The sequence below is a fragment of the Neomonachus schauinslandi genome, chromosome X (assembly GCF_002201575.2).
Source record: "Neomonachus schauinslandi chromosome X, ASM220157v2, whole genome shotgun sequence".
Classification (NCBI taxonomy): Eukaryota; Metazoa; Chordata; class Mammalia; order Carnivora; family Phocidae; genus Neomonachus; species Neomonachus schauinslandi.
The window spans coordinates 42,752,435-42,896,613 of NC_058419.1; the positions used below are offsets into that span (position 1 = coordinate 42,752,435).

Below are 144,179 nucleotides of genomic sequence, written 5' to 3' on the forward strand. Positions count from 1 at the left end.
ACACATACCTGCCATCAACCTCCTCCTTTCAATATCCCTGCATGGGGAAATAGAGAGCAACTGATAATCCTTGGGTTGTATTGTGTCTCTAGTTCTAAAACAAAATGGATACTTTAGCTACATGGGTCTGGCCTCTTAGAGTTTATACTCAGAAAAGCAGCCACTTTTCAGTAGATAATCATTTTCTATACAATCTTTCTAGGGTCTATTTAAATCTTATAATAAATTACCAGTTTGGTACCTCCATATACCTATATTATAGAGCAGAGCATGCAAAACAGGATCAGATTGCTGAAAAGCAGAACTTAATCTATGGAAATTATTTCTCTTTGTTCCACGTATTACAGCATTAATTCAATAACATTTCTAAAATGGAACTATGCTTATATAAGCAGATAAATAATTAGAAAGCATATAAACCATTACTTCCTAATGTGACTACAACAAGATTCAATGCAATTTACAGATAAATATGAGAAATGACTACTTCTTTTTACTGAATTAAATCCAGCAACATTTCTAAGAAGAGAAATGAAGATTCCCATATTCACTGGCAAAATACATAACCATAAAGAAAGATAAATCCCATTTTTCGCCCATTTAAAATAGTCTCTGACTGAGGGGAAAATAGCTACAAAATTAACATTTTTTTCCTTTAATTAGTAAAATTCCATCTTAAAATGACAAGATAACCCTTCATTTCTACTACAATCTCACTATATGTAGAATAAAGTTCAAGAGACTAGAATGACTTTGTGTAAAGTCTGAGTCTCAAACCACTTTTAAAAAGATATAGTGCTGTTAAACTACACTACACATTAATAACCATTAGGTAAAATGAGGTCATTACTGAAACATTTTTAAGGCTCAAAATCAGTCTATGTCACCGAATATTGTGAAATATAAATCATAACCTACAAAATCAATCACAGGTCGCAGAAGTCGAAGGCACTTTGAAGTATTACCTATTTTATTGGGGTTTTGATTTGGGAAACAAAAAACTAAGTTTTGTGACAGAATTTTTTAATTGTTAGATACACTTCCATATAAATGCATTATTCCTAATAGTTTACATAATAAGAATTACATAGACCTATCCAAACTACAGCAAATTTTGATTTTTATAATATACTAATTAATTAGTTTCTTTTTTGTAAAATGTGTCATGAAGTTCTGTCTCCTTGCTTAGGAAAGGGCTCTAAGTGGTGAACTTGGATGATGGAAATGAACAAGTAAAAATCTGGAGGAAGGGTCATCCTCCTAGAAAATAACAGGTGTAGGAAACAGACTTACTTGTTCAGGGCTTCTACCAGAAAATGTATTCTAAGTTGGTATAAAAAGTGAGTGGAAAAATAAATATTATCTGACTCCTGGAGAGTCTATAGTATGGCACAGCATTCCGGAAGCTGTATGCTCAATGAGACTATGCTTTTTCTTTGAAAAAAGCCCCAACCTCTACAACAATAACTTGGGGGATTAGGAAGGGAGCCAATCTCTGGCAGGGCTGTCCCACAGAAGCTTCTCTTGGTAGCTTGCCAAGAAATAATTTAACTACCCTACTGGGATAAAACCATATGTCCCCAATTTTAAGGTTTTCTTCTATAATTTGCTCCAGGCATTCTTTGAGGCAAAACCCAATCCTTATCATCAGAGAAGATAATTGGCACATTTGTGGCTTACCACAATTACTTAAAGGAAAAATAAAGAGTAGCAGAAAGAAAGAAAAGTATTGCAAGAGATTTTGTGGATACAGCAGGGAAAAATGAAAGGTACTATAGTTTGAACAATTAACTCATTCTATGCACTACTTTTCACATTACCCTGATTGCCAACTTCACCGTCCTTTTCTGCTATCAGGAAATCATATCTTAGGTAATTTAGTCCAGACTTAGTCTGTCTTGAATAAGCTCTTTTGTAATTTTGAGTATTTCTCACTGTCTCTACTTTCCTCCCACCTCACCAAAAAGGACCCACACAAATCATATGGCGGTGACACAAAAAATATAAGATGCTGGGCGCCTGGGTGGCTCAGTTGGTTAAGCGACTGCCTTCGGCTCAGGTCATGATCCTGCAGTCCTGGGATCGAGTCCCACATCGGGCTCCCTGCTCAGCAGGGAGTCTGCTTCTCCCTCTGACCCTCCCCCTCTCATGCTCTCTCTATCTCATTCTCTCTCTCAAATAAATAAATAAAATCTTTAAAATTATATATATATAAGATGCTGTAATAAAACAACTCATGATAACTAAACTCATACCTGCTTAGAGAATGAAGTCAAATGGCTACATTTACAAAATACAACATATCATGTCAACAAGAATTAGTGCCATAATTTACACCAGATTTGGGGAGCTTAGAGTATCTGGAAGAAATTGGCTTCAGGCAAGAATTTTATGTTGTATATCCCATTGCAAAGGAAATATAAAGTTCAATCAACAAAGGAAGCCCCAAATAATTCAATAAAGAACCAACATATTACACTTGAAATGTAAACTGCTCTGTTTGGTTCAACAAGTTGCCAGTTGACACAAATGTTATACTTGACTTTTTCATGAATACTGCAAGAAAACACACATGCAAAAGAACCATCAATTGCATGAAATAAGGCTGTATTTTGTTCATTCCTGTGTTTTTCCCCCACTGGTTTTACTTGGTCTCTTTTAGAGATTAATGTATGTGTTTATTTTTTTTTCAATTTTGCTTTCAAAATAGATAGGACTAAGAATTTTCAATAGTTTGGAGCTACATCACCTTAGGACAATGACCCATTCTAAATTCCAACTAGCAATGGATAGCTACACAATTATTTACATTGACTATCCACAACTTAATAAAAATAGGAAATCTAAAAATCAAACAGAAACATGAATTACAAAGAACTCCATTTTTTTCTAGATGGTATAATGTTTTATATAGCTTTGTGACTAACTCAATATACACCACATCATTAAAAAGCATTTATTAACTATGGTGCTGGCTCAACTGGAAATCAGGATGAAGTTGATCTTTTAGTGCCCTTAACATCTGCCATATATTCCTTGGTAATGTGTTTTTCTTATCAATTTCCAGTATGTAGACCCCTCATATTCACTAAACTTATGCCCATCAAAATTTGTTCATTTAAAAAGAGAGCTGATAGAATACATTCATTTTAATGCCCAGTAATATTTGTTATAATTAGATTTCCAGAAACATCTGCCCTTCAAATAGAGAACAAGAAGCTTTAACCTAATATAAAGTGTTTTTTAATTTTAAGATTTTAGGCATCAGCATCTCAGTAGGAAAGATATTTGGAAGAGCAAAGAGACCTCCTAAAATTACTTGGCATACTCGTAAGATTAATTATGATTAACCGTGTGTGTATATATATATATATATATATATATATATACAGATGTATATGTATATGTATATATCTGAAAGCACAATGGACAAGGGTGTAAGGGAGGTTGAGTAAATGATTTACTTTCATTGTGCCTCAGTTTCTTTATCTTTGAAAGATATGTAATACGAATACCTACCTCATCAGGTTGTTGTAAAAATTAATACAGACATTAATATATAAGGCACAGCACAGTGCCTGCAGGATACAAGATGATTATTATTACAATTTTACCCACATATAAAAAATCCAGAAAGCCATTGAATTGTCATACCAAGAGATAGTAAAGTATTAGTGGAAAGCCAGGTCACAGGGAAGGTTATTACAACCTGACACAGAGTACAGTGAAACTACACTTCTGACTGATCCAAAGTCCCAGGGCCTATTCTTAGTGGTATCATGGTCCAGAGGCAAGGAACTACACCTCATTCTATGTAGCCTTACAATTACACAAAGATGTGCTGAAAAACAGTAAAGGCAAGAAAAAGCCACTTGGTAGAGACATACCTGTAGAATAAAAGCCAAAAGAGTCTTAGATCACAAAGTCTCCAATAAGCCACCCAACACTATCTAATGATATGCTACAGTGTGGAGGCGTGTAGAGGCATAGATTTTTACTGAATATTTCCCAAATTTCTTTAGAGCCTTACTTCATTTTTTCCAGGTCTTGTACATGCCCATTACTTCTCTCCCTATGAGTTTGTTTGCCATCTCTTCCTATTTTTTTAAAGATTTTATTTATTTGACAGACAGAGAGTACAGATAGGCAGAGCAGCATAAAGAGGGTGAGGAAGAAGCAGGCTCCCCACTGAGCAGGGATCCCGACTCCGGATTCGATCCCAGGACCCTGGGATCATGACCTGAGTCGAAGGCAGACGCTTGACTGGCTGAACCACCCAGGGGCCTCTGTTTGCCATCTTGTCCAGTAAACAATGTTGTTTGTTCACAGACTACTTACTTTATCTCCTTTGCCCTTGGGTAAACCTAAGAAAAAATGCCCTGTATACATAGACTGTTCAATTGATTAAAGTTGATGGCTCTGTTGCACATGTTTGATGTTTGCATTGCAGATCTGACTCATACATTATTCCCAAGTCGGATCTGAGTTCTCTTGAACAGAACTTCTTTTCTCATGTGTAAATCTTCAATAATGATGATTTTAAATCTTTCTAAAAAGATACCCACATATCTTAATGAGAAACTTTACCTAAAGTTAGGTACTGGAAAGGAAAAAGAAAAATATGTGACAGTGATGTGTGTTTGTGTGTGTGTGTGTGTGTGTGTGTGTAAACCAGGTTTTCTTTTCACTTGGGAAAAATAATCAAGAACCTTCACATAGAAACTGCTGCCATTTTTAAAAGTTTGCCTAACCTTTGTCTTAAAACTAGCCAAATATTTTTTCCAGCTTTATTGAGATATAATTGGCATATAACATTGTGTAAGTTTAAGGTGTACAGTGTGTTGATTTTATATATTTATGAATTGCAAAATGATTACCACCATGGTATTAGCTACCACCTCTATCCGGTTTATAGTTACCATTTCTTTTTTGTGGTGAGAACACTTAAAACCTACTCTCTTAGCAACATTCAACTATGTATATTAGTACAATGTACTAATACTAAACATAATGTACAATATGTACATTAGATTCCCAAACCTGTTAATCTTATAACTGGGAGTTTGTACTCTGAGCAATATCTCCGCATTTCCCCCACCCCTACCCCCTAATAACTACCACTCAACTCTCTGTTTCTCTGAGTTTTTCCTATTTAGAGTTTACATATAAGTGATATCATACAGTATCAAATATTTTTAAAATCAGTCTTAACTGACATGAGGAATAAGAAACATATTTTAAGTGGAGCACAAAGAAAGAAAAATCTCTGACTTCTTAAATATGAAATTTCCCTAGTTTGTGGAAGATTCCAAATAAAAACAAATGTAAAAGATGAAACTGTCATGGTCATGAACATATTATATCTATTCAACAAAATTTTAAAAAGTAAGTTTTCGTGAGTTATGTCAGTAATTCTCAAAGCATGATTCATGTATTGAATGCCATCAGAGGGGCAAAGCAAGCTTAGTTAAGACAGCCAGTTATGAGGTGCCTGGGTGGCTCAGTTGGTTAAGTGTCTGCCTTCAGCTCAGGTCATGATCCCAGGACCCTGGGATCAAGACCCATGTCAGGCTCCCTGCTCAGCAGCAAGTCTGCTTCTCCCTTGCTCTTTTCCCCTCCTCCCCCACCCCCGACTCGTGCACATGCTCTTTCTCTCTCTCAGATAAATAAATAAAATATTTTTTTAAAAGACAGCCAGTTGTGACTCAGTTGCTGTAAAGTTATGGGGGCTCTGATGTGTGGCCTGAAGAGTACCAGCTCCTCAAAGTCAAAGAATGACAGAACAGGCCCTTCCATATCAAGCCAAATCAAAAGTAGAGGTAGTCATAGTCTAGTATGATTCAAAAGATAAATCATTCAGTCAATTAAAAAAATAGTGGTTCTTAAGTACTGACTAGTGCCACTACCATCTATCCATTAATTCAACAAATATCTTTTGAGTTAATACAATGTGCCTTGCACTGTTATAGGCCTCTTTAGAGATAAAACATTGGACAAGACAGATATAATCCCTGTCCTCATAGAGCTTACATTCTAGCAGTCAAGATGGATAAACAAAATTAAATAAGTAAATGATGAAGTATACCAAATGGTGATATATACCAAGTAGAAAATAAAGCAAGGAAAGAAGATATGTACTTCTAGAATGTGACTGTATGTGTGCGGGGGAAGGGGAGTGTGATGAAATTTTGAATAACATAGTCAGCTCAAGTATCTCTGAGAACTTCATCTTTGAGCAAAGACTTGAAAGAATAGAGAAAACAAAGAATATAGCTATCTGGAGGGAAAAAAATTCCACTTCAAGGGTATTATAGGCCAGGCACTATGGAGACCAGGAGAAAAGTAGAAGATATGGCTCTCCTCTTTAGTATCTGGTTAGGTAGAAAAAAATACATACAGTTAAATGTTTTCACAATACCCTGTGCTTACCTCTTAGTGTTTTTCACATTGTATTTTAACTATACAGTTACTTTTCTATCTTCCCACACTAGACTATAAGCATCTTGAGGCAGAAGTCTTGGTTTATCCATTTTTTTTGTGTCCTCAATGTTAAATGCAATATCGGACAGAGTAGGCACTGGGTAAACTAAAGAGCACGAATCAGTTCAAGAAATAGTACTGAGGAGTATAGGGCCATAGTATGTTTCAAGCTATAAAATTCCCCAGAAGTTCAGAAAAGGAAAAAAAGCAAAAGCTGGACTTAGGGTAGGTTTCATGGAGTAAAATACACTTCAGATTAGCGATGGGAATGGCTGTGAATTGAGATGAGAGAACTAATTCTCTCCTACCAGATCACAAAGTTGGAAAACCTCTTATTTTTTTAAAATATTTATCTATTTATTTGAGAGAGAGAACATGCCAGTGGGGCAAAGGGCAGAGGGAGAGGGAAAGAGAGAATCCTCAAGCAGACTCTCTGCTGAGCGTGGAGCCCAATGCAGGGCTCAGTCCCAGGACCCTGAGGTCATGACCTGAGCAGAAATCAAGAGTCTGACACTTGACTGAGCCACCCAGGTGCCTCTGGAAAACCTCTTATTTTATAATAGGCTAGAGAGATCTCAGAACAGTATCCTATTTCTCAGATATAACACTGAAGAATTAGTGACTGTGAGATTAAATTCATCATAGAAGAAGAACTTCAAGCCTGAGGACTAGAGTTCCTCTAAGTATACCCCACTAGAATCCAGACTTGCTAAATCCCTTCGGCATTAAAGTTATTGGTTAATCACTCCTTTCAGGAGCCTGTATCTCCCTATATCAGGTCTATAAAATCAGTGAGGCTAGAAAAACCTAATGAGAAACTTTAATCAAAACTTTAATTCCAAAATTTAAACGGACAGAATCTTGATTCAGTGAACCTAAGAGGCGGACATTCCTCAGTGCACTAAAACATTAGGAAAGAGCTTTGTCAAGTGCCTTTCTAGTATTGTCATCATTTTATTTGGTTATTATCTGGTCAGGGTGCAGATTTATATTCCGGCTCCTTCTATGCTTGAATATAAAAATTCTTCCTGCCAATTTTGCCGATTTCTATTTACCAGCCATTGATTTTTCTAGTGTGTTTCTAAATGGAGCTTGAAATTAATATGCCTTTTCCTTTTATTCACTTTCCTCTATCCTTGGCAGCATCAATAACCAGTCCAAGAATTGGACCTGATTTGTGGGTAGAGAATGAATGTTGTCACTAGAAATATCCTGTTCTGGCATTCATGGTAAGGTAAATTAAAATCAGATTAGTCTGGGGCGCCTGGGTGGCTCAGTCGTTAAGCGTCTGCCTTCGGCTCAGGTCATGATCCCAGGGTCCTGGGATCGAGTCCCACATCGGGCTCCCTGCTCTGCAGGAAGCCTGCTCTCCCTCTCCCACTCCTGCTGCTTGTGTTCCTGCTCTCGCTATCTCTGTCTCTGTCAAATAAATAAATAAATAAAATCTTAAAAAAAAAAAATAAAATAAAATCAGATTAGTCTGGTGAGGAAAGAAAAACATGTTTCACCCCATTTACCGTGCTCATAATTCTGTACACATCCTAAATTTCAGGGAAAGAGTTAAAAATTTCAAAACATACTTTAGAGATTTGCCCATGGATGTAACAAAGATTGGGAAATAACTCTGAATTGGAAGTGGAATTGAGGGAATGATACTCATGTCTATATCTGGATCCAGCTAATTTAAGAGTAGTGATGATAATCTTATCATATTAATAAAGAGTTTTTAAGAATATCTAAAATTAAAGGGGAAAACTACATAAAATAATGATTTTCAAGCCTCATTATACACACCAGAAGGACTCACTTGCTAATGCCCAAAGTTTTTTGTTTGTCAAGTTTTGTATCCTTTGTTCAAAATATTCACTGTTTCTCCTTACAAGATTATTATGCACATTTACCCTATTATCTTCTGGCCTAGACATATGACTTGCTTTGATCAAGGCAACATGAGTGGAAGTAATGCACGCTGTTTTTCAGGACTTTTAAGAACAATCAAGTGGTCTAACTAACACCTTGCTTTTTTTCCCTCTGAAATGAAAATATCAATGTCCCAGATAGGGACTGTTCCTTTATAAAGCCTAGGTCCTAGAGTAAAGAGAATATGGAGCAGAGCTGCAGTCAACCTGCAGAAAACTAAGGGAGAAATCAATCTTTGTTTTTGTAAGCCACTGAGATCTTGGGGTTATTTATTACTGTATCATAACTTAACTGAAAATGACTAATATAATTTCTATGAGCAAAATAGTATATATGCTTAAAGGTAATGAGACTTTATTAAAAGCCACATTATGTATATAAGTGTCTATACACATGCATTTTAAAATTTCTTAAAGTCCCATTTACGTTGCTTGACTATCTCTAGTTGCTTGAATGTGAATTCACCTATCTATTCGTTCTGTGGTATATCTTTCTTAATGTTGAAGTTTTTCATATGTTTTATAATTTTCTTCCAGATTTCTTAAGAAATAATTGACATACATCATTGTATATGTTTAAGGTGTAAAGCACGATGGTTTGATTTACATATATTGTGAAATGATTACCACAATAGTTTCAGCTAACATTCATCTCATTTAAATACAATTTAAAAAAAGAAAGAAAGATGAAAGAAAGAAAGAAAGAAAACATTTTTTTTTCTTTTGATGAGAACTCCTAGGATTTACTCTCTAACCCCATGTATCATACAGCAGTGTTAGCTACAGTCATCATACTGTACCTTACACCCTAGTACTTATTTATTTTATAACTGGAAGTTTGTACCTTTTGACCACTTTCCTCCAATTACTCTTCCCCTTACCTTCTACCTCTGGTAACCAGTCTGATCTCCTTTTTATGAGGTGTTTTGTTTTTTTTTTTAGATTCTACATAAGTGATAACATACTGTGTTTGTCTTTCTCTTAGTTATTTCACTTAGCATAATGCCTACAAGATTCATTCATATTGTCACAAATGGTAAAATTTTTCTCATTTTTATGGCTGAATAATATTCCACTGTGTATATTTACCACAACTTCTTCATCCATTCATCCATCAGTGAAAACTTAAGTTGTTTCCATATCTTGGTTATTGCAAATAATGCAATATGTATATGGCTATATAGAGCCAGCATTTGTTAACTCTTTTCTTTTTGATGATGGCCATTCTAACAGGCATGAGATGATATCTCATTGTGGGTTTAACTGGCATTTCCCTAATGACTAGTGATATTGAACATCTTTTCATGTATCTGTTGGCCTTTTGCATATCTTCTTTGGAGAAATGTCTATTCGGGTCCTTTGCCCTTTATTTAATTGGGTTATTTTTTGTTTTGTTTTGTTACTGAGTTGCATGAGTCCTTTATATATATTTTGGATATTAACCCCCTATCAGATATATGGTTTACAAATATTTTTTTCTCATTCTATAGGTTTTCTTTTTACTTTGTCAATGGTTTCTTTTGCTGTGTATAAGCTGATAGGTTTGATGTAGTCTCATTTATTTTTTATTTTGTTGTTTGTGCTTTAAGTGTGATAACCAAAAAATCCTTACCAAGAGTCATGTCAAGGATCTTAATACCTAAGTTTTCCTTAAGGAGCTTCATGGCTTCAGTCCTTACATCTAAGTCTTTAATCCATTTTAAGTGAATGTTTGTGAGTGGTACATGATATGGGTTCAGTTTCACTCTCCTATGTGTGAGTATCCACTTATCCCAGCCATTTATTGAAAAGACTATCTTTTCTGAATTGCGCATTCTTCACTCCCTTGCCAAATACTAGCTAATTGTACGTGTGGGTTTATTTCTGGGTTCCCGATTCTGTTCTATTTATTTCTCTGTTTTTATGCCAGTACCACACTGTTTTGATGATATCTTTATAGTATAGGTTGAAATCAGGAATTGTGATGCCTCCTGCTTTATTCTTCTTTCTCAGAATTTCTTTGGTTATTTGGGGTCTTTTGAGGTTCCATATAATTTTTAGGAGTACTTTTTCTACTTCTGTAAAAAATGCCATTGGACTCTTGATAGGAATTGCATTGAATCTATAGATGCCTTTTGGTAGTATTGACATTTTAACAATATTAATTTTTTTCTAATTCATGAACACAGGATACCTTTCCATTTATTTCTATCTACTTCAATTTCTTTCATTAGTGTCTTGCAGTTTCAGTATAGAGATCTTTCACCTCCTTAGTCAATTTATTCCTAAGCATTTTATTGTTTTTATGCTATTGGATAGATTTCTTTATTTCTTTTTCAGAAAATTCATTGTTACTACATAGAAATGGTACTGATTTTTGTATGTTAGTTTTGTATCCTGCAACTTCACTGAATTTATTGATGAGATCTAACAATTTTTTGGTTGCATCTTTAGGATTTTTCTATATATAAAATCATGTTACCTACAAATAGAGACAATTTTACTTCTTCCTTTCCAATTCTGACACATTTTACTTCTTTTTCTTGTCTGATTGCTCTAGCTAAGACTTCTAGTATTATGTTGAAAAGGAGTGGTAAGAGTGGGCACTCTTGCCTCATTCCTGATCTTAGAAGACAAACTTTCAATTTTTCATCATCAAGTATGATGTTAGCTGTGGGTTGCTATATATGTCCTTTATTATATTGAGATATGTTTCTTCTACACCTAATCTGTTAAGAGTTTTTATTATGACTGGAATTTTGTCAATTTTTTCTGCATCTATTTGGATGCTTACATGATTCTTTTCTTTCATTGTATTAATGTGATGCATCACATTTATTGATTTGTGTATGTTGAACCGTCCTTGCATTCTAGGAATAAATCTCACTTGATCATGGTGAATGATCCTTTTAACGTGCTGCTAAATTTGGTTTGCTAGTAATTACTAAGAATTTTTGCATCTATATTCATCAGGGATATTGGCCTGTAGTTTTGCTTTCTAGTAGCATCTTATTGATGTTTTGGTGTAGGATAATGCTGGCTTCATAAAATGGGTATAGGAGTGTTCTCTCTTCTTCAATTCCTTCGAAGTGTTTGAGAAGAAATAGTGCTAATTCTTTAAAACTTTGGTAAAATTCACCAGGGAAGCTTATCTGGTCCTGAACTTTTCTTTGTTGGGATATTTTTGATTACTGAGTCAAACTCCTTACTAGTAATTGGCTCCTTCAGATTTTCTATTTCTTCCTGATTAAACCTGGGTAAGTTGTATGCCTCTAAGAATTTTTCTGTTTCTTCTTGGTTGTCTACTTTGTTGGCATATTATAGTTTCTCATAGTAAGCTCTTATGAGTCTTTGAATTTCTGTGATATCAGTTGTAATGTCTCCTTTTCATTTATAATTTTGTTGATTTGGGCCCTTTTTCTTTTTTCCTTGGTTAGTCTAGCTAAGGGTTTATCAATCTTATCTTTTCAAAGAAACTGCTCTTAGTTTGGCTAATCTTTTCTATTATTTTTCTGTTATCTATTTCATTTATTTCTGCTCTAATCTTTATTATTTCCTTTCTTCTGCTAACTTCAGGCTCAGTTCATTTTGCTTTTTCTAGTTTTTTTTTTTTAAGACACAGAGTTAGGCTGTTTCTTGGAGATCTTTCTTGCTTCTAAATGTAGGTATTTATTGCTATGAAATTCCTTCTTCCCTGCTTTGCTGTATGCTAAAAGTTCTGGTATGTTGTGTTTCCATTTTTGTTTGGCTCAAAACACTTTTATTTCCCTTTAGTTTCTCTTTGATCCATTGGTTGTTCAGGGGAGTGTTGTTTAATTTCCATGTATTCATGAATTTAATAGTTTTCCTCTTGTTTATTTCTAATTTCATGCCAGTATGGTCAGAGAAGATACCTGGTATGATTTCAATCTTCTTGAATTTGCTAAGACTAGTTCTGTGGCCTAACATGTGGTCTATCCTAGAAAATGTTCCATGTATGCTTGAAAGAACATGTATTCTGCTAATGTTGAATGGAATGTTCTGTATACGTCAGGTTCATTTGGTCTATAGTGTTGTTCAAGTCTACTGTTTCCTTTTTGATTCTATGTCTAGATGATCTATCTATTGTTAAGAGTGGGGTATTAAAATCCCCAACAATTATTGTATTATTGTTTATTTCTCCTTTTACCTCTGTTAGTTTTTGCTTTATATATTGAGGTGCTCAATGTTAGACACATAAATATTTATAATTATTATATCTTCTTCATTTATTGACCCCATTATAATTATATAATGACTTTTGTCTTTTTTAAACATTTTTAGTTTAAAGGCTATTTTGTCTGATATAAGCATAGCTACCCCTACTTTTTTTTTTGGTTATCATTTGCTTGAATATCTTTTTCCATTCCTTCATTCTCAGTCTATGTGTGTTTTTAAAGCTAAAGTGAATATCTTATAGGCAACATATTGTTGGAGCTTGTTTTCTTTATCCATTCAGCCATTTTATGTATTTTAATTGGAGAATTTAATTTGTTTACATTTAAAATAATTATTGATGGGCAATGACTTACTATTGCTATTTTGTTAATTGTTTTCTGGTTGTTTTGTAGCTCCATTGTTCCTTATTTCTTATCGTGCTGTCTTTTTGGTGTTTTGATGTCTTTTAGTATCAGTATGCTTTGAATTTTTTATCATGTTCCTTTTATAATTGTTATAGGATTTTCTCTTGTGGCTACCATGAGGCTTACATAAAATATTTTAAACTTATAACACCCTATTATAAACTAATAACAACTTAACTTCAATAGAAGTTGTAAACTTTACACTTTTACTTCTCCTCCCCCTCATGTTTTAGGTTATTGTACTTACAAATTACATTTTAAAAAATATTGTGTAACTAATAACAGATTATTGTAGTTATGGTTATTTTTATTTTTTCCATTTTTAAAATTTTTAAACTAGAGTTGTAAGTGAATTATTCACCACTATTACCATGCAACAGAATCTAACTATGACTCTAAATATTTACTACTACCAGTGAGAGTTACCTTATTTTGTTATGTTTTAATAATGTGAATTAGCATTCTTTTATTTCCATTCAAAGAGCTTCCTTTAGCATTTCTTCTTGTAAGGCAGGTCTGGTGATTATGAACTCTTCCAGCTTTTGTCTGCTTGGGAAAGTCTTCATCCCGCCTTTATTTCTGAAGCACAGCTTTACTGGGTACTGAATTCTTGAGTGACAGTTATTTTCTTTCAATATTTTGAATACATCATCCCATTCTCTCTTGGCCTGAAAAGTTTCTCTTGAGAAATCCTTCGATAATCTTCTGGGGGTTTTCTTGTATATAACTTCTCTCTTCTCTTGCTTTTCTTAAAGTTCTTTTTTTTTTTTTTTTTTTTGTCCTTGACTTCAGACAATTTAATTATTATGTATCTCGGTGTAGCCCCATTCAGGTTCAACCCATTTGGGGTTGTTTGGCCTCCTGGATTGGGGTGTCCATTTTACTCCCCAGGTTTGAGGCATTTCAGCCATTATTGCCTTAAATATACTTTCTGTCCCTTTCTGTTTCTCTTCTCCTTCTGGAATTCCCATAATGCAAATATCATTTCTTTTCATTGTGTTACATAATTCCTGTAAGCTTTCTTTTGTATTTTTTTTTTGTATTTTTTATTTTTTGTATTTTTTTCTCTTTTTTTCTCTGACTGGGTAATTTCCAATGTCTTATCCTTCAGCTCTCTGATTCTTTCTTTTGCCTACTCAAGTCTACTTTTGAAACTCTATTGAACTCTTCAGTTCAGTTATAGCATTTTTCAACTCTAGGATTTCTGTTTGGTGTTTCTTTTTTTCTTTCTTTCTTTCTTTCTTCTTTCTTTCTTTTTCTTTTTTGATGGTTGCTATTTCCCTGTTGGACTTCTCATGTAACTTTTTTTTGTCTTTGACTTCTGACAATTTAATTATTATACATATAATATATACATGATATATAATTATATCATTTGTTCATGCATCATTTTCCTAATTTTGTTTAGTTGTCTATGTTGTCTTGTCATTACTAAACTTACTTAACAGGATTATTCTGAATTCCTTGTCTGGCAGTTAATAGATCTCTATTTCTTTAGGATCAGTTATTGTAGTTTTATTAGTCTTGTTTGGTAGTATCATATTTACCTGTTTGTGTGTGTGTGTGTGATCCTTGATTCCTTACTCTGTGCATTTGAACAATCAGATTCTTTATTCAGACTCCATAGGTTTGTTTTGTCAGAGACAGTTTTTTACCAGTCAGCTCAGTTTGGGTTTCTGGGTGTCTAGTGGTAATGTCCTTGGGCAGGTGGGGTCTGCTATTATGGTCTATTTGTAGGTGAGACAACTGTTCAAGCTCTGAGGACAGAAATGGGGCATGTGCCCCTGGCTGAGAATAGATGGATAGGACTGCTGGCTTAGTTTCCTACTTAAGTGAGGTAATAGGATGGGCTCTGCAGTTCTCTGGATTCTCTGGTCAGGCTTACTAGATGGTAGGCACTGGATACTATACTTAGTATTAGATGGAATTATCAATTAGCTTCCATGCCCTGACAGGGCAGCAGTGTGAGACCCAGGGCCTGTACAGTTGTTTGGGGACCCAAATCAGGACAGAGTGTGCATTGACTTCTCTGGTCAGGTGAGGCCACCAATTTTGCTTTGCAGATGGGGGAAGCCACAGGCTGTGCTCTCCATTCAAGTGCCACTGTATAGAGGGCTATTGAATAAATTATGCAGCTTGCAGTTTCCTATGTGCTCTGGTTAGGTTCTCTGACTGGAGAGGCTAAACATTGCATTCAGCAATAAGTGGATCTACGAATTAGATTCCCTTCCAGGCACAGTTGGTAAAACTCTTTGTTCATTGTCTTAACCCAAGCCAACCTGCACCCCAAGTTTCCTGACCAAACAGGGCCATTGACTTTGGTCTGCAAACTATCAGCTCTGTCTGTCCACCTTTTGGCTCAAATGTCACCAGGCTGCACTGCTTCCAGGAGTTGTCTCCAGCTCTTCTGGTCAGATAGGGTAGAAAAACAGTCTCCACAGAGGGTGGGCCTATGTCTCTGCTCCCTTTCCTAGGCAGGAGGAGGAAAGGCCACTGCAGATTTCTTTCAATTTCACAGACTCTTCAGTTGGGAGAGGTCATGAACTACCATCAACCTTGGCTATGAATTAATACCCCTGTCTGTGCATAGCACAAGAATGCTCTGTGCCCAGCACTGACTTTTCTCTGGGGATGATCAGCTCTGCCTGCCTGCTTATCAGCTCAAGTTCCTCTGGGCCACACTGCTTCCAGGAGTTGTCACCAGTCCTTTTGGTCAGATGAAGCCAAAAGATACTCTTCACTGTGGGTGGGGCTGTGATTCAGCTCTTTGCCTAGGCATGGGCAAAAGAAGCTTTAGGGCTAGCAAATTAGTTTAAGGATCCAAATAGGCAGATCTACACCTCACTAAGCTCCCTAATCAGAGTGAAGTCCTGACTTGGTTCTGCAGATGAACAAAGCTGCAGAACCAAAGTGCCCACTGTGATTACTACTGGGCACTGCATGTATGAACTCAGTCTGTCAAGAGCTGTGCACTGGTTGTTGCAAGAGCCTCCCCCTTTCTCCATCACAGTCAGATTCATAGTGGTTGAATAACACATATGCCCCTGCAGTCCCCATGGTATGAGATCAGAGAGTAGGAGCTCCTGCAATGTGACTCACACTGCTGGGGGAGGCTGGTTCCCCAGCCCTCCTCCCACCCATGTTTTCTTTTACCATTGGAGAAACTAAAGGCTCAGGAGAAACCTGTCCATGTGGTGCTATGCTAGCCTGGGTGAGGGGCAATGTGGTCAATGTGTAGCTACTTATCACTCTTCTGTCTGGGTCTCTGTGGTGCAGGAAGGTACTTCAGCCTCACTTCTGTGTTCTAGGATTCTCTCAGTGGTGTCTTGTTCTTGAATAGCTGTTTGTTCTTTTTGTGAGGGGGAGCAAAGTCAAAAACAACCTATGTCACCATCTTAGTGATGTCACTCTATAATTTTTATTTTTGAGCCCAACTTCCATGGAGATGTGAACCTTGTTTCTGCAGAAGACACAAAGAGACCATGGGTTTTGATGGAATCCTCTGTTATGGTTTTATACACTGCCTGAGTATGAAAAGAGTCACCATTACCAAACCAGTTTTTACATCCATTTAGTAGCTTTAGGTCTCTACAAGTCAAGGATAGGGTTCTAGTCTCTCTCATGTCACCTAGAGCTTAGGGTAATTAGTGAATTAATTATCTACAAGACCCTAGGCCAGACAGCAGAGATTTTCCAGTAGCCATTCATAAATGACACATTGCTTTTCTGGCTCTGAGAAACATGTAGGAAAACTAATTCTCACTCCTTGCCCTTTAATGAACTTATCATCTTGATAATAGGCCAGAATCAGATTTACCACTTAGCCAACTAATGAAGCTTATTTTCTGGGCCTCACTAGCATTGGCTCCTTCCAATGGTCCAAGGAATGGCCTTAGAACTGTGCCCATGTGCTCATGGATTTTGATGAAATTGAAAAGTAAGATAATTTTTAAGGAGATCTTTCTAAATTGTATAGGTTTCAGGCCCCAGAAAATTTGAAATTACTTGTGCTCTCAACTTATAAAACATTAGATTCCCAGTCCCTAAGGTAAAGTGTAGAATTCTGTTCCTTCATATTCTGTGCCGCTTCGATTATTGCTCACTACTTTAGCTGTGGTTTCCTCATTTACAACACCTAGACATATCTTTTTTTATGCTTTCAGGTCTGTCTAAATGTTTAAAAAGTATATTTTATCCAGTATTTTATTTGTTTGTGATAGAGTATTTCCTTTCTGCTCTGTTCTCCATCTTGGCCAGAATTTACACTCAACACTAAATTATGCAGGGTCTCTCAGCAACAGATACAATGTATCAATGGTCTGAATGCCCTTTTTGATGTTAGGCACTGTGGAAAATACAAAATAAGACAAAACCACGATTGTTGCCCTTTAGAAACTTATAATGTAATTGAGAATATAAGTCTAACCTCTATAAAATAGTTAAAAATAATTTAATAATTTAATTAAAGTGTACAAAAGTGTTCCTTCAAGATGATAATTGTCGTAAGAGTCAGAAAGTTCTGACATATAAGGAGGATTTACTAAGAGAAGGAATCACCCACACCATTATTTTGTTAACATCTAAGAGATCTCAGTTTGCATTCTAAACACCTTTGTGTATCTTATTTGGAATTAGTCCAAGGCCTTCCTGTCCCTTTTACACAGGGGAGTTTAGAATTAGGCTCATCACACTAGTAAAAGGTATAAAATTTTTCAGAAAAAAAAAAACAAGGACTATAATCGCTTAGAATTTTAAAATAATGGAAAATGTTATTTAGAGCCAAATCACCCATGGTAAGAATAAAAAATGATGTCAGAGTTGGACAGGATCTTAAAGGTCAACAAGACAATCCCTTTATTGCATAGATGAAGAAATTAAGGACAAAAGAGACTAAATGGCAGTACCTGGTTCTATATTTCTACCTTTGTGTCCCAGACTTGTATTACCATGTGACAGTAGAAAAATATGTAATTTGGACAAAAGCAAAAAGCTACCTGCTTTTGGTAGCTTTTGGTTGGTTTGGTCTACATTTTAAAACAACTGTAAAGGCAACTTCATTATAAAAAAGTTTTTTTTTTTTTTTTTTTTTTAAAAATTTTTTTTTTTTATTTATTTGAGAGAGAGAGAATGAGAGACAGAGAGCATGAGAGGGAGGAGGGTCAGAGGGAGAAGCAGACTCCCTGCCGAGCAGGGAGCCCGATGCGGGACTCGATCCCAGGACTCCAGGATCATGACCTGAGCCGAAGGCAGTCGCTTAACCAACTGAGCCACCCAGGCGCCCCTATAAAAAAGTTTTTAATAGGTATCTTGAGTATAAAATATTTCTAAACAAACTAACTTTTTGACTTATTAGCCTCATTTGGTGAGATTTATATGAAAAGGGACACACTTTTTCAGGGCTTTTTTTACATACTCTCAAACTTTTTCAAGTCATATTTGTTTCCGTTTTGAGCATTTAAGAACTTATATGAGTATTTATTTCGTTTGATTTTCCCCATGTGCTGTCTTCTTGGAGGATCTGAAAATGCTGTCTCAATGTCTCAGGAGAAAGTTCACAAAGGGGCTGATAAGACAATTGGGGTAATTTCACAGAATATTTTCCCAAAGAATTCAGGATCTATTCTCTCCCTGCAGGCAGGGAGAGAATAGAATAGTTCCAGTAGAGCCAATAAAACAAGGCATCCTGAGAAAAATCACAGAGAGAAAAAAAAAAATAATAATTTCATCCTGATAATTTTCCTCAATAGTGTAAGAGAAAGTTACAGTGAATGCAGGATATGGTAGGGAGATATGTAGGATAGTAAGCAAAGGGAAGTAGGAATTAAGAGCAGACTTAAGAGCCAGTCAAAACAGGGATTGAATCCCTGTTGCCTGATTTATGACATGGCTTTGAGCCAGCTAGTTAACTTGTCTGATTCTCAGTTCCCTGATCTCCAAATTTACAGTATCATCTTTGTAATAAACCAGTTAAGATGCTTAACATAGCACCTGGCACATACTAAGCATCCAATAGATGCTGGTTATTATTGTTATTCATAGTTAAACACAAGAATAGATTCCAAAGCCATATAATGACCCTACCACAATGTCTCTTTACAATCATGAGTAATTAAAAGTTTATTATATTTTTAAATAAAGTAACCTTTCTTAGTACTTCTTCATGAAGTTGTGAAAACAAAATGAGATAATGTGTAAGTACTTAGACTACTTTACTCTTACTTAGCATAGCACCTGGCACATTGTAGGTGCTCAATAAACAACAGCCACTGTTCTTATTCATAGAACTGACTGATGGCTCCATTTTCAATTGGTCTATAGCCTTATTCAAGGAAGCAATTATAAAATGGCTGCCAGGGCAATATCTTACTGTATTGATAGTAGAAAAGATACAACATCTCAGGGGTATGTGTTACCATGAGGTCTCTAAGAAATGCATATGAGATACTCTATTTAATAATCCCATCTAAACAGAGATAAATTTAAAAATAGTAGTCACACTACATTTAGTGAAATAAATGTTTCTTCCAGCAATTACGAGATATGTGCCACAGGGTAGTAATGATGGAAAAAATTGGAAGGGTGGGATATTGGAAGGGTGGGAACTAAACCTCACAAATACAACTTACTTCCTCTTTCCTGTCTTTGAATATCTGTATTTGAAAGACATGCATGTAGCTTCATTGATAAAGGTTAGTTCTAGCTCCCTCTGGGTGAAAGTGGTCACTAATTCAATGATAGATATATAGTTTGGTTAGAATTGTCCAAAGAGTAGGAAAGAACCCCTCCAAAAAACAAAAATATTCTATAGGAAACTATGAAGTAGCATCTAAATTTTGGGGAAAATTATTTTAAAAGGAAGAGGTTTTTACTAAAATGTGTTTATAGTAGTTTCTCAGTCTTGGGTAAATGACACTAAATATACACAAATACTCCTCCCCCCCAAAAAAACAAATGAACAACTTGCATTAAAAGAACTTTAATGACTAGCCAGAAAATGATATTGGGGTTCAATAAAAGTTGATTTTTTTCTTGAGGCCAACATTGTTATACAAGGTTGGATATTTGATATTAGAAGAAATAAATGAATATTTGATGTTAAGCATATGTTCAAAATGACGGAAAAGATCATTTAAGGCACTTTCAGACATCACAGTTAATACAGAAGGGAAAGGAAGTATGTCTGAACCCATTGAGTTTGCTTTCCTGAATGAGAAGGAATGAGATAATGATTTGATTGGAGACTTTTTAAGGCAATGAATATATGTAGTATTCAGAGATGTGCAAGGCTGGCTTGTATATTTGGCCAAAAAAATGATTTGTGTAAAAATTAATTAGCAGTGTAATTTACAGATGACTATAATTCCTTCCCCTTGCAAAGATTAATTGGAAAGGTATAGTTTCATAGGAGATCTTGGGTTATGCAAATTTCTACTGCCACAGAAACAGCACTTATGTTTCTTTAGGGATCAAATAAATAACAATTATATATGCAAGATGATGTCACAATGTCAGATGCCCTACTGGGGACAAGTCGTCAAGTTCTTTCCTGTAGTCAATTGCTGTTTTTCCAAATATTTCTGGTACTAGATTTCAAACCAAATGAAAAGGAAGAAATTGTTCCATTGTTTTCCCCATTTCTCTTTAGAGCAGACACAGGTAATTTAATATCTTAAAGGGGAAAGTTATCACTAAAGGAGACTCCAGCAGAAGAGTTAGTATCTCTCAAAATACATGTTCAAATATAGAATTTCAGAGTTTTGCATAACAAAGCTATCCAATACCCCACTATGAGTATGTCTAAAATTTCTTCTCCTCAATCCCACAATATAGCTAAATTACCATACTCTTACAACTGGATTACTTCTCTCTTGTTCAGAAGATAGGAGGAAGTTAATGTAATAAATGTACTCATAGTCTCACTCAAAAATACTTTCTAAATAGGTCTACTGGAAATAGCATCCTACTGGGTCTCCCCACCTCTGGGTTTGTCTATTTTCAATCCATTTTTTACATTGCAGCAGAGTACTTTTCCATCAGTGGCTCCCTAGTGCCTTTAAGGATAAAGTCTGCATTTTTTAATGTGGCATAAATGGACCTCAATTAAAGGTCCCAAGTTAACTTCCAGCTTAATCTCTTAACGTTCCTCTTCACAAAGTTTGTGGTTGTGCCTCCTAAATATATTTCAAATCTATACCCATGGCTTGGTTCTCAGGCTCACTGTACTCCCTGTGGGCCTTTATTACTTCTCAACCAGATTGCTAAAATAACCTCCTAACTGGTCTCCTCCCTTCCTTCAGTCTCTCCCACCTCCAATCCACAGGTCATACTGCAAAGTGTGCATCTAAATGCACTCTAATATGATTACCTGCCTCCCCTGATTAGAAGCCTCCCACGGCTCTCCATTTCCTACAGAATAAAGGCCAAGTTCTCCTTAGCTTGATTCATAGTGCCCCTTATCATGCAAGACATGGGCATTATCAACCTCTCCAGTGTCATCCTCTTATCATCACATCCATGTACCTGATGTTCTGGCCGTGTTGATTATTACAGTTGCCAGCATCCACCAAGTTCTTATATATATGGCACGATGTTTACACAAATGCACAGGAGTAAAAGAATCAATATTTCTTGCTGGTGAGTAACTTAAACAGCCAAGATTTGGGGAAAAAGAAGAGGCAGTGAGATGCTACTTGCTGTGCTTTATTCCTTGCACATAGCGAGCTTCATGTCTTACCTCACTGTGGTATGGTTTTTAGTTCCCCAACTCTAAATGGTACTTTTATTTGGGTTTCTGGATGCATAGCTCTACAGTTTTGAAAGCATATACTAAGGTTGTAAGTTGGTCATATCATTGGTTCTAGAATCTTCCTGAGTAGGGTTTGCAAAGTTTACACAGAGTAAGAAAACTTCACTACCAGATAGCCTCAACCCACTATCCAAGAACATGATCATGTTCAGTAAACACACACTCATTTTGGCCCAAACTTTAACATTATGTTCCATTCACTCAATTTAAATAAATTCACAGGCACTCAAACCCTAGTAACACTTGCTCTGAGTCCAAAGAAAAAAGAAACTCCCAACTAGATATAGATTGATTATATTAGCTTCAGTTTTTTTCTAAACCATAAAAAAACAGGTTGGTTTTTTTTATATCTAAATGTCTCTAGTTTCTTCTAATAAGGGATTGGTAAGCTTTTTCTGTAAAAGGTCAAAGAGTAAATATTTTAGGTTTTGGGGTTCACAACTACCTAGCTCTGCCATTGTAGTGCAAAAGAAGCCTTAGGCAATATGTAAATAAATGAGTATAATTATGTTCCAATAAAACTCCATTTACAGAGAGACTGCCTTAGACTGAATGTTGAAACTGATTCCCCCATTGTGAAGGTATTTGGAGGTTGGGCCTTTAGGTGATCAGTTCATGAGGGTGGAGTCTTCATGAATGGGATTAATATCCTGATAAAAGAGACCCCAGAGAGCAACTTTGCCCCTTCCACCATGCAAGGACAGTGAGAAGATAGCCACCTATGAACCAGGAAGTGGGCTCTCACCAGACACCAAATCTGCCAGTGCTTTGATCTTGGACTTCCCAACCTCCAGAATTGTAAGAAATAAATTTCATACACATATAACTGAAGAACAGAGAAAAAATTATCCTTACTATGTCTAATGTACCCCAATATTTTATACTTCCTTCCATTCTATTTCCTTCAAATGCTGATTGTAACTTACTAAATTGAGTAGATAACCCACTAATGAGTTGTGACCTGCAATTTGCAAAACACTACTCCTGTGGATTTCACTGTTTTATTCATTGTCCAAATCGCAGGGCAGAAGTAACTTTACATTTGTGTAACCAGCATTCAAACACTCAGTCCTTCATTGATTAATTCATTCAATGCACATTTATTAAGCAGCCACTATGTGCCACATGGAAAAGCACCATTATAAACTAATAGGCTGATTGTGCGGTCACTGTAGAAGGAAGGTTACCTGCCAGTAGAGGGTCTGAATCCAACTGAGTGAACATTCCAGAGGTACTCTGAATAAGCCACTTTGCATGTTCTGGCTTTGCATTTTTTCCCAACTTAAAGCAGTTTCTTTGCCACTTCCCTTCTGCATGGTTATCTTAGGATATATTCCAGAAACATGGTGAATCCCCTTGAAGTTTTCAGAGCTCAGGAGCAAAGAATGTGAGATCTAATAATTGTTTCTGAATGAGGACTATCTAGTGTGAGGAACTTTCTTTCTGCTTGGCTTCTGAAATTAATTGATCAATCTATAAAATTGAAAGGAAAAGAAAACCACAATGTGGGAATCCAAATGCTCTTTTTAACACAGCCTAGAGGCTAAGTGAATGTCAGCAGGACGACATCCAGAATTCAAGAAAGGTAATTGGTTGCTTGGTTTACATCTCCTCTGAATTATGACAAGAGTTCTTTTTCTTCTATGACAAGAGTTCTTAATGACAGCTTTACATCAAGCTTCTCCTAAGTGTGGGAGCCTTTTGGGGCCCAAAAGCCATAGAAAAACATATATTATCCAAGAAGGATGGCTTCCATATTAAGACAAGTCTTGCCACCCAAGGTGAGAAAATGGCTAAAAAATAATAATTTTAAGTTTCAGAATTGGTCAATGTTATTCAACTGGAAATATGAATTATACTGCTCCTTGACTAAGGAGTTAAACTACTAAAGGAACAAAGATGACCTTGAAATAGTATTTAAGCTTAAACCATTTTTTTTTTTTTTGGTGCAGGGGAAAGCACGAACGCAGTCCCCCACTACCACAAATTATGCAGTCGAGTTTCCCACATTTGGGGAAATCGCAGGGGTCAGCACATCCGGAGTGCAATGGATAAGCCTCGCCCTGGGAAAACCACCTTCGTGATCATGGTATCTCCCCTGCCAGGTGAGTATAAGCTTAAACCATTTTAATCCTAAATGTGGTGATAGAAGCTACATTTTAGTTCTGGAAATCAGTTACTGATTGTCTGGGCCAGGTAGCAAAGGGAAGCTATTCTTCATAGCTTAGACAGATACTATGGGAATTAACAACTGTTCCATGAGCTTTTGACTACAACTGAGATGTTTGGGGCAGTGAAACAATTTTACAGAGCACAGGGCCACCGTGGTCTGATACGTCACTGCATTTGCGCTGGTTCTTAATTTATTCCTAGTATTTAGCTCTATAATTGGTCATTGGAAGTACTCAAGGTGGGGAGAAATGGAAAGAACATTGGTCACTTTCTCCTTCCTTTCTGCCTAGACCAATGGGTGGCAATGACCCAAGCAAGTGTACTATTTCACAGATTCAAAGTTCCCTTGACTGGGCTGCTCCAAGTTTCAGCCTGGGGCACAGAGAATTAATAAACCTATTTGATTCCTACGATCAGCTACATCTTCCAGCCACCCAGCCTTTATAGTATTTAGGTGTTATTTCAATCTCCACCTCCCAACTTTGTTTTATTTCTCAATTGGTTTAAACTCAGGCAGGGAAGAGGTGTGCTGTGGGGTTTATTAGGCCTCATAAAGACCCCCAACACTTTCCTCACTCATTTCTCTGTTTCTTACCATAGTGTCCTCCAACCCTCCCTCTACACTGCTGCTAGAATAATCTTCTGAACACACATCTGACCTTGTTACTACTTTGTTGAAAATATTAAGATGGCTTCACTGATTTATCTTACGCTCAAGAAAACATATAGTAAGTGAATGAGAATCATGCTGTTATGGGAATAAAGTTGAATGTATCTTCTTTTTTTTAATGTATTTTCATTTTATTCAAAAAAGTTAGCTATTTATAAAATTTAGAACCTTATGAATAATTGTATTAGTTTTCTAGGACTGCCATACAATGTCACATAGACTGTGTAGCTTCAAAACAGAAATTTATTTTCTCACAGTTCTGGAGGATAGAAGTTTGATTTTTCTTTTCTTTTTTTTTAATATTTTATTTATTTATTTGAGAGAGAGAATGAAAGAGAGAGAGCACAAGAGCAGGGAGGGTCAGAGGGAGAAGCAGACTTCCTGCTGAGCAGGGAGCCCGATGTGGGACTCGATCCTGGGACTCCAGGATCATGACCTGAGCCGAAGGCAGTTGCTTAACCAACTGAGCCACCCAGGCGCCCGGAGGATAGAAGTTTGAGATCAAGGTGTTGGCAAAACTAAATAAAAGTGAAGACACAGGAAGAACATCAGGTACGTGGATGTGATGGTATGAGGATGAGACTGGAGATGGTAGTTCTCTTCCTGTGTCTTCACATGGTCTTTGCTCTGTATCTGTGTCTTTTCTCTTCTTATAAGGACATTGGTCAGATTGGAATAGGGCCTTACCCTAATGGCCTCATTGTACCTTAATTACTTAAAAGGTCCTGTCTCTGCGTACAGTCACAATCCTTGGTGCCGGGGGTTAGAACTTCAATGCATGAATTTGGGGGCGGGGGACATAATTTAGCTCATAACAGTAACCAACAACTTAATGTAAGCAGCTAACAAATTGCAGTTCACCAATATGCCTCGTGATAAAGCACAGATCTTTAATATAATATGAAAGGGTCTCCCTGTTCAAGTCCATGTCAGCCATCCCAGCAACGTCTTTCACTTCTTGTTATACTAAATCTTAGGCTCATCAAACTACTTTCAAATTGCATCTTGCTGTTTCATGCTGCGTAGCATATATATGGGCTGTTCTATGCCTGAGTTGCTTTCCCTCCCTTTGTCTATCAAACTCCTATTTATCCTTTAGACCCAACTCAAACTTCATCTCTTCGCTGACCACCTTTTTCCTTGTACATATGTTTGACAGAAACTACCACATTATATATATATTTTTTTTTAGTATGTCTGTCTCTCCTACTATACAGGGTATCTTTGGGGGCACTGATAGTATTTTATTTCTATTTTATGTCCCCAGTGCTCTCACGTGCTTTGCACACAGTGGGTACTCAATAAACATTTGCTGATGAGCACATAAATAATTGGGTTATTAAAGAAAAAATAGTCTTGTTTAGTGTCACTCTTAGCCTTATGAAACTGAGTGCCATAAAGGACAACCAAAATAATTTTCCATAAAGCTTTTTTGGAACCTTTGTCAGAATGCTGAACAAAACAAACCACTGATCTGGCCTGCATTATCATTTTGTCAAGGGAGGGTATTTTAGCATTTCTTCCTAATCATTCTAGGTGTTTTACAAACCTAGGTAATACAGTTAAGAGTAAGGCCCTGGAATTAAAGGTAGAAAATAGTAGACAGAAACCAAGGTCAGATTTTGCCAGTCTGAGATTGTAGGCACCAAGGCCAAAATCTGAGGAAGAAAGAAGAGGAGAATGAGACAGCTAGAGTTCAGGGAGCATGGCATCAGGTAAGACCACCTAGGAGTCTTAAGTACTTGACTACAGTTAGCAGTAGTCTCACATCATTCTGATCCTGGATTCCAATTTAAAAAAATTGCCTCCCATTTGGCCATTTCAGTCCTCCAAGGAGATTCTTTTTTTTTAGGTTTTCCCATCATATATCATTTTCCTAGATGTGCCAGGAAAGCAAAGATGATGTTTTATACATCTTTGGTATGTCCTATGCCACTTAGAACTCCAATTCAGATAAGCTAGGGAAATAGTTGTTGATTATGTTTGAAATGCAGAAGGAACATCATATGTCAAGCAAAAAACAGAGGTAGATACAAAGAAATAGAGGGAAAACAGAAAACAAACAAACAAACAAGCAAATCAACTGACCAAGTGAAAATAGCAATGGTGGGGTTTTCCCCACCATATCTACTTTACCTTGAGGTACAGCCAGGGGCCAGATGGTTTTCTCATCATGAGCTATTTCTTTATATTTATTACAGAATTACAAGACAAAGACTGCCTTTCTCCAGCCTCATCTTTGATAAATAGGTCAGCTCCACTGGCTATTGTTAGTGACAGTCCTTGGTCTTGACAGCCTGACTTAATTAATCTATTTAATTTATTGATCAAGTAGACAGCAAAAGAACGTTCTCCATTAAATGGGTTTTTTATCATCCAGAGTTATAGAGCTAAATGTCTTTTTAAAATCTGAAATTTAGTTAGCACATGACATGCTGTCTGTCTTAGAAACTACTTGCAAAGAAGAAAATGCAAAGATTAAATATGGCTCTGTGGCTTTAAGTAATGACCAAGAGGTCAGACTGTAAAATTGAAGTCTATTCTGCCTGTCTACTTCACTGAAACTGCAACGCAAAGCAATATTACCTCCAAGTAGTTTTAGGCTGATGCCTGAAGTTACAGTCATTAAATTATATTACATATGTTGTGCCAAGCAGGCAGGTGATAGGGTATGATTTTCTGAGGTCAATTATATTCATTATAGAGAAGGTGGCTACCTTTATACCAGTTAGAATAAATTCCCTTTCTGTCCAGATCCAATAACGAATTTCCCCCCCACAAATTATAGCGCTGTGGCCAACTCCCTAATTTCAGTCTGTAATAATCACAGCATCTACCATTAATTGGGATCCAGGGACTGCACTAGGCACTTTAACATGTTTCTCATCTGATCTATACACCAATCCTGTCAGAAAAGTCTCATTATATAAGCACTTTCTGCAGCTGAGGAGACTGAGGCTCCAAGATATTATACGGTAGGGCTGGAGTTTGAATCCAAGTCTGTATGATTCTAAGGCCTATGCTCTTTGCAGCCCCAGGCTGCTCTTGCTTTAGCACATAATTTGATACTTGATTAGGGCTGTCTTTGTGTCACTTTCAGGTTGGTTCATGTCTCTTTCTGCAAACTAAAAGCCTTTACTTTATCCTCTCCCTTTACTCTTGGCCTTTGGGCACCCAGAAGATTCATAGGTAAATAAATGCCCACAAGTAGAGGCACCCATGGATATTTCAGTAAAACAGCTAGAAACAATGAACTCTTTAAGGTTGACTGACACAGCATTCAAGGTGGAGGGAAAAACATATTAACAATATTGCATACACCCTAGTAGCCTCATTAGAAATAAATTTAAAAAGTCATTTGAACAAAACCTCAATGGGAGAAGAGCTGAATAGGGTAGGTCAATCAAGCCATTATCTGTATAAATTTAGTACCATATTATGGTTTCAGAGTCTCAGCAATGTGGGAAAGAGATTAATCTCTGGTCTTCCTTGCAATCCCATTTTTATTTATTTCTAGCCAGCTGTCTAGCTAAAGAATGACTCTTCCCGAATCAAAGGCTAAATGAAAGGTCATTGATGCTCAAAGATATTTTCAGATCCTTTGGGGGAAAACTTGGCTTTTGCTCTTGTCTCTATATGTAATACTACTTCATTCATATTATTCTGATTTGAACATTTTCTTATAAATTGTTCTTTTTGAAATGCAAAAGTCTTATTTTAGACCAGACACATGCTTTATACTAAACCAAGAGCAGAGGAGTGAAGGTGACATGGATAGTGGCTTAATTTTTGTTAAGCTTACATTTCTGTTGATCTATGAATTCTTTGGAAGAGGTAAGGGCCTCTAAAAGCCTTAGGTGAATGCATTTCAATTTTATTCTCTTTTAATTACTGGTTATAATGAAATTTAGAAGTTGGGTTTTACTTTTTTGCAGTTGGGTTTTATTTTGAAACAAATTTGTTTTCAAGTTTGTGTTTAACTTTGCCTTGGTTTATGGTTCACTAAGAAAACTAACAATTGGGTCTGATTTTAGAAATTAATGAAGTTCATGCCAATAGGAGGTCTACAGCTGAGGTGAAGTCCCACTCTTAATTATCTTAAATTATCTAAATTATCTAAAAATCTTAATTAATGTACGTTACAATCATTTAAAAATTTTCTCTGTGCATCTACCATATTCAAAACTCTCTGCTAGGCTTAGGGATACCAAGTAAGTATAGTTTCTACCCTCAAGGAACAAAGGAATCCCAAACCTTGGACACTATGGTATTTAACAGTTAAATCAAGGAGCATTTTTATTGAAATACAGTTGATATACAATATCCTATTAATTTTAGGTATACATCATAGTGATTCAATATATTTATACATTATGAAATTATCCCTGCAATAAGTCTAGTTATCATCTGTCACCATACAAAGTCATTACAATATTATTGAATATATTTCCTATGGTTCACATTACATCGCCATTACTTATATTTTACAACTGAAAGTTTGTACCTTTTAATCTCCTTCACCTATTTTGCCTGCTCCCCAACCCTTCTCCCACTGGTAACCAACTGCATCTTTCCTGTATTTATGCATCTGTTTCTGTTTTGTTGTTTGTTAGTTTTGTTTCTTAGATTCCACATATAAGTAAAGTCATAAGGTATTTGTCTTCCTCTGATTATTCCACTTAGCTTAATACCCTTTAGGTCTATCCATGTTGTCACAAATGGCAAAATTTCATTCTTCCTTATGGCTAATATTCCTCTGTGTGTGTGTGTGTGTGTGTGTGTGTACCACTTCTTGTTATCCATTCATCTATCAATAGACAGTTTGCTTCCATATCTTGGCTATTGTAAATAATGCTGCAATGAACATAGGGTGTCCTCTTAGAATTATTTTAATTTTATTCAGATAAATACCCAGAAATGGAATTGCTGGATCATAGGGTAGTTCTATTTTTAATTTTCTGAGGAAACTCCATACTGTTTTGCATAGTGGGTGCATCAATTTATATTCCTACCAACAGTGTACGAGGGTTACCTTTGCTCCACATTCCCACCAACAGTTGTTATTTTTATCTTTTTGATAATCACCAATCTGACTGTGTGAGGTGATATCTCATTGTGGTTTTGATTTGCATTTCCTTGATAATTAGTGATGTTGGGCATCTTTTTAAATGTCTGCTGGCCATCTGTATGTCTTTTTTTTTTTCTTTGTCTGATATTTTTTTTTAATTTTTTTATTCTTATATTATCCCCATACATTACATCATTAGTTTTAGATATAGTGTTCCATGATTCATTGTTTGTGCATAACACCCAGTGCTCCATGCAGAATGTGCCCTCCTCAATACCCATAACCAGGCTAACCCATCCTCCCACCCCCCTCCCGTCTAGAACCCTCAAGTTTGTTTTTCAGAGTCCATCCTCTCTCATGGTTTGTCCATCTGTATGTCTTTTTGAAAAATGTCTATTCAGGTCCTTGCCCACTTTGTAACCAGGTTGTTTTTTGTTAAGTTGTTTAAGTTCTTCATATATTTGGGGTACTAACTCCTTATCAGATGTATGATTTGCAAATATCTTTTCTTCATTATGTTGCCTTTTCAATTTGTCAATGGTTTCCTTTACTTTGCAGAAGCTTTTTAGCTTGATATAATCCCATTTGCTTATTTTAGCTTTTGTCACCATTGCAAAGAAGCCTTTTTTTAAAAGATTTATTTAGTTAGTTTAGGGAGGGAAAGAGAGAGAGAATCAGACTCCCTGCCAAGCATGCGTGGAACCTGCCGCAGGGCTCGATCTCACAACCTGGAAATCATGACCTGAGCTGATATCGAGTCAGTTGCTCAATCAACTGAGCCACACAGGTGGCCCGCCAAGGAGCCATTTGATTTTTATTGTCATCATGGTACACATGCCTTCATTATCATTATTAATAATTGTATCAAAGTTGAGATTCTTCCTTCGGCCTTAGGACCTGAACGAGAGAAGATTATGGGTACTGGCTGACTGAAAATCGGCAAAACTACTGCCTACTGAATTATAAAGGTGAGGGTATTCTAAATACAGTGACCCTAATTTTCCCCTAATTTTCTAAAAATTAGTCTAAAATGAAGATTTGTTGAGTACGTATGACTATATGATTGCTACTGGAAGCAGGTATTATAGGGACAAAAACAAGGATTCAGGAGAAGAAAGAAATGACATTCCATATAGTGGTCCTGATTTTTTTTTTAAAGATTTTATTTATTTATTTGACAGAGAGAGAGCGAGAGCAGGAACACAAGCAGGGGGAGTGGGAGAGGGAGAAGCAGGCTTCCCGCCGAGCAGGGAGCCTGATGTGGGGCTCAATCCCAGGACCCTGGGATCATGACCTGAGACGAAGGCAGACGCTTAACGACTGAGCCACCCAGGCGCCCTAGTGGTCCTGATTAATCTGAATCATGAGAGGGCTTAAAGCTACTACTCAGGCAGTACTGTTCTACAAGTCATCAAATTTCCATGTGTTCTCAGTTTTCAAATTGTGGCCTGAAGACTGTTGGTAGACTCTGAGCGTCCTCCATAGACAATCCATGCTGGCTCCTAATTTTAATTATTAGGCCCACACAATACTAGTTTCCAGCAAGAAAATGTGATAGCAACATTTAATAAAGAAGTAGATCTTACTATCTTCCTCTTTTTTTTTTAACATATAATGTATTATTTGTTTCAGAGGTACAGCTCTGTGATTCAACAGTCTTACACAATTCACAGTGCTCACCATAGCACATACCCTCCCCAATGTCTATCACCCAGCCACCCCATCCCTCCCACCCCCCACCACTCCAGCAACCCTCAGTTTGTTTCCTGAGATTAAGAATTCCTCATATCAGTGAGGTCATATGATACATGTCTTTCTCTGATTGACTTATTTCGCTCAGCATAATACCCTCCAGTTCCATCCACATTGTTGCAAATGGCAAGATTTCATTCCTTGACATTGCTGCTATCAACATCGGGGTGCACGTACTCCTTCGGATCCCTACATTTGTATCTTTGGGGTAAATACCCAGTAGTGCAATTGCTGGAATGTAGGGTAGCTCTATTTTCAACTTTTTGAGGAACCTCCATACTGTTTTCCAGAGTGGCTGCACCAGCTTGCATTGCCACCAACAGCGTAGGAGGGTTCCCCTTTCTCTGCATCCTCGCCAACATCCATGAGAGACTATGGACTCTGAGAAAAAAACTGAGGGTTCTAGAGGGGAGGGGAGTGGGGGGATGTGTTAGCCTGGTGAAAGGTATTAAAGAGGGCACGTACTGCATGGAGCACTGGGTGTTATACACAAACAATCATGGAACACTACATCAAAAACTAATGATATAATGTATGGTGACTAACATAACATAATAAAAAAATGTATTAAAGGAAAAAAAGAAAATAAATTGACAACAATGAGAGTGTAGTGTTTATAATAAACATTTTACTTAAAAGTTAAAAAAAAAAGAAGTAGATCTTATAAGATTGGAATCTTATAAAAAGATCCACTAATTCTGAGGTGGGAATTTTATTTGTGGAGGGCCAGATATGGGGTAAGTATAGCATGGGGGATGATTTGCTACATCTGTGAACTGAAAAATGTTTGAGAAATACTAACCTGCTGTGATATGGTATATTTTTATAATGCTTCACCTTCTAGCCTATCTGCAAGTCTAATCTCTTAAATGCCTATATGCCCCAACCTGTTTGACTTTCTCTTTCTGCTAGTGAGACCCATGATCTTTTCAACCACTCTATAAAGAACTGACTCATCAAATACTTAAGAGTCAGGTTGAAGGTAGGAGTTCTCACCACCAGAGGCCAAGTACATGTTTGCTCAATTGCATGTAAGATAACCAGTATATTTTTTTTAAGTTTTGAGAAGTGCCAAAGTGAGCAATTGCGGCTTGTCACACATAGAAGTTTTAAAAAGTAATATGGCATTATGGGAATTTTCTCACCCTATCTTATAAACATTACAAGACAGCCAACTTCACTCAAATAGAGAAAGCAAAATTTTAGAGCAAAGTTGAAAAACTGACAGAATTGTTTTGAAGCCACTGGAATAGTTAAAACAGATTTATACTGAAATCTCACGTTCTGATTAGAATAAATTAAACCATAGACTATAAATCTTTACATAGTATTGCAAAAATGATTTCCTCTATAAATTTTATTTATTTGTGAATCAAAGCTATTAAAATCTTTTATTCTTGATAAACTACAAAATTCATATATTAGTTTAGCTTTTGAAGATATGTTTTACAAAGGCCAGAAAAAGCTACCAATTTCTATGATCTGAATCAGTGTATGAGTGCCACTACCATTATGTGTAAGACCCTGGTAGTAAGCATGGCAGAAGTGGGGGTAGTTAAAGAAATATAAGAAATTATTCCAAGAGTGTGTGCATACTCTCTAAACATGCAAGAATTCACAACAAAGAATGCAGACCTTTAAAGGCATTTTAATCATTCATGACCTTTCAAGGTCATGTAGAAAATAATTCCTTATCAAGCCATTCCCTTTTGGTTAGAGACTAATTTCTGTCATCCATTTTTCATGTCAGCTTCTGCAGAGTTTGTCTTGATTTCTTTCCCTGTTGTGAATGTGAATGTTGTCTTGTTGACTTTTCTAGTACACAGCTGAGTTTTAGCACTTACAAGGCTTTAGGCTTTGAGATAATAAATATTTGAATAGCAGGTAACTAAAAGTTTCTATGTCTCAAATATTTTATGAACTTTAGTCTAGAGAACATTCCCATAGGAAAAGACATCCCAAATCATTTGGTTCAATCTTCTTGGGATACCATATACAGTACTGTTGTTTTGCTGTTCCAAATTGTATTAATGACCCTGTGGTGGAAGAAGGAAAGTAGCAGCAATGGTAACAGTAATTCCAACTACCTTATATTGAGTGCTCACTATATGCCAGGCACTGGGTCAGATATTTAACAGATGTTATCCCATTTAACTCATACCACAAATCTATGTGGCAAAATGCTATAGTGGTCTTCACTTTCAACAACCAAGCCTTAACACAGTTAAGGAACTTACCCAGGGTGCCACAGCTGATAGTTGGCAGTTTTGAGAACTGTACTCAGGTTATCTGATTCTAGAATGTGTGCTGTTAACCATGTGCTCAAGGAGATCCTGTAGGCTCTTTAAATCTGTGAGATACTCTGAGAATAGAAATCTGGGCTGTTGTCCATAGTTTTGGCTTAATCTCTGCTACACTGATTTCCTAGTTTCCCCCATTTTGAATCAAAATTTTCTCACCACACATCAGCCTTGTTTTCTAGCACACTCTGGTCCAGATTGCCATTCTCTCATTTCATCCCTTTCCCTTGGATTCCATATTCCTGCTCCATTTGAGTAAGTAGATGCCAAGTCCAGCTAAGATTAGTCTGACTTGGTAGCCCCAAGCTTTGCTACCCCATCCATCACCCTGGAATCCCAGCTCTTGTCTTGTTTTCTGGACCTATGTCTGGACATCAGTTTAAGAACCTTCATTTGTGAGTTAAGAAGATGTAGATTTGTGAAACACCTGGGTGGCTCAGTCAGTTAAGTGTCTGCCTTTGGCTCAGGTCATAATCCTAGGGTCCTGGGATCGAGTCCCAAATCAAGCTCCTTGCTTGGTGGGGAGCCTGCTTCTTCCTCTGCCTGCCGCTCCCCCTGCTTGTGCATGCACTCTCGCTCTCTGACAAATAAATAAATAAAATCTTTAAAAAAAAGAAGATGGGGATTTGTTTGCAGTCCACGGCAGAGGTCAATCCCTTAGTTAGCCCAAAGCAAATAGATATGCTGACATGAGGAACAGAGGCTCACACTGTGACTTTAGAATCATTTATAAAACTCTTCTGTATAATATACTTCATTCACAAAAGATGTGATAACTCTTCTAGAAAGATGTGATAACTTACCATTAAGGAACAACACTAATAGAATGGATAGTTTCAAATTTGATGATATATACTTCAGCAACTCAAAGTGCCAGCAAGAAAGGAAAACAGTGTCCCTTTCTCTTATTAATCTATACTGATGTGAGGGAAAAGTGGCCCAGACCAGAAAATTAGATAGTCTTGAGACTCCCTCATGCCTCAGCCCTATTTTGTGACTTCTAGCTCTTTGGCATTGACTCTCAGTTTATATCTTATTCATCCCTTTTAGATATTGCTTTACAAATGTTCTCATACATTTTTCAAACATTCTATTGCCTGCTTTACACCACAGCATCCTCAAAGGCAAAAACATTTTCTTTCTTTTGTAACCAGCTCCCACTTCAGTTTTTCTGCATACAGTGGGTGCTCGACTCATGGAGTTTACTGAATGTATTCCTACTGGAGAGTGTCTTTGGGCCGTTAGGATTCCATACTTATATACAGGAAGTCAACAGGAAAAGGCAGACAATTTCTCTGAATGCTTTCCCAAATAGCCTGTGTGGAATTACATCGTGCTTTTTTATGCATGTGTAGTTAAAACCTAGATGGTGACTCACGAAACAATGTCACATTTCACACTTAGAAATGATTATGAATAATTATCCCTGAGTTTTGGTTTGAAAGGCAAAATGAAAGTTCTAAATGAGTCTTTTTTTTCATCACTTAATGACACCTTTTAAGAGAAAATCAGGGCTGCCCAATGACCTACACAGCTGTTTCTGAAAACCTGAATGTAATCAAGCAGAAGATCTGAGTTAGGTAACTGCATTCCAAATACAAGTCACTAACATGAAAGATTTCAATAAACTGATGCCTGGGTGGCTCAGTCGTTAAGCGGCTGCCTTAGGCTCAGGTCATGATCTCAGAGTCCTGGGATCGAGTCCCACATCAGGATCCCTGCTCAGCGAGAAGCCTGCTTCTCCCTCTCCCACTCCCTCTGCTTGTGTTCCTGCTCTCGCTGTCTCTGTCAAATAAATAAATAAAATTAAAAAAAATCTTTAAATAAACTGATTCCTGACATATCAAAGTCTATTTATCCATTTAAAAAAATTGTGCATAGATTAAGTACAGCTCCAATAACTTCATGTTGTGCAGATGACCTTTCTTAAAACACCATTTAATTAGATCATTCTCATGCTCAAGGACTTTCAGTAGCTCACCATTGCCTAAGAAATGAATTCAGATTCTTCTGCTTGGTTCTCTAGTTCTTTCACAGTCCAGTGCCACTTACCTCACTTTGCTCTCTCCATTACCTTGCAACACAAATCCTCTTGTCCTGCCAAGCTATGCTCTTCAATGTTCCCTCGCCACACATATAGCACACCCCAGAGAGTTTACTTAGGTTTTTCACACTGTAAACCCCTCCTCCAACATATGACTGCCACATCCTTTTTCACCAGTCCTTGTGGACTCAGCTCAAGTCCTACTTTCCTCTATGATGCTTTTCCTTACATCTGCCCTCTATAATGACCCATTATGCCTACTAAATACTAAACAGTGCCCCAGCACTTTGAATCTTTTCTCAAAGTCACTCTACTCTGATTACATAAAGAGGCTGCCTCTGATACCACCTGGTACCATTCATGTAACACATGATCATATCCTTATTTTTGATATTTTATAATGTTTTGTACATAGTATTCATCATGCCAACAAAACTGTAAGCTTTTCAAGAGCAAGAATAATGATCAATTCTTAATATTCTCCATGTTACCTAGCATTGTACAGCTAGACTAATAGAAGGCACTCAATAAATACCTGACTTGAATTACATTTAAAAACTGTCTTTTCTTTGGAATGTATCTGTTAATTGCCTACATGTGGATGTGAAACCAAAGGGAATTTTAATTACCCACAAGTAAGCTGTAGCAGATGCTATTAGTGTCGTGGCCAGATCCCTTTTATTAGGCTGGTGCACCCACCATTCCTCTTCTATGAAGGTTGGCTGCTAATGATTTAGCACCCTTCTCAGGAGCTGTTAGAAGCTGCCTCACCTGCATATGCTGAAGAGGTTATACCCCTTCCCAGAAGCAACCTATAGCCAACGACTGACAGATGCAGGGTACAAAAGTCCATTCTCCTTGCCTCTGGGCAGGACAAACTCTGTGATCTAATTCATGTTCCAAAAGCCCCAGTGGGGTCAACCTATACTTCTCCTGAAACCACAGACTTACTTAACTGCTTCTCTTGCCCTATTCTGCGCTCCTTACTCCCTTACAAGTTTTTCTTGAGTTCACTCCCTCAATAAACCATTTGCAAAAGAATCCTAATCCTAGGGTTAGCTTCTAGGAAACACTACCCAAGACAAGTATTTCTAAAATAAATAAAGTGTAGATGTTTATAACTGCTTTTAAGTAGCAGAAAATCTTTGACAAACTCTGCTATCAGGGAATAAAACATCACCAGAAAACATTACCATCCTTTCAGACAGCCATATAAAACTCTGGGGTGACTCGCTGTCAGTAATATACATGGTATGTGTGAGATGGAAGTGAGCACAAAGAGGATTCAGCCCTCTGGTTTTCAGCCTCTGCTCTCCATCTCATCACAGATAAGGAACACTATGCTCCTAAGGTAATGGTAGTTTTGAACTTCAAAGAGGTCAGAGGAGTATGTTAAATCTTGGTTAGGGGATTGGGAAATCTCTGAGTTGATTCTGATAAATGATTCTCATCCCTGACTCAGATCTAGTTCAACTTCATAATTTTTAAAAAATCAGGAAATGCAAGAGACATAAAGGCAATTTCCCCAAGGTTACAAAACTATTCTACGGCAAAGGAGGAACTGGAATTCGTATCTCCACATACCTAGTACAGGATTTGATCTAATGTAGCATCTCCCAAATGTGTTTTGTGGAACACTAGTCACTAATTCTATGTGCTGTTCCATATGAAAAAAGTTCCAAGTGCTGCCTAATATATCCCTTTCTTGGAAAGTCACAAGGAACATTAGCATGTTAAAGGCTCTGAAAAATAATAAACTAAAATAGAAGTTTTTTCCAAACTTATTTAATCATGGGTAACTTCCTCATTTTTCATATAGCACCTATTAACCAATATCCCTCAGAACCAGCGATCCATGGTACTCACTCTGGAACAAGCTGATGTAACTGATTATCCTAGAAAGTTGCTAGATATTATGAACATTTATCTGGCCCATTCAGTAAAGATTATTCCATTTTTAATGTTTAAAGGAAGATGAAGAAAAAGTTAGCACCTTGATTTTAATTCCCAGAAAAGAAGGGAATGAAGAAGAAATTAGAAGGCTCATGGAAGGCTACCAACCACTCAATGTTATCTTTACCAAACACATTAATACTTGAGCACCTATAGAAATCTCCTAAATACCAGGTTATCACAAGTTATAAGTTTCAAGAACACTTATGGAAGGAATAAAATGTATATGGAAATGTTGCTTAAGCCTATATGGTCAATGCCAGATTAGAGCTTGAACAAACAAAGCAGAGAAAGTGGCCATATTAAATTTTACATGGAGTTATTATATCCCACACATTCCTCAGAAAGACCAAAATTAGAAATAGCTACAATTCATATGTTCTTTTCTTTTACCTATATATAAATAATAATAATAATAAATTACTAACCAGTACATAAGTAAGATGCATTATTCATGTTTAAACATAGCCCACAGGCCACTGTGGTTGTTTCTTGATGTGTATAATAAACACCAAACATCAAACAGAATGGATCATTCCATTAGCTTCTTTCAGCTGACCCCTTAATGTCAATGCTTGAAAAATAGGAGCAAACATTTGATATAATCACTACCACAAGAAGGGCAGGCATGACTGCTACTACAATGTTATGTCTGGCTGTGGGAAATTGAGATTGGAGTCAGTGGAACTTAAGGCAAGTTCTTTTGTTTTAAAACTGTGGCTAAGGGTTTCATCCATAGAAGTACTTTTTCTAATGAACTGCTAGCATATCAGGTAAGGCTTCAACTGGGACAGGTGAGAGAGAGAAGAAAAGCATCAGTTATACTAATGCCTTTGTATCTGTGGTGCCAGTATTAGTGATATAAATTTCTACAATACATAAGCAGAAGATAATGGATTTTTTTAAATTAATTATTTAGCATATAGTATGCCTAGCCCCATACAAAGTGCTGAGGAACTGGGTATACTCAAAAAAGTAGAAGACATAATTTAAAAATTTCAAATCTAAACGGAATGACACTTCAAAAACACATCAAACAACTAGAAAGTAACTAATATGACCATATGGGACATACACTGAAGAGATAAACTTGGTCATATAGGGTGGAACCAAGTTGTAGAGACTTAAATACCAAGGTTAAACTTACTCTTTTCCCTATAAGATCAGTTTGTAGAACCTTTTGTCTAACCTCGAAGTATTTTTACAAGGAGAATCATAATCCTCAAACATACCTGTTTCATTAAACACCTAAATGGCTTTAAGAAAATCACTTATTCTCTCTGTGTCTCTGATTTAGTGGTTATTAAATAGGTCGGTATTCAATCAAAACCCTAAGTCATACTATAATTTCATGCCTCAATAATGAGAACAAGAGATTTATTAGATGGTGACTTTTAGGCTTTTAGAAAAGCACATATATAGAATGAGGGAGTTAGTTTAGGCTAATATGATCTCTGATCAATCTAATGATATATTTTTTTTATTTTTAAAGAATTTATAAACACTGACAGGGATCAATTTTCTACCTAATTTCTCATTTTCAGGAACAAATACTAGGGCCCTATCAGAAGGAGACTGAAGACAGTTTCATCATCTTTCATGTTATAAAAAGACAAGAAAAGGACCAGAGGATACATGTTTCAAAAGGAGGGAAGGGGAAACACCAAAAGAAGAGGTTTGGTTGGGGGAATAGGGGATTGTAATAAAAACTACATTTAACCACTTCCAGCTTGATTTCAAGCCAGACTAAGCCTATGAATACAGTCATGATGAGCAAGAAGAATCCAGGTTGCATCACCTTATATGTTGTAAATCCAAGAGCAAAACTGTTACAAATCAACATGAAATTCTGCCAAATCTTTGCATTCTTTATATTTTTATTAATCAACAAGTCTGTGAAGTGTTTGTTTATATCAGAGGCTATGAATGGGATTGGCAACTCTCAGTGACTATGAGTGAATCATTTGTGTGTAAAATTTTATACCTGATTTCCTCTTATCCCCCCCACCCCGCAGCTTTGGGGCCCTCTTTCTCTGATGTTCAGTTGTGGGTGCTCAGGGAATGCAAATTGACTTTAATATTATTATGTATTTTAATACATCCTCCAAAGCCAAACAGTAGCTATTTTTCAATTATTTGTTATTACAGATGATTCATCACTATAGTTAAGAGATAACCAAACAAAATCACAGGCCCTACTAATATCTAAAAACTTTAGAAAGCCAGTAACAATGTAAACAAAAAGCCAGAGGACAAGCTAGATAATAAAATATTAAAACCATCCCAGAGATAAATGATCAGCAGATGCAAGGATTCTGAATAGAATAGGGAAGGGACTGAGTGACCATGGAAATTCTACTATCTCTCATTCAGTCAAATCAGCAAGATTTTATAGAAGAGGTTTTCAGCAAAATATGAAATGACAAAGAAGGTTGGCATGACAAATAAGCAGAGAAAAATAGATGAAAAATTTTTGCACTAAGAATGATCAGAACACTTCTAAGTGAACATGTCTGTAACTACTTAAGAATTGGGCTTGACATTAGGGAGCCTTTAGGATGCATCCTAAATAAACTATTTAATTCCAGAAATAATGCCTTTACTTTGGCGGCTATTGCCAAAAGATTAGGGGTTCCTTTGTTTGGGGCAGCAAAACAGGCTCAGAAGTTCCAATAAAAAAACTGCAGATTATGAATGAAGAAAGCCAAATACATCACCAAAACCAATGAAACAACCAACAACAACAACAACAAAAAACAATATACTTATGTAATATTAAAGAGAGCAAAAAACAAAAAGGAAAAAACATTTTTAAAGGAAACAGGAAGTGTTGATTATTAACTTCATAGATTTCTTCTCACTTTTACATTGATTTGGCCCTCCCAATATTAGTTTATCTTAACTAGCTAAGCCAACCCCCAACTTACAATCACTTTTACCAATAGAAGTTTCTACATTCCAACTAACTTTCCTGAATTGTCCTCAACTAATTCTTGCTATACTCTTGGCACAACTAGTCTCTGCTCAAGTCTCTCCTAGGGCAAATCTCCCCTATGGGCCTCTTTCTTCTATAATAGAGGCTTCTGGTGGCACCATATGCATCCCAGCTGTTTCTAATTAACCCAGCCAGTCTGGCTCTGAGAGGATGACTCAGAAGGCTGACTTTTTGATTTAAGAACCAAATGATTTTACACCAGACAAATTCAGATTTAAATAAACTTAAACAATTTCTTAAAATGATTATAATTTGAACATGAAAAGATTTTTTGTGGTTCCCCCCAATATTACTTTCACCATTCAAAAATGAACAGCACTTATGTTGTATATTAAAATGCAAGCAAAAAAATGCAAGTGGAGGAACCAGATGACAATAAACTATTGCTGAAATGATAGAAAACTATGCAAGAATAATCTTGTACTCATAAAAAATATGATATATATTTTCTATACAAATTACCATTCTCATAATTCTCATTTCACATTTCTATTATTATCTTTTTGACAGAGAGAGACACAGCGAGAGAGGGAACACAAGCAGGGGGAGTGGGAGAGAGAGAAGCGGGCTTCTTGCTGAGCTGGGAGCCTAATGCGGGGCTCCATCCCAGGACTCTGGGATCATGACCTGAGCCGAAGGCAGAAGCTTAACAACTGAGCCACCCAGGCGCCCCTCATATATTTTAAGCCCCTAAATGTAAAATTCAGAAAAATATGTGTGTAGCAGGATGAAATTGTCTAGGGAGCCAAAATCAACTTTTTGAAGTGATGTTGACCCCATACAAAAAGATGCACTTTTAAGCAAAGAAATCCAATGCAAAGCCAAAGTAGCAAAACAGAAATCAGACTGCAGTGAAAACAAATTACTTCTATATGTTTAAACAAAAGGGGCAAACAGTACTTTAAGTGAACCTTAAGAAGAAAGTCTTCCATAAGAATTCATTTCAAACTCAAATGTTCCAGTTTGAGGTTCCACTATAGTCAGAACACCTAAGGGAAAGGAGCTCTAACCTATTCTTATGATAGAAGCAATTTGTTTCATGAAAATCTCCACGAGGTGGAAAAAAGAAAATTGTCCATCCTATACATCAAATTCTCAAAAAAAAAACTGTGCCACCTCCTTGGAAAATGCTTCCATTTCTTTTTTCAATCTTCCTGTTCAGAAAGAGACATCAAGAAGAACAGAGACTCAAGTTTAGGAGAGAAACGAATGTGGAAGTAGACAAAGTGAAATATTCCACAATGAACAATTGGGGTTTGAAATATCAGACACTAGTTATCTTTAAATAATATTTTTTTAAAAACATCACAATCATCACTATGAGGCAAATGGAGTTGGATAGGCATGTTTAATGTTTTAGTTTCTACTAACCAAAGGCTATGGTGAAAATTCTCTACTTTTATCCTCAAAACCCCTTTTGTCTTGGAGGAATACATACATGTTGGTTTTTAAATTAGTATGACAAGTGCATTTCTAAAGCAGTATGTAGCTAAGGCTATAAAAGATGAGGCCCACTTGTTAATGCATTATATAGAAATTTCATACACTGAACACAGCAGATGGATTCCTACGTAGAGAGGGGAAGAGAAATACTCTTGAAGACAAAATGAAAATTTTATCTTCTGACTGCATATCTAACTGCATGGTAACATTATGTCTGCATGAGACTAATAGACCTATGTGGGCTTCAATTACACATAGGCATCATAGTAAGAAGATATCAGAAAATGTGGATAAAGTAAAGCCTTTTTTAAAAATATGGAACAGGGCGCCTGGGTGGCTCAGTTGGTTAAGCGACTGCCTTTGGCTCAGGTCATGATCCTGGTGTCCCGGGATCAAGTCCCACATCGGGCTCCCTGCTCAGCAGGGGGTCTGCTTCTCCCTCTGCCCTCTTCCCTCTCGTGCCCTCTGTCTCTCATTCTCTCTCTCTCAAATAAATAAATAAAATCTTTAAAATAAATAAATAAATAAAAATAAAAATATGGAACAGAGAGGGATATTTTAATTAGATGGCATATAATGAAAATTACCTGCAATGGATTTTGGTGCAAAGTTGGTTTAAAAAAAATTGGATTCCCAGCTAAGAGAAGCAGAGTGAACTACAAAGGAAAAATCCTAATCAGGGTCTGTGAATGAGATCAAGGACCAGAATAAACACATAATATTTAAGAATCAGTAATAATGATAGCTAGAATTAATTTCATTTAAAAACTTAACACCAAGATATAGTAAGAGGCAGTATAATTTTGAAACTAAGGGAAGGTTTTGGAGTCACATTACCCATGTGTGAATTCCTGCCTCACTACATGTTAGCTGTGTGACCTTGGGGAAGTTACTTACCTTCTCTGTGCCTTAGGTTCTTAATCTATAAAATGGAGTTCATAATGGTGTTCTACCTCATAGAGTTACTGTGAGGATTAAATAATTGAACATGCACAAAAGTCATAGAATAGAATCTGACACATAGTTAGCATTCAGTCATTGTTAGCTAGCTAGTTTTAAAATAGTGTTTATTAAGAATCTTTAAATTTAGCTATTTAAATAGAAATTTCCATCTTTGAAAAAAATCTTCAATAAACTACTCTTGCAGTAAAAGGCTATTAGTCAAATCACATGGCATAGTGAAAGAGACACTACCACCTATAGATTTCACTAATTGCAGACAGAATACCTAAGATACATAGTTAAAAATTGTTAACAATTGGGGTGGCTGGGTGGCTCAGATGGTTAAGCAACTACCTTCAGCTCAGGTCATGTTCCCAGGGTCCTGGGATGGAGTCCCACATCGGGCTCCTTGCTCAGCAGGGAGCCTACTTCTCCCTCTGCCTGCTACTCCCCCTGCTTGTGCTCTCTCTCTCTCTCTGTCAAATAAATCAATAAAAATTCTTTAAAAATTTTTAGTGATTACCTTCAAAGTCAGTTCAAAGTACTATATAACTTTCCTAGGATAGTCATTGCAAGTAACTGCAAATAAATAAAGAAATGATAAGGCCAAAAGAAGTTGAAGTGCTGCTCCTTTTCTGCATCAGCTTTGGTAGTTTATGGAATGGAATGTGGGACAAAGGCAAGATGATCTGAATATTGTAGGCAAAACTCATTATGAGCAACCATCATGTATTAAACACCTGTAAAAGACACTAGAGATAGAAAAAAAATTAGATGCTCTCCCTGTCCTCAAGAGAAAATAGTCTAGATATGGAGTCAAAACACATTCATACACACACAATCATAGCTCCCATGAGCAGTGCAGAGCTAATGGGATTTAAGTCACTACAAGAGTGTTCTTCTTCGCTACAAGAAATCATTTCCATCCACTGCCATGTGATGTCTTAACAGGACATAAGACAATGTGTACATACATTTTTCCTCATTTCCTTTTTATTATACATCCTTAAGGTAGTCTTAGACCTATTTGATAGGAGGGATTGAGGTTCAGGGGGATTAAGTAAATTGACCATGGGCACCTAACTAATAAAAGGAAGCACTGAAATATGAACTCCTTAACTCTATACTTTAGCAATACGGATGTTGTATATGTTAACAGGGATGAAACTGATGACTGAATCTTCCTAGGGAAAGTTATTTATGGGATGCATGATTAATGTACTTAAAAACCTATACAATTCTCTTAGGAGAATAATACTATAGCATTGCTGATTTATTTCCCAGTGCAAACAATAGCACACACATACACCTTGAGTAAAAACACTGCTGTCGTCGCCTAATAAGATAGTGACAGGGATGACATGACACTAAAATGATTAACAGATACCATTCCACATACAATAGTGATATATTTCCTCAACAATGACCTTCTTCTTTTCTCTTTTCTTTCCTCTTTTTTGAGGATGGCATGTGGTAATGGTTGAGTTCTATCTACCTGCAGGTCTAATGTGTGGTGTTCATAAATTAGCTGAAAACAATGTACCTCTGAATATGATCTACTCAGCTTTTGCCTGTTGTGTCCCCTCATTACCCTGTCCTTTCACAGTTGGTAGTATCTGTTTACTGCCAGGAGTTATATTAATTGATGAACAGTTTCTAAATATAGAGTCTCCTCTATCATCCTGGTATCAAGAGACAGGACTAGTTTCCCTCAGGTAGTGAAAAGAACCCAGGGAACTGGAATAAGGAAGACCTGAGTTTGAATCCCAGCATCACTCTCAACTAGCTGCATGACCACAGACAGGTTATTTAACTTCTCTGACCTTCAAAGCTTCAGTTTTCACATCTATAAATCAGGAATAATGATATTTGCCTTACAGGGTTTTCCTGAGCATTGAACAGAATGCTGTACATAAAATATCTGTCCATGTACTAAGTACTCTAAAATAGCTGAGTCACTTTCTCATCTTCTTTACCATTAAAACCATGTGTTTGATGGCAGGTCAGTTTAATCATATGGAGTTGTATTTTAAGAGCATGACTTCACCCACATTTTATCCAAAAATCTATACATTAAAATGCTATGTTATGATGCTGTTCTAATAAATGGTACATTGAACAGAAGAAGCAAATCACACCTTATAAATGGACAAAAAGTCAAATAAAATTACTTCCTATATAACAAAAGCTTCACTACCAAATACACAACAAATATTAATTCTTATAATCATTGTCATATTTTTGTTCAGTTCTAGATATTCAGTTTCTCTGCAAGAAATTTACAAGTTGTCACATTAACTGTTTTCAGAAGAGACATAATGCAAACGGTAATCAGAATACATAAAAATTGAAGACAAATTAATTGGGAAACTTAGGACCTTGTTAAAATGAGTTTGTGTGGTAATTTCTTTCTGACTTTTTTGACTAGGAAACTTTTGTCACTGATTCTTTTTACTTATGGGCTATTATTTGCTCTGAAAATAAATTAAATACTTGCCTGTAAAAAATGAACAAACTATTTAATGAAACAGAAATGTCTATGAGAATTTTCAGATTTAACAAACATGTACCAATTATGTTAGATGCTTTTACATATGATATCTTGTTTAATTTTTACAAAAATGAATGAGGCATAAGTTACTTCTATTTTACAACATGGGAAACTGAAATTCAGAGAAGCTAACATATTTGCTCATAAATATTTAGTCAGTTTCTGGTAGTGCCAGAATTTAAACCCAGAAATTTGAACATCAGGCATAGTATCCTTCCTATTCTACCACAACTGGTATGAAAATCAGAAATGTTGTCCTAGGTCAAACCTATGATTTATCCAGCTCTCAGAGCTGGCACTGGGAGTCATAGTATAATGTGGAGGCAAGAGTAAAAAGCTGGTGCTCTAGGACAAGGATCAGTCCATTATTCTAGAATCAGAATGCATATCTGATTCAGCATTTGAGATGAGTTAGTGAATTAAATCAGGCAAGTACACACAAGTTCGAAAACACACAGGACAAAGCATGACAGGGCAGAACAAACAAAAATAGGCTTAAGTCCTAGAGACTAAGGCAAATAGGAATCTGGACATTCACAGAAACCAAAGGGCCAGCCTCAGTGGTCAGGAGAAAAGACATATGGTGCCAATAACAAGGCATGTTCAAAACCAATTCAGTCCATTTCCTGGCCAGGTAGCCTCTTACAAACTTTAATCAAGACAAGACACAGTTGTGGGAAAAGCCTATTAAGTATCTTGCTCTCTAATACTGATCTCAAATTGAAAGTTTTAAAGCACATTCCATCTTTCATATCTAATACCAATCAAAGTCTTCTTTATCTAAAAAACATAGGGTGAAAAACTGATCAAATATTTAGACTTCTATTGGTTGCATAAGGACTATTTGGGGACAGAATCAAAAACACATGTCCATAGGAAATTTTGAAGCATTTTTGAAAAATCACAAAGCTCTCATTTATAGTGAGAGATTAATATGCAAAGAGCAGATATGGGCAAAAAGCATTTCAGAATGCTGGGGAAAAAAATCAGCCCTCAACAAAAGGGACTTGCTTCTAAAGGAATAATAGCTAAAGATCTTCAGCTCATTGTATTTAGAGCACAGACAATGATATCATATAAGCAGTGTAAATCACAACACGCTTACTGCTTAATGTCATATGAAAGCACATTTTGCTGAGGTAAATATAATGAACAAGGACACTTCATTCTCTCCTTAAGTACATATGTTATAGGGACAACATGCACCAGGATAGTGTTGGCTACCTGTCTCTGGATATGCTAATCAATGAATCTCAAGGGTGCTAACTCTGCCCATTTCTCAGAGCCACTTCTTTGAAATATACTTGGTAAGATAAAAGTACCTTGTCTTTTTGTCCATGTCCTAATCAAAGATGCTTCTCACCCTCCCCTGAAATAAAAAAATTGGCTAGGTTAGGTGGGCCAACCTAACCAAATAACTTTTATACCTTGGAATCACATTATTTTGTCTTTGCTTAGCATAGTACCTTCTAAATGTCAATTCCTTGACAAGGCCTTCGTTCCATTAAGGCCTTAGGCTCTGAGCATGTTCAAACAACTGTCGTTTCCATGTGCAAGTCAGCATGGATCTTAAGTTAATAACAACAAGAAAAACAACAACAACAATTATAACAACTACTACTTATTGAGTACTTACTATATCTCAGGCGTTGTGCTACACACTTTATCTCATGGAAATAAAGGCAGTGTTCTTGCTCCTGTCAAAGGCCAACCCTTCCATGTGTAATCTGGATTCTATCCTCTCTTGTTTTCTCTTTCCTGATGTGTCCTTTTCCAATGAATCATCTCTATTAGCATATAGACATACATTAGAGTTTCCCATATTTTTAAAAAGAGATCCTTCCTTGATGACACATCCAGCTACTATCCCATTTATCTATGCTGCTTCATAACCAAACTTCTCAAAAGGGTCAGACTCAATGGATATTTCTCTGTCTTCATTTTACACAGTTAACTACTCCCTCTTTCTTGAAACACTCTTCTGTCTCAACTATCATGAAAGGTAGGGTTCCTTCCTTTCTTTTTGCCACACGTCTTAGTCTCCTTTGCTAGTTCCTCATCATCTATACTCCAGAGATTGATAAAGAACACCCTTTCCTTCTCTTTCTAAATTCTCTCTGTTGGTTTCCTCATCCAGCATCATAATCTTAAAAATCAGTATACTGACTACTCCCAAATATATATCCCTGGTCTATAATTTTGTGAACCCCAGACCCATAGAAAAACTGCCAACTCAAAGCTTTTATATTGATATTCTACAAGCATCTCACACTTAACACATCAAAAACCAAACTTGGCCATTCCCCTGACTTATGCCCAAATCTATTCCTCCCCCAGTTTTCTCCATCCCAAAAAATGGTACCATAACAAAACCAGTTGCTTAAGCTAGAAACCCAGGAATCATTCTTGATCTCATCCCTTGTCTCAATCTCTATATCTATCTTGTTTATTTATTTATTAGTAGTAGTATTAACAACATTTGTGTCAATAATAATAAGAGGAGATAGCCCTTCTTGAACACCTAGTATGTGCCAGGCACAGTGCTGAGTGTTTTAGCTGTATTAATTCATTTAATCCTTATACCAAGCCTTTGAGTAGGTACTATTATTATTCCCATTTTATAAATAAAAAAAAAAAAACTGAAGCAAGAAGGTGAAATAATTTGCCTGAAGCCACACATATGTTAAATGGTAAAGCTTTTATATGAATCCAAGGCATCAGGCTCCAGAACCTGTCCCCTTTGGCAACCATCCCCTTATTTTAGTTTGATTTATAGTGTGTCCCTATACTTAGATTTTTTAGATGGGCAGCTACCTGATTTCTTAGGGAAAATAGCATTCAATGAATATTTCTCCATGATTCAGTGAATTCTCCAAGATATACAGTGCTACATATGTTAAAAGTTAAACTCAGAGAGGATAAGTAATTTGTTTAAGATCATAAAGCTAGGGGAGGCTGGGTGGCTCAGTTGGTTAAGCAACTGCCTTTGGCTCAGGTCATGATCCTGGAATCCCGGGATCGAGTCCCGCATCGAGTCCCGCATCGGGCTCCCTGCTCAGCAGAGAGTCTGCTTCTCCCTCTGACCCTCCCCCCTCTCGTGCTCTCTCTGTCATTCTCTCTCTCAAATAAATAAATAAAATCTTCAAAAAACAAAAAAGATCATAAAGCTAGTGAGTGTTAGAGTTAGAACCCAACCCAACTCTTCATGATTCCAGAGACCAAACATTTAACCACCATGTTATACTGCTACCTTGTTGAGTTTGCTACACTGACAGATTCAAACTGACCATCAGATATTCCCCATCACCAGACAATCAAATCACAACCAAGCTTTTACTGTGCAAAGATGACTTTGCCTTAGGATTGTAAGGTCATTAGCAGTTACTCTCAGTTTTAAAGCCATGTTTCCTTGTAAGCCATTCTGGGAGAGATGAGACCATTCTGAGAAAGGAAGACGAATTGAGACTAAGATGAATAATGAAAGCATTCTTTGTCTGCAGGGCTGGCTATGTGCCCTCCTTAATGTACAAAGAGGAAAGTATTGACCCACTATCAGTAGGGCAGAAACTCAGGAATTCTTTCTCCAATAACAGAAATGGAAATCTGGTATATATCTAGTCACATTTTCTTTGTTCATCTGAACTATCTCTGGGAAAAAAAAAAAAAAAACAACAACCTCCAGGAAAAAGAACATAGACTGTAGTCATTACACTATAGTCCACATGAAAATCAAATCCATGGCTCTGGTCAAAGTAAGTTAGAGAAAAGTCAGACAAGTTATATAGTATCCTCAAAAATGGCTATTTTTAAGGCAGGCACTGAGGAATTAAAAACATAGAAGGGCTCTAGGGGATTGGCTACAGGAAACCATTAAAATATTATCCTTAAACATGAGATGTAACTAGCATGGGACTAAATATTTAAGGAGTTTCCCAAAACAGAATTTCTGCCCCCAAAATATATATATGCTGGGCTTGACTCTATTTTATTAATTGCTCAATCAAAAAACTGTATGCTCTCAGTAGAGGGACAAGGGGAAAATGCTAGGAACCAAAAGCAACGGGGGAAAATGGGAGAGGGGAGAGGGAGGAAGTGGTCCAGGACAAAGCAGAAGAATATGAGGCAGAGCATGAAGGAAACATTTAAACAATTAACTTTGGGATTAGAGGGCTAAATGTAAGAACAGTCATGAAATTGCTTACATGGACTTTATCTTATACTACATCTTAAGTCACAAAACTCAGCACCACTAATGTTTATTTTAAAACAAACATATGTGCAAAACAAAATGTATTAATATACATTAGAAATCATAACAAAACTATTTTTAAATAGTATGACTAAGCTATTAAGCTATCTGTCTCTGATAAAATATACATAATATTTTTTATATCTTTAGAAAGGCATTGGCTCTCATTCAGTGTTTCTTGGCCATGTCTTCTATGTCATCTATATACTTTTTATCCAAGTTTGTCCATATATGGTTAGTTGGTTCTTTGAATATGGAAAGGGCCCACAAGACAAGAAATGCAGACAGCCTCTAGAAGCTGGAAAAGGCAAAGAAATGGATTCTTCCCTAATGTCTCCAGAATGGAACACAGCCCTGTCACACCTTATTTTATCCCAGTAAGACTCATTCTGGCTTTCAGAGCTGTAAGATAGTAAAAGTGTGCTTTTTTAAGCCACCAAGTTTGTTGCAATTTATTACATCAATAGAAAACTAAAACACCATCTTTCTCATTTCTTTGGTTTCTAAGCTATTTCTCCACTACTGACCTCATGCAATTTTTGACTAAGAACATCAGCAACTTAATCTCTCATCTTAATTTCCCAAGCAAATGCTGCCAAGACCAAGGGATGTCTTCATCTTCACATACCACTTCTCCCTCAGCTCTTGCCATTTAGTCTCAACGATCCAAAGATCTGATGGAATTCATTTGAAGCCTCAAGTGACATCTGTCACCTTCATTTATACCATATTCCAAATATCTCATATTATTGTCCTCCCATATTACTGTCCTCTTTTCCTCCTGAGCTGCTTCAGAGGGTATAAGAACAAAAAAGGGATACAGCCACTCATTAAGAGCATTAGTTGGCTCTCACTTTCCCTGACATAGAGACAAGGCAAAAGCATCCTTGGATAGTGGAGATTGCCACACAAAGGGGCAGGATTTGACATGAAGAATCAGATGTTTCATCTAAATCCATGTCTCCATACTGATTTACAAACAGACAACTTGAGGGAGGGTGATAATGGAAGAATTATTATACAATACTCTATTACCCTCTAATAATCAAAGAAAGGCAGGTAGGAATCCAAAGGTCTTCCTTTATGTTAAGTCTGTCTGTACAACAAGGCAGCAGGTCTTGTTAATTCAATCAAGTATCCACTGAATAACTAAACGATATGCCTACCATTTTGCTCAACTCTAAGGGTATAGAAAATAAAGTAGGCTCATAGTCCCTTCTATGAGAGAGTTTTAAATTCTGTTAGAAAAACAAAATGAACACATATTCCAGAATTATAAGCCAACCTAATACAATATAGGATCAAAAGCTAAATCTTGGGTTCTTATTCAATGTACTATATAGTTCAGAGAAAGGTGAGATCAGTGAAGGCCAGAGTAGATAGAGAGAGCTTCTTAAATAGGTATCTAGATGAGAAAGTCACTTTTTCCTGTTGACTTAATTCCTCCAGCGTAAGTACTATTTATGAATGGGGACAAAGATGAAGATACCTACAGAGATTTATTTCTGGGTCAGAGCTAGCCTAGTGCTAGCTTTCTTTTCCCTACTATTGAGAGCAGAGTCCTTACCACTGGTACCTATACCACAACTAAGATAATTGAATAAAAGATGGAAAAAATGGAAAGAGGCAGTAGGGGAAAAAAACAGAGTCTAAATAAAGCAAGGCTAGAAAAAAGAAGGAAATGGCATCCACCAACCCTCAAAATGACAATTACAGGCTCCTCATCAAAGCTCATAGAGCTGAAGAGAAGACAGCTGCGAGAAGTAAACCCAACATCTCCCCAAATATTGCTACATTGGCATGAAGACACAGATGTAGTTTCCTTTCCGTCTCTTGCTCTTGTCCACCAAGAGCTTAAGAACACCCTTGGAAGATGTTTTCCAGATAGCCAGCAGCTGAAGTCACTGACATTGGGCCCTGTTCTCCAAATCCGTGATGTTATACCTAACACAGTAATAATGAAAAATAAACTGCATCTATCACAGTGACAGAACTGACAAGGTGACCACATTATGGGTGGCAGCCTATAATTTACAAATATCTCGGAGATATAAAACTCATGGCCTGAAGCAGATGGCACATAGTAGACATTCAATATATGCTTGTTGAATTGAATGCACAAATGAGTGACTCTGGAACACAACATAAGCCTGAGAATACGGAGACTTTTCTAGTATAAGATATTCAACAATATCATGAACCCTTTTTCAGTGAACATTCAACAGGACATTGAATCCCACAAAGGATAGTCTTACACTTCTGGACCTTGCCTACCTCTTCAGTCATATCTGCTCTGTCTCCCACGTGCTCATCATGCTCCACTGAACCTTTTAACTCCTCAAGCATTCCTTGCTTCTTCCTATCTCAGGGCAGTTGCATATGCTACTTCCTATGTCTAGAATACAATTTCTTCTCCCCCCATCACCACTGATTAGCTCCTACACATTCTTTTTTTTAAGTTTTTTTTTTTTAAGATTTTATTTATTTATTTATTTCACAGAGAGAGACACAGTGAGAGAGGGAACACAAGCAGGCGGAGTGAGACTGGGAGAAACAGGCTTCCCACCGAGCAGGGAGCCCAATACGGGGCTCAATCCCAGGACCCCGGGATCATGACCTGAGCTGAAGGCAGACGCTTAACGACTGAGCCACACAGGCGCCCCAGCTCCTACTCATTCTTAAGGCATTGTATAAATATCATTTCCTCAGAAAGGATTTCCCAATCTCTTATCTGAGGTCAGCTATAAAAGTATGAGATTATGTGTGTTTAAAAGTATGTAATTAAGAGAAAGAGTTGATGTCAGAAGAGGTAACCTAGTTCTATAGTTGCATGTCCTTAGGTGTCACTGTCATAGTTGGAAGAATAAGCTGAACAGACAGGAGTCTTGCCCACTGCACTAATTCTTAATTTTTATGCCTAGTATAGTCTAGTGACAAAGGAAGAAACAATAAAGGTAAGTTAAATAGAGTTGAGACTAGTCATTTTTTCTTTGTTTTTCACTCTACAGTCCAAGAATCAGTCCCTTCCCTCCCTGTACATTCCCTCCTGAGGCAGAACATTTCCCACTGCCAATCTCCTCTCTATATCCTGGCCCCACTCAACACTCAGCAAAATGAACCTGCTGAAGGAATGGAAAAATAACTAGGACCCTGTAAGACTTGGGCAATGATTATAATTTTGTTTCTATCCTCCAATCTCTCCCAAAGGCAAATGATTCTATGAGCCATCTATTATCTGATTCCATCCCAAGAACCCTCCCTACATGAATGCCTTCACAAAACAGAGTTTAGCAGATATAGTGGCATAAATTCTGCTGCTTTTGTTAAGGCAGTTTAAAAGAAAAACAGTACCATCTTATTTGCTTCATTGTCCACTAAAACCCTATTAGAGATTCCTTCACAATACTCTCATTGTGGTCATAGTGGGAATGAGAGCATGGTTTCCATGAACATCATGATGCTCAGTGATTCTCCCTTTTGGTGTGTGACCGGGAGGTTCTATAGGTCAATTGCTATGTTTTGTCCAAACCAAAGCATGATAATGAGATGCTAATATAGTATAAGTAAATCCCTATTTTATGTCATTGACAGAAATATCAATATTGTCATATTATAAAGTCTAATAGTATAAAGCCCAGTATGCAGACCATTAACAGAGTCTTCAGGGGGTCTAGGATCACAGGCTGAAAACTACTAAATTTAGCATATTTTGTCATTCTGGATTCCTTCTTCAGAGGGTGCTGTTTGATAAACAGTATATTTGCCCCTTAAAATGAAATTCAAAGCCCTTAGGTGCATTTCCAGTGTCTTTGTGACTATTTGCTTTGTACTTCCTGCCATCATAGTAAACTCTGCATTTTTCCTTCCCAAACTCATTAACCTATGTGAGATAAGAGACATTTCTTATTAGAACAATTGCAGAACTGACAGAAAAGCAGGACCAGAAAGACACCAAGATTGTATCTGAGCACATGGCTCAGGTTCCTGCCACAAATGACATTCACCTCTCAGTTATCAGATCCTTCCCCACCTACCTTCTTCTCATTCAAGACTATAACCAGAGAGAGCAGACCTTCTATGAACTCCTACACAAGGTCATCATTCGTCTCTTACCCCACTTCCACTATGGGACCCATGCACTGCTATCTTCTGAGTCACTACTGACAATTCATTAAGATTCCATATTCCATGTTAGTAGACTTAAATGAAAGTCTATTATCCCTTATTGCCAAAACTAACTACTTCACCTGTGTTCTCCATCCATGCTTCCCAGTCACCTTCCAGACTTTGCTCCTCAGTCATCTGGTTCCTCTTGCTATTTTGCCAATGCTTTGCAAACATGTGTTGCCCCTTACCTCTCTCCCCCTAACCCCCCCCAAAAAAAGAGAAGGAAAATAAGTCTTTTGGCTTGATTCTGCTGCCATTTTAGAGACCAATTATTTTTCTCCCTCCATTCAATGCCAAACCTGTGAAAAAATTTATCTCAACACCTCCATTTTCTTAGCAGCCCTTTGCTCCTTAATCTCTTATCTTCTGACTTTAATGATCACCAAAACACTATAATTATTTTCTTGCAGGTCTCATATGACCTGCTTTTTTTATAGTCTTTATTCTTGAATTCTATAGTTTTTCCTGAAGTTGATTATCCCTTCTCCTTGATTCTTCCCATCCTTGTTTTTTGTTTGTTTTGGTAACTATCCAATTCTGATTTTCTTCTTATTTTTCTAACCAGCTATTATCTGTCCCCCCTCCTTGATTCTTTGCCTCATCCTTGCAGATGGGTATTACCTAAAGTTCTGTCTTCAGTCCTCTGTTCTTTTTGCCTCTAGCCCCTTTTCCCTGATGAGTGAGAAAATTTGTTTTACAGCCAGAGTGGCAAATGTTTACAAGGGCCAGGTAGGTAATGTAAATAAGTGAAGAACAAGGTGAGTGGGTGTAAGAAACAATTATAGAATATTGGATGCTGGGAGTAAACTATAGAGTAAGCTTATGTTTCTAAGGGGGTACTGCTATTCAGCTCTAGCCAATGCATGCTGTGTATATAAGTAGGCCAAATTTACCTGCTGTACCAACTTTTCATTAGAAACCTAAAGTCTGGATTTTTCTGTTAGCTTTCCAAACTTTTAAATGTTAGCCACTGATTCAATTTTCTTAAATTATGTAGGTTGTTATCAGTTAGGATAGACTAGGTTATTCTGCATTTACACATGACCCTAGAATCTTAGCGTACAACAAAAGTTTGTTCCTTACCCACATTATAGTTGCATCATAGGTCAGCTGTGTCTCTGCTCCATGTCATGTTCAGTCTAGTACTCAGGCTGACAAAGGTACTTCTATCTAGAATATTGATGACTTCATGGCAAAATAAAAAGAAAAACTGATGAATCATGCACTTAAACCATGTCTTAAAGTTCCTCTCAGAAATTTTGTACATCACCTCTGCTCACATTTCATTGGCTAAAGCAAGTCAGGTGGCCAAGACTGACTTTAGTGGGAAGGGGGAGTATAATCCTCTCCTAGAGTATTTGTATCCACAAGTATTTGTGAATGATAGTACAATCTACTGTACTGGTCAAACACAACTATCAGTCCATTTTCAGTTGGTAACTTCTATTGTTCAAGAAAGAACAGTGAACTGAGACTTGAGAAATCTGATTTGTTATCACCACTCAGGAACTATAGGGCCCCAGGCAAGTTACTTCACCAGTTGGATTCTTTTGTAAAATGAGGGACTTGGAGTGGTTCTTTTTTTAAAAATTCTTTATTTAAATTGAATTTAATTAACATATACTGTATTATTAGTTTCAGAGGTAGAATTCAGTGATTCATCAGTTGCATACAACACCCAGTGCTCATTCCTTCAAGTGCCCTCCTTAATGTCCATCACCCAGTTAACCCATCCCCTCCCCACCTCCCCTCCAGCAACCCTCGGTTGTTCCCTATAGTTAAGATTCTCTTATGGTTTGCCTCCCTCTGTTTTCCTCTTATTTTATTTTTCCTTCCCTTCCCCTATGTTCATCTGTTTTGTTTCTTAAATTCCACATATGAGTGAAATCATATGGTATTTGTCTTCCTCTGTCTGATTTATTTTAGTTAGAGTAATACCCACTAGTTCCATTGGAGTAGATGATTCTTAAGGTCTCTTTATAGATCTACTATACTTACAACTCAAATTTTATATTGAGTATATGAACAGCTCTATGAAGATAGAAGAATATTAAGACTGAACCTCCAGAGCTGCTCTCAACCAAGTCCCAGTCCTACATTTTCTAAAATTCGCTGCACATTTCTAGACATCTAATCACTAGCACTCAACAAGTCCTAATCCAAACCGTTCTTCACTCCAACATTGATTTTCTTTTTTTTTTCAAGTAGGCTCCACACCCAATGCAGGGCTTGAACTCACAACCCTGAGATCAAGACCTGAGCTGAAATCAAGTGTCGATGCTTAAGTGACTGAGCCATCCAGGTGCCCCATTGATTTTCTTATATGTAAACTACAAAACAATCAGGCCAATATGTTTGGAATCATCCATATTTCTTTTCTCTAGACCCCCATTTCTAGCCAGTACTAATCCCTAGCAATATTGTCCTCCTGATGTTTTTTTCATTCATTTCCTTCCTTCCAGTCTGATGGTTATCAAGATTATTCATGCTTTTTTTTCTATTCATACCTGAATGGCTGACCTGGCTTACTATCTTGGCTCTTGCCACTCCTATTCTTGAAGCTTTACAGTTAATTGCATCACCATCTACTTATTCACTTAACTCCCAACAACCTCACCCCTACTCAAAGACTTTAATACTCCACTGCCTTTAAAGGAAAGTTGAAACTCCTTCACCTGCCATTCAGGTTGCCTTTAGTGACTGACTGTGTAAATCTAAGCTTTTTAATTTCCCTGGGCCTAAGAGTCTCCATTTATGAAATGGGCATAATAATAGCTTACCTTACCTACTTCAGAGGGTTGTGAGCAGCATATGAAAAAATGGTGATATAAAATATAAAGGATGCAAGATAAACTATTGTTTAAGCAACCAGAGCTTCTACCACTGCAAATGCAAACAAATTAATGGAGCTTGATATCATCAAAATTAAGTTTCAGGAGTGATTTTTCCTAAAGAGGAACCATCTAATGGTTTATTTGTAAAGTCAGGGGTTGGAATAAATAAGCTATCTCAAAGGTCCCTTTCAACTCTGAGATTTTATTGGTACCCCATAACTACTGCCTACATTAGAAACCTAGAGTAAAAGTAATTAGGTTATAGAAATAAAAGCAGGGCACCTGGGTGGCTCAGATGGTTAAGCGTCTGCCTTCGGCTCAGGTCATGATCCCAGGGTCCTGGGATCGAGCCCTGCATCCGGTTCCCTGCACAGCGGGGAGCCTGCTTCTCCCCTTCCCTCTGCTTCTCCCCCTGCTAATATTATCTCTCTCTCTCTGTATCTCAAATGAATAAATAAAAAAAAAACTTTAAAAAAATTAAAAAATAAATTAAAAAAAAGAAATAAAAGCAATGCTTAGCAGTCAATACCATGGGTTCTGGAATCAGCCAACATAGGTCCAAATTTTTACTCTCCCACTTAATAACTCTGTGAACCTAGAGAACTTAATTAAGTGCCATTTTTATCTAAAATTTTTTTCATAAGAAGAAAAAAAATGGAAGAAACCCAAAAGTCTATATTATGCAGTTGCTAAAAAAGGAAAAGAAGTTTAATGTATTGACATAGAAAGAACTCTAAGATACGCTGTTATGTGAGAAGGGAAGCCGATCAATACTTACAGTAGGATCCTATTTTTGGAAAAACATGTTTATTTATATATGATGGGGGATATCTAGAAGGATGTACAACAAAGAGTTTACAGTGGTTATCTGTAGGGTTGGGATTGGCAGGGCAGGCATGTGGATGAAGGAACATGTATTTTTCACTTTTCTACTTAGACATTGCCATACTCATTGAATTTTTCACAAGTTTGCATTATTTTGTATTGAGCATTTTTTTAGGACAAAACTATCTCATTTAGAGATCTTTTGTCCTAATTTAAAACCAAGGTCAGGATACCTGGGTGGCTCAATCGGTTAAGTGTCTGCCTTCAGCTCAGGTCATGACCCCAGGGTCCTGGGATTGAGTCTCGCATTGACCTCCTTGCTCAGCGGGGAGCCCGCTTCTCCTCTGCCTGCTGCTCCCCCTATTTGTGCTCTCTCTCTCTCTTTCTCTGACAAAATAAATAAATAAAATCTTTAAAAAAAACAAGGTCTTACTACTTCAAAATAAAGATGAACTCTGTTCCAAAGCATCACCATAGCCCTGAAGGAATAAACCTCAAACAGGCCTGAGGCCTGTCCTGCTCGTTGATGTCTCCAGGAAAGTGGCCTTCTCACCTAATTTTCCCCTAAATACTTAGGAATGTGAAGAAGCTGTGATCATTTATTCAACTTTGGTGGGTGGGTAGGTAGATTTGTAACCAGAGTCTGCAGAACAGTTGGATGGGACCAGGAGAGAGAGGATTAAAAGAAAACAAAAAAACAAAAAAACAAAAAAACAAAGAATGGAAAAAGGATCTTTTAGAGCATAACACAGTTCTTACTTTATGCGGGTGGTGTTTGTTGCTCACAGCTGCACTTGCCCAGGGAGAACTGTGAAAACCTAAGAGCCATGCTTTCATATGGGAACATGATACCCCATTTACTGCTATATGTAACCATCCCTCTACATTTCTGGATCCTTTGCCATGAGAGAAGTATCTCAACTTGTGTTTGTTAGCATCTTTCTGCCAATCTCATCACTATCCTGTTTTGACAAATACACAGAAATAAGAGAAGCCAACATTTACAGAGTACTACCACAGACCAGGCACTATTCTAAGCCCTTTATGTGGATAATCTCAGTTAATCTTCTTGACAACCATATGAAGGAGGGAATGTTTTTATTTTACAGTTGAAGAAATAAGCCTCACAGAGGTCATTTCACTGGTAAACAGTGAAGTAAATAGCCATGTAATAGGGCACATCATCCAAAGGGAATGAATCAAAAATAGGTAAGGTATTAGGGTAGAAAGAAGGCCTGGATCATGGTACTCATTCTCCAGGAGAGGTAGGACACCACGCTGGGGAGGGGATGGGCAGCCATGGAGTCTGAAGTAACACTGAGTATCTGGGATGAAGGTGGCAAAAATGTGGTAGTGATTGAACTGATAAGAAATCATAGTCTAATAATAGCAGCCAATATTTATTGAGTGTTTGCTGCCTATTAAACACAGCATATGCATCATCTTATTAAATTCTCCCAGTACAGTCAGGTAAGGAAATAGCTTGGAAAGCTAATGTGAATCATCCAAGTTAGCAAGTGGTAGAGAGAGGATTCAAACTCTTAAATATGTTTGATTCCAGAAACCCTAATCTCTGTGAATATTTTTTGTCTCATAATTACCATGACCCCCTAATATCTAGTATCCTTGCACCATTCAGACTGTCTCATCTTTCATTGCACAAGAAATGTTTTATGATAAGAGTATAAATGATCTGCTTCTCAGAATCATATCATTTTCTCAGAGCCTGCCCTCTTTCCTAGCCAAGTACCTAGTTATTAATGCTATGGGTACAGAGAAACCAGGGAAAACTGTTTCCGAGTAGATTCTAGCAAGATGCAAAAAGTTACCAAACCCAAACTCCACTGGCCATGGTCTATTTTGATGAGAACAAGCAGTCAAACTGAAAGGGAATGAATTGTGTTCTATGAGTATGGGTTTGACCCAAAGTGATCTTCTTCCCTTTTTAGCTTTTTAACACCATAAACCTCTGCAACTAAGACGTTTAGAGGCAATCTCACTAAGATGCTGCTCACCAACCACTGCAACCCACAGTTTTCCTCTGGAGCCCATTTTCAGAAAGTCCCTAAAATCACCCTTCCCAGCTGAATAACTGTATTTTTAAGTAGTAGTTAATCTAGCCAAAAGATTAAGTCGTCTGCAGGAAGTATATTGCCAGCAGAGTCTAAATGGTTTGCTTATAAAAGGCAAACAACTTGAACACTCTGAAATGTTCCTAATCAAGGTGCCCCTTTCCTGACAATTCTTCTACAATGAGTCTTTCAGAACACTCAGGAGTTATTCAGCAGCTGGTTTACTACCAATTTCTTTCCAGTTCTCTATCCCCTCAGGGATCCTGTCTTTAGGAGGCCACCGCCATGAGCAACAGCCACTGCCAAAACCCCAAATAAGCTGCTTGTTTTAGTGCACTGGCCAGAGAGGAACGTTTCAAGAGTGCTGTAAAGCCAGCCCCATGACAAGTGTTGTACCATAAAGTAAGGGAAGGCTATTCTATGTCCTTTTTCAAAATTCTTTCATTCCAGCTTTCTCAACCAGATAATCTGATTCACAAATTCCAAATTAAAACTGTCACTTAGAAATTGACAGGTTTGTAGTCTAGTATATGGATCAAAGAGAACATACTGTCCCTATACAAGGAAACAGTTTGTCCCATTGACCTTTGGCAGAAGAGTGATGGCAGGAGACTGAGTACAAGCCAGTGCAGATGCCATCTCTTCCTGAAACTAGAAAATGTGTTGAAACTGTTTCCAAATGCACTTACAGCAGGGATATAGTCTGATCTATGTACCTAGATCTAAGTAGCTTTGATATAACAAAGGACTCTTGCTTCAGAGAAATAAGACACACTCAGGTATTTGTGTATCACACTAATCCTTGCAAAAGTTCTCATCCAGAGTACCTCCTTTCTTTTGCCCATGTAAACCCTACATTTCACAAGAGCCAGCTGCTATCTCAAAGGCTGAATAATAGAATAATAAATGCAGTGGTTCTCAAACCTGTTGGCACAATAAAGTCACGTGGGGAAGCTTTATAAAAACTGTCAATGTTCTGTCCCCTCCCCAGACCAATTGAACCAGAATCCCAGAAGAGTTGGGCCTGGCTATCACTTTTTTTTTTTTTTAAAGAAACCCTCAGTGATTCTAATGTGTGCTCCGGGTTGAGAATAACTAGCATGGCTATTAAGAGATTTGAACTAGAGTCCTCATTTCAACATTTCCTAGCTGTGTGACTTTGAGCAAATCATCCAACCTCTTGGAGTCATGGTTTTTTCATCTGGAAAATTAATGTAATAATAGTGTTTACCATATAAATTTATTGTGAGGGTTGAAGAAGACAACTCATGTTCTATGCTTAGCACATAACAGGTTTGCAGTAAACATTAGCTACTATTATTATTGTCATTATTATTAGCAGCAGTTATGGGAAACTTTTAAGAACCACTCCCAGTCTACCCTTGTGCATATGGTGGGAATGCAAACTGGTGTAGCCAATTTGGAAAACAGTATGGAGGTTCCTCAAAAAGTTAAAAATAGAACTACTCTATGACCCAGCAATTGCACTACTAGGTATTTATACAAAGGATAAAAACATAGTGATTTGAAGGGGCACATGCACCCCAATGTTTACAGCAGCATTTTCAACAACAGCCAAATTATGGAAGAGCCCAAATGTCCATCCACAGATGAATGGATAAAGAAGATATGGCATATATAACACAATGGAATATTACTTGGTGATCAAAAAGAATGAAATCTTGCCATTTGCAACAACATGGATGGAACTAGAGTGTATTATGCTAAGCAAAATAAGTCAGTCAGAGAGGCAAATAGCATATGATTTCACTCATACGTGGGATTTAAGAAACAAAACACATGAACATAGGGGAAGGGAAGGAAAAGTAAATAAGATAAAAATGGAGAGGGAGGCAAACTATAAGATACTCTTAAATGTAAAGAACAAATTGAGGGTTGCTGGAGGATGGGTGGGTGGGGGATGGGCTAAATGGGTGATGGACATTAGGAGGGCACTTGCTGGGATGAGCACTGGGTGTTCTATGTAAGTGATGAATCACTAAATTCTACTCCTGAAACCAATATTACACTGTATGTTAACTTGAATTTAAATTAAAAAAAAAAAAACCACTCGCAATCTAAGATTGCACAACTTTCAGTGTTACAAAGAATTTTAGAGATCATTCTACTTAGTCCATAGGGATTAAGACACACATTTCAGAAAAACAAATATTTACTAAGCCAGGTGCTATTTTAATTCAGCCTGCAAATCCAGTGCTCTTTCTGCTACATTCATTTTATTTCATTTCAGTAAATGAATTGAACACTACGTATCCAACTCTAAGGTAGGTTCCTGGGACAGAAAGATAAATTCATATCAAATTTCCCCTACCCTTGAAAGTTTCCACCTAGTGGAGGAGTCCAATGTATAAACAAATAATTATAGCAATATAATATGTTTTTACTTGATTTGTATAATAAATATGTGTATTTATTATATATTGTATTTTATTATAGTCTATAAGCCTCATCTGTGTGCCCACAAATGAATTATTGTGGTTATCAGATGCCTATACAATAGCAGCTCTTTACATAATCTTCAGTGAGTTGATGAAGATTGTACTGAGAAGGCATGACTGAGTGGTATCTCAAAAGAGAAATAGGAATTTTACAGGTAGGGAGGGTTGTATGGAGTGGACATTTCAGGCAGAGAGAACAGCAGGAGAAGAGGCACTATATCAGCATGACTTTAAGCTCTATCTCCTCTCAACTCCTAGAACACTATCTCTACTACTCATTTGTCAAATAATAATGTTTTGTCTCATGACACCTCTTTTATTATTGCCTTGAACTATTTATCTCCTGTGTTACCTAATTTTTCATGTCTTGTCACCCCAACTAGAATTTAAACTTGAAAGAAGAACCAGTTTTATAGATCAGCATATCTCCCACAGTATTTTGCACACGGTCTTATATAGAGTGGTTGTTTGAGTACTTCTGACTTGACATAAAGAGAGAAAAGCAGAGGGGCACCTGGGTGGCTCAGTCGTTAAGCGTCTGCCTTCGGCTCAGGTCATGATCCCAGGGTCATGGGATCGAGCCCCACATCGGGCTCCCTGCTCTGTGGGGAGCCTGCTTCTCCCTCTCCCATTCCCCCTGCTGTGTTCCCTGCTTGTGTTCCCTCTCTTGCTGTGCCTCTCTCTGTCAAATAAATAAATAAAATATTTAAAAAAGAGAGAGAAAAGCAGAATAATCTTCAACATATCATAAATTCACTACTCATCACCAGAACCTCCTATGAAGTAAAGTTTGTTCACTCCCTCCTCCTGATTGTTCATGTCATGGCCATCAAAGATTCTTTAAGCCTCATCTGTGTGCCCACAAATGATGAATTATCATGGTATACTTAGGTTATCAGATGCCCACACAATAGCAGCTCTTTACATAGTTCAATACTGTTTTTAATGACTAAATTCATAAGGACCTCAAAGTTAGGCTTAGGTAGTCATTCCTGAAAACTGCTGATCACAACAAGGCTGGACCAATCAGCTTGGGTCTCCACACTTTTCAAAAAAGTATCAGGAATTCTGACATAATTGCCAAGAATGGATAAAGTATGGTACCATTCTTTAGCAGCATGCTGAAGAAGTCTTCAGGCTGGTTGGCCTGGGGAAACACAGTAACCTGATGCTCAAACAGGACGGAAAATGACATTTCTTACAAACTGGGAGGCAAGAAAAGTCAGGATGAGCAGAGGGAATTTTTCCCACTTAGAAATACTTCAATGTTGGGGCGCCTGGGTGGCTCAGTCGTTAAGCGTCTGCCTCCGGCTCGGGTCGTGATCCCAGGGTCTTGGGATCGAGCCCCGCATCGGGCTCCCTGCTCGGCGGGAAGCCTGCTTCTCCCTCTCCTGCTCCCCCTGCTTGTGTTCCCTCTCTCGCTGTGTCTCTCTCTGTCAAATAAATAAAATCTTTAAAAAAAAAAAAAAAAGAAATACTTCAATGTTGACTTCAAGAGTGGGAAAAATATATTCTTTTATTTATTTATTTATTTATTTATTTATTTATTTATTTATTTGAGAGAGAGAGTATAAGCTGGGGAGAGAATCAGAGGGAGAGGGAGAAGCAGACTCCCCACTGAACAGGGAGCCCGATGTGGGGCTCGATCCCAGGACCCTGGGATTATGACCCGAGCTGAAGGCAGACGCTTAAACGACTGAGCCACCCAGGTGCCCCGGGAAAAATATATTCTTACCCAAACAAATCTTAGCCACCATTGTATACAATTGAGAGCCCCAAGTATTGAGAAGCTGGCACCTATTCAAATAGGGCCTGGCAGAGATCTTAATCAAAAGTGTCCCTCACCTCAGTGATATTTTTTTGCATTTTTTACAGGACAACTTATAAATGAAGCATAAATAAGTATAAAAGTGGCCTCATCCTCTTATACAGGAAAATTTGTAATTTAACACGTTATGCCCAGATGGAGCTTTATAGTTCAGGCAGAGTAGTTGATGCAGACAAAATGTCAAACCTAGGATGGGAGAAGAGAACAAGATATCCAAACACTCTTACCATCCTCTGTGTACAGCTTGCTATATGTTTAATAAATGCATCATCTCCATTATTCTCTCCTTTCTTCCTCCCCACCAGTAGGCAACTCTCCTTACCCATTCACCATTCTCACTCATCCCAAGTGTAAATAATCTGAGACCTTCTTATAAACATACTGAGAAGACTAAATGAGACACTGTGAAACACCAAACAAGGAGCTTGCCGCACTGTAGGTGTCCCCTTGCAACCTTATACTATATGTAAAGATTTTTCACTGGATGACCAATCTTTACCTTGCAGAGTTCAGACAAGCCCAGGTAGAAATGGAAGAGGTGGGACAGTCAAGCAGAAACATCTAGAGACTGATATCCTAGAGGACAGCGTTTGTAGAGTCAAACTTTTGCTTAGCCACTCTAATGGAAGATGGATAAGTAATAGATAATCAAAACACAATAGGTAAGGGGAATGGCTAAATAAATTATGCTCAATATGGATCGGCAATATGGAATATCAAGCTGCCATTAGAAATAACAATCATGAATACTATGGACAAACACAAAAAAATATTTATGTATTAACTGAAAAACCAAAACATAAAACTGTGTGCATACAATGGCTGAAGGATTGAAAATTGTGTAGGCATGCACAAAATGAAAATAATTATGTTAAGTGGGTAGATTATAGTCATTTAAAATTTATGAATTATATTAACAGTAGAAATATTAACTACAAATTAAAAGGTAAAGTACAAATAAGTTTTATCCAGCTTTATAATACATGACATGATGACTTCTTTTTTTTTTTAAATATTTTATTTATTTTTTGACAGAGAGAGAGACAGCAGGAGAGGGAACACAAGCAGGGGGAGTGGGAGAGGGAAGGAGAAGCAGGCTTCCCACGGAGCAGGGAGCCCTACTCGGGGCTCGATCCCAGGACCCTGGGATCATGACCTGAGCTGAAGGCAGCCACTTAATGATTGAGCCGTCCAGGTGCCCCATGACTTTTCTTTAGAAGTCAATTTATTTTTCTGATGCTGTTTCCTTACGTGGATGTTAATATGAGTTTCCATTCTCTGAACCCTCATTAAAGGACAGTAGGAGGGGTAGGTAGGAGAGGAAAGTAATTCAGGAGTGTTCTAGGTTGTAAGGGAAAGTTATTTGAGAGCAAATATTTGTTGTAAAATCTATTGGGAGGAAAATTTGAAGACATTATTTTTTATTTCTTTTTTTCTAAGTTTTTATTTAAATTCCAGTTAACATACAGTATAATATTAGTTTCAGGTGTAGAATTTATGGAATGTATGGAAGTGATTCAACACTTCCACACAACACCTGGTGCTCATCACAAGTGCCCTCCTTAATCTCCATCACATATTCAACCCATCTCCCCACCCACCTCCCCTCTGGTAACCATCAGTGTGTTCTTTGTAGTTAAGAATCTGTTTCTTGGCTTGCCTCTCCCTCTCTTTTTTTTTCCCCTTTGCTTGTTTGTTTTGTTTCTTAAATGCCACATACAAATGACATCATATGGCATTTGTCTTTCTCTGACTGACTTACGAAGACACATTTTTTAAAATGGCTACAGAGACACATTTTTAAATGGCCTATATATGAGTGGGTGGAAATGAAAATGAAAACGTGGAAGAGAAAGCTATAAAGAAAGGGTTGAATAGCTGTGTTTTGAGTACCATTTACATGAAACTGAATTCAGCTATTCCTAGAAATAGAAACATAAAACAGAATTGTTCCTTTTCCCTCTGAATCAACCTAAACTGCTACCAAATCACAACTATTACCATGACCAAACCATGTCAAAAAATGAATGCAAACTCAAGCTTGCACTTTTAGACTATGAAAATACATATAATTATATTCTGATTTACAAATACTTATGACACCTATGAAGTTTCAGCAAGATGTTATGAGCACCACCTGCCCCCTTCCTCTTACATAAAAACAGAAAACAAAACAAAAACCTAACTGAATGCTCAAGTTAATGAGAAAGCAGACTATTAAGAGGGCAGAACATTTATCTGAATAATGTATATAATTTGATGATACCAACCACAGTCCTCTTAATGACAACTTGAATTTGTTCAGCACCTTATTCAGCAATATTTTCACACAGTCTAAGTAGTGATCAGAGCCCAAATCCCTGAAGATAATTATTTTATCAAAGAAACTTTAAATTTCACTCCTGCCACCAATTCTTTCCTATTTCAGGGGCTGATTGCTGATCATTCCAGAGGGATTTGACTGGATAATGTAATTAGAATAAAGCAACAATACATTTTCCTGCACTAGGCATATAAATCCCATAGGCAGATGCTGCTATCCTAATGAATTTCCATAGTCCTTCTGAAAAACTAGATATACCATTGGTGTGGATGGTTGTTCACTTGAGATGCATAGTTATCTAAAAACACATTATCTGGTCAGTGGATTCTCTGGGTATTTTGGCAAAAGCTATTGCTACTCCTCTTCCTTCCAGACTGATATCCTCACATTAACCCTTAGTTACTCAGATTGCCCCACTACAGAAGCCCTCAAGATCATGCCTTCCTAAAGCAACACTCCATGCCCTGGAACTTCCTCTGTCTCTTCCGCTTATCAAAACTGACCTGGGCTCCCCTCATTCAGAGGCCTGCTCAAAAGAACAGGGAATAGTGGATCAATAGATTACTCAGATAAACCACTGCTCTACAACATTTTAAACTATAAGGATTCTTTTTATCTTACTGTTTTTAAATTTGTAAACAAACTAGTTTTACTGTAGTTATCTTTTTTTAATTCCAGTTAATTAACATACAGTATAATATTAGTTTTAGGTGTATAAGATAGTGCTCCAACACTTCCGTACATCACTCTGTGCTCATCACAGCAACTGCACTCCTTAATCCCCATCACCTATTTCACCCATCCTCCCCACCTCCCCTCTGGTAACCATCAGTTTGTTCTCTATGGTTAAGAGTCTGTATTTTGATTTTTCTCTTTTTAATGAGGATTCTTTTTTTTTTTAAAGATTTTATTTATTTATTTGAGAGAGAGAATGAGATAGAGCATGAGAGGGGGGAGGGTCAGAGGGAGAAGCAGACTCCCTGCTGAGCAGGGAGCCCGATGCGGGACTGGATCCCGGGACTCTAGGATCATGACCTGAGCTGAAGGCAGTCGCTTAACCAACTGAGCCACCCAGGCGCCCGAGGATTCTTTTTAAATGTAAAAAAGTTGACATTTTAACATCTGTTGATTAAAATATAAATATTACATAATGACAAAGTTTTTACAAATTCAGTAATATCTATAAGTGCATTTGTATTTACTAATTAAATCAGCATCTACGTAGGTTGGAAAATAATTGTACATGTATGTGCTATTTCTTACTGATTTCATCTCCAGACACTAGTATGCACACAGTGTCAAGGATCCCTTGCAACAACTTTTTGGCACACCACACATCTGAAGATGTAGCCACTAACATAAACTGGGCACTGTTTATTGATTTTGTTTTAAGCCTGGAATGGTAGAATATGCTATCATTACATAATTTTATTTATAGCATCATGAAGTTAATCCTATAATCATTCCCCATTATACAGGTAAGAAACAGAGTTCAGAGAAGTTGCATCACTTGTGCACAGTCACACAACTAGTTAAGTGGCAAACTTGAGATTCAAACCCAGGTCTGTCTAATTACAAAGTCCATGCATGCACTTATCCCCAAGCCCCATTGCCTCTCATTAAGTATTCTTGTAGTGAATATGCTTCCACTTAACGTTTCCTTAACCAAATTAAATGTCACATAAAGTATATAAGGGATGATGCTAATGGTGGGCTGCAAGCCATTGGGAAATTACTTGGAGATAAATCCCTAAAATCACACCTGTGTGACAAACTACTACTCAAGAATATGATCAACACATAGTATGGTGAAGCTACTTAAAAAATAACTTAGAGATGTGCATGTTTAGATGATGTTTTAAGTGGATCAAAGTAGAAATATTTTTAATAAACAGTGAAAAGCAGTCTTGCTCAAGAGAAAACCAGCTTATAAAAAGAAGAGTTGGGGGGTGCCTGCATGGCTCAGTTGGTTAAGTGTCTGACTCTTCATTTCAGCTCTGGTCATGATCATAGTGTCAGGCTTTGTGTGTAGCCTACTTAAGATTCTCTCTCTCCCTCTGCCCCTCTCCTGCCCCCTCTCCAAAAGAAGAAAAAGGAGAAGGAGAAGGAGAGTTGGTCAAAATAGTGATTACAGTACGTAAGTGGTTCTCAGTGTGGTCTTTGGACCAGCACCTAGGAATATGTCAGGAGTACAAATTCTCAGCTTCCCACCCCCACCCACAGCCCTGCTTCTTAAAGCAGAAGCTCTGGTGATGTGGCCTAGAAATCTATGTTTTCATAAGACTTCTAGGTGATTCTGATCACACTGAAGCAAGTTGGAGAACTAATGAACTAGACAGACCAGAGTGGCAGAGCTAGGAGGACAGTAGGAATATATGCACAACAATGGCAAGACTCAGGTTGGGGAAAGACTAATCCAGGCGTAGCAAGACTAGTATAATATAGTGATTAATAGTACATCCTCTGGAGTCATACAGACCTGGTTTGAGACCTAAGTTACTAGCTGTGTAATATTGAGCAAGTAACTTAACCTCTGTGAATCTCCCTTCTCTCATCTCTAAAATGAGGATAACTATAATACCTCCTTGATAGGGTTGTTGTGAGGATTAAATGAATTAATCCCTGTAAAACACTTAGAACATGCCTGACATATAACACATGTGTAATAAAGGTAAGCTATAATTAATTGGATGTCATCTTTCTTGAGTTACAGCCAGCTTTACCTAGAGGCATGGAGGTGTTTCCATTATGTCCATGAAAGGAGGCTTTAAGCTGCCTCTCTAGAGCAATGACAAAGGGATGGATAGGGCTCTAATGAGATTGAGGACAGTTGAAACAATTAAAGGCACTCATTTGAGGGACATTATATTTATAGCTCCCAAGCAAGTGGCTTAAAGAGATGACCTCCAACAAGAGCAGTGAAAAAAGCTAGAAATGGGCCTGAAAATAAGTGGGCAAAAAGAAGTTTACCAATGCTTGTGATCTTCAGGTTACTTTAAACTGACCAACTGTTCTCTAGGTTAATTATACCTATAATTATACTCACACTGACTCTGATGATACAGGTAGAGGTCCTCTTAACCAAAAGATAAACTCCTGAATGCTGTAGAGTTTTGGCTGATACAGTATTCAGATATAGAATTTTGAAATTTTTGAAATGCCATTTTCTCCTTAGAAGTCAGGGTCTGACTTTAAATATTTTAAGTTCAAATCATGAACTCTGGAGTCAAACAGACCTGAATTCATATCCCACATCTGCCTCTTACTAGGTCTGTGACCTTGGGTGATTTACTTAACTTCTATCCCTCAATTCCCTGGGCTCTAAAATGGGGACTCACTCAACCTATCTAGAACACGGCCTGGTTCATAGTGAGCATGCAATAAGTATTGACTATTTTCAATGTCTGGCTATCACAGAACGAAGAGGTTGTCGAATTGCCCTAGTATTTTAATAGTTTATTTAGACAGAAAACATCACTGGCCTGATTGTATCTTTGTCTTAGAGCAATGATTTTAATTTTGGAGAAGGCTGACCAACAATACTGAATTCCGTAACCTGAGGATTTGCTAACTAGCATAGCAACCTAAATTATGGTTGTATTAAAGAATGAATCTGCCTCTTAAAAGTCTTCTATTGAACAAGAGAAATGCTGATTGATATTATATGAAAAAGGGGCTTCGGAAAGGAACTAAGGTTATGAAATGCTGGGTTAAACAAATTTAAACATTCTTTTACTTTTAGATTTCTCAAAGTTTTCACTATCCTAACATAAGTGGCTAATTTCCTAGAGGAAACCACATTATGAGGCATTTCCCAATGTATCTGATCATGTAACCCCTCTTCTGAAACAAAACAAAACAAAACAAAACCACAAAACAAACAAAAAACACCTACAGAGATTAGTATTGCACAGAACACCCTTTGGGAAATACTGCCCTCCTCATTCCAATCATTCTTTCAGTGGCACAGGGGGAAATAAAAAGAGGCAGAGCTCTCAAAAGTCAGCTATCTCCCTTTATCACAGAGGTTAAATTGCTTTGTACCAAATCACAGAGAAGTACAAACTCCTCTGGACATACTGTAATTCTGTTATAGCAAATATTACTTTGGGGGTTGAAGAGATAATTATAGCTTAGGTAGCAGGATTTATTTTTTTATGAAGAAATAAGAGATTTTAAATATCTGTAGGGGAGAAAAGAAATGGGAAGAACTACCCTCTTCCCTCAAGCTTTTACATTCATTGCTTTATCTTAAACTGACCACCTCCATGAGGATTTCTTCTCCCTGCTACCTCTCTCTGCCTAGGATAGGTAAGGAGGAGTTGCTATTACTGAGTTCTGATAGCAATGTTTTTCACTAGGAGGTTCTGTAAAGACAGGAGCAATTTGTTCACACAATTATTCATACAGACTGCTAAGTCCCAACAGCAAGAGCAGAAGTATGTCTGAGTCCCCAGCGCAACCAGAGTAATTTTATAGCAGACAAACTTATACATACCCCATCACCTAATGGTTCACAAAGAGAATTTGTACTTCTGGAGAGATCCAAATGACAGAACAGGTCCTCAATGTGGGGCCCTAAAAAGCCACAGTTGTTACCTTTTCTAATAATCCAATCCATCACTTTTTATTGTTAAGATTTGTACTTTGTGAAAGAAAAAAAGACACACACAATAATAGCTTCAGATTTTGAGAAATTAAGATTTACTAGAGAGGAAAATGCAGCTGTGGAGTAAAAAATTGGGAGAAAGAGGCCTTGCTTTGAAGATTGTTTTTTCCTCTGTGGAAAAAGTTTCTTCTCAGCTCTGCTCAGCAATGAAGCTGCTGAAACTCACTCTTCCCTCAGAGTTGACTTGCTCTGAAGTCAGCTATCTAGTTCCAGGTCAAAACAAACCTATTTTTACCCAATTACATCAGTTCAGAATATGTGCTATGCAGTTCTGATGTAAGTCTGTGGAAAGCACAAAGGAGTATATTTTCTCCTCTATTCACCATACCCCAGGGTCAGAATGCTAAAACATTTGACTCCAAAGAAGGAAATCTCATTCCCAAATCCCCTCCCACAAACCACTTTACACTTCCCTAAGATGTAGGTTCATTTGGAAGGAAGGGCTAGTGGGAAAATAAAGGCCGTGTTTCCATCAAGGTCTAAACTATTCCACATCCAGCAACATCCGGAGGTCCATAAAGAAATGGCCCTATGAGGATGTGGAGAAAAAGGAACATTCATGCACTGTTGGTGAGAATGCAAACTGGCGAAGCCACTGTGGGAAACAGTATGGAGCTTCCTCAAAGTTAAAAATAGAACTACCATAGGATATATATATATATATATAATATATTATATATTATATATATAATATATATATAATATATATTATATATATATTATATATATAATATTATATATATATATTATATATATATAATATTATATATATATCAAATGGAATAATATATATGTATACATATATATATATATAAAACGGAATATTATTCAGCCCTAAAAGAATGAAATCTTGCCATTTGCAATACCAAGGATGGAACTAGAGAGTATGATGCTAAGTGAAATAAGTCAGAGAAAGACAAATACCATATGATTTCACTCAAGAGAGAGAAAGCAAGAAACAGATTCTTAATTATAGAGAACAAACTGATGGTTACCAAAGGGGAGGTAGTGGGGAGATGGGTGAAATAGGTGATGGGGATTAAGGAGGGCACTTGTTGTGATGAGCACAGGGTGACATATGGAAGTGTTGAGTCACTATACTGTGTACCTGAAACTAATAAAGCACTGTATGTTTTTTTTAAAAAAAAGAAAAGAAATGGCCCCATAGTACAGCCAGAAAGCCTTCATATAGGAGATGCTAAATAAAGAAAGAAAAGAGGAAAGGGAACACAATTACAGAGAAACTACTCTTTAACTCAAGTAAAAGCACCTTACTTCAAGTATCCTTTGCCTGTTTTGAACTATAAGGAAAAATATGCATTCATTCTTATCACTGGGGAAATCTTTAGTACTATCAACACTTCTATCCACATATTCCCTTTTGGAAATACTACCTGCAAATTGACACATATTTATGAAAACATACATTTTTGATACCAAGGGCAGCATAAATCCCTTCACATACATCAAAACATAGCTCACTCTTTTTAAGCTGTTCTCAAAGTAAGCTTACCTATTCCCATAATATCATACAAAAATCTCTATCCCTAAGACATAGGCATCCAAATATTTATCACATTATGAACCCCATCACCTGTCTTCCCCCCTGAGGAGTCACTGGGTAGGAAATCAACAAAATGAGTTAGTGGTTGAGATGGGAGCCCTGCTTATCTAATTAGCCACCACCACCACCAAACTTGTTGAAAGGGGCTGTGAACAGAAAAGGAGGGAGGTTGCAGCAAAAAGAGAATGCTGAAGTCTGATCTCAAAAGCCACTATCTTGTCATCAGAAGTTTACTTAATGATCCCTCCCTCCTCTGAACTCCAGCACCACTTAAACACTGCACCAAACTCCTAACGTTTCTGTATTAGAGTGTGTTGTTCTCTGAAGGTGTCAGGCATTTTCATGTTATCGCCTGTATAAAATTGCAAACTGCTGAAAAGCATGGAGTGTTTCTCTACATTTTCCAATATCCTCTACGCTGCCTGTTACATAAGTGGGAAGTAAACACTTGGTGATGTCATATTCCTCTTCTAATATTTTTTAGATTAGAAACAAATTTAATACATTCATACTTGGTAAGGACTTTCTCAAATGCAGGTGACCCTGGCATACATGTAAGTTAGTTGATGGTTAACAAATTTTACAGAGTCCCTGAGATATTTTCTAGCACTAAAATTGAGTCACAGCTCCAAAGCAAATCTTCCCATTGCTGATCAGTGGTAACAGTGAGAGGTGGTGACAAGAACACTGAACTGGGAAACAGCAGATCTACCTTAGAGTTGCAGCTGTATCATTAACCAGCCAGGTGCTTGTGGTAAGTCACTGACCCTGGGTTTCCTCATCTGTATAATGGTGGTAGCAGAGGAGGGTGATTAATATCTGCTGTTGTGAAAATCCAAATGTAGGATATCACTTTCCCTCCACTCCAACAGACATTCACTGATCTAATATGTGTTGTCGCCAGGAGATTCTGGTTAGGAAAACTATCATTTCTACCATCCAACTGTGCCTCCTATCCAACCAGTAGTCATAAAACCTAAACAGCAGCTAATTAGCTTCTATAGGTTAGATTTTGCAAATTAGACCCAATTATCATGACAAACATCATCAACATACATTGACTATTTTGAGTAGACTACAAAGAGATACACAATTTCTGCCTATATTTCACATGCCTTTCACTGTAACATTTACTTATTCAACAATTATTTACTGAGCACATACTGTATTCCAGCCCCTGTGCTATACAATGGTAATATAATGGTGACGAGGACTGATGTAGACCTTGCCCCATGTCCTCCGGAAGTTAGAGTCTAGAGGCAGAAAAATAGATTTTCAGTCTCTCAATGGGCCTTATAGAGGGAACATACTTCTCTTCCAATCTGAATTGTGAAAAATAAAAAGCAAATCTGTATATGAAAATGATGGCAGTCCACAGCTTGAGCCACTCAATGAGGCTACATGTGGCCTTAACAGATGGAACAACAGAACTCCTCAGTGGCCAATTCCATCATGACCTCAGTTCCCCAGTTGGAAAATGTGAGATGTAAAATATGACTTCCAATCACCCTGAATAAAGGATTGAGGTTTTTAAAGCCCCAACATTTAATGGGGTAATGAGCTTTCAAGTTTTAATGAATTTGACCAGAAGAAATATGAAACTGGTTTAGTGACAGTTACTTTATAGTCTTGCTTCTCTTGGGTACTTATTAAAGCAAATTATCTTCTTTGATGGATGGAAACCAATTTAAAAGGTCCATGATACTTAAGAAAGTCCCTTAAGAATTTTCTTTTCTCTTTGCAAGAATTTAGAGGTATCCTTTCAATAAATTAAAATAAAATGAAGATTAAGCAAGCTGATTATTATGGCCAGGCCCCAAATCACCAATTTTATTCTAATAACTCCAGGACTCTTCTCTTAACCTCCACAACTATCAGCCACTGCTTCACTTACCCTCTCCAGCCCCATGATCTACTGTCTATGCCTTTTTGATCTGTCTCTCCTACCACACCACTAAAAAAAAGTCTATGAAAAGGCTCTGAAAGCCATGAAATATTATAACAATGTTAGTAGTATTTATTTATTCAACAAAAAGGTGCTTAGTGCCTACTCTACACCAGAGACTCTAGGAATCGGGTCCTCACATCACCTTGTACAAATGGCTGCCTTTTCCTCCCAGGTACTCAGCTGCTCCTCCATACCCCTTGTGTCTTGATGTCACCTTCTATAAGCTGAGGAAAGAGCAGGGATAACACGTGTGGCCCTCAAATTGCTCACTGAAGAAGTGCAACAAAAATCTTTTATTCCATTGTCCAAAGATTTCTAGTAAATAAATACCATTAAATTAAGAGTCAGAAGCCCCAGTTCCTAGTTCCAGCTTCCATGCACCTGGAGCCAGAGACTCTCTCTCCTGGCCCCAGATTCCTCTTTTGCCACGTGAGCTGATCTCTAAAGTCCATTCCAGCTCTGCTACTCAGAAGCTCTATGATATTTATCTAATCCTATTTCACTGTGCATACTGGAAACAATTTCTCCAGCATTATTTCCTAACATAAGGTGCTATGGTCCAAATGTTTCTGTCCCTCCAAAATTTATATATTGAAAGTCTAATGCCCAATGTGAAAATATTAGAAAGTAGAGCCTTTGGGAGGTGATCAGGTGGTGAGGCTGAAGCCTTCATGAATGGGATTAGTGTCTTTATAAAAGAGGCTTCAGAGAGATATCTTGCCCTTTCTACCATGAGAGGACACAGCAAGAAGGTGCCAGCTATAAACCAGGAAGAGGGCTCAAAATGCTATTATGCTGGTACCTTGATCTTGGACTTTCCAACCTCCAGAAGTGTAATAAATTTCTGTTGTTTATAAGCTATCCAGTCTGTAGTATTTTGTTATAGCAAATGGACCTCTTCTTGAACAGACTAAGACATATGCTCTTAAAGAAGTTTGGTTCTATAGAATTTTAAGTGGCATTGCATGCAAAAAAGCTTCTGTGATAAGCTGAGTGTATTTATTTAGGAGCCCAGGCTTGGAACTAAACTGCTTCAGTAGAAATCCCAGCTCTGTCCCACACTAGTTGTATAACTTTGAGCAAATTACTTTATTCTTTAGTGCCTTGCTTTTCCCCTCCCCCTCAAAAAATAAGGATGATGACGGACGCCTGGGTGGCTCAGTGGGTGAAGCGTCTGCCTTCAGCTCAGGTCATGATCCTGGGGTCCTGGGATTGAGCCCCACATCGGGCTCCCTGCTCAGCATGGAGTCTGCTTTTCCTTCTCCCTCTGCCTCTTCCTCCCCGCTGGTTATCCCCCCCACCAAATAAATAAATAGATAAAATCTTTAAAAAAATGGAGTTGATGAAAACTTTCATAGTGTTCTCATGAGGATTAAGCATGTCAGTATAAATGAGGACTTATGATATTACCTGTTGTATATGGGGAGGGTTCAATAAATGGAAACTACTATTATTGATATCATCTCATCATCATTATTTAATGTATTTGAGAAACAAAAAAAAGCTGATAAGGATTCTATACTGCAGGACTTCTCACAGACTTCAATGTGCCTATGTCTTCCCTAGACAAGGCTGAATTTCCCAAACTTACTTATTTTTTAAAAGATTTATTTATTTGAGAGAGAGAGAGTGCATAAGCAGGGGGGAGGGGCAGAGGGAGAGAAAGAGTCCTCAAGCAGACTCCCCACTGAGTGTGCAGCCCAGTGTGGGGCTCTATCCCATGACCCTGAGCCGAAATCAAGAGCCAGCTTCTTAACCAACTGAGCCAGCCAGGTGCCCCTGTCCAAATTACTTGAACTCAAGATCCTCCTTCCCATGTTCCCACCTCCACCCAGAATATAATTCTTGTGTCAAATGGAATAGACTTTGGGAAACAACTACTCTAGACAAAGTGTTAAGAAATCTTGGTTCTATTTATGTCTTTGCTATTAATTATATGGGTGACTGGGAAAAAGTCACTTAATATCTCTGTGCCCCAATCACTCTTGTAAAAATGAAAGACTTGAACAATCTTACTGAAGGTCCTGTGTGATGTTGAAAATTCAAAAATACTATGATAAGCCCTCTCGTAGAACCATAATTGCCCCCATTTGATAGACTATGAAGTGACTCACCTTTTTATCATCTAATGTCTTTCACAAAACAATTTCTAGCAACACTAGACAAGTTACAGGTTAAGCAGCCCTGAGAGGTTATGAAAAGTTATAGGAGACATTCAGGAGAAAGTCCCAAAGTTAGAGCCGTTAGTTACTGCTTAAAAGTAGAAATATAGGCTCTTAGAGCTCAAAAGGCCCTCAAATTTAATTTAGTCTTTTAGAGAGGGAGAAACTGAGACCCAGAAAGGGGAGTTGACTAGCCTAAGATCATACAGAAAGTTATTCACATGTTCTGCTATTTCATAAAAACTGCTGACAGAATAATGAGAGATTCAATTCTCTATGCAGCACTGCATTTATGAGCATTTATATACCCACTCCAGTTTAATGCTGGATAGTGGGAGTGCCTCACATGATGAAGACCATATTCCTCCTGATATTCTGAACTGAGGAGCAAAAAAAGTAAGTGAGATTCACAGCCAAAAAGGGGTTACTCTTTTCCAGGTGTGTGTGTGTGTGTGTGTGTGTGTGTATTTGCACATATGCAGAAGTGTGTCTATATCTGTCTCTATTTTTTTTTCTCATTGGTTCAATTTTGGCTCATGAAGTACAGGATTGGAGAGGAAGTTCTCTTTATTTAGTAACAAACAAAATGCCAGAACATCTTTGTCTAGAACTCCTAACTTTGAAGATTCACAGCTGTTTGGGACTTCCTTGGCTCTTTGCTTACTCACTAGCTCCTTACTTCTTCCTTCACTGGTTGTTTCTCTCTGGGCCCCACTGTGTGTGTGTGAGAGAGAGAGATAGAAAGAGAGAGAGAGAAGCTATTTTTTTCTCCTATACTAAGGCCTGCTTCAACATTCTGGTTCAACCTCATAACTAGCATTGTAACCTTTCTAAATCTGTTTCCCCAACTGTAAAACAGAGATGCTAATAATACCCATTGAATATGGTTATTATGGGAATTAGATGAGTCCATGCATATAAAAGGCTTAGAGCAATGGCCAGCACATGGTCATTATTCAATCACTGGTGACCACTGACTTCTGCACTTTTACACACTGGAGCTGCAATATAAGTTAGTCCTCTCTTGTGAAGGGCCATTTTTATATAAGAATCACAAGTTCTTGGGGCGCCTGGGTGGCTCAGTTGGTTAAGCGACTGCCTTCGGCTCAGGTCATGATCCTAGAGTCCCAGGATCGAGTCCCACGTCGGGCTCCCTGCTCAGCAGGGAGTCTGCTTCTCCCTCTCCCACTCCCCCCATCTCATGCTCTCTCTCTCTGTCTCATTCTCTCTCTCAAATAAATAAATAAAATCTTTAAAAAAAAAAGAATCACGAGTTCTTAAGATGTGAATTAAATTTTTAGAAATTTATTCTAATGAAAATAAACAAACCACTGCTTAAAGATTATAGTCAGAGACAGAAGGAGTTATAGCAAAATGTTAACAGATATTATCTCTGATGTGTGGAGTAAAAGATTGTAATAGGTCATTTTTACAGTTTTAGTCTTCTTTATACCTTTCTGTACCGCTTAAAATTTCTAGAATGAGTACATGTTACTTTTATTTTTTATTTAAATTCAATTTAAATTGAATTTATAGTATAAGTTGGCTTTTGGTATAAGTTGGCTACATGTTACTTTTATAACAGAAAACAATAAAGCAGTTTTCCTTGTGAAGAAACATTCAAAGAATTTTTTCCATTCCCCAACTGATCTCTGTTCTAATGATTTCCTTTTAACCATTCACCATTCTGGGGGCAAATGGCAGAATCCCTTCCATAAGGCTGGCTCTTGTTTATTACAACAAAGTTCATGTAATGATTCTGGTTTCCCTTTACACATTTCCCTTAGAAAGAGGGTGAAGGCATAAAGTATAAAGAAACACCAAATTGAAAAATTACCACACTAAGCCACATGGCCAAATGACCAAAGCACTGCAAACAAATAGTCATGCATATAAACACTCCATCACGAATAGAGATTTTCTCCTAGCATCCATCCTTTTTCCCCCATTTCCTAGCTTTGGTCAGCTTGTGTCACAACCCTAGAATTACTTAAACATGGGTTTTTTTGTATTTATTATTGAATTACAGTCTGATAAGTGAGACCACCACATGCATGCAGCGCCATAAAAATTCTGCAGAGTGCCAGCTTCCCCAGCCTGTGTGTCCTTCAGACAGCAGTGACAAATGGAGCAGTCTGTAGTGAGCTCCTCCTGATGACATGAGTTACCTCACCAACTAGGACTCATTCCAAAACATGGGCCATTGCATTGGGCTAGAACAGAAGGCAATTTTCAATTCATTTATTACTCATGCCATTCACTTGTTTAACCTCAGCTCTTAAGGGGATGGCTTTGCAAACAGAAGCCCCTTTGGCCATATAAATTAGTGACTGTTAAAGATAAACTTACAGCCAAAGCATTTTAGAGATTTTAGCGATGTTTACTTGTTTTTCACTGCAATTAGAAAAGGTACCTTTCTGACTCGAAATTTATATGCAGGTCTTGAAAATTATATTACCAGGGTCATATGCAAAAATCACATTGTAAATCACAAACATATATCTCCTTTATATTCCTGTTTAGGTATTTAGCACACAAAAGAAAAATGCAGCTTGAGTGGTTATTTTTTTTCCCTCACCTTTTATTCCAGAAATCAATAGTCTAGCTATCAATTGGTGTTCCCTCTTTCAAATACTTTCTACCGCAGGCAAGTAACAAATGCATATATAATCTACAGACTAAAATTGTCCCATTGACAGGGAATAACAATTAATAAACACATTAACTGTAGAGTCATATTCAATAAAAAAAAAGAATTTTCACTGGCCACAATAAAATTAGGAAGGCATCTAAGAAGAGCTGGGTAGGGAGTCAACCTTTATTGATCCACCTACTATGTGCCACATGCGTTTGTATACATTGTCTCATTTAACCAACACAGTGGTGTAAAGAAATTATCATTATCCTTCTTTTACAGAGGAGGAGATTGAAATCAAAATGAGTAACCTACCTTGGCCACAACACTAAATATCAAGGGCCAGAAATCAAATGCAGGCTTGTCTAACATTAAAACCTCAGGGCCTTTCTAAGACTGTAAATAATGATGATGATGATGATGGTAATGATGATATTAATAAAAATCACTGACCCATATACTTGTCTCTTCCATTATTTAAGTAGAGCCTATAAGGGGTTTTTTGGTTTTTGGTTTTTGGTTTTTGTTGTTTTTGTTTTTGTTTTTGTTTTGTTTTGTTTTGTTTTTGGAGGGGGTCTCACCTGCCAAGGGAAAAATCCCAGACTTCATGAAAGTTCCTGGTAATTTTTACCTCAAAACCACAATGAATCAATATACCACAAAAGCATTGTCAAATAACTGCTATTCTCCCCACTATGTGCTTTTAGGAAAAAATAACTTTTCTTTCCAGCAGGTAGGACAGAAACACTTTGCGTATAATTGATGCCTAATAAATTGCTCTTATTTGTAGCTATGTATATACTATTAGGCCTAAAAACTCTCTGAAATACTCTAGGCTTTATCCACTTTTTCCCCAAAGGCAGGCCCATATTACAGAGGTTTGTCCAAGCAACTTGGACAAGTTCTCTCTGAAACGCAGAAATGGAGCTAGGGTCTTTGTCTTCTAAGCACAAGGCTGATTGTACATTTAAGTGAAACAGACTAATCCTAACTTCCATGATTTCAAATCTATCAAGCAAGCTATGATGCCCAGGCTTTCCTTTCATGCAAAAGCACACCCAGCTGCACACTGACATCTAAAATTCTGCATAGACCCTAATTGGTAGAAGACTTTGATACATCTCTCATCCTTGTGTAAAACCCCTCCTTTTCCAAGCTCATCCAATCTGATTCCACCACAGTCGTCCCCTTCTTGTCACAACCATTTATTGATTTCTGGTCACTTTCAAGATTTATTAAAAACCATTATACCTGGTTCATGGGCCTCCTCTCAACTAAATCCTGGCATAATCCTGCATGACTTCATGTGGGTTTCCACATGGATCAAATTTCTTACTTCCTAGTCAAATGCCTTTTTGCATCTGAATCTCCTGTGGAGCTTATTAAAAAACACAACTTTCCTGAAGCCTACTCGGACCTTCTGAGTCAAAATTTTTCACAGTAAGTCCCCATGACTCATTTTTAAAAGCTCTCTAAGTGATTATAATATGCAAACAAGTTTGAGAACTGCCATAGCCTCACAGTTTGAGCTATTCAACTTAGTGGCCTTCCCCTCTACTCCACCTAGTCAGTACTAGCCAAAAAAACTCCATGAAATTGTTTGAAATTGTCCAATCTCTTAAATCTTAAATGAAAATCTCCTATTCTCAGACCAGAATCTCCCAGCACTCAAGCTCTCTCACTCCCTTAACCTACCCATCACCTGACCTTCATTCTTGATATCTCCAGAGTCACTGATTCATCACTTCAACCATGCTTTAGTCAATACCCCCAACCTTCTGGGTTTTCTTGTCTGGGGATACAAAGAAAAGCAAGACATGGCCCATTACCTCCAGAAGTGCAGAGTATCTAGGAGGAGCCAGAATTGTAAACAAATAATCGTAATACTGCATGAGAAGTGTCACCCTCCCACAGAAGTCTTCCCTATAAAATAACATTTTCTATCATTCTCTACCTCCTCATTCTGTTTTATTTTCCTTTATATCACTTTCACCACCTGCCATTTTATTCTGTATCCATTTATATATTGGTTTCTTGTTTGTCTACACACTACAAAGTAAAATCCAAGCAGGCAAGACTTTGTTTTGTTAATTGCTTGGTTCCCAGTGCCTAAAATAGTGCCTGGCACACTGAGGGTAATTAATAAACTGTTGTTAAGTGAATAGATAAAATGAATAAGTGCTATGACAGAGATATGCAAAGGAAATACAAAGGGGAAAAGAAGACTTATCTAATCTAGGGATGCAGGGTGTGTGTGTGTGTGTGTGTGTGTGTGTGTGTGTGTGTGTGAGAGAGAGAGAGAGAGAGAGAGAGAGAGAATGAATATTCTTACTCTATGAGACAACATAGGTTAAATAACCTCCCTTACACTGGGTTAAGTACTCCACCTCTGGGTTTCCATAGCACCATCTGTATGCCTCTAACACTTATTTTTATGACATTTAATTTATCTGTTGTGTCTCTCCTCTAGCATATTTGATATGTACAAAGTAGGCACTATGTTTTTATCTATATCCCAAATGCCTAGCATAGTGGCAGTTACAAAATAATGTTCAATAAATGTCTGTTGCCTGAAAATAATGAACAGATAATTGGTTATTTTAAAAATAGTGGTAGTTCAGGAAGGCCTAAAACTTTAAGCTATTATTAGCCTTAGATTCCACATTGCCTACCCATGTGACCTTAGGCAAGCTGCTTAATTTCTCAGAACCTAAATTTTCACCTTTCCTACAGTGGTTCTTTAGGGATTAGGTGAGATAATATAATGTATGCACAATATCTAGCTCAGCATCTGGCATCTGACTTTAACTACAAAATAGCATCTATATTAGGAACCATTTTCATTAATATGTTTTGGAAAACATATTGATAAGAGAAGTAGCAAAGTGCATGAGATCACTGGGGAGCTTAGTGAGGTACCTCTGTGAGTGGACAAAGTCCTGGGAGACCAATAGGTTTGGCCCCACCCCAACCTTTGCTCCACAGTTACTGGTAGTTGAGCAGAGAGGCTCTGTGGATTATAAATAGGCAAGGACATATAGTGACTGTCAAAAGGGAACAGAAAAAAGAAAAACGGCTTAGGGTTGGCACTGACCTTGAACCAGGCCATTTTATTGTGGATAAAAGAACTAAGAGAAAAGTATTTCATTGAGACCCTGACACATCAAGTGCAGTATTAATGGGCTGCTTCCAAAGAGCAGATGTCAAAGTAAATGCCCTCTGCTCCTGGTGGGTTTGAAGTGGACAAATTGTAGTGCATTCTGATGAGGAGCTGAGCCAGTCAGGGCCTCACATAAAATGCTTGTGAATCCCAAGTGACAAATCATACTAAGCAACATGGAAGCATGCATGACATTTGCTTCTGCGAACTAAGCAAAGCTCTCTCTGAGATAACATCAAGCCAGCTTCTGAGTAGTTTGCTTTGCCAGAGTCGCTGCTTAGGTTCATCTTTCCTTTTGAAAGAGATAAGAGGTAAGTGCTACAGTAGCTGCAACAAGGTAGAATCGCTGAGCTATAGGAATGAGTATCTTATAAAGTCAATGGCATTCAAAATGCTAACAGTGGGGGTTGGCTCAGGGAAGAAAAAGGGGTAATTGAGGACTATGAAACTAAAGGCAGATGCAAGGTCAGACACTGAGAGCAGAAGGAAGAATAATCTGAATAAGAAGGGAGAAAGATAGCACTCACATTCAAAGCCAATTATTTTATAGTAATTGAAATAATACAGCCAACTTTCCACCCCAGGAAAAAGACCAAATGGGCTAAATTAGTGCAGGGATATCATACCTGGCAGTTACAATTATAATGTAACTAGTCTGTCTTGGGATTTGTTTTTATATTACCCAGTAGCTATTATCTAATTTTTTTCAAGTCTAAAATATTTACCACTTCAAGAAAATGAGACAATCCTTGAAGTTCCCAGTACCTCTCCACTTACGGTGCTAGACAATAAAAGAAATGCTCAAGAAACAGGTCATGTTGTCAACATTAATATTGATTTTTGACTTCTGATCCTTTTCCTCTTTCTCACAAATTTTTCTTCTGTCTCTGCTTTGAATACTGCTTAGACTTTCTGGGGGTCTTCAGGGATAAAAGATTCCTGAGTACAATTCTAATTTTTTAGAAATGTCCACTAGGTAAAGATGTCAAAGGAAACATAAAAGAAAGTAGTAGATAACTCCAGCATCCAGATGAGAAAACTTAATGCCCCAGTACATGTACAAAAAGGGAAAGGACAGTATTCAGAGGACAGAGGAGAGAGATGAAAGAGAGAGAGAAGGAGATCAAGAACAGGAACAAGAGAGAGGAGAGGAGAAAAAATCAGGAAATAGATGTGTGGATAATCCATAGCTAGCTAAAGTCTACTTTCTCTTCAGAGGCTTTTGCTATTGTTGTCCATATATTTAACATGTTTAACAATATTTATATTCACTTCATCATTACCACAACTTTGGAAGTCAGGCATTATTATTATCCCCTTTGTACAAATGAGGAGAGTAGCAATAGTCTCTGTCCCCATATCTTGTTATTTTACATTTACACTGCCTTAAGAGAGATGAAGCAATGAGAACAATGAACTGGCTTTAATATCAGACATTACATACCTCAAAATGCAAGCTATAGAAGAAAACACTGCTTTCTTTCCTCTTAATTTCAAATATGTCTCTCTATAGATAAAATCATTCAATAAATTCTGAACCCCATTATAATATACCCCACTGCTGCATGAATCCAAGAGTACCACAATTGAAAACTCATTCTCTGAAATATAACCAATATAAGATTATGCAGTAAAGTTATGCCAGGAAGTACATTTGTATCTCTTTCAGCATGGAATTCTACTGTAAATAAAATCCACCATCTAGGGTGCCTGGGTGGCTCAGTCGTTAAGCGTCTGCCTTCAGCTCAGGTCATGATCCCAGGGTCCTGGGATCGAGTCCCACATCGGGCTCCCTGCTCTGCAGGAAGCCTGCTTCTCCTTCTCCCACTCCCCCTGCTTGTGTTCCTGCTCTTGGTATCTCTCTCTCTGTCAAATAAATAAATAAAATCTTTAAAAAAAATAAAAATAAAAATAAATATAATCAACCATCTAGTAACTAAAATGGAGATTACATTAGGTAAGATTCCTAGGAATTATTGGCATTTGGGGGAGGGGACAAATCAGTAAATAGAATAGGGTTAGAACTTGGATATTATGGTAATATTAAAGTATCAACAAGAGTTTGGTTTTTGTAGGGTTAACCTTTCAAAATCTTTCCAAAACTGGCCAGATCTAGTTGGAATGTTTCTCAATGCAATTGTCCACTGTTGCCAAGAAATGTTCCTATTAAATGAAAGGGGATAAAATTTGCTGTTTGTAGCATGTTTTCTTCCGAGCAGATTAAGAGCTGTTCAATAGAAGGATAATAGAATGTGTAAATCTAATATGACTTGGGAGCAGTGTATCTGACATTGAAGTTACAGAGCTGTCATAGTGGAGATAACCTATACACTGAGCAGTAGAAATTCCAGTAGAGATAATGCATCTTCTGACAATAAAAACAGACTTAAGCCAAAATAAAACACCAAACACCTCATAAAAACAGCCACCAGCACCCACCTTTTCAGCATAAGTTAAAAATTCAGTAGGGATCATTGCCAATTAAACAGGCAGCCTTAACATTTAAGCTGTATTGTGATAAATAACAATGAATCTTGATATTGGTCTTGTGATGGGGAAGCATGTAAGCAGAATACCTTCTGGTCCCATTGGTCTTAGAAAAGAATCGGCCAACTTTGGTTTATAGAGATAAACTGGATTGGCTTTTCCATCTAATGACAATCATTTTCAGCAATCTGTTTCCAGAGAAAACATTTCTCATGGACTTTGAAGAAGGTATAGAAAGTTCTGGAAGGGGCGCCTGGGTGGCTCAGTCATTAAGCGTCTGCCTTCGGCTCAGGTCATGATTCCAGGGTCCTGGGAGGGCTCCCTGCTTGGCAGGAGGCCTGCTTCTCCCTCTCCCACTCCCCCTGCTTGTGTTCCCTCTCTCGCTGTCTCTCTGTCAAAAAATAAATAAAATCTTAAGAAAAAAAAAAAAGTTCTGGAAAATGAGAGGGATACCTGTCAAGCCTATCAACTCCACATTTCTCCTCATATCATAACTCATCATATCATAACTCATCTACCTGCCCACCCACTCACATTAACACTCAAATAAGAACTCATACAAAGAAACATTTTCTACTACTTCAATGCTAATTTTGTCAGTTTTCTTACACAATCCAGTTTCTTGGATGGCTTTAAAAAATTCTCTTGAAAAAGTGTTTGCATGTGTACCAAGTATTTCATTCCCAGATCTTAGAATGAAATTTTCCTGACGGAAGCCCAGAAGAGCCACTATTACTCCAAGAAACCTCATTATCACATACTCTTCTGTGAGGTGAAGAATAGTCATCTGTGAGACCATAGCCTCAGTGGCTGCTATGAAAGGGCATCTCTACATACCAGTTATACTTGGGACTCAAATAGGTCTGCTATAAACCATGGAACCTAGTTCTGACTCTTTACCTTACCAACTGCCAGTCTGTACACTTACACACACTGAGACATAGAAATGAGTAAATCCAAGAATGATCATATCAAAAGCATTACCAATATTCCAGGGGCCATGTTCTTTCCAATTGAGTAAGATGCTCAGAAAAAAAAGTGAAGCTAATGCCTATTTACAAGAATAAAGATCTAAAGAAAAGAGATTAACTTGATGGTTCAGGTTGTCAATATTATAACAGAGAAACAACTGAAAAATGACTAAACACAGAGCAAAAGTTTGACTACTACATAAATGCTAAAACAATCAATGCCCCCTAAACCAAACTTTTCAAGAAGGGCTATAAAAATCAGTGAATATTAGCATGAATATGTAAGTCAGTTCTATATAAAAGTTGCTATATAAAACTCCCCATCCCTGAAACTTTATACATACAATATCAAGGGTATCAAACTTCAGGCTCTGCTATACCCTACAGAAGATAATCTCCCATTGATGCTGTCTTGGTTTATACTAGAAAGGGGTGATGATGAATAGCATCAGGTATTATAGGGGTGTGGCAGACTGCTGGTCACCCTAGGAAATTTTTTCTTTCCTTATTCATTTTAGTAATAAAACCCCTCCCCAGTTTCTAGCAAGACACATGTCTGCCCAATTACAGACTACATTTCCCAGCTTCCCTACAACAAAGTGTGGCTATGTGAGTAGCCAAAAGATATAAGCAAAAGTGATATGTGCATCTTCTGCTTCACATTCTTAGAAATGAAAATACTTGACCTATACATCCTCTCTTTCCTCTTTTCTATGGGCTGGAATGCAGATGTATTTCACTATGAAGATGAGGGGCATTCCTAGATCACTATGGAGTCATAAAATGAAAGGAACCTGGGTACCTAAGGTATCCCATGGAGCAGAGCTGCCCCATCCAGAGAGAACTGAAAGAGAAAGAAACTTCTACATTTTTAAGCACTGTATTTTGGGGTCTCTTTAGCCTATATCCTAAGTAATGTCAGTGAATTGTTTAAAAATACCTGCTCTATTATTATTATTATGTTCAGTTAGCCACTGTATAGTACATCCTTAGTAATAATAATAATAATAATAAAATAATAATAAAAAAGAAACTTTAAGATTGTCACTTTTACAAGCCCTCCCCAAAAATAAAAATAAATAAAAATACCTGCCCTAGGGTCAGACAGACAGGTTTTGAATCTTAGCTTTAATATTACTAGGTACCAGCTTAGGAGTCTCTTAAACACTCTGAGCCTCAATTTTCTCATCTGTAAAATGGAACTGGGGGTTTTGTAAAGATAATGTATGCAAAGCACTTAACACTAATGCCTATCTCACTATAATTGTTTAATAAGTGCCATGCATGATGTATAAAGAGTGGCTCAATGAGATGGAAAAATGAAATAAATTTCTGTCAATTAAATTAATAAATGGGAGTCTCTATGGTTAAAATCTTTGAGTAGACAAAAGTAGAGAAAGCTTTGCTTTAAGATATACCATTTTTGTGCTATTATTGGGTAATCCCAAGGGAATACATTTCATTGTGGCACATTGCAAATTATGCGGAAATCCTGGTCTATAGAAATCTGCTAGGATGAGAATCTACAAAAGCATGGGTAATTCTGTTCCTACCAAAGAGGATTCCATAGCATATGCAGATGAGAATAAATCAGTGAAGAACTGACCTGTTTAGATGGCAAATCATTAACACAGATAAATAGCTTCTAAAACACCCAGGAGATTTAAAAAAATGTATCACAGGAGCAACCCAAGAGAAGTCTGCTTCTCCAAAGGTCAAGCCCCTGTCAGAATGCAAAATTCATGGCACATGGAAAAAAAATAGGAACACTTTGTTCAGCTAGGACTGGAATGGTTGCATTATTTTTTTTTTCTTTTTGCCAATTTCCAATGCTGGAGGGTACTCTGGAGGAACAGAAAGGGGGAAAGACTATCAAGATCAAGTCTTAGAAATTAAATGGTATTAAGAGAAACACTGTAATCAAGATACAAAACCACTGCCCAGTGAGACTTGTTGAAACATAGCAGCCCACAAAACCTAAACATATTACACCAACAGCATACCTAAAAAAGGTATCCTCTTACTAGTTATTCTAACAAGTGGTTTACTCAGTCTCTGCCTATGGAACCTTGTTTTTGTCACAGGATGATATCAGTGACAAACTCTAGCTTGATCTGTCCCCTGAGATTACATAGACACCAGCATTATCCCTGGATTTGTCAATGTGACAGTGACTTGTCAGAATTACAGAGGCTGTCACTGGCAATTGCCCAAACAGCTGGATAAACATAAAATGGTTTAGGTATCCCCAGAAATAACGCAAGGTAAGCAATCCTAAAATGCTCTAGGAAAGTATGAGCCAATATTATTTTCCTTTAGATTTCTTTTATATTCATATTTTTTTGATATCCATCTATAAGACCCTACCTGACCTTGTTTCCTTGGCTATGGACCATTCTTTACATCGATTTAACCTATACTCATTAAAGAGAGAACACTTTTACTACTATTTTGAAATTAAAAATCATATTTTATCATTTTAATTTAGTCTTTGTTGATATTTAAGAAGACATAGGAGTCACTAAGACATCAGGTACCAAATATTTTCTTCTATGTGTCCCTTTAACTGCCATCTAACTCTTCTCCCTCTTTACCAACTCTAGCTTTCTTTCTGGTACCATACTCCTCCAATACCTTCTCTCTCCCATGTTGGAAAACACATTTTTTTTTTTTGCCTTCACATTATGACCTATATATTTTTTTACCCTCCACCAACTAATAAGCAAAAAAAGAAAGAAAAACACCAAAGTTGGGTTAGTAGCAAGAGTTATGGAGTCAGACAAACCTGGACTGATCCTTAAGTTTTTCTGTATAATCTTGGGCAAATCACGTAACCTCTCTATGCCTCATTCCTTCCTTTGTAAAATGAGGGTGATAATAATAGTACCTATGTTATTGGGTCATTGAAAGGATTAAATGAGATATTACATGAACAGTACCAGGTACTGTGTTTGGTTTCATTATTATAGACTTTCTGCTCTTCCTAAACATTCTGAGCAAGCAGGGTGCTCTGGACACTGTGCAAATCCCCAATCTCATCATTGGTGTAACTCTACCACTTTCCATCTTATGTACTTCTGTTTTAACCATTTCTTCCTTTCCTCCCTGTATCTTAGCCCTGCTAGTCCCAATTATATCTGATAGTGCCCTGAAGATGATATAAACATCAGCCTGCTCGGTGTGGAGATACTGCTCTCAGTATATCTAAACACGTGTTCAGACCAACAAATGGTTCCTAGGAGAAAAGCTGAAACTCCTCAATAATTTTCTTGCTGATCTTCAAATTCTGTCAAAAAACACATTTCTATCTACTGCTTTGGAAGAAGGCCTAATATCAAGTTGAAATTACAAGCTATAGGTCCAAGCCCAGTTCTGCCAACCAGTACTTTAGATAGGTCAGTTGGGTGGTTTCATTCTTTAAAAACGAGAGAAAAATCAATGGAAACTAGAAGAGTAAGCGGTTTGAGAAAAGGTTTAGAATAAAAATGGAGGTAGGGTGGGATGGAATGGTGAAACATAATGATCATCTCTAGAAACAGGCACTGACATCCATCTGTTCCCTGGGCTACCTGCCCCTGCTTCACAGGGACAAATTCCTCCTTCCTAAGAAGAAATTTGGGCAATTTGAAACTTGGTCTGAAGGGATCTGGTCCTTCCTGTTTATGGAGAGGAGAAACATTTTAGGAAAGGTAGCAACAGGCTACCTCTTCAGTAAACAAAATTAATTTTAATTTGCTGGTATAAGCACAATGTTTTACAAAGGACAAAATTAAAAATCCAAGAAACATCTTGGAGATACTTTTTATGGATCAGAAGTATGTTGGATAGAAGCCACTATGACTTCATTGATTCACTTATTCTTTATTTTCTCTCTTTCTTTCCATTGCATAGCCATTCTTTTCTGAATCACACATCTCTGAGTCATCTTAAGTTAATATGGGGGTAGGCGGCATTAAGAATAAGGTGATGAGCTTAAAAATCTGGTTAAAAAACTAAAATGTCAGATTAGTTGAGTACTTACATCAAAATAGTTTGTAAGTTTCTTTAAAATTTGCATTCTCAACACCCCATGGAATGGGAGAAAATATTTACAAATAATATAGCTAATAAGAGGTTAGTATCGGATTAAATAAGGAGCTCCTACAAGTCAAAAATAACAACAAATAAGCAACCTGATTATAAAATGGGCAAAGGATTCAAATAGACAATTCTTTAAAGAAGATGTACAGAGGGCCAACAAGTGCATGAAAATACACTTAACATCACTAATAATTAGAAAAATGCAAATCAAATATTACCTCACACCATTAGGAAGGCTACTATATATATAAAAAAACCCCAGAAAATAATAATTGTTGGCAAGGATGTGGAGAAAAGGGAACCCTTGAGCAGGGAATACAAAATAGTGCAGCCACTATGGTAAACAGTATGAAGTTACCTCAAAAAATTAAAAATAGAATTATCATATGATCCAGCAATTCCACTTCTTGGTATATACCCAAAAGAATTCAAAGCAGGGACTCAAAGAGATATCTGTATACCTATGTTCACACAAGCATTATTTACAACACCTAAGGGTAGAAGCAACTCAAGTGTCCATTGACAGATGAATGAACAAGCAAAACGTGGTATATATATACAGTGGGATATTATTCTACTTTAAGAAGGGAAGAAATTCTGACACATTCTACAACAGGGATAAACATTTAGGACATTATGTTAAATGAAATAAGCCAGGCACAAAAGGATAAATACCATATGATTCCACTTATACGAGATATCTAGAGTAGTCAAATTCATAGAGACAGAAAGTAGAATGGTAGTTACTGGGGCTGAAAGAGGTGAGAATGTGGTGTTAGTGTTCAGTGAATATGGAGTTTCAGTTTTGCAAGATGAAAAGAGTTCTGGAGATGGATAGTAGTGATGGTTACACTTAAAAATGGTTAAGATGGTAAGTTTTATGTTATGCATATTTTACCGCAATTTAAAAAATGTCAAGGTCATCAAAAATAAGGAAAATTTCAGTAGCCAATATAACAAGAGGGGCCTAAGTAGAAACACAAATAATACAATACCCTGGATATAATATCTTAGAACAGAAAAAGGGCATTAGGTAAAAACTAAGGAAATCTGATAACATACAGACTTTACTTAATAATAATGCATTGATTCATCAATATACCTTACAAATATACCATACTAATGTAAGATGTTAACAATAATGGAAATTGGGTGTGAGATATATGTGACCTCTCTATACTATCTTAATTGTTCTGAAAATCTAAAACTGTTGTAATATATACAGTTTATCGTTTTAAATTTTTCATTTGCCCTGGTTTTCACAAAGTGACCCATTTAAAATGAACCCCAATTACAGCTCAATAGCTGACATTTGAATTGTTATTCATCCTGCTCACTTAGTACCCACCTCTGAGGAGCTTTAATGTGCTTCACTGATCACTTCTTTAATCGAATTAATCCCAAATTCATCCATGTGAGGCTAGGGCAAGCAGCATTACAGAATTATCTTCTTTTTTAGACAAGGAGACTGAGGCACAGAAAGCTTAAGGGTTGGCCCAAGGTCAATCAACTAACTTGATGTAAAAGCCAAAAGAATAACCCTATCATCCCCATTTCCCAGTTTAGCTTTCAGAGGCATTGTTCCCTAATGAGTCTTTCAGGATGTACAAGTACAATTGGAAGATTTCGAGAATGTGGCCAAAGCTTATCTCTCTCTCTCTCTCTCTCTCTCTCTCTACACAGCCCTGATTTACTCATTCCTGATTCACTAATGCAAGGATTTCTCCAACTTTGTGATCTGATGTTTCATTTGCCCTCAATATTCTCCTTTCTTTTACCAATTATTATATGCCTCCACATCATAATTGTTCAGCAAATACATGTCCACTGAATGAATAAAGGAATACATGTAAGAATGTATAAGTGAGTTGCCAAGGGCAAGAGACATCCCTGGACTCTACTGAGAATAATTCCTGTTCCAAGTCTGCATGGTAGCCAAATAGTGTCACATCTTCTCTCCCAACATCTCAACCCTTCCCACATACTCTTTAATTTAATAAGCCAAATTATTATTTTTTTAAAGATTTTATTTATTTATTTAAGACAGAGAATGAGAGAGAGCACATGAGAGGGGTTAGGGTCAGAGGGAGAAGCAGACTCCCTGCTGAGCAGGGAGCCCGATGTGGGACTCGATCCAGGGACTCCAGGATCATGACCTGAGCCGAAGGCAGTCGCTTAACCAACTGAGCCACCCAGGCGCCCAAGCCAAATTATTTTTTAAGATGTATCTCTCTAGCTCTTCTTCTTCCTTCCTTCCTTCTGTCTCCCTCCTCGCCCCCCAACCTCTCCTTCCTTATTTCCTCCCCTCTATTCATAAACTTTTACTTATGCCATATTTTTGAACTAATTGTGTAGGGTGATTATGCTAGCACATTATGTCTTTTGCTATTACACATACCAGGATCCCTTTCTATGGCGATCAAAACACTAGTGCTCCCTCATATGCAGATACTTTTATAATTGTAAGTTGAATATTTTTCCCCATTTACACATTATAATTGTAAGTATGGTCCATCTTCATTTTTCAATTGACATTAGCTTTAAATACTGGACATTTGTTTCCTTGCTATCCATCTCACCAGAGTTCATAATCTATTAAAACCAACACTTAAAAGCAGCAGATGCATTTACATATTTTAACAAATATTCCTTAAATAAATCCTTCAGTAATGCATATAATCACTCCATTTGTTTTAGTAGATTTGGATTTTTTTTAATGGAATATTTTCCAAAACATAGGCACACCTACAGTCTGTGGGATATCTTCCAAAACATAGGCACACCTATAGTCTGTGAGCTATAACAAACTATATTTCCCTAGTACTATTTTTATGTTCCCTTTGATTTAAACATTTTTAAATTCCAAATCACAGCTCCCCTGTGTGTTTTAACTGCCATATATCATTTGATCATCTACAGCTATAAGCTGTTTTTCTATTCTAAAGCACAATCCACCTTGATTGTAGGCAGTTTGTACCGAAGTAAATGAGAATCTGAGTAGTATTAATATTCAGCTTTTGGAAAGTAGCTTTAAGATGGTATCTTGAAAATATAATTTGCAAATCTTCACAACTGAGCACTAACCTTTATTCTTAATTTAGAATGAATGCTCAGGCAGAGCTCTTTTTCCTCCAGGGCACCAGAAGACTGCTGACACTCTGTGCACATTAAAAGCCGTTTAACTAACAATACAGGGACAGAATAGGAAGACTGGCAGTTAGGGGTGTGTGAGATTAGTTAGTGTGTGAGATTTCCAGCATGGCTGGTAAAAAACCAAAAATGAAAACAGAAACCTGATATTCTTCTATGAGGAGGAAACATGGAATGCTTTAGTTCCTTAAGAATATAATAGCTAATGATAAGGGAGAGATTTGAGGTATCAACTTTTATCAGAAGAGAAAGCGGACTACTATATCATACACTGAAAAATTTACAGATACTTTCCCATTCATTGTTCAAATTATATCTTTTATCTGGTTTCCATTCTTTACAATATACTTACCTGTGACTTGCAAATGAGGTAAATATCTAGACATACAGCAATGAAATAAGTAAAATTTGCTCAATGAAATTTGTAAATTTTGCTGCCTCAATTCCATTCTTTCACCTCCTATCCAAATGACTATTTCAAATTTTACCCTCCTTTGGGGCAGAGATCACACTGTTGCAGAAAATTGATCAGACCTACGAGAAACCAACTGACAGAGAAGTAGAACTCGGGTTTATTTTAGCCGGGACCCAGGCGAGCTTGCGCTGGAAATTCTGGGCCTAGGGCAGCAGGATTATAGGGCTTTTATAAGAGAGTGCAGGGGGTCAGGTTACAAGGGCTGTGCTGACTGCGGGTTGGTAGGTGGGTTTAAACTGGTGTGGGGGGGAGGTCGCTTTAGGCGAGAAGCCTGTTCACAGAAGCAGAAAGGGTTGGTTATCTCTTGCTCCAAGTGGGGCTTCTGGTTATCCCTAGCTTATTGTTAGTAACTTCCCAACTACTGGGGCCTGCCAGCCTGGGTCTGCTCTGGGTAAATTTCCTCTTCAACATCTATGGTATATTCTTTGTGCTGCACTGGCACCCCACTGGAGGCCCACATACACATTCAGATAATGTAGCTTGGATTCTAGGGGGAAGCTAAATTCCTCCTCTATCATTCTGACCCAGATCTGTGCACTGGCATCATTTCTAAATAGGAATATCAGCCCTTTAATTACCGTCTCAGGGACCCAAGAACCACTAGTTAGTCATGCACAAAACTTTCTTCCAATATAAATCTGTATCACCATTGCCAGCAGCTACATAAGGCATTCAAAGCTCAGGAACTCCTAAAGAATATGCCTCATGTTACTTCCTTTGTCTGCAATGGCCTTCTCCACTTGGCTGCCTAATATTCACACTACAGAGCAGATTTCAAGTTTCTTATTTTAGTTACATGTACTTTGAACATCCTTCTATTACCGTGGCAAGTGTTCCTTGTATTGGAATCATTGGCTTACATACCAATAAATGAATAAATAAATTCCCATTGTTAAAAGCCACTGTATCAGTGAGTATCTCTAAGTGATTTAACAAAGAACAGAGGGAAAGAGATTGAGTGGAAATAAAGAAAACACATGGGGGGAAAATTGTGATACTACCTTGACTTGGTAATTGTATTTTGGCCATATTAAAATAATCAGGTAAGTAAATATGAATGTGCAAATGTTATTAGAGGACTTCTAATTGGAACAAACAATGTGGTTCTCATTCTTCAGTAATAATCTGACTCAAAATGTCACCAAAGCAGCAACTTAAAGCTCATCCTGAAAGAATGACTAAAGCCTATGGGAATATTTTAGGAAAAAAAATATTCAAATAAGCATAAAATGAGACTTGAAACTGTACTTTAGTAGTATATCTCTCTCATATTACATATGGAGAACTGAGGTCCAGAACATCTAAGAGACTTGCTTAGGTCACATACAGTATAACTCCTAAATCAGTGGTCTTCAAAGTAGGGTGCATGAACTTTGCAGTTATAAAGAGATCCACAGGGTAAAGGAAGAAAATATTAAATGTCCCTAATATTGTGTTTTATTATGTATATACATTTGCAGAGGCATGTACATTAAAAAAAAATTTTTTCTGACCATTACGTTCAGTCAAAATCATTTGTATACCACTGCCTTAAAACTGTAACACAGACCTGGACCAGACTTTCCCTTATCACCCCTCTGCTCTTCCAATCCAGCCATATGTGCTACTGAGCAGGGCTGTTCTGCCAACCAGCTGAACACACAATCTCTCTCAGCTGGAGACTGAAAATCAAAATTATGTCAGCCAGAATTTTAAAATTCTTATTTCCTTATCTGCCTACTTCAAAATATCATCCTTTTTTGAAACATGCAGATTAAAAAGAAGAAAGAAACCCAACTATCAAGGCAATACAACACTGCTTCTTCTGCTGAGAATAGTCAAAGGAAATAAGAACTTTTAATAAAATATAAACAACAATAAAAAACACCTCTCACACCTTATCTAATGCTAAATACAAAATCACCTTTGAGGATTTTTTGAAAGAGACATATAGTCAGTATCTGACATGCTAATTGAGTTATCAGTCCTCAAAGGCTGATGAAGAGTGAATCAATTATCACATATACTTTATTCTGCAGCCTATATACTGATAAATAACACTGGGGCTAATCCCTACTGGACTTCTGCCCAACATCCCTGGCACTGACATTCTGCTGGAGGGGAGATATGGTTGGTAAAATCAAAGGTGTGTGGGAGTAAAGATCCCACAGCTCAGAGTTCCTTAAGAATGCGGCATTTTCAATTTAAAAAAAAAACCCTCAAGATCATGGTAGAAAGAAGGGATCATGGGGAATATTATATTTTCTCCCTAGGTTTTAAAAGAAGCTCAAAAATACATGAGCCTCTATAGAACACTTTCCTTGGAATTTACAGTTCAGGACAATCTTTGAATGTGTTATTTGGGCATTTCAGAAGTCTACATTCCTTAACATGGTGATCAAAATAGATGAGTCTCTTCAGTTCACTCCTCTCTATAACAGAATGCAGCATGGAATAATACTTAAGGCATAGGTTCTGGACTCAGACTCTCTGGCTATGAATCATGATTCTGACACTTAACAGTTGTATGACTATAGGAAAGTTACTTAAATTTTCTTAACCTCAGTTTCAACCTCCACAAAATGAGATCATAACAGAACCTAACTGTAGGGATGCTGTAATAACTAAGTGATATTATGAATGGTACCTGATAAAGAGTTAGTGCTTAATAAATATTAGTTGCTATGGTGATGATGATGGTGGTGGTGGTTGGAGATGATGAGTATTACATCAAGTTTCCTGAGGATTTAAGTTGTCTAAAACATAGGATGACCAAGGTCTATCATTTGGGTTACTTTCATTTATCATTTCCTAATTACTCACTGAGTATAACATGTAGGGACCTGTTAACATGCAGGAATCATGTTAAACTAGATTCCTGCCTTCAAAGAAATGACTATCCTTAGGCTTCTTATTGGACACCCATGATTGTGAAATGCAATGCTCTCACTTCATATCTTCCACAGTACTGACCAAACTTGAAATAGTTGATGATGTTTGGCACAATTTACCACACAAAACAAGTAAGACAATCTTTTCTAACTCCCAATTTACCACTGATGTGTACAGAATTGGTGAGGACTGTGTTCTATGGGATAATATATGGTAACCTTGTTGAGTCCAAGTACCAAGAATATCATGGAAACTCCTCTGGTTAAAACAGAGTTCCAGATGCAATGGGGCCTCCTGAAATGTTTGGCTCTATCAAAAGCCTTCTTTGCTTCTTGCCCTTGACATTTGAGACAATATTTTGAATTTCAGGTATCTTCTCATCATATGGATTCTCAACTTTGCACCTCTTATCTTGAAATGGGGTGCACCTGTCATCTTGAAATGGGATGGTAACAGGGTTAACAGAAAGATTCCCAACACAAATAGGGAAAGGATATGAGTTCCCATAATGTAGGTAACAAACACAATTTACTACACACAGATGGCAGTTACATAGAGCAAGACTCAGCACTATTCCCAGTTGGCAGGGTCTTCAAGTTCCCTGGAAATACCCTACTGTCATAATACCAACTGATCAAAATGAAGAACTCATTTAGTCCTTTATGCAAGGTGTCCTTTGCCATTTTTAATACTATCTTAGTCCTTCCTAACCATTCTAGAGACTCTAGCTATTTATCTCCTTTCTCATCCATAAAGTTGCAAATAACTGAAAGCAATTCAGCACATACCTGCATATTTCCAAGAAAGATGAATAAATAAAAGACCTATTTCCAAGAATCAGATTTCCACAAACACTTTCCTCACAGCAGGCCTAGGTTTAAGGCCTCATTAAAGTCTATATACCTGTTAAGAGTTTTTCACATTTTTAGCAAAGGAATTTTTTCTTCAACCAACAACTCAAACTAAAATCCAATATATAAAAGAGATAAAAGTGGAAGCGCTGTTGTTGAAATAGATTGAGAGGGCCAGAGTACTTGCCTTCTTGGACAACTGTTTTATATCTCCTACCTCCTAATCTCAGTTACTCCAGTGTAGGTTGATAGTCAAGAGCACAGACTCTGAAGGCAGACTGCCTAGATTTGAATCCTGACTTAGTATATCATTTCTTTTTTTTAATTCAAATTCAATTAGTCAACTTACAGTACTATAGTATTTCATTTCTAAAAACATGGGCCAAAGTGTGAAGAAAGCTCTGAGTGTTCTGGGAGCAGATAGACATGGAGAAAACAGGAGCCCCAGAAATTCAAAGGGTCACAATTAAACCTGGGATAGAAGAAGGGGTACTCAAAGCCTAAGTCACCCTTTAGCTTCAAGGTAAATTGGCCTTGGGCAAAAAATATTCCTGGATGTCATGACAATTAGGTAATACATTTATATGACTTATTAAAAGAAAAAAAAAAGAAAAATGTCAAGCAGCCGTGACTCAGTATGTGTCCAAATCTTTTAATGAAAGTGGCAACACTAGAGAAATGCCATGATTGGCTTCATCAAGTTAACGACTGAGACAGTTCTGAGATTCAAACAGAAGCCAAGCCATGATGCTCAGGTTTAGTGACATCCTTTAGAAAGGCTTAAGAAAAACCCTGCATCTGGGAAAGATAATGCAAACTAGGTACTTTGCATTATGCCCATACATCAAAATGCAGACTCACAACTGTGAAAGTACATCTAGATAGCATGGATGTGATGCTAGCCGGTCTCTAAGGGAACTTTCATATCAAGGCAAGTGCCAATTGAACATGTTTGAAGCCTACAAAACTTCTAAGTTTAAGACAAACAGCCTGTTTCGGGCGCCTGGGTGGCTCAGTTGGTTAAGCGACTGCCTTCGGCTCAGGTCATGATCCTGGAGTCCCTGGATCGAGTCCCGCATCGGGCTCCCTGCTCTGCAAGGGGTCTGCTTCTCCCTCCGACCCTCCCCCCTCTCATGTGTTCTCTCTCATTCTCTCTCTCTCAAATAAATAAATAAAATCTTTAAAAAAAAAAAAAAAAAAAAAAAAAAAATTAAAAAAAAAAAAAAAAGACAAACAGCCTGTTTCAGACCACAGGATTCTAAACCTATGTGATATACCTTTTATAATTATTGCTACTTTGTCAGAGAAGACTTTTCCACATATTGCAAAGATAAAATCTACCACATTCTCTTGCATTCATTAAATGTATATGATCTTTATATGTAGGTTTAGCAATGGTAATAATTACTCAACAAAATGATTACTGGACATGGTTCTTCCCTGTCTTAAGTGACCTCAGAAAATTGGTCCTTGCTCTTTTCTTAGTCCACACATACATATTTCCTGGATTAAGTACAATATAGTTACACAGCCAATGGCCAGTGCTATCTTCAACAAAAGGCAAGGAAAATAAAGTCCTCTGGAATGGTCAGGTCAAGAGCTATTTGAGTCATGTGATATGCAAAGTGCTATGTTGAGGGATCTAAAGATGTCACAGACTGTCATCAAAATGAGATATGTGATAAGGCGCCCATAGAAAGTTAGCAGTGGAAGGAACCTTAGGGAATGTCTAATTCAATCCCCTCATTTTTTTCAACTTCTTAATTTTATGGGTGAATGAACTACAGCTCAGATAACATAAATCATTTCCTCATGTCATACACTTGGCTAATGGCAGAACCAGGACAAAAATTTGGGTCTCTTGACTCTCATATTAATATTTTTTCTACTACATCACAGTATGCTCAGCAAATCTGGAAAGAAGGAGGTAGAGCTTACTTCTCAGTGGAGATCTGGAAAGACTGCGATGGAAAAGCTCTCCTATGAAGATTATTCAGAATATGACACACAAAACAAAGAGGCAAACACAGAAAGAAAAAGGAAGAACAGAAGGAAGGGTACATTACTAGTAAATTATGAGTAATTTCTAGAGACCTGAAAACAGTCCAGTTTAGCTAAAAACTTGCAGTTTCTTGTCAAGGGTGCTATTGGCATTTTTGGTGGGACGGGTCTGAAATGGTGAGGGTCTATTTCACTCAATACAACATACTTGGTATCCCTTGTTCCAGATCACTAAATACCCATATCATCTTCACTCATTGTGACAATCCAAAACTCCCCAACAGATTTCCAAATGCCACCAGTCCCAGTTTGGAGCCACTGAGCATAGATATGAGGTGTCTAAGGATAAGAATAGTATTTGAGAAGGCTGAAAATAGGTTGGCTGCAGATAGTGAAAAACCTTAAAGAAGTCCAAAACTTTTTCAAAAGACTATGGGGAAACATTGAATGTAGTCAGGGAGAGATATCACTTGATATGTTCTTCAGGAAGAATTCTGATAGCAATGAAGAAAATAATTAAGCTGGGTAAAAAATGAAGGCAGGGAGACTAGTTAGATGGTTCTAATGATAATACATGCTTTCCCTTTTTCTTTTTGCCACTCTTACCACTGTGTCTACCTGGGCTTTGATATCTACTTTAGATTCTGACTCCTGGCCTCTCTTTGAACCTTGGAATATAAATTTGGCCCCTTTAGATTTAATCATAGTATACTTCTTTGCCACTTACTTTATTCTTTTTAGCCATCCTTAGTTCAAAGCCCCATTGCTGGCTCTTAGAACTGAAGAAAGGTTCTGTACCATTTAAAGGTACCTCACAACCATGTTGTTCTGAATGGTGTTTGTAATTTGAGTTCTGGTTTCAATGTGCTTACAAAATGGTTTTCAAATAAAAATGCCTTGTTTCAAACTTTTTGCTTGTATTAAGTTTCACTTGTTCCCAGGTACATTCAGCTGAACTGAAAAGAAAACCCAAAAGGTGTTAAATATACTCATTGCAAGCAGATGTTTGGTATTTTACAAGACACAAAAATACTAATTCACTGGATGGTAGGCTGTTCAAAACCCTAGAGTTAATGAAATTGTGTTGGCCTTTTCATTAGAAACCCCTATTTTCCTAGGCACATGTATTTTCAGATTTGGAGATAAGTTGGAAAACATCAAATCAGTTGTTTCTAAATTAAAGCAGAAGCATTAGAAAAATATCCCTTTTAGTCAAAGGCATTATGCCAAGATGCCATGTAAAAGAAATCACAATGAGAACATAAATTAATTTTCAGGGACACTCCAACCACAAAAAAATGTTTGGAGTCCTCTCATGCTTTGAAATGGCAAAGCAAAGAGCCTGCCAGTTAGTGGCAAATCAGCATTTGATGTTGCACCTGATGGATGGCCCCCAGAAACTCACTGGTTCTAAATTTCTAAAATGTACTAGTTTTCAGAACAAATGGAAAATGTATCTTACACTACAGAAACTTCTAAATGAATCCTGGGAAGGAAAAAGAAAACACCAGGGTACATCTAGCAAGCAAATATTCTCCATCCAACAATCACCTGCCAAGGTCACTGACTTCATGTCCAGCCCCACATCAGTTCCAAGGCAGCAGACCACACTCCAAGCACTGGTTAGTTGTTTTACAAACGTGTAACCTGGGTCAACTAAATGCCATCTGAGAGATGGTTGATTGTTTAGTGCAAAATCAACCCTACTACTAAAAAACAAAATAAAAATAAAAGTGGACCTTGACCTGACAATAATGGTTAATTTGTGTCATCTATCTATATGTATCTCTTGAGGTTGATATTATAGTGTTAACATGATGGACTCTGAAGCAAGAGTTCCTAGATTTGAATCTCAGCTACACCATTTACTAGCTGGGATGCCTTGGGCATGTTGTATCTCTGTTTCTCAATGAGAAAAATAGTAATACCTAACTCATAGTGTTGTAAGAATTAGGCAATACATGCAAAGCACTTAGAACAGTGCCTCATACATAATAAGTGTCCAGTAATGTTTATCATGAAGATGATGATGATGTCATACTATGGGAAAGATATCTAAAAATCAATGAGACTCTGGAAGGTCAAGTTTTATGTCTGATATGAATTAGCAGGGAGGGAAAAAGAAAGGGGGGATATGAATTATTCCAAGGGGACATCATAGGATTTCTACCCTTTTCCTTAAATTCTTTAAGCTTTTAAATGAGGGCTTAGAATCCTTGATATCTGTGACAGGCTTACCCCATCTCAGTAGACAATTGCTTTTCCTTAACCCCTTCCCTCTTAATGAAATGTTGACTTACTTGCAGGGCTTGGTACAGGTACTTCATAAAGTGCTATATTATTTTGATTTTCAGTTAACTGATTAATAAGTGCTGAACTAAGATCCCTCTGACCATACCAATGCATAGTGTCAGCTCTCACTGTATACCCTCCCCAACTAATACCAAGAAAACAAGGCCTAGCTGAAAATATCAGGACTTGAATGACCCCGGTAGGTCACTACATACTTGAAAAAAGACTTTGATAGAGCTTTGAAATAATTTATCAAAATGATATGCCGTGAATGGGCAGCACTCTTCAGAGTATAACCCTGCCTGCCATTCAGAAACAGAGGACAAATGTTTTCAGGGAACCATGGGGGAATAGAGGTCTCCAAGATCAGTAACAATGATGCAAGTACTTTCAACTTTCAGTTCTATTCAAGATTTGGCAGATACTTTACTTTGACTGCAACTACAACAATCCACAAAACAAAGTACAGTGTCTTGTTCTCATTATTGCAAGTAAGTGGTCATTCTCAAAATATTTTTCATGGGAGAGTCATGGGGTTATCCCACATAGACCAGAGAAAATCTGAAATACAAGTCATAAAAATATATGCAGGGCCAATGTGTGTGTTTCTTATGTGTTCACAGTGGCCCTATCAGGGGAAGTAGGAGGCGGTAGCCTTTATTTACATGTGTTTACCACTATAAACTTGAATCTGTACCAAGAAAAGCACAAAGTAGAACATTTTAGAAATATTACTGTATTAATAGTTACTCAAGCAAAAGCTCAACATGATTTTTCTTCTAAAATCCAAATTCAGAAGACTCAGAGTTCTTTCAATGGTGTTTTGTTTTTCCCAGTGTGCCCAAAGAGCTTATCTATTCTTCTATGAATATTTATAAGAAAAGGGAAGGGGAATCTAGTTTTGCTCACGTGCACACACACACACACAAATGGCAATTCACTAAATATATAAGCTCTCTACAAATTGGTAACTGGCTTTAAAGGTGAGATATTTGCTAAGTTAATGGGGGGGAGGCATGAGGAGTAGAATCCTATATCCTTTGACATTAGGTAGAGCCTACAAATCAACTCTTTTAAAAATACCTTTCACTAATTTGATCAGTGTTGACATAGGACTTACTGTGTGATAGTAACTGTTCAAAGAACTTTACCATATTTAACTCACTTAATCATCACAACTCTATGTGGCAGGCAGTATTATTATCATCCCCATTTTACAAATGAAGAGAAACTAAGTGGCTTTCTTAAGGTCATGTAGCTAGTAGGTAGCAAAGTTAGACTGAAGCCAGGCCATCTGGATCCCAAGTCCGGGCTGTTAACCATTATGCTATCCATCCTGGTCATAGTACATACAATGAAGACAAAATGAGTAAATGAGTGTGGGATAGTCAGGCTCTTTGTAGAAACAGAACCAATTTACTCTTATTTTTGTGATGCACAATGTCTTGCCTTTTGCCTCAAGACAAATTTTAGCTGTGGTTTCACTCCCATTCTCTCAGTGGCAAAATATAATCTTTTATCCCTTACTTCTGACACAAGCTTCCAAAGATTTTTTTAATTGCCCACAAACGATAGCAATTCTTCTGGCTCCTTCTCAAATTTTTCTTCCAGCTTATGGCAGTTTAAGTAACAACTGTCATTTAAGTTGTGGCTTGACTTATAAATCCAATCTTTTTTCCCCTGATATAGGCTTGGCTTGACTTAGTGCAAGCCTCCTGATTGTCACAGGTAAGAGAATACTTTTACTACAGAGAAGTAGGGCAAGAGCAACAACAATAATAGATGAAAATTTTAAATATATTATATGTCCCAAACACTGGTCTAGACACATTATATTTTTTTGTTTAATCTTCACAAAATTCCAGAAAAAGCAGATATTACTCTAATACCATAAGCATAGAAACAGAGTATAAAACAATAAGTGACTTAAGTTGTCCAAGTAGTAGATTTGCATCCAGGTCTATCAGACTTCAGTGCCCATCATAATGGTTACTAGCAAAACAAGTATTATACTGCTTTAGAGTTAAATAAATGCTTAAGTGGTTTGCCAATGGTTGCTCGGCTAATATGTGGCAGATTTAAGATTTACACTAAGGTCTTAAAACCTCAAGACCTGTATTCATTCTATAAGATCCTAAGTCTGCTATTAGGCAAAAAGTTTGTAACCTGATGCCTTTGATTACACTGTTGATCTAAATTCAATAATGTGTGGGTTCTCCAGAGACTCAATCTCTGTAATTAATAATAGAAAGTAAAGGTAGAAAATGTGTGTGGGGAGATATGTATGTCAGAGGAGGAGACTGGGGATGAATGTAAATTATATTTTCTGTTATTCTAAGTTTGATTAAAATTGTCAAAATTAATCAAATATTGGAGGGAGCCTGGTTTGAATTTTGGAATCTAGAAAACAGGGTAACATGTCTCATTTATTTAATGAAACTTTTAGGGTTGGTCATGGCACTTTTAGGAAGAGGAAGAAGTAAAGTAGATCACCAGATCATCAGGAAGAGGATTACACTTAATACTTAATGGGAAGTCAGGCATATGAAAAAATAAATTTCTGCACTAATTTTCCAACTTTCTACTTAAAAACATCTTACCATGCATGTACACACTTTTAATAAAGTGCTACCACTCACAGTAACAAAAGCTACAGCTCAAAATGCAAACGTATTTTCCATTACAGTTCCTTTTTTAGTCACTCATAACTGCATCAACCATCCTGCATTTTAGCTAAAATACTCTGTTTGACCTCAGGCCAAACACAGACTTTTTTTCCCTTTCCAAAAGAAGTGTGAGAAAAGCCCCTTTTAGCTGTCTGAGTCACTACCAGGAAAGGTAGGGAGAAGAATTCTTATCATAATCAAATGGGGAGAGGAAGAGAATGCAAAAGAGAACTGTTAAGAATGTGCCCAAAAGAAAAAAAAATAGGGAGCATCTGAACTTTAAAACTCAAGATGATAAGATGATATACTTTCCTATGTGTGAAAAATTGGCCATGAATAAGTTATTACCATTTAAGAGTAGCTTGCTGAACTAGCAGATACCCTGTTCCCTGAATGGAAACTGCTAGAGGAAGAAGGCAAAAGGCCTTCAGGGAAAAGAATGTCACAAGGGAGTGGAACAAGGGTTCAATTAATTCTCTTTTCCCAAAGGATATGATTTTGACTCAGCCCCAAGGGTCCCAATCTATTCTGGTTGTATGTAGTCCTGTTGGGTTTAGCTTCATATTCTCTACTGTCCAGGAACATTTTTATCAGTTGTATTAATTGACCTCTGTATAAGGACAAAAGCATTTGATGGCAAGCCACAATCATGTCATATATACTTTAATTCAAATAACCTTTTTTTTTCAGCATGTTTTCTGTGTGGGTATATGTATATGTGACTTTGTGAGGGCGCTTACAACAAGTGAAATATTTTACTTCAGGCATTGGAGAACAACTCTAGATAAAAGTCTTAATAGTATATATTTTTCTATTCTGCTTTCTATTTATAAAAGTCATCCTTTTTCATTAAAGAAAATATGGGAAATACAGAAAAACATAAAAGAATAAAATGAGAATCACCAATATTCCTAGTACCCAAATCACTTACTTCCCCAAGAAAAGAGACTATTCTATGCATAATATTTTGTAACCTGTTTTCTCATGTCACCAGACTTGCTCTTTTTTCTTTGTATAAGAATTCCTTATGTAAACTCATTCAATCACATAGCTTTAAATACAATCTATTAGCTGATGACTTCCAAATTTATATATCCAGCCATGTCTCTGTCAAATCTAGAGTCATACATCCACAACACATACAACATTTCCCTTAGCTGTTTAATAGACAACTCAAGTCACCCATGCTCAAAACTGAGATCTGATAACACGTAAATGTCATCTTTCCAGTTATTCAGCCCCGAAATCTGTGATTCCTTTCATTCTCTCATATCCCATATTTGATCTGTCAGCAAATCTTGAGAACTCTATATACCATTACCACCTGAAACCACCATCATCTCTCACCAGAATTATTGCAATAGCCTCCTAACTGGCCTGTTTCTGTCCTTACTCTCTTTAATCTGTTGCAATTATTGTAATCAGAATGTTCTTGTTAAAACATAAGTTAGATCTACACATTCTGTCTTCCTTTCTCTCTCTCGGATGGAAGTCTTTACTAGGACCTACAGGCCCCTATCTAATCTGGACCTCTGTTAACTCTCTGACCTGTTCTGTTCCACTTGTCTATATACATTCCCCTCTGAACATACTGGTCTCATAACTATTCCTCAAATACCCCAGGCATGCTAACACCTCAGAGCTGTTCCCTCTGCTTGGAATATTCTTCCCCTATGTGCATCTTCATGGCTTACTCCCCCACTTCTTTGAGGTGAGGGTTTCCCTAGATTCTTTATCCAAAATTTCACCCATACACTTCATATTCCACTTCCTTGAATTTTTCTCTTTAGCTTTAACATTTTGTATTATATATTTTACTCATTTATCTTGATAATGATCTGTCCTTGCCCCCACTGAAATCTAAGCTATGTGTGACTTGAGTTGCCTATTAAACAGCTAAGGGAAATGTTGTATGGGTTGTGGATGTATGACTCTAGATTTGACAGAGACATGGCTGGATATATAAATTTGGAAGTCATCAGCTAATAGATTGTATTTAAAGCTATGTAATTGAATGAGTTTACATAAGGAATTCTTATACAAAGAAAAAAGAGCAAGTCTGGTGACATGAGAAAACAGGTTACAAAATATTATGCATAGAATAGTCTCTTTTCTTGGGAAAGTAAGTGATTTGGGTACTAGGAATATTGGTGATTCTCATTTTATTCTTTTATGTTTTTCTGTATTTCCCATATTTTCTTTAATGAAAAAGGATGACTTTTATAAATAGAAAAATATATACTATTAAGACTTTTATCTAGAGTTGTTCTCCAATGCCTGAAGTAAAATATTTCACTTGTTGTAAGCGCCCTCACAAAGTCACATATACATATACCCACACAGAAAACATGCTGAAAAAAAAAGGTTATTTGAATTAAAGTATATATGACATGATTGTGGCTTGCCATCAAATGCTTTTTTTTCCCACTTTTTAAAATTCTTATATGTCAAGCATCTACAACAGTACCTGGCATTTAATGGGTGCTCAGTAAATATCTGTAGGGTAAATAAAACCTTACTCTATTTTCCAAAAAATTGTTAACTAGGCATTATCTGGATTAGGCCCAACTTCCTATGGCTATTAAAGTGACTTCATATCTTGAGGCACCTGGGTGGCTCAGTCGTTAAGCGTCTGCCTTCAGCTCGGGTCATGATCCCAGGGTCCTGGAATCGAACCCCGCATCAGGCTCCCTGCTCGGCGGGAAGCCTGCTTCTCCCTCTCCCACTCCCCCTGCTTGTGTTCCCTCTCTCGCTGTGTCTCTCTCTGTCAAATAAATAAAATCTTTAAAAAATAAAAAATAAAGTGACTTCATATCCTTCAAGATCAGTGTAAAAGCCAACTGTTTCAAGAGAGGGTCTTTCCATTGTGTTGTTTGATATTTATGGGGTTTTTTGGACAAGATTTAAATAAAAGTTATCCTGAACTAGGAATAAAAGTTGGGTGAAAAGCATTAGAAAGTATCTCTTTTTGTTACCTGGCACCTCACATCACACTCCTTTTAAGCAATACATTTCCTTGTACACTCCAATACAAATATACATGAGTAAATCTGTTTGATGTTGTTTTGATATAAAAATCCACAATCACTTGTCATCATGTAAATGCCAAATGTGTCAACGGGTGAATATTAGGGAAGAGTGTTACATCACTTTAGATGTGCAAAAATCACACAAGAAGGAGTTAAGATTTAGTTTGAACAACAATCTCATTTGCTACTTTTGCCCACTATTGGGTAGTGTAGGTGACTTTTGGTTTAAATAACAGATGTGTTTCATTCAAAGCCTCTAGAAATAATCTGTTTTTGTAATTTGCTCTAAAACATATGAGTGAAATGCCATATTTAAAGCAACTCTTTGGCATATTATCTAGCTTGAAAGTTTGGGCTTCATCATCTTTCATTTACTTAAATCAAGGCCTACCTGCTCTGGTTTTAATACAAAGTAATTCCAGTAAATTCTACTCTCATAGTTTCTCTCCATAATATTCCTACTGGCTGGGGGCACTAAGGGTGACAGAAATCATTTTTCAAACTATGCATTTTTCATACATTTGAAAGCAGAAATCTAAAAAGACTCTAAATTGAGGTAGTAATATAACTTTGACTTGAGAATTTTAACTACAATTCTGTAATCCATGTTAATTCATGTGTCATAGGAAAAAAACTGAACTTGGGGGCAGAATATTCAGGTTCACATTTTAACTTTGTTATTTACTTACAACCTCATGGTGCCTCAGTATCCTAACCTATGAAATGGAGATAATAGATGTTGCCATCATCCCAGGGCTGCCATTAAGATCAATAGAAAAAACAACCTCTGGGAAACTTGTCTATACCATTCTCTTGCTATTCCACATAGGAGAAATTGCTGTGATACCCCCTGCTCAGACTGTGGTGTCTGTTACACAATACCCCGAGCGTGATGCTGTTGATCATTTCAGAAATTCGGTTAGGTTTGTAATAAACACATAAATTGTGAGAGGGAAAAATATCAAATATTAGGTGAGCTTTCAGCAATGACACTTTAAATGATTTGTTGCAGGCTTTAGATTAGGTCCTAGTTTTCTAACCCTTGTGATTACTCAGGTTCTACAATGGAGTATGCTCAATACTGGTTTAACCCAGTCATTTCTACTTCACCGTCTGGCTCTCAGGTGCTCAGGGAAACAAGCGTGTTATAGTACCAATTAGCTATTGAAACTCATATTTGACACTCTACAGTTTTTTATTTGAAAGTAATGCTTTTTGCATTACTTATCCAACTTGGTCTACTGGTTAACATTTACAATTCATATAAAATGCCATTGCACATGGGCATCTTATTAAAATAACACATTATAAGTGCTAAACTATTTCCATAGCAAAAAAGATCTAAATCCATAATAATATAACCAGATACAATCATAAATACCATATTATAATATCCATTGACCTACCAATTTCATTGTAATGGGAGCAATCATTTGTGATACTGCCCTTCATGAATTCTCCAGCCCTCTGGTTTCATTAACGAGCTTTCCTCGGCTAGCTCAGAAATTGCTGCAACTGCCCCCGCTCTCTATCCCCAATCTGATAAGTGGCCTCTCTCCAATCAGTTCATCATTTAATCAATGTTAATTTTTAAGCACTATGAATTTTCCAGAAAATAGGCACAAATGCTAACAAGCTTTTTGGTTACCAATTTTTAAAAATTATATTTTAATACCCAGTAGCCACATTTTCATTTAACAGCAGTGGTGCCAATCAGATTTAAATTGTAAAAACCATCTCTTTGATCTTCATACTCAAAATACATTTTTGGGGAAAATGTAAAAGTGATGGACATTTTTAAAATCACCATGACCATTTCCTTTATTTGATTAATTTTACCTGCTACTTCCAAACATTGGGAGACTGCTCTATTGCAGATTCATTAGTGGAGTGAATATGAGAAACAACTGGCAAAAAGGAAAGAAGTCTTGTCTCAGCCTCGCTGCTGACTTTCTTCTGGACATGAGTTATTTACATGAGTTATTTAACTTTCCATTTATCTACTGCTACCAAAAGTATCCACAAAGACTTTGAAAGTACTCAATGTTTTTATTCCTTAACCTAAAATAAAATACAACTTGGGGAAATAAATATCTTAAAACCCAAACAGAACAATAACAAGAAGAAAAGGTAATGTTAAGTCTTAGAAATTGAAAAGGAATTGGATAGATTTGCTAACAGGTAAAATTCTCTAGAAAATATGCTGCAGATACATGCCTATGAAACATTTCAATATCCCACAGTTGCGTGTGTTTTGTTTTCAAGTGCCTCTAATCTAACAAAAGGAAATTAAACTATATCTTATATTGACACATTAGAGCCATTTCTAGTGGTTTCAAAACAAGCACAATTTATACGATCATGTTGTTTTTGCCCCTAACCAAGATTTTAGGTTAAGAAACACAGTCTGTAGGAAACTTACCCTCCAAACTGTTGTCCTTAAATTTACAAAAAAATAAGTTCACTGGACAACAAAATTAATCATATTTTTCTGGCCTTCTGATTCATCAGTGTATAAGCTACCCCAAAATCATGAGGTATGATAACCAAAGAAAAAGATTCAGATGCTCCAAACATTTTTGCCCTAAACCCATAGCCTTAGAGTATCTCAAATAAAGATGTTTGAGGGCCCACACTTGCCTTAGACCAGAAGTGCAGTTCTCTCTTTACATGGCTAGTAAAGATTTGAAATGTGTTCATCTTCCTCTCTCCAAATGTACATAATTGTGAAAAGATTATGATACATTGTTCTGTGCATATTTTTCCTCTTTTCCATTGAGTCTTCTCATGTTTCACTTTTTCAAGGACAGGATTCAAGTCCTTATGTATTTATCAAGTCATATTCATTATTATCTCTCTAGAGAATAGTTATGTGCTAGGTCTGGAGGCTGAGGGGTTCTTCAAAAAAGTAGATGTTATGGGGCCTTAAATTCCTATAATTCTATTAGGAACTTAGAAAAGTTCAGTGTGGCCTAGGAATAGTTGATAAGAACTCTGAGCTGGAAAGCAACTTGATTGATGGGATAGAATTATCTAGGCTAGAAGGGTTTGGGAAATCATTCCATGCATGTAGGGCACAGGAGCAAAGGTATGGATGACAGCAAGAATGATCATGACCCATGTGGAAAGGCCATGACTTTAGCAAAGGATATGTGTTGGCAAAAGAGAGGCATAACTCTGAAGGACTAGCACACTAGTACCAAAAGAAAGATCTCTCTGAATTTCAGAGTGGAATACAAAGCACGTTCAATCAGCATTGAACAGAAGCATTTTGATAGCAAAGCTGAAGATACAAAGATGATTTTTGCCTACAAATTACAAGGAAATGCATCCACACCTGCTTTGACTGAGAAAACTCTATTAAGTTCTGCCTATTTACTTCATAGCATGCCAAACAGAGACCCAGAGACCCATGGCATATCTAACAAGAACCACACCAAAACAAATGCTAAATATTTTCTTGGATAGTAATAATCATCATTAAGCCATATAATGTGATTCAAATAGATCATTATTCTCATTGTAAGTGGTTATATAATGAGAATGTGATATGTGCAAAGTTGTACTAGGGCAGTTAAATTATAGCCATGATTTCAAGGAAAGCTATCAGGGCCCCTGTCATAATAAGTGAACCTTATTTTAAGCAACTCCAATAAATGAAAATTCAAGAATTTTTAGAAAGATCAAATAGAGCCTGCCCCTTCCATGATGTCACTCTAATCCCCATTCCTCAACAGGCTAGGTTCACCCATCTTAATTCTCCTTCTTAGCAATCAACCTCAGTTATAATTATATAATAACAGTACTTAATATTTGTGATTTTTCAACTAGTCTTTAAACTCCCTGAGCAAGGACAACCTATGTTTTGCTTACTGTGATATTTCCAGCACCTTGCACAGTGCCTGGTATATAGTTTATAATTAATGAATATTTATTGAGAGAATATGTCTCCAAGCAGTGATATACATCAAATTATTCCCTCTGGCTTAAAGTGATCACTCTGCTGGTTATTGAGGAGCTCTAAATTTTTTTCCATTTTCATTAGTGGTCAAAGATGGAGAGAGAATTCATAAATATTGGTGTCTCAGGCTCATGAATTCATGGTTTGGTCCAAATGAATCCTTGACTCTAGTGTTGAAACTGACCTAACATACCATCTAGTTTACTTTCTTTCTCTTATATATGAGGAGAGTGAGCCTAGAGTGATGAAGGACTTAAAGGTCTTGCAACTGCTCAATGAATAATAATGTTACAAATTTCTAACTATTCATATTTTAAAAACATGTGATAAGTACAGAAAGAAGCATGTTTTAAAAAATAGGAGAAAGCAAACCAAACCAAACCATTACCACAATAACAGCAAGTTGTCACAAGATTACAGTGCCAGACAGTTTTCATGCAATGTTCAAGAGATTAATTAGTGACTATATCTGACTGAAGTTACTTTAGGAACTTGGAATGCTGAAATTTGTAGGTCTATTTTTAGGCAGGTGCACGCCCAAGTCAGGCTCTCTCATCTTTGTTCTGAACTAGCTTCCTTCCCAGTCTTTCTCATTGAATGCCCAGGAATAGTTTCCCAGAATGGGCTCCTCTCTGCTCAAACATCTGCTTGTTGTTTCTCCTCCTGCCAGAAACACTGCACAATCTTTGGCAATCTTCTGAAAACTCCTCTGAATCTGACTTGTGGGAGTTTTCTGGAGCTCCTCAAATGGAAACTCATCCAAAATGCAGTAGTGTTCAAATTAGCTTCTGCTTTTTTCACAAGTTCCCAAAGTGGGAATACATAAATGACTTCAAGGAATCTGTTATTCAAGCTGACCTCATGCCCCTCCAATTGCCCTTTGGCTTTATTGCAAATGAAAGGCTGAATAGTGACCATTAATAACAACTATCCTAGTAAGTATCATGTCCATGACATCATAGCTATTAAAAGAACTAGAATCACAAATAGTACAAAGCCTGGACCATCAATAAGTCATTCATCATCTGGATAAAATGAATGTGGCATATGTCTGGAATCTGTAAAGTACTCCATTTAGAATAGCACCCACACTGGTGAGAGAGCCTCAGAAATGCATAAATACCATCCACTTCTAAGGAGTATCAATTGTTCCAAAATACTCTCAAAAATCATACCTTCTGGGGGTGCCTGGGTGGCTCAGGCTGTTAAGTGCCTGCCTTTGGCTCAGGTCATGGTCCCAGGGTCCTGGGATTGAGTTCCACATCGGGCTCCCTGCTCAGCGGGGAGCCTGCATTTCCCTCTGCCTGCCTCTTTCTCTCTCATTCTCTCTCTGTCTCTGTCTCTGTCTCTGTCTCTCTCTGTCTCTCTCTCTCACACACACACACAGACACACACACACAAATAAAATCTTTAAAAAAAATCATACCTTCTATTGCCTTTTCCTAGCCAGGCAGCTATTTACCTATTAGGCTAATACTAAGCTTTCCTGAACTAATGACAAATAAAGTGATTACATTCCCCAAGGCCTAACTTAATCAAACATGAAACTTCAGCCATTAAACATGAAACCGTTTTGTTCATAGTTATGCACTTATGCACTATTTATTAATTGCCTTAATGTATTCTATATAGTCACCTGTTAAAATGAATAGTTTACTATCAGGCAGGAATTACTTGGTACTGAAAATGGTATACATTATTTAATCTATGCTTTTAAAAGCCATGACAATTTGACCCCAAAACTCCTAAAGGAACATATACCTCACCTTTATTGCATATAAATGAAGGGGAATTATATGCATGTATAAGTAAACCTCACTTTCAAACTCTAGTTCCATTTCTGACATGCAATTTTGAAATATATCAACTCTATCATCTATCTTCTTGTTATTTTTTGAACTCAGATACATGGACTGAAAGGGATATCAACCAGTTTGTGCAAACTGAAACCCTCAGTGCCCCAGGGTGCTTGGAATACTATGTGTCAAGACCCTGTAGAGAAGCAGATGGGCTAGGCATGCAGGGGCTAAACTGTGAGCCAGAGTCAGGTTGAGGAAGAGACACTACCAAGGTGCAGCCAGATAGTCAAGGACCTCAGACACATCTCTGCTGGTGATCTGGTCTTTAGCCCCATTTATCCTATTTTAACCTATGTTCTTAAATGGGTCATTTGCCTTCTCACACAGTTCAAACTTTACTCTCTTGGAATCCAAACATTACTCTCTGGTTTTTCTGTATCTTCTACCCACTCACCCTAAATCAAATTTTTACTGCTACATTTCCCTGGGACCCCATAATTGCTCCCTCTGATTGATGGATTTGTTTTGGTGTTCTTTCAATTTAGCAGGTTGTTCTTGGCTTCCTCAATTTGCCTTCAACTTCTAAAGTTGAAGGGCCTTTTATGAAAACTGAGGTCTTTCTAATTGTCCAATGTTCAGCAAGTCTGAAAGATCTCCCCAAATGTATTGATTATTAATTACTAAAAAAAACCAATCCACAACTTAGTTGCTTCAAACAATAATCATTTACTTGGCTCATAAATCTGCAATTTTTGGCAGGTCTTAGCAGGAACAGCTTGTCTCTGATCTATGAAGTAACAGCTGGGGTGGCTCAACTGGGGACTGTAGGATCTACATTGAAGATTGTTCATTCACATTGCTGGTAGGTAGGAGCTGGAAGCTTACCCAGGGCTGTGAGCCAGAGGCTTTGGTTCTTTTCCATGTGGTTTTTCCATGAGCTGCTTGGCTTCCTCACAGCATGATGGCTAGGTTATAAAAGTAAGCTTCCTAAGAGAGAAGAAGTGGAAGCTGCCAGTTTCTTAATGCCTAGACCCAGAAACTGTCACCTTCACTGTATTCTATTGGTCAAACCATCACAGAGCCCAGATTCAAGGGGAAGGGACATAAGCCCACACCCGTCGATGGTTAGAATGTCAAAGAATTTTATGACCATGGTTTAAAACTGTCACACCAATGAAGCCCCAAACAGATTATTGTTTATCTTTTTATCTTTCAATATCAAGATATTTATTTGGAACAGGATTAAATCAAAGATTTTCTGAACTCTCATCATTACAATGTCCTTCATCTCTTCTTTCACACAAATTCTCTTCAAAGATTGAGTTTTTATCCTATGTATTCCAAAGCATAGTTAGCATGATTCTTTACAAGCATAGATATACTCCCTAACATGTGTTTCTTTGTGCTGAACATGGATTATACTTTTCTCTATAAAATTCTTACATGTAATGAAACACCTTTTGATTCTACACCTTCCTGCTCTCCCCTGTTCTACAGATGATCACACAGTCACCAACTGTAAATGAAAGCATTTCTCAACCATCTCCCACATGCAGAGTCTTATTCCACAGATGCACTAACTATTTACAAAGTTAGAAAGAATAATTTAAATGAAAGAACACTGGACATAGGGAGGGGATATACAGGAGACCCATGTCTCTATGTGTATGAATTTCAGCAAACCATTGAACCTTTCAGGACCTATTGGGGTTTGGACTCAGATCATTAAGGTCCTTTCAAAAGAATTGGGTAAAAATCATCCTTGCCCAAGAGTATCATATGATATATTTGAGGAGGGAGGGAGCATGAGAGAAAAAAAAAAGTCATATAAGTACATTCCAACCACAGTGGCCTTCTTTTATTACCTTGAACTTGCTCTACTCCTCCTTTCACGACAGTAATGTCCATATGCAATTTTCATGCCTGCAATGTTCTTCCCAGGCTTTACCGCTCAATCCAATTAATGACTACTCAGATTAATGATTAATGACTGATTAATGACTAATTCAGACTTCAGCTTAGTAATCACTTCTTCAGGACGCATTCCTTGTACCCTTCTCTGGTCAGTTTTCTTAGTCTATATCATCCTTTTGTCCCTTACTTTTTAGAGGCCATGTTCTTTTAGTTGAGAGCAGCCATGCGTTATTTCTTTGATCAGTAGTTGAATGCTCCATGTAAGTACGACCTCCATAAAGGTAAGGCCTGTGTCTGTTTGAGACAATTATTGTGTTCCGAGAAACAATTATGTACTGATTTGCAGTACTCAGCAAGTAAATGTTGAAGGAAGAAAGGAAACAAGGGAAGGAGATAGGGATAGGGGGAAGGAGAAGGAGAAACTGAGCGATAGAGGAAGAGAAAGAGGAAGGGAATGAGAGAGATGAAAGAAGAAGAAGGAGAAAGTGGGGAGGGAGAAAGAGAAAGAAGGGAGAGAGAGGGAGGGAGGGAGAAAGCATAGGTAATTAAACAGACAATATTACAGGAATACAAAGAAAGGAAGATTGCTTTGAGCTGAAGTTTCAAGCAAGTCTTTGTGGAGATGAGATATGAGTTGGATCTTGAAAGAAAAGATTTGTATCTGGTTGGAATGAAGAATGGAAAAAGAGGATTGGGGGGGCATTCCAGAAAAGGGCAAAAAAGGCATGAGCAGAAAAGGAAAGTTTCAGGACAATGTAAGTACACCAGTCTGTTTAGAGAGTGTTAATTTGTGACGAAGACTAAACAAAACTTGAATTTACCCTGAAGGACTATATTGAAGCCAGATCATTTGAGCTTTGCATGCCTGGATAAGGAGTTAGGCCTAAGTACTAGAAGCCTGTATTTTTGTGATAAAGAATAACATAGGTGTGGGGTGCCTGGGTGGCTCAGTTGGTTGAGCGACTGCCTTCGGCTCAGGTCATGATCCTGGAGTCCTGGGATCGAGTCCCGCATCGGGCTCCCTGCTCAGCAGGGAGTCTGCTTCTCCCTCTCCCTCTCCTCCCTCTTGTGCTCTCTCTCTCTCTCAAATAAATAAATAAAATCTTTAAAAAAAAAAAAAAAAAAAAAAAAAAAAAAAGAATAACATAGGTGTGGAAGAGGAAAATTTTTGTCATCCAAATTGCCTGAATCACATGGTTTACAGAATAACTTAATTCTTTCTTGCTCCCTCTCTTTCTTTCCACTTCAATGGACTGCTTCTATCAATGTATGAAAGACACATCAGACCTACACCCAGAAATTACCCCCTTCACCACTCTTTTCTTCCCCTGAAAACAGACAGGGATGGGGTGGGAGTACTTGCTCTCTACCTTTCACCAACATAGAAAACTTGTAGTATTAAATTATAACCTTTAGCTTTCAGGCCTGCCATGAATGAAGATGTTATCATGTTCAATTTTAAAGAACAAGATTCAGAAACAAGGTTCTGACTCATTCCATACAACCTCAAATAGTGAGAGACATGGATTTATAAAAACACTTTTTAGCATCTCTCTTACCCAGTGGTACACAGATCACTATCCTAAAGACCAGACAAAGTAAGTAAAAACATAATATTAAGAGAAACACATTGGCAGAAGTCAACCCTCCATAACAGTATCTTCTCTACATTTGGAAGCCCATACGCTAGTGCATATTTTAGTGCCAAAGATTTGTGGGGTTCTGATTTAGAATCTTAGGTTCTCAGATAAATTTGATACTGGTTGCCAAAAGTAACACAATTTGCCTCTTGAAAAGACCCATACATTCTTTGAGATACTGAATGGAATAATATGAATACTGTATACAGAGGAAAGACCAGGACCTTGGAGCCAAACTAGCTATACGAATTGTGGTCATGTATTCAACTTAGTTTCAGTTGAAACTTAGGCTCAGTTTATTTGTCTCTAAAAGTAGGTTATTACTTCATGAGTTGTTAGAATAATTAATAAAGGAATGCATGTAAAGTGTCCAGCACAGATCCCAGTGTTTAATAAATATTATTATTCCCTTCCTTACCATTGTAAAATATAAAGCACAGTTTTTCATTTCCTTAGAAGTTGATATACTATTCCTTCTATAATGTTTAAAATTATTTATGCAATCAATTAACATTAATTAAGGAATAATTTCAACAAACATTTGTTGAGCATCTATTATGTGCTAGGCATCATTCTAGATGTTAGCTGAATATCCATTTCATGCTTAAAGTTATTGTCCTTGAAAATGCAATAAAATTCTCAATAAAGACCTCCTCTCTAGTTTATATATTTCAAATAATTCAGTCACACCTTGATTATTAAATCAACCAAGTCATTTAGCCCAGTCATTGTTTGTCTGTATTTCCCTAATGCCAGTAACTAAAGAACTGTCTTGTTTGGGATTTCCTTTCAAAATTGTTTTGTTTAGTCTGAAAACACCAAAATTATTATTAATACACTAAAGCTCTCTTTGCAGTTTTTACAAACCTCAAACAGCTGTGATTTTTGTTAAAAGCTTTATTCTTTTCATTAGTATTTGTACCTGATTAAACTTCAATACAGGTGCACATGGCTTGGAATCACACTTTTATATTTTGCATGCAGATTAGTGGCATGGGAATCTGCATAAATTTGTTATGCACCACTGCAAAAATGAATGCTCAAGCAACTTTTATTTTTATCTAATCAAATCACTGCTTAATGAAAAGCGACTGAATGCTTTCAGAGGTGCACTGAGCTATACTCTGGGGATGAGAGCATTTACAATTCAGTGGGGACTCCCTGTAAGCATCGGACTCCAGTACTGCTAAAGTACTGGTGAAAATTCAGCCCTGCAAAATGAATCTGATCTATCCTATTCATGGGGAGAGAGAGACAGATTTTTAAAAATCCTTTTACAGAATGAAACATTTAAAAGAAAGTCAGAGGGGGGTCTGTAGCAGCAGCATCAATAGTCACAGTTAAAAGCATACTTATAACCCCCAGGGAGGCTTAACAATCATACTCTGTCCCAAAGCAGATCAGCTTTCCTAAAAGAGAATGAGACTAGAGGAAAGAGAAAGCCAGCTGTTGCTATGCCACTTTTTGGGGGAGAGAGGGGATACAGTCACTCTGTGCTTCTATATGAGCTATTCATCTTTGTCCCATCATGGGTGATAAGCAACCACAAATAACAGCAACATCACCCTGCATACATCCATGGCTTTATACTTTTAAAAGTGATTCCAGGGGAGCCTGGGTGGCTCAATCAGTTAAGCATCCCATTTTTGATTTCAGCTCAGGTCATGATCTCAGGGTTGTGAGATCCAGTCCCTAGGAGGGCTCCACACTCAGTGGGGGATCTGCTTGAAATGCTTTCTTCCCCCCACTTATGCTTGTTCTCTCTCTTTTAAAAAGAAGTGACTTCATATATATTGTCTCATTTATTTATGTGTAATTGATAACTTGCCTACATCCAAGGAGGTTTTGAAATTAATTATCATGGCTAAATCTAGATAAAGAAGTACAAAGTAAAGCTCTGGAAGGCAGAGAAAAATAGATTTGAAAAAGAGATTTTCATATTATTTACTGGTTTTAACGGTAGAGAGTAATGCTCAATAAACATTCTGCATGAATAAATTGTACTGTGAAGTCCCTGGCACACATATTAGGCTCTCAGTAAATGTTTGTTGAGTGAATAAGTAACTAGACAAATGGATAAACAGCCTATGCTGTTTAGTCTCATAACTAGTCTGAGACTAGTAGATCTGCAGTTGAAAACATGCAAAAAGATAAGTTATTTGATGAAGGTCACACAGGAGAATTAACCTACTATGCTTTGAAAAGGCTGTCAGTGCTGTTTGTATGGCCAAATCCTTCCAAGAGAAATTTGCATAAATAACTAGATATATAGATTTATACATAAAGTCCGATACCATTCCTTTGATTTCCTGAATGATATTGAAAAACTAATCTAATGAAAGTATTTTTATAAATATTTAAATGCATTTAAAACCAGCAATAGTTCATAACATTCTTCCCTCCCAAAGTGAGAGTCATTCTTAATATTTTCTCCCCAAAATGATCAAGACTGCTTAAAATGTATTAAGCCCATATTTCCCCTATCCACATTTACCAATGTCACACCCTCTCCGTTCTCTTGACTCCATCTCCACCTCAGCCACTGATCCCTTTGTGCAGAGAAAACACATTCATTTAGTATTCCACATTCTGGTTCTCAACATAGAGCATCACCCACCCCAAGAACATACACTTGCCCTATGATTAGGTTAGTTTATCTTCCAGCAAGTAGGCATAAATGAGGCCAAAGCTGTTCACTTGCTTCTTGTATAGGGTTGGATTCCTTCTTTCAGCTCTCCAATCTGGATCTATTATCTCTGAACCTCTGTCATCAACCATTTTAAAAATTTGTGCTCTGGGTCTAAAGAGACAGCAGACAAGAGGGTGCCACTGGTTCAGCACAATTTATCTGACTACTGGGGAAAAAGCACACTTTCTACCAAAAGGAAGACTATGAAGTTATCTGTATATTAAAGAGTTTGCATACTGTGTTTGCACAATATTTTCTTTTGCCCACTATTTTCAAGCCCAGTGAAGCAAGCAGCAGGTTCCTTTTGCACCTCAGGCTAAAGGAAAGCTCAGAGGCTATTAAGTTTCCAGAAGGCACAGGGAAGTAGCAGATGACCATAGGAAATCTCTTGCAATTCTAAAATTTTATGCTGTGTGACCAGAGAGCATTTGAAGTTTCTTTGAATTAATGGTAATTTTTAAATATTTAAAATGATAATTATTACTATATAAACCAAAGTGTTTACCTTCCTGCCATTGCTCTACTGTGGTTTCAATCAGAGGGAGGTAAACTATGAGCTTGAAAAGTGTTCCTTAAAAGGCTCTCTAGACTAATTTCAATTACCTTTGTATGAGAATAATAAAAATGTTAAAAAAAAAAAAAGATTTTGAAACCAAAATCAGGAGAGGCAAAAAACATTCTGAAGCAAGCAAGTGGCCTCAAAGAGGGAACATAAGAGCAATAATAACTTTGAAAAATGTATTGCTATATATTTAAGAACATAGAAAAAAGGCACCTAAAGTAAACACAACCCCTCAAACTGAGAGTAAATACACACACACAACTCATCGCATTTCAAGGTCAATTAAATCCTCTAATGAACCATGCCAGCTACTACTCAACCTTTCAAGCTGGTCTCAAGTAGAATTCTAAGCAGGAAGTAGTTTGTCTATATTGCTATAAAACCTATAAGCAGAAAAACAGGCCTCATTTAAACTGGTATATTCCAAGCAGGTCAACTGGATTCAGAATAGATACTTAGAATTGGCACTGAAATGTGTTAAACTGAAGCCACATTTTTTTTTTCCTTTGGAAATTCAACTGTGATTTCCACATTCCTTACTTGCCTTTAAAATCTAAAAGTGATTCTTCCTGCCAGATTCTGTAGTCATATCAAAAGGAGTTTTTCCCTTCCTTCGGGGATGTTTCATTGTCATAGGTCAAAGGTCTCCCTTGGGTATTAGAAACAGTTAAGCATCATCAGTTTGGGGTTAAAATATCAGCTGCACCTTCTGAAGTGGTGACCAGTTAACCTGAATACATGCCATTGGAATGTTTATAGTCAACCAAAATCTCAAAGCACTGAATGGCTTGGTTTACAGAATGAGTGCTTTCTGACTATAGATTTGGAACTCTCTAGACATTATATGGCTCATTTTCTCGGTGTTTTTAGACACTGAGTGCCTACTATGAGCTAACTTAGCATTACTGTGAAATTCCAAATAAATAAGAAACCAAGATCCTTGCCCTTGAGGCATTTACAATTGGCCAAAGAAACAGAATTAAGTTGCATGTGTACAAACACACTCATCATTTAGTGAAGTGAAAAGACTAAGAGGCCTCACATTTTCTTTCCTTTAAGCCACCAAAACCTTCTGCAGTTATTTATTTCAAAATATATCCCAAATGTAAGTTCAGTGACAGCCCTGAGGAAATAGCAGCAAGTATTACCAAATGCTTATAAAGCAAGCAAGATTTTCTTTTAAATAGTTGACCCTTCTTTTGTCTCATCGAATAAAATGAACATAAGTCATCATGGCCAACACTATGCTGGCAATAACCAGATTTTGCGGTTATCAGACTCAGGAGTGTTGCTTCACTTTTTAATCATACAAAATTGTCATTAAATTGCTTGGCCTCTTCATCCACCTGGAATATTACCCCGTGCCTATAATAGAGTTCAGAGATCTGTATTCAGTGATAGAGAGAATGGAAAACCTCTGGACATAATGAGAAAATTACCTCTTACTGTGTCTTACCAATCGACTCAGTAAATCAAAATAGCAGTGCAGTGAATTACAGGTTTACAGGAATCTTACTATTTATCTGCCATAATATTTCACTATATAAAAGCAATTTTTCCTGCACTGAATTTCAAAATTGATCATCCTAATTATGGTACTTGAAGGTTACTTCAAGCTGAATAATTTAGTCATCAGTCCATGGATGTTAAGTCATTTTGCTGATCCTCACTGCTGAAACAAACAAACAAACAAACAAACAAAAACAAGAAATTTCCCTCAATTTTGTTTCTTTGCCCCCAGTTAACATCTCATTTAAGTTGATTGCCATCAAAATGTGAAACATTTATAAATATTACAAATAAAAATTTACAGATATTATTGCAAATGAAGGTGGAGGCTAGAGATAGGTCCACTTCATATCCTGCTACATACACTTTTTAAAAATAAAATAGGGGCACCTGAGTGGCTCAGTTGTTAAGCGTCTGCCTTCAGCTCAGGTCATGATCCCAGGGTCCTGGGATTGAGCCCCGCATCGGTCTCCCTGCTCTGCGGGAAGCCTGCTTCTCCCTCTCCCACTACCCCTGCTTGTGTTCCCTCTCTCGCTGTGTCTCTCTCTGTCAAATAAATAAATAAAATCTTTAACAAAAAATTTAAAAAAATAAAATAGTTAAAGTTATTTAGATAGTGAAGGAGGTAGTCTTTTATTTAAAAATGAGGAGATCATTAATCCAAATACAAATATTTATCACCTTGTGCAATAAACGTATTCCAGAAAATTTGAGTCTAAACTGAATTTTTGTAAATTGGTCATTTCCACATTAGCTTATATTACAGTATAGAGATTATTTGCTTCCATTTCTGGACTTGGACAGTAATTTATAGCACTTTAGCCTATTTTCCTCATCCCCTCCATTTTCTGTCAATTATAGATTTATAAACAGATGTTTAAATACACCAGAGGAACTCCAATTTAAAGAAATTCCATGGAAAATTATTTCTAGCAAAGTGAAGAAGACTTTAGTAATGTGATCACTTGTACCACAAGTAATCTGTTGGATACGTTTGGGTCTTACTACAATGGCTTTCTTAAAGGAAGCTACCCCACTTGAAGGAAGCATATGAGATATGTATAAGCACCCTTCCCTTGCAGTGAAATCTACCTTGGGGCACATTAGTATCAAAGCAGGAGATAAGATCTTTTCATGCAGTCCTATTTTCTTTTTTTTTCTTTTTTTTCTTTTTTTTAAAGATTTTATTTATTTATTTGAGAGAGAGAGTGAGAGAGAGAAAGAGCACAAGAGGGGGGAGCGGGTGAGGGAGAAGCAGACTCCCTGCTGAGCAGGGAGCCCGACGTGGGACTCGATCCCGGGACTCCAGGATCATGACCTGAGCCGAAGGCAGTCGCTTAACCAACTGAGCCACCCAGGCGCCCCATGCAGTCCTATTTTCTAAAGAGTGATACACAAGGGCATTCAACTGGACACTGCAGTTTAATAACCCTGGAGTCACCACTGCAGATGTCTACATTAACACAAGGTTTGAAAGAAAAGCAGATGGCTAGAAAACCCTTACTGAGATTCTCTAACAATTTCCAAAGGTAGAACAGCAAGTAGCTTTTATGTATAAATGATGTTTACCATATGGTAAAGCATGATCGAGTATTTTATAAAAAAATCAAACTATTATAGTTAGATTGGATAAACCCAAGGCCAATTAAAAGTAGAGATACCCTGATAAATAATCGACTAGATTTGGAGCAGTAACTCTAACCTAAGCTGTAAAAAGAAAAAACAGGGGAGTGGGGAAAGGAAGAAAAGTAAATAGAATACATGGGTTTTCATAATATCAAAGCCTTTAATTTCTCAAATATGAATCCCAATTCCATTAAAGCTCAGGTTATTGCTTTGAAAATATATTTAGAGGAAATAAATCTGACACCTTTCTAGGCAGAGTAATGTAAAATAGACACTAATATAACACAGTACTTTTCTGGTCTAATGTTTGAGATCCCATACAAGTCAAAAAATTATCATAATACAACTCCAGTGGATATTTCACATGAAGTAAATAATGACTTTTGAAACCAGGGTCCCCAGATCCTGGCCTGCAAATCAAATACACTGTCTACCCAATGACATCTCTACCTGACAAGTGACCAAACCACTTAAATCACAGGTTGCTGATAACCTGCAGCCGTATACCAGGACCCTGAAAAAAGGATGTTTATGGGGCGCCTGGGTGGCTCAGTCGTTAAGCGTCTGCCTTCGGCTCAGGTCATGATCCCAGGGTCCTGGGATCGAGCCCCGCGTCGGGCTCCCTGCTCCGCGGGAAGCCTGCTTCTCCCTCTCCCATTCCCCCTGCTTGTATTCCCTCTCTCGCTGTGTCTCTCTCTGTCAAATAAATAAATAAAATCTTTTTAAAAAAAAAGGATGTTTATGTCAATGTTGCAGGCAATAATAAATAAGCAATAGATAACATAAGTAGTGACTGGCCTTATTGATCAAAAGAGAAGAAAAATATAGGTGCCCAGAACAGACTGTTTACAATCTGCTTCCTCCTGTTAGTTTCTAGTAAAATAGCACTTCTAGCCACTTCCTAAGACTCTTCTATCAAATAAGTGTAACAGGAATGTACAATGTTCCTCACCACCTCATCTAGCCATGCTTCACTATTAGCCATGACAGGATAAAACATGCATTGCATTACTTGACCTAAGTAGATATATAATGCTCTAAAACAACAGGGAGGCTTTGACCTGAGAAAACCCAAAAATATCCACATTTACAAGATAAAAATGATTAGAAGTGTAATATCATGAAAAATAATTAAACATTTATTCAGTTTTTGATTATTTATGGATCACAGGGAATAGAACAACAGATACATAAGTTATTAGAAGCAGTGCTATACTTTAAATTCTGGTCCACAGAACAAAATTTCACACAATTCTCTTTCTCCCTAGCTTTTCTCTCACAGAAACCCTCTCTATGCATCCAACTCTCTCCTCCAGATAGAAGTTCATTTGTAACATTATTGGGAGCTATCATTATGGTCAAGAGCTCCTTTGAACTGAACATCTCTAAGAGTGAGATCAGTGGTTCTTAAATTTTAGAATCATATGGGGAAGTTTTTAAAATCTGATGCCCAGGCCATACCCCATACCCTGTTAAATCAGAATCTTTGGAGGTGGGCCCCAGGCACCATTATTTTTTAAAACCACCCAGATGATTAGAGTGTGAAGCCAAGTTTGAGAACCATCGTGTTAGACAGGAAAATAGAGTCTACTTTTAAAAAAATGATCAAAATCCGTATTTTCTTTTTAGAAACATTCTCCATGTAAAGCAAAGAAACAATGAGAGCCAGGATTTCCTGGGGATTTTCAATGAGATGTTTCTACCTTTACCACCTGTTATGCCAACTGCTACTACTAAAGTCAACAAAACAAAAGGTCGGCTTCCTGAGGGTACATGCTTCACAGAGGCCTGGCCTTTATGTAGTCTGGCTTGGTGCTACATAAATAGCGCTAAACTGGAAGCTAATATAACATCTTCTATCCAGCCCTCCTCCCTAAACATATCATTACTTCCTCCTATGACCCATTTTAAAACATAATAGCCAAAAGCCTCTACATAACTGTCAGTTTCAGAAGAATGGTATGTTACTCTTGATGTTAAACCCAGATTCCTAATCCTAGATCTTAAAATAATCTGCTAGTTTATACCATGCCCATCCACCTAGCTGCATTTCTTCCTATTCCCGCCTTTTCATCCCTCCACCTACTCATGCTTTTCTTTTTGAGATCAATTCTGTAACAACTCTGAACTAGAATGAACAAATATCTTGGTTTATGCATTTTGTCCCAGCATAATTATATTTTTCCAATATTTTCTTATGAAATCTTTTAAAGATACAGAAAAGTTGAAGTGATTTTACAATGATCACCACGTAAAATCTGCCATTAACATTTGACTTTATTACATACTTATTTATCTATTCTCTTCCTTCTACCCATCTAACAGAACACACTATTTTGGGGCACATTTCAAAGGAAGTGCAGCATAATTATTAATGGCACCCTTTTTTACTCTCAAAAGTTCCTGGTTTGGACAATAATTATACAGTGATCCCATTCAGAAGCAAATGTGGTGTGTGTATATGATGTAGCTACATACCCAAAAGTAGTGCTAGGCATTGTGGAAACATCAAGACAAATATATGAGTGAGTTTTGATATTCAATTTAAAGTTTATTTGGATGAAATAAGTTAAGAAACAAGAATACAATAACTGAATATTGATGGATATTTTACTGTTCAAGGAAACTAGAGAATCAGAGCAAGTAGAACTCAGTGTGTACAGGAATAATGAAATGGTACTTTCTGGGTAGGTCAGTCTTTGTTGAGCCTTGAAGGATGGATAGAACTTGTAATGTTAGACAGGAAGTGAGAGAGCATTTGGAGTGGGATGAGAGAACAACATGAGCAATGATAGTGGTAGAAGAGCAAGAAGAGGACTAGCAAGACCAAGCCAAAAGATTCATGATATCACAAACTTTGCCCAATTTCAGGAATAAGAAACTTCTCATCCTTACGTAAGAGTGGATAGTCATCTCACTAACTAAAAGGCCAAGTGACCGACAAGTCTTGAGAGTCTACCCTGCTAGGCATTACAAGCACAACATCATGTATAATAACTACCATCTATTCACCCCTTCTAACATGACTTTAGCCCTCAGATGTCCCACTTTTTTATGCTGGAAGAAATGCTAAGACAGAATCAGTCCTCATGCCAAAACAGTATCTTTATAAGCTATAATGATTCTTGGTTATTTAAAGCAGAGTTTGCCTTCCTCCTTTTTTTCTGATTTATTGGAAGCTAATCAATTAGGCTGTGAATTGTACCAGACAGAACCTATATGCATGAATAACTTCTTATTTCAGCAGTATCAAAATCAATAGTCATTGGATTTGTTACAAAGCAGAACCTCTGCATTCCAATTTACAATATATTTTGCCACACCTCAAATAAATCCTGTAATATACATATTGCTTGCTTCAGTCTCTTCTTATTCCATTATTAAAATGTTCTTTTGCTAGAATGTAAGGACCATCTTTTTTCTGTGGCTCAACATCCCTTGCTCAAAGCAGATTTAGACACTTACCCTGGCTTTACATGGCCTTTAGCTGGTGTGAAATGTGATTGGCTTTTACCCAAATGAGAAGTAAATGAAATTTACTTAAAGCTCTCCTTGTTGCTCTTTTGAGTACTTCTATGATTTCTTCTACACCTGAGCCACCAGATCTTGTGCATTGCCTCAATCTTGAATGTCTAGATACATTAACTCAAACCTTTGCATGGACCCCTGGGTTCAGCCAAACTCTTAACTTCTCTTAGTTCTAACCTCTTGTCCTGCTTCAATCAGTGATCACCATCCACTGCTTTTTCATGCCACAAAGTTCATATTCTATATCTATAGTGACATATTATTCAGACTAAGATAGCTAACATCACAATTACCAGCAGCAGCAGCATGATTGTTAGGCTACTCTCTAAGAAGCTTTAGGTTCTCAGCAAAAATTTGGTCAGATCATGAACATACTTGATTGTTTTTGAGCACAGGTTGAACTATCTTAGGAAGCAAAATACTTTTTTTTATTGCCTTAGGACATTACCTTTGCTTTTGGTATTGTAGCATTCTTACAAGATACAGAGCAGCATTAGAATACTCAGAGGCCAGGAACTGTATAATAGCTTCATGGTAGATATACTGTTTCAGTATTATATTGTTAAAATATACTGCTTTGGTATTATATTGTAAAATATACTTGATGATTGACTGGAGACTGAAAGGCACAGAAGAGAAAAAAAGTTCTGGGAATAACTGATGATAAGAGTGATCAACTTCGGTTGTTTAAAACAGTGAAGTAAAATATGAAGTGGGTATTCCAGTCAATCAGAAAGTTTTAGTGAGCACATGTCATGTTCCACAAGGAGTAAAACAGAGGTATGAGACATGAGCACTGCCCTGCCAAAAGCCTACATAGTCTATTAAGAGAATACTAACTCATGTGAAACAATAGCTAACAATAGAAAATGTCATTACTACAAATCGATAATCACAATTATTAGTGCCGTAGTTCAGAGGAGATTATTGAGGGCTAATCTAGTCAAGGATGACTTCATGGGCCATTGAGGCTTGGATTGGGTTTTGCAGAATTTATATTAGTGTAGAAGAGAGAATAAGCATTCCATCTAAGGAAAACGAGGCAAGAAAAATTCAGTATGCATCTAAGACAATGAGGAAGCTAGCCTAACTACAGCAAATGGTGCACAATAGGAAATGATGGCAACTGAGCTTGTATAGAGAGGGTGGGCCACAATATGGAGGGTCTTGGATACCAAGCTAAGGAAGTTTGACTTATTACAGGGGGAACAAATCACTGAAGATGTTGAGGATGGGACCTAGACACAATGAATGCACTATTTCAGAAAGATGTCATAGTTACCAATTATGCGAAGTCCCACCCTGAACAACATACACCCACTGACTCCAATCATGTTTAAAATCAGATACATGTAAAAGTGGCAGTCCTTGCACTTTTGGCAAAATTGTCATTTCAAGTACAAGAGGTCAGTAAATGCAAAATGCAACTATAAACCATCCTAGCTACAAGAATATGTGTACTCCATATTTATGGAGAAGACAGAAAAGAAAGAATGAATCAGTCAAGGGTAATGAAGCACAACATGCTTGGCATTAAATGGAAAAAAGGAGCAGTGTTAAGGGGTGGGGAGTAAATTATTTAAATCTGATTAGGCAGATGGAGGAAGTAGGTTATAGACTTGGGTTTTCACCTTGATTCCTTCTAACTGAACCCAGTGTCATTTTTCTGCAATTGTTACTAAATAATTCAGTTTCAGCCACAAAGATAAATTATCTAGTTCATTAATTAATCAAAGACAAAAAATAATAAAAGTTAATTTGTGGGAAAATAAGCAATAGCAGCAATTCAACTAACAAATGAATAAACTTGGAGAAAAATTGAAATTTTAAAATAAAATTTGTTTTAAAAAAACAAACACATAGATACAGAGAACAGATTGGTGGTTGCCAAAGGTGAGGAGTGGAGAGTGGGCAAAATGGATGAAGGTGGTTGAAAAGTACAAATTTCCAATTATAAAATAAATAAGTCCTAGGTATGTACAACATGGTGACTATAGTTAATAATACTGTACTATATATTTGAAAGTTGCTAAGAGTAGATCTTGAAAATTCTCATAAGAAAACACTGTAACTGTGTGTGGTGATAGATGTTAACTAGACTTATTGTAGTGATCATTTTGCAATACATACAAATATTGAATCATTATGTTGTACACCTGAAACTAGTATGTTATATGTCAATCGTATCTCAGTAAAAGTAAGTAAATAAAATAGATTTTGTTTTATAAATGGAATATGACACTGATACAAGGTTATTAGCATGAATTGTTTTATTTATCTAGTTGGTCCAGAATTGAACATTTCATCCCATTAAGCCAACATTATAAGGAGAGAAAGAAATGCTATACTATAGTAACAATGTTTTCCTAATGTACAAAGAAGAATTGATATAGAAAGTATCAAATAACTTCAATAAAATACTAGCAAACTGAATCTAGCAACATATAAAAAGAATTATATATCATGACCCCATGGGATTCATTCTACAGATGCAAGGTTTGTTTAACATCTGAAAATCAATTATTTTAGTACATCAGATCGACAGAATAAGAAACAAAAATCACATGATCATCTCAATATACTTAGAAAAAGTATCTGAAAAAAATCTAACATCCTTTTATGATTAAAAAACTTCAAACAACCAAAAAATATAATTAAACTCCTTCAGTCTGATAAAGAGCATCTATGAAAAACCCACAGTTAACATCATACTTGATGGTAAAATACTTTTGAATGATAACATAGGGGAAAAATCTTCATGATGTAAAAAGCATGGGTAACAAAAGACAAAAAATAGATAACTTGGACTTCATCAAAATGTAAAACTTTTGTGATTCCAAGGCCACCATCAATAAAGTAAAAAGCCTATAGAATGATAAAACATTTTTGCAAATCATATATCTGATAAGGGACTTACATAGAGAACATATAAATAACTCTTACAAGTCAAAAAAAATAATCAAATTTAAACATGTACAGAAGATTTGAATAGACATGTCTCCAAAGAATATATATAAATGATCAATTAAGCACATGCAAAGATGCTCAATGTCATTAGTCATCAGGTAAATGCAAATCAAAACACAGTAAGATGCCACTTCAAATCCATTAGGATGACTAGAATCAAACAGTCAGATAATAACAAATGTTGGTAAGGATGTAGAGAAATTGGAACCCTCACACTGCTGATAAGAATGTAAAATGGTATAGCTGCTTTGGAAAATAGTCTGACAATTCCTTGTATAATTAAACATAGAGTTACTATAACCAACTAATGCTATTCCTAGGCATATACACACAAGTGAATTGAAAACATATGTCTGCACAGAAACTTGAACACAAATGTTTAGAGCAGGATTACTCACAATTGCCAAAAGATAGAAACAACCCAAATGTTCATCAAAATACAAATGGATAAACTAAGGGTGGTATATCCACATAATGGAATATTATTCAGTCAGAGAAAAGAATGAAATACTGATACATGCTACAATATAGATGAACATTTGAAACATTATGCTAAGTGTAAGAAGCCATCCACAAAACCCCATATTATAAGATTTCATTCATATGAAAGTACAGAATAGGGAAATCTATACAGACAGAAGGTAAATCAATGTTCGCTTACGGCTGGGATGGGGGATGAGGAGATAGGAGGTGATAGCTAAAGCGTACAAAGTTCCTTTTGTAAGGTGATGGAACTATTCTAAAATTAACTGGGTGACAGTTGCACATACACACAAATATACTAAAAACCCACTGAATTGTAGACTTTAAATGGGTGAATTATACGGTATATAAATTATATTTCAATAAAGGAATTTTTAGCAAAAGGGGACCAAATGATAAAAGAAACAATGAGTACCCAAATGAGAATCATGTCTATTTTTTCAGAGGAAGTGGGGTTGAGGGGAAGGATGCTGATGGTCTCTGACAGTATTTTTACATAATGGGAAAAGTCTCCCTTGCATTGCCCTGACTAATGTGGGAACTTCAAAATAAATCTTAGTTCTATAAAAAAAAATTCATCTTTAAAGAAGTTCTGCAAATGGATTGTAGAACAAATTGTGTACTTCAAATTATCATATAAGAATTGCATTTAATTAAACCCTGTATCTTCTTCCAGTCAAAGGCAAACAGCAAATCACATCGCACTGAGTCATTCTTCTAAAGAGAAACCCACTCTAGGATGCACTTGATGCTAATGACATGCTTTTTTCCTTCCCATTAAAATCAGTGGGTGACAATAACATATTCTAATCTTTGGGTAGCTACTGTGTCTGTAATTTTTCTCTCTGCATTAGGGTAATAGTGGTTCCCTTATTCAGGATAGCTATTGTTCATATAATTGCCAAACAGAATCTTACTTAACAAATGCCATCCGTGGGTATCAGAAAATGAGGCAGTTTCAGTCAGAACAGTCAGATGATAGGTGACATCAGCCCCTACCATTTCACTTTTCAGCAACCTGAGAGGACCACTAACATTTCCAGTCACTCACTTGCTTTAAGAATTGATCAAGCTCTTTTTTTTTTAAGTTTTTACTTACATTTCAGTTAACATACAGTATTAGTTTCAGTGTACAATATAGTGATTCAACAATTCCATACATTACCCTGTGCTCATCATGACAAAAGCACTCTTTAAACTCCATCACCTATTTAACCCATACCCCCACCCTCATCCCCTCTGGTAACTATCAGTTCACTGTCTATAATTGAGAGTCTGTTTCTTGGTTAAAAAAAAAAAGAATTGATCAAGTTCTAACACATATATGTTAATTAAAAGTTACTTTCTTCTTTTCTTTCCATTGAGAGCCACCTTGTATTTATTTAATTTTTAATTTTGTCATATTTAATTTGGCCAAAGCCCCCATTCCTTACTTCTCTCTCTGTCCCTAGATGAAAATGTGTATTCCAAGCAAGTTCTGTGTTTCTATAATTGAAGGGTAAACAAAAGCAATATATTCTTTCCTATTGCCTTGCAAGCTTTAAAATGAAAACAAATGCTGTCCTATTTTGGGTAACTGTATAATGTACCATTCAAGCCAGACATTTTGAGAGTGACACTATTAATAATTATACCAGGGCAAAGGCATGGATTGGAGCTCTTCCAGGCCAACTGGGATATATGATCATCCTTCTAGCACTGCACGTGTACTTTTTTATAAAGTAATTTTTAAATTTCTAAATTTTATTTTCTAAATTTACAGTGAAACTGACCTTTTTGCTGTGTAGCTATATAAATTTTAATACATGTATAGATGTAACCAACACCACAATCAGGATATAGAACACTTACATCATACCAAAACACTACTTCATGTTATCCCTTTGTAGTCACACTTTCCCTCTACTCCTAAACCCTGGCAACAACTCTGTTACTATAGTTTTGTCGTTCGGAGAATGACATATAAATGAAATCATAAAGTATGCAACCTTTTCAGACTGGCTTCTTTCATTCGGCATGCTGCCTTTGTGATTCATCCAAGTTGAGCTATTTATCAAAAGTGCATTTTTTTCTTATTGCTGAGTAGTATTCCATTATGTGAATATATCACAATATGTTATATCCATTCATACGTTGTTGGACATTTGGGTTGTTTCCAATTTGGGTTTATTAGAAATAAAGCTCTCTACACATTCATGTACAGGTTTGTTGGTAAACATGACTTTTCATTTCTCTGGGATAAATGCCCAGAAGTGCAATTGCAGGGTTGTATGGGAATTACATGTTTAGTTTTACTTTAAAAAGTGCCAAACAGTTTTCCAGAGTAGCTTACATTCTCATTGGCACTGTATACAAGTTTTAGTTACTCTGCATTCTGTCACTGACACTGTATTTTTAAAAAATTATTATTCTAGCCATCCTGCTAGGTTTGTAATGGCATCTCATCATGGCTTTAATTTGCACACCTAGAAGTTTTATGGTAATATGTTTTATATTTTATAGCCAGAAACTTTGAATTAATTTTATTTCTAACAGTTTACCTAAAGATTATTTTTAAATTTCTATAAATATATTTTGATATCAAGGTATTAAAAATGATTATAAAGATAATTATTTTCTTAACAGTTTTGGCTTATTTTCTTTTCCAACACTTATAACTTTTATTTTTCTTTTCTTATTGTCTGTTGCATAGAGGTAATGATACTGGGCAACATTATTTTGTTCCAAATATTCCTTGGTCAATAACATTTATCCAATTTTAAAAGTCCTATTGTATTCCTAGTTTGCTAGGAGTTTTTAAATCATAAAATGATACTGAATTATAATAAATGCTTTTTTGAATCTGTTGAAATGGTTATATGAATTTTCTTAAGGTGATCAAAGACATTAACAAATTTTTAAAAGTTAAACTATTCTTTAATATTTCTGGTATAAGTCCAAATTGGCATGAGGTGGTATGGTAGCTCACAAATTAAATCCATTAATGTATTTGCTGATACTATATTTATGTTTTTTTTTGCTTCCATGTATATAAGTGAGGTAGTCTTGTAATTTATCTTTATCAAAGTATATCTATCTAGTTTGGGTGACAAGATTATGCTAGACTCTAAAAATTAGTTGAGGGAAGGCTTCCTTCTTTTTCTTTTGGAAGAGTTTATATATAATAGGGATTATCAATTCCATGAAAATTTGGTAAACTGACAAAAAGTCCTCTAGACCTGGTAACACTTTTTGTACTAGATTTTTTACTATCAATAGAATTTCTTTAATGGTGATAGGTTTATACAGGTCATTTATTCCTCCTTGAGACCGTTTTAGTAAGTTTTATTTTTTCATGGTGTCCATTTATGTAATTCTCAGATTTATTCACAAAGTTATTCAAGGTATTACTATTTAAAAGGTGCTTTTAAATTCAACCTGTATCCATGATAGTGTCTCCTTTTTCATTCCTGATATTGATCGTTTGTAAATTCTCTTTGTAGAATCAATTGAACGATAAGTTTATCTATCTTGTTAGTTTTGCCCACTAATCTTTTCAAGAACCAGATTTTGGTTTTGTTGATCCTCTTTTTTTTTTTTTTTTTTTTTTTTTTTTTTTTCCTTTTTTTTTTTTAAAAAACTTTTTTTTTTTTTTTTTTTTTTTTTTTTTTTTTTTTTTTGTCGACTTTGTTTTCTACTTTCTTAAACTGAACACAGTTCATTCATGCTAGTTTTCCTTCTTTTCTTATACATCTATCAGAAACTCAAAATTTCTCTGTAAATGTTGTTTTAGGAGCATCCCTCAAATTTTGGTATGTGGTGTCATCATTGTTCAATTCTCAACGTTTTTTTAATTTTCCATATAATATTTTTCTTAACTAATGAATTATATTAAGGAGTTTTTTAAATTTAAAAATGCAGAAGGTTTTTTTGTCATTTTAAATTGATTTATACCTTTATTGTAATGTGGTCAGAGAAAGTGATTTTTATATAAACTTTTGGAATATTTTTGAGATTTTCCTTATAATCTAGTACACAGTCAATTTTTAGAAATCTTTCATGATTAATTGAAAAGAAAAAGAATTGTATCTAATTATTGGACCCAGATTTCTATTTATGTCCATTAGATCAAATTTGTTCTATAATTGCACTTAGTTTTTTTTCTTGCTTGTCCTATCAATTAGTGAGAGGGGTGTGTTGAAATCCTCAAATATGAATATAAATACATCAATATTTCCCTGTATGTCTGTCAAATCTTGCTTTATATATTTGAGGCTAGGTTATTTTGAAATATATCTTCATAGTGAGTTTTGTTCTGCATCATTGAAAGGTGACCTTTCCTTTTTTTTTTTTTTTTATTATGTTATGTTAGTCACCATACATCATTAGTTTTTGATGTGGTGATCCATGATCCATTGTTTTCGTAGAACACCCAGTGCTCCATGCAGTACGTGCCCTCCTTAATACCCATCACCGGGCTAACCCATCCCCCCAACACCCACCCCTCTAAAACCCTGTTTGTTTCTCAGAGTCCATAGTCTCTCATGGTTCATCTCTCCCTCCGATTCCCACCCCCTTCATAAAGGTGACCCTTCTTATCAGTAAAATTGCTTTTTGCCTTAGTTTTTTTTTTCTTTCTATTATTTTTTGAAGTATAATTGACATACAATGCTACAGTAGTTTCAGGTATACAACATATTGATTCAACAATTCTATACATTACTCAATGCTCACAATGAAAATACAGCATAGGGAATAGTTTTTCTTATATCACCATTGCACTGCCAGTTTTCATTTAGTTACTGTTTGCCACAACTGTCTTTTTTACCTACTTTCAATTCTTCTGTGTTATGTTTTACATTCATCCCTTCTCTTTAGCATATAGATAATTAATTTTTTTCAATATGAGCTTCTATGTCCTTAATAGATGAGCTCAGTTCTTTTACATTTATTGCACTTAATTATATACTTGAATTATTTATATACCATTTTATTTTTTTCTATTTACCATGCTTTTTCTTTGTTCCCCTTCTCCCTCTTCGTCCTTTATATTGAGTTTATGAGGATTTTAAAATTCCTTTTGACCTCCTTTACTGGTTTGGCTATAAACATTCGATTTAAATTATTTTGTTGGGGTGCCTGGGTGGCTCAGTCGTTAAGCATGTGCCTTCGGCTCAGGTCATGATCCCAGGGTCCTGAGACCGAGCCCTGTACCAGGCTCCCTGCTCAGCGGGAAGCCTCTTCTCCCTCTCCCACTCCCCCTGCTTGTGTTCCCTCTCTTGCTGTCTCTCTCTCTTGCTGTCAAATAAATAAAATCTTTAAAAAAAATAAAAATAAATTATTTTGTTGATTATCCTTAAATTTTTAACATGCATATTTGACTTAAACTCTAAAATTGATCAATATTTCTACTCTTCCTCTCAGGCTATAATAAAAGAGACTTATAAAAATGCAGTTCTGATTACACTTATCTATTATTATTATTATTGTTAGATACTTATATCTACTACTATTGTTTTCAAGTGTTTTAATCTATTTTATAATTTATATCAGTGTATTAGGGTTGCCATAACAAAGACCACAAACTGAGTGGCTCAAACAACAGGAATTTGTATCACAGTTCTGGAGGCTAGAAGTCTAAGATCAAGGTATTGGTAGACTATGGTTCTTCTGAAGGCACCAGCGGAGGATCTGTGTCCAGACCTTGCTCCTAACTTCTGGTATTTCCTTGGATACGGCAGCATAACTCCATTCTTCAGATAATGAAGTGTTTGTGTGTGTCCAAATTTCTCCTTTTTATAAAGGCACCACTCATATTATTTTAGGGGCCCACCTTATTCCAGTATGACCTCATCTTAACAAGTTACATCTACAACAACCCTATTTCCGATGAGGTCACACTCTTTTTTTTTTTTTTAAGATTTTATTTATTTATTTGACAGAGAGAGAGAGACAGCTAGACAGGGACACAAGCAGGGGGAGTGAGAGAGGGAGAAGCAGGCTCCCCCCTGAGCAGGGAGTCCGATGCGGGCTCGATCCCAGGAACCTGGGATCATGACCTGAGCCAAAGGCAGACGCTTAATGACTGAGCCACCCAGGCGCCCAATGAGGTCACATTCTGAGGCACAGAGAATTAAGACCTAAACACATGTATTTCAGGGAGGAGGACACAAACTAAACTCATTATATATAACCTTATGCTTTATCATTTAATCATGCTATTGTTTATTTAATCAGCACTTGTTTATACTTATCTATATTTACCAATTTGTTGATCACACTTGCTTCATGCATCTTACTTCTTTCTGGATTCAATTTTCTTTCTTCTGGTTTTTTTTTTTTTTTTTTAGTTCTTTCACTAAGTATCTAGTAAATGCACTTAGTCTTAAACTAAATTTGCATTTATCTGCATTCTTTTATGATATTTACTAGATATAGAAGTTCTAAATAAATATTTGTTTTCCTTAGCACTTTGAAGATACTATGCCTTTCCCTTTTGGCCTCAGTTATTTTTGTTCTGAAGTTTGTAGTTGGTCTATTTGCTGCTGTTTTATAGGTAATTTGTCTTTTCTTTTTGGTGGATTTTAACATTTTCTATATTCCTTTTCGGTTCTCCATTTCATTATGAAATGACTACCTGTAGAGCTCTTTTTTACTTATCCTGCTTGATGCTTGCTGAGTTTCTTAAATCTGCATCATGTCTTTCTTCAGTTTTGAAAAATGATTGGCCATTATCTCTTCGAATATTGCTTCTCCTCCATGTTTTCTAATTATTCTTTTTTTAGAGCCCCTTTTAGATATACGTTGAATCTTCTCATTCTTGTGTCTCTTATCTTCTCATATTTTGTAATCCCTTTATTCCTCTCTGCTGCATTGTGAGTGATTGTTTCAGCCCATTTAACAGCTTACTGGAAGTCCCTCTGGGTTTATATCATCTAATGATTAGTCCACAGATGATAATTTTCATTTCTAAAAGTTTATTTTCTTGTTTTGAAAATCTACCGGTCATGTTTTTATAGTCTCTTATTCAATTTTTAGGGTTTTGAGATTTTAATTCTTTCTTATATCTCTATTCTACTACCTTTATTTCTTGGGGATATAATCCTGTTGTTTGTTACGCCTACTGACTTTCATTATGATGGACCATTTCCTCATGTGTTTGGTAATATTTTATTACAAATTCATGTTTTAAAGGACTATTATTTTTCTGTAAGAATATCTTAGAGCCTTATTGCATGTTTTGATTTTGCTTGTGCCTAGAATCCCAGGGGAACCACCAGCTCAGAACCAGTTTTTATGCTACTTTCTAGGTTTGGGTGAATTTTAAGCCATTGGTTACAAATGTTTGTGGGAGATTATTTTTACATCTACATTTCAGGCAAAGAACAAGTTTCTTCTCTGTGGGTAGGATTTTTTTCTTTGTTCACTTTTTTACTAAAGGTCATAAATTCAAGGGTACCAGCTATCCTCAGGGGTCTATAATACTAAAACCTAACTTTGCAAGGACTCAAGGCCTCATCTTCTTTGCAACATGGCCAATAAAACCACATTTCTAGTTTCCATGGCCTGACTATACTGTACCCTACCCCTGGCAGTTACAGGTTTTCTTTTTTCTTTTTTCTTTTTTTTTTTTTTTTCTGGCAAGTTGGAATTTCTTGCTTGATTATAAGATGTTATATTTTATCAGGATTTCTAGGGGTTAATAATAGGATGTTTATCTTCAACATTTCTGAAAATTCAACATAATTGTATTTTATCCTTCATACTATTAGAAATTCATATTAATTTTTTATTGCTTCTATAACTGGTTGATGACACTACACACTTTAACTTTGTTTTTATGCTCCTTCCCAAGACTCAATCTAGTAGTTCTAATTAACACACATTTAAGTCTAAGGGTAGATCATAGACACTGACCAATCAGAATGGGCACTGGCCCAATCAAAATGGATGTCAGCTATGAATAACTGGTATGTTTGTACCTGTTCATACTGGCTGGCTACCAAACTGAGAAGGGAATGACCATTCTACTGTAGCATGGTAAAGAAAGAATCTACATTCTCAGAGGCTTCCCTGTCATTTACCTTTTCCTTAATTATTATTAACACTAACATTAAACTTAACAATTATATTTTTGTTATCAATAGTAATAAGCCTTTTGGCAACAAAATATGTCATTAGAATACATCCTGTGCATTACATTACTATATATGCTTTTTCTTGCAATACAACCCACTTGTTTGTCAGATTCTGCTGTTCTCTATACGTGTCCTGTGCCTATACACTTAGTATTTACTGTTTGCTGATACTCATATACCATGTGATGCTACCTGTAGGCTTTTACCATAAAACAATGCATGGAGAAAATATTTGATCTGCTTACTACATGGTTTCCAAACATACACTGTGTAAAAGTAATATAATGAGAGACAAAGCAGGAACTTTCTCCTCTGGGTCTTTTAATTGAAACTCCTTAACTGAAGAAACATACTAACACAAAATAAGGCTACTACTTAACAATAGAGAAGAGCTACAAGTAAAGAAAGTTGAGCAAAGTCAAAACATCAATCCTTCTCCCTCTTGATACTCACATCATAAACTAGGTGTCTGCAAACTGTGCCTATAGACCAAACCCAGCCCACTCCATGTTTTTGTATAGCCCATGAGTGAAGGATGCTTTTCATATTTTAAATAACCTAGAAAAAATTAGAAGAAGAATATTTCATGACACATGAAAATGATATGAAATTCAAACTTTGTGTTCATAAACAAAATTTTCTTGGAACATAGCTAAGCTCGTTTTTTTACATATTGTCCATGGCCACTTTTGTGCTATAATGGCAGAGGTGAATAATTGTAATAGAGACTGTATGGCCTACAAATCTAAAGTATTTACTATTTGGCCCTTTATAGAAAATATTTTCTGATCTCTGCTATGAACAATCATCCCCTTTTACCAGGATCAGAAGAAGGTAGGACTGATGCTGACAAGGCACTGGACAAAGGCATTATGAACAAGGCAAGGAAATGCCATTAGCAGAACCCAGTTAAGACTGGCACTTAGAGCAAGATATTGTGCTTTCTATATTATCTAGAGAGAACAGGAGAACAACCAGGAATGAAAAGGCACCCAATTCCTACATAATCATGTTTATCAAAATATGTGGCTGAATTTCAAATCTATCTTTATGAAAATCCAGATTTTGGTAACTGCAGTATTCTGGTCAGTAACTTCTACTGGGAATGAATTTCCAACTTTTAAAGAAGTATATTTGTAAAATTATATACATTCTCCGACATGTCCTTGCATAGATACTCCACTCTGTTATATTTCTATGCAATCTTTTAAGCTCTTCCCAGTTCATTAGGCAGTTGGGGTAAGAGTGTTCTAAAACTGACCTGCTTGGAGGCTATGCACAAGCAGGTACAGAAGGCAGAAAAAGTAGATTAAAAAAAAACCACAAACCTTGCCACATGAGTTATAGAGGGGCATGGTATATGGTATAAAAAAACTGTTCTTTCTACTACTAATCTCAGAGTTTAAGGATGTCTAGAAAACATCTTCATTTTCCTTCATCATTTATACAAACCAATCTTAAACTAATATAAACTTGTTTTTTGAGGCTATGTTCTCAGCTAGTAGCTGAGGATACTTATGACTTCTAGGAATTGATTTTTCATTTTATGAAGGAATATCTTCTCATTTGCCTTAAAGTTGAGATAAGAGATATTTTTTTCTTATTTCAAATTTTTATTCAAATTCTATTTAGTTAACATATAGTGTAACATTGGCTTCAGGAGGAGAATTCAGTGATTCATCACTTACAACACTCAGTGCTCATCATAACAAGTGCCCTCTTTAATACCCATCACCCGTTTAGCTCATCCCCCACCCTCCTCCCTCATCAACCTTCAGTTTGTACTCTATCATTAAGAGTCACCTATGGTTTATTTCCCTCTCTCTCTTTTCCCCCCTTCCCATATGTTCATCTGTTTTGTTTCATAAATTCCACATATGGTGTTTGTCTTTCTCTGACTGACTTATTTCACTTAGCATTATACTCTCTAGCTCCATCCACGTCATTGCAAATGGCAAGATTCGATTACATTTGATGGCTGAGTAATATTCCATTATATATATATCCCACCTCTTCTTTATCCATTAATCAGTCAATGGACATTTGGGCTCTTTCCATAGTTTGGCTATTGTTGATAATGCTGCTATAAATATCGGGGTATATGTACCCCTCCGAATCAGTATTTTTGTATCCTTTGGGAAAATACCTAGTAGTGTAATTGCTGGATCTTACAGTAGTTCTATTTTACTGTTCCGAGGAAACTCCACACTGTTTTCCAGAGTGCTTCCAGTTTGCATTCTCAAGAACAGTACAAAAACTTTCCCCTTTCTCTGCATCCTCGTCAAAATCAATCATTTCCTGTGTTGTTAATTTTAGACATTCCGACTGGTGTGAAGTGATAGCTCATTGTAGTTTTGAGTTGCATTTCCCTGATGATGAGAGATGTTGAGCAAATTTTCATGTGTCTGCTAGCCATCTGGATGTCTTCTTTGGAAAAATATCTATTCATGTCTTCTGCCCATTTCTTAACTAGATTGTTTTTTGGGGGGTTGAGTTTGATAAGTTCTTTATAGATTTTCAATACTAACCCTTTATCAGATATGTCACTTGCAAATATCTTCTCCCATTCCATAGGCTGCCTTTTAGTTTTGTTGATTGTTTCCTTCACTGTGCAGAAGTTTTGATCTTGATGAAGACCCAACAGTTCAATTTTTGCTTCTGTTTCCCTTGCCTCTGGCAATGTGTCTAGTAAAAAGGTGCTACAGCCAAGGTAAAAGAAGTTGCTGCCTGTGTTCTCCTCTAGGATTTTGATGGTTTCCTGTCTCATATTTAGATCTTTCATCCATTTTGAATTCATTTTTGTGTATGGTGTAAGAAAGTGGTTCAATTTCATTCTTCTGCATGTTGCTGTCCAGTTTTCTCAACACCATTTGTTGAGGAGACTGTCTTTTTCCCATTGAATATTCTTTACTCCTTTGTTGAAGATTAGTTGACCATATAGTTGTGTTTCCATTTCCGGGTTTTCTATTCTGTTCTATTGATCTATGTGTCTGTTTTTGTGCCAGTACCATACTGTCTTGATGATTACAGCTTTGTAATATAGCTTGAAGTCTGGAATCATAATGCCTCCAGCTTTGGTTTCCTTTTTCAACATTTACTTTAGCTATTCAGGGTCTTTTCTGGTTCCATCCAAATTTTAGGAACGTTTGTTCTAGCTCTGTGAAAAATGCTGGTGGTATTTTGATAGGTATTGCATTAAATGTGTAGATTGCTTTGTGTAGTATAGACATTTTAGCAATGTTTGTTCTTCCAATACATGAGCATGGAAAGTTTTTCCATTTCTTTGTGTCCTCTTAAATTTCTTTCATCAGTGTTCTATAGTTTTCAGAGTACAGATCTTTTACCACTTTGGTTAGATTTATTCCTAGCTATCTTATGGTTTTGGTGCAACTGTAAATGGGATTGATTCCTTGATTTCTTTTTCTGCTGCTTCATTATTGGTGTATAGAAATGCAACAGATTTCTGTACATTGGTTTTATATCCTGCAACTTTGCAGAATTCATATATTAGTTCTAGCAATTTTTTGGTGGAGTCTTTCAGATTTTCTATATAGAGTATCATGTCATCTGCAAATAGTGAAAGTTAGACTCCTTCCTTGCGGATTTGGATGCCTTTTATTTTTGTTGTTGTTGTTGTCGTCTGATTGCTAAGGCTAAGACTTCCCTATGTTAAATAGTAATGGTGAGAATGGACATCCCTGTTTGGTTCCTGAACATAGAGGAAAAGCTTTCAGTTTCCCCCATTGAGGATGATATTAGCTATGGGTCTTTCATATATGACCTTTATGATCTTGAGGTATGTTCTATCACTACTTTGTTGAGGGTTTTTATCAAGAATGGATGTTATATTTTGTCAAATGCTTTTTCTGCATCTATTGACAGGATCATATGGTTCTTATCCTTTCTTTTATTAAGGTAGTGTATCACATTGTTTGTTTTGTGAATATCAAACCAGTCTTGCAACCCAGGAATAACTCCCATCAATCATGGTGAATAATTCTTTTAATGTACCGTTGGATTTAATTAGCTAGTATCTTGTTGAGAACTTTTGCATTCATGTTCATCAGGGATATTAGTCTGTAATTCTCCTTTTTAGTGGGTCTTTGTCTGGTTTTGGAATTAGGTAATGCTGGTCTTGTAGAATGAGTTTGTAAGTTTTCCTTCCATTTTTATTTTTTCAAACAGCTTCAGAAGAATATGTATTAATTCTTCTTTAAATGGCTGGTAGAATTTCCCTGGGAAGCCATCTGGTCCTGGAGTTTTGTTTGTTGGGAGATTTTTGATTACTGATTCAATTTCTTTGCTGGTTATGAGTCTGTTCAAATTTTCTATTTCTTCCTGTTTCAGTTTTGGTGGTTTATATGTTTCTAGGAATTTGTCCATTTCTTCCAGATTGCCCAGTTTGTTGGCGTATAAATTTTCATAGTAGTCTCTTACAATTGTTTGGATTTATGTGGTGTTGGTTCTGATCTCTCCTCTTTCATTCATGATTTTATTTATTTGGGTCCTCGCTCATTTCTTTTTGATAAGTCTGGCCAGGGGTTTATCAATTTTATTAATTATTTCAAAGAACCACATCCTAATTTTGTTGATCTGTTCTCCTGGATTTTTGTTTCTATATCATTTTTTTTCTGCTCTAATCTTTATTATTTCCCATATTCTGCTGGCTTTAGGCTTTATTTGCTGTTCCTTTTCTAGCTCCTTTAGGTATAAGGTTAGGTTGTATATTTGAGATTTTTCTTGCTTCTTGAGGTAGTCCTATATTGCAATATACTTCCCTCTTAGGACCACCTTTGCTGCATCCCAAAGGTTTTGGACTGTCGTGTTTTCATTTTCATTTGCTGCCATGTACTTTTTTTGCTTCTTCTTTAATTTCCTAGTTGACCTTTTCATCCTTTAGTAGGATGTTCTTTAACCTCCATGTATTTGTGGTCTTTCCAAAATTTTTCTTTTGTTTTTTAAAGATTTTATTTATTTATTTGAGAGAGAGAGAGCCTGAGAGGGGGGAGGGTCAGAGGGAGAAGCAGAAGCAGACTCCCTGCTGAGCAGGGAGCCCGATGTGGGACTCGATCCCAGGACTCCAGGATCATGACGTGAACTGAAGGCAGTTGCTTACCAACTGAGCCACCCAGACGTCCCTCCAAATTTTTTCTTGTGGCTGACTTCAAGTTTCATAGCATTGTGGTCTGAAAATATGCATGGTATGATCTCAATCTTTTTGTACTGGTTGAGGCCTGGTTTGTGACCTAGTATGTGATCTATTCTGGAGAATGTTCCATGTGCACTCAAAAAGAATATGTATTCTGCTGCTTCAGGATCAAATGTTCTGCATATATCCCTTAAGACCATCTGGTCCAGTGTGTCATTCAAATAGTAGTGTCATCCCCTACTATTATTGTATTATTATCAGTGAGTTTGTTTGTTTGTTATTAATCAGTTTATATATTTGGGTGCTCCCAAGTTGGCAGCATAAATATTTACAATTAGATCTTCTTGGTGGATAGACCCCTTAATAACGATATAATGACCTTCATCATCTCTTGTTACAGTCTTTGGTTTAAAATCTAGTTTGTCTTATATAAGTATGGCTACTCTGGCTTTCTTTTGATGTCCATTTGCATAAATATTTCTCCACCCCTCACTTTCAATCTGCAGGTGTCTTTAAGTTAAAATGAGTCTCTTGTAGGCAGCATACAGATGGGTCTTGTTTTTTATCCATTCTGACACCCTATGTCTTTTGATTGGGTTGTTTAGTCCATTTACAGTCATAGTAATTATTGATAGAAATATATTTAGTGCCATTTTATTACTTGTTTTGTGGCTGTTTCTGGAGATTTTCTCTGTTCCTTTTTAGTCTTTGTCACTTTTGGTCTTTCCCATTTAACGTGTTCCGTTCAATATTTCTTGCAGGGCTGGTTTAGTGGTCACGAACTCCTTTAGT

At 36.8% G+C, this 144,179-nt stretch overlaps 1 non-coding gene across 1 annotated transcript; it reads right to left on the reverse strand.

Annotated features, from left to right (window-relative positions):
- Positions 1-23,734: 23,734 nt before the first annotated feature.
- On the reverse strand, positions 23,735-23,898 carry LOC123323554. Its single transcript, XR_006539486.1, has one exon. It is a non-coding gene; the product is annotated as a U1 spliceosomal RNA (small nuclear RNA).
- Between the last annotated feature and the right edge of the window lie 120,281 nt (positions 23,899-144,179).